At 39.7% G+C, this 144,179-nt stretch overlaps 1 long non-coding RNA gene across 1 annotated transcript; it reads left to right on the forward strand.

The window, feature by feature from the left end:
• The first annotated feature begins 11,194 nt into the window (after positions 1–11,194).
• LOC109551126 (uncharacterized) lies at positions 11,195–99,118 on the forward strand. The gene is made up of 8 exons (XR_012326995.1): positions 11,195–14,297; positions 48,689–48,836; positions 58,005–58,254; positions 59,424–59,580; positions 61,455–61,508; positions 73,646–73,769; positions 74,583–74,665; positions 97,629–99,118. It is a non-coding gene; the product is annotated as an uncharacterized lncRNA (long non-coding RNA).
• The last annotated feature ends 45,061 nt before the right edge of the window (positions 99,119–144,179 follow it).

Raw genomic sequence — 144,179 nt, forward strand, 5'->3', positions numbered from 1 at the left:
TGGGGTGTCCATATATTTGGCTGAGTGTTTTTTCAGGGTGTTTCTGTAAGGGTGTTTCTGGATGAGATTTGAAGCCATAGATTGAGTAAAGCAGATTGCCCTCCCCAATGTGGGTGCGCTTCATCCAATCCATTGAGGGCCTAAATAGAACAAAAAGATGGCGGGTGGGAAAATTCACTCTGTGCCTGACTACTTGAGCTGAGACATCAGTCTTCTCCTGCATTTGAAATGGGACCATCAGCCCTCTGGTTTTCAGGCCTTTGGACTCAGACTGAACTGCATCACCAGCTTTTCTGGGTTTCCAGCTTGCAGATGGTAGATCGAGGGACTTCTCCACCTCCATAATCACGTGAGCAATTCCTTATAATAAATCTCTTTATATATGTATGTGTCTAAAACTCTCTGTCCCTATATATGTATAGATATTGACATAGATATCTATATATATGCGTATATATCTCTCAATAGGATATTGGTTGATATGTATGTAAATATATATGATGTATGTATATTAAAAACCTATATATAATATATATAAAATAACACTGGTTCTGTTTCTCTGGAGAACCCTAATACACTGCCCTAACTGCTATTGCCCTTTAATGTGTGCCTTTCTATAGTCTCCTTATTAAAACTTAACTCACCTGTGTCCCATTCTCTCCTCTTTTGCTGTCTCTTTATGGTCAGCCAGTTGGTCAAATAGATTAATCCATTATTCAGAGGCAATGTCCCCTTCTTATAAGATACATTCCTTGGATCGATGTCTGAACCTGAGAGAGTGTTTATAGAAATTTCAGACAGTGTTGGCAATAGTAGCTCAAATCAGACCTTTTTCAGTTACTTACAGACCCCCACGGTCCCTTGCAGCTGAAAGCAAGCTGTTAACCAAATCCATCTACGCCATGGGCCAGGTCTCTCTCCCACTCCATTGGAGCTGAGAACTGAGAGAATTCCCTAGCTTTTTAAAGCAAAGACAAATGAGGGTAATTAGGTAATAGCTGAGGTTTGTCAGGAAGATTTGGCCAGTTGCCCCCAGTCCTGGTCTTTGGGAGATCTGCACCTGTGAGACAGCTTTGACTGCTTTTTCTGGCTCAAGAGAGCAATTCTATTGAGGAATGTTGCCTCTCATCCCCGTCACTCCATCGACTTTCTCATCAATGGCTCTGAATGGAATGTTAGAATATATTTTAGACGTGGAGATAAAATTAACACCTGAAACTATTTCTGGGTGCATAGTCAAAGATGACTCTTTATACTTGTTTGCTTGGCTCTTAGAAATTTAATTGTAGCAAGCTTTTAAATATTGGCTTTTAACTTATCTGCAAAAATAAAAAAAATTTAGTAAATTAAATCAATTAAGGGAACATTTGGCCTAATTCCCAATCATCCATTTGGATCATGCAAAGCACAGATCTTTGGGATGTAAACTATCTCTTCAACATTATAACATGAACTGTAGTGGAGCGTGAGCTTTTATAGCAACACTACCTAATATAGGCTGAGGTAAAATGTTTTCATTTCCATTTCACCACAGCAAAGATAAAAAAGGGCACTCATTTATTTAATTTATCTACCATTGGTGAGGAAAGCTGAGAAAAAGACATGTTTTTTTGAAAAATATCTTAACCAGGGTTTTAGAACGATCTTATTAGACAAGTTTGAGTTTCTGAAAGAAGTTAGTTTGAATTGGGTTTCTGACATGAGCACCTAGGAGAATCCTGACTTATAGAGAAGCTCTGCTGAAAGAATACTGCAGAGGCTCTCCCAGTCTATCTCTAGGGTCTCAAAGTTCAGATTTTTGAAAGCGAACATTTTGCCTCACCAGCCACATTGTATAATATTTTATATTTCTCTACCTACTAATTATGACATAAAATGTATGCATCAAACATGGCATATGTGGACAATTGGAATTCCTGGGACTATTTGCCCAGGGTTACTGTTGCAGGTAGGTTTTCTAGACCTGAATGATCTTAAGTTGGGGCCAAATGATATAAAGATAAACCTATTTTTTAATCTTCCATGTTTATTAATCCATTCACAAATGAAAGTAGACAGCCCTCAGAATGCGATTGTTTTACAGATAATTCTCATTTTCAGTACATTTTCTTTTTAACTCTGAAATGTTAAAGAATTATCTTGCTGGAGGAGGTCTTTTTTTTTTTTTTTTTTAGATGTTGGGGGTAGGAGTTTATTATTTAATTAATTTACTTTTGCTGTGTTGGGTCTTAGTTTCTGTGCGAGGGCTTTCTGTAGTTGTGGCAAGCGGGGGCCACTCTTCATCGCGGTGCGCGGGCGTCTCACTATCGCGGCCTCTCTTGTTGCAGAGCACAGGCTCCAGACGCGCAGGCTCAGTAGTTGTGGCTCACGGGCCCAGTTGCTCTGCGGCATGTGGGATCCTCCCAGACCAGGGCTCGAACCCGTGTCCCCTGCATTGGCAGGCAGATTCTCAACCACTGTGCCACCAGGGAAGCCCCTGGAGGAGGTCTTGTTCAAGGGAGGTGGGCACCTTTGGCAAAATGGAACATCACAGCTAATCTTTAGGAGACATTATAAATACCCTGAGGGAAGAAAGTTAAGTAACAACTGCTGCAGTTGTGGAAACAGAGATCTTTGCACATAGAGGATTCTTATAATATGGGAAAGAGACAAATTAGTGGAGAAAGAGGGAGTTGCAAGAGCTCTTTCAGTATAGACAGTACATGGTGCGCCAAAGCTCTGGCTCTCCTAATGATCTTTTTAATCCCTTTTTTGGGAATATAATCTATTTTTCCTTGACATTTCAATAATTAGAATTATTGAAAAAACAGGATTCATAATTGTTGAAATTAACTTGACAGTCACCTTTGAAATAATGTTTTACTCAAAAAAGTGTTAACTGCATTTTTATAAGGCAGTTTCCACAACCAATTAGAGTCTGCATGCTCTATTTTGGTAAGTTTCAGAAGAATCAGTAATGTGTCAGATGAAAGCAAGAACATGTCCCTTTACCCATTTCTACTTGCAAAGAATATGCCTAGTTTTCAGTGCAGTGTACCACTGGTGTATCTGGCAGAACTGAAATGGCTAAAATTTTTAAGCAGATTTCAAGGTGATTTAGGAGGTTCTGGCTTGCTTCCCACCAGTAAGACACAGAGAGATGGCTAAGAGTGGGCTCATGCCTAAAAGTGTTCAACAAATAGGCTCACCTAAGTAGGTTTAAAACTATGAAACCTAGGTGTCCCCAGACTTCAGGGAGCTCCCCTCTCCTTTGAGACCCCGAGTCACATACGGCAGCAGAGGTTCCCCAGGTATCTGAGACTCCACGAAGAAAGCATCCATGTCCTGTCCATTCTGATTCTTACTTATCCCTCCAGTCAGCTGTTTCTGTGTGAGCATTCTCCATCCTGCTTAGGTCGTTTCTTGCTTTGGCAACAGTCTCTCCTTCCTGCTGCTCTTGTATTTCTGCTACACAACAAGGGTAGGTTTGGGCCTTGCCTATGTTATAGAGGAGATCAGGCTGTAACACCAAGCAAACATAACTGAAAGTGTGTTTGTAGCACAAGGGCATTGCAACAGAAAATATTACAGTGGATCACGCCCATAGAGCCCAGTGGCCATGCCTCTCTACAGGAGGGAATTTGCCTGATGTCTCCCCGCTTAGCTTCCAGCTTCACCAGCCTACCTCCCCACAGTGGGAAGGCCTTGGACAGGCCAGTCTCTGTTCATCCTGTTAACGTGTAAAGTGAAGTCACTTCTAAAGCTGTGTTTAATCTATTCTAAGATGCCATTAGTTGTAAAATGCAGCATTATTCTATATACCTCTTGACCAGTCAGGGACTTATTTACAAAGGCACTAATTACAAAGGTGTAGGGGAACCAGAAAGGAAAGTGTAGAAACCTAGGGCTAACATCTGAGGAACTGTCACTACCTTAGTATAAAAGAAAGAGGGATGCGGGATGTTACATAAACCTGGAAGGGGAGCGAATTGTAGAGCGACAGCCTGAGTCAGGAGCTCACAGGCAGAGAACAGGTAAGTGAATGCTCCGTCCGCCTGCCCTCCCTCCCTCCCACCCTCCCACCCATCTCCTGCCGGGCCTCTCCACTGGTCCAACCCAACCTGAAGCCAGTGGGCACAGGAGCACGTCTATGCGCTTCACAAGGAGAAGTGTGGGAAGTGGACCCGAACGGGAGAATGGAAGACATCTCTGCAATAGACACCAAGACAGAATAAATTCTGCCAATTAAACTATGAGACACTGCTCCCTTATCACTTGAAAGTTTTATTTTACAACCTATTGAAAGAGTTCTGTTAGACATAAAGAAAGGGATTTGTTTTTATCATGTAGTACTTCTCTGGATTTAAGATAACTTTACTTTTTTTTTTTTTTTTTCCGGTACACGGGCCTTGTCACTGCTGTGGCCTCTCCCGTTGTGGAGCACAGGCTCCGGACGCACAGGCTCAGCGGCCATGGCTCACGGGCCCAGCCGCTCCACGGCATGTGGGATCCTCTCGGACCGGGGCACGAACCCGTGTCCCCTGCATCGGCAGGCGGACTCTCAACCACTGCGCCACCAGGGAAGCCCGATAACTTTACATTTTAATGCTAAACGCAAGTATAATCTTTTTGAGAACATTTTGTGGCAGATATTTTTTTCCCCAAAGGTGATCACGGTAATAACTCTTTTCCCACATGTGCTTCTAGAAGCTTACTACTGCCGCATTAAGAGGGGAAGTTTAGTTTCTCATTCCTTGAATCTAGGCTAGTTTGTGACTTGCGTGTCACCAGTGGAAAGCATCCGATGTGGCACTGCATGACTCCTGAAGCCAGGTCTGAAAAAGATGATACAAATTCCACCTCGTTTGCTGGAATATTTGCTCTAGAGCCCAGAGCTTCCATGTTAGCAGTCTGGCTGGTCTGTGGCCGCCATGCTGCAAGGAAGCCCAAACTATTCTAACTCAGAAGGATCACATGGAGAAGCCCCGAGACTAGCAAAGAGAGAAAGATGCTTTGTCAGTTTCCAGGTGCTCCTGCACCCTCCGCCTCTGCTGTTCTGATTCCAGCCGCTATGGGACTGCAGTCTCATGAGAGATTTCTTAACCAGAAGCATCCGATCAAGCTCTTCCTGAATTCCTGGCCCACAGAAGCTGTGAGAGATAATAAAATCATGGTTGTTTTAAACCATTAAGTCTTGAGGTAATTAGTTATGTAGCAACAGTAACCAAAGCAATTTTAAATGCCAGTTATACTCAACAGATGTAGTACCAGTGATGTCTGCAATTAACTGAAGTGATGACAATATGAATAACTATAACCACGTTTGCACATACACAGGCACTGACAGCTATGTCATGTCAGCCTCCTGGCCAACAGCAATTGTGAGATGCCATATATTTTAAGATGGCTCCTAGTGAGAAAAAAAGTGTGCAGTTTAGTACTGAAGAAATGTGCTACTGTTGGTGTAGAGGGAGGGACAGAACCAAAAGGGTTGGGGAACTGGTTGGCAAGGTGACTTATTTTGGAAAAGCTTAATATTTTATAGTTAAGAGGGTACATGCTCATTTAGCAAGTAAATAAACAAATAAAAATCAAATGAGAAAAAAACCATTAAGACCATAAAATCACCAAATCTCACCATCCAGAGATAAACTTCCAGATTTCTAAATGTACATGGACACATGTATAGATATGTGGACATATGCTTTATAAATGAATTCATCCTTTACTGCAGCCTACGTTTTTCCCCACTCAGAAATGTGCTGATTTCGTGTTTCCACCTCAAAAGATAAAAAACTACAGCCTTAAATTTTAATGGTAGCCAAGTGTCTCATTTACTTGACCGATCACCTAGTGACGGACATTTTGTTGTGTTTTGTTTTTTCAGTTTTGCTTTTATCATTATCAAAACAACGGGCATGTTTACGCATTTTCCCCCCTATGCTGTAACTATGTCTTTGTGGAGAATTTCTCCATATGAGATCTTGGATTGAATGAGTTGTGCCATTATAATTGCGATATGGATTGATAAAAACGCCTTCCAGAAAGATATCCATTCATACTCCTATCAGAAGTTTTGGAAAAATGCCAGTTTTTTTTTCCCCTTTGCCAGTGAAGGAGTTCAGAGCATGTCACCCCAAAATACGCAGATTTGGCATATTGCTTATTTTGCATTAAAGGCACGTGAGAAACAGCAGAGGCAAGATGGGCATTCAGACCCTCCTTTTTATTCCTGAAAGCAGGAGATAAAACTCCCATGGGAAAGGTGTGATCTCTGTGCCAGGAAAGAGGAAGACGTTCTTATCACCAGAGACATGGAACTGAGACAGAAAGAACTCTGTACAAACAGACCTTGTTCAAATAATTCTTACCTTCCTTTACCCTCTTTACAGTGTTCAGTTACTTTTCCACAATTGCTTCTTTTTTTCAACCTAATATAAAAGCATGTAGGTTCTGCCATTTCTTTGGGTCTTCGTTCCTTATGAGGGTTCCTGTGTCATGTAAAACTTAATTTAAATGTGTATACTTTTCTCCTGTTAATCTGTCTATGTCAGTTTAATTCTCAGGCCCAGCCAACAATAGTAAGAGGGTGGAGGTAAAAATTTGCCTCTTCTAGACCAACACTTGATTCACCTGATGCCAATCTTATGGTTTAAAAGGATTTGTTTTTTGTTGTTCTTTTTTTATTTTAGAAAATAATGAAACTGAACATCTTTTCATACTTTTCATCCATTTAATTTGTTCTTTCATGAATTGATTATTCATAGTCTTTGACCATTTTTCTTTTTATAGTTGATTTGTAAGAGCTCTTCATCCTGTCGTAGTAATTCTTTGTCCATCCTGTGTGTTACTAGTTTTTTCTAAGTTTTTTACACTTCTATAATTGTGTTATTTTGTTTTTGTTTTTGCTGCCAGGAAGTACTTAATTTCTATGTAAGTGCATTTTCTTTTATGGTTTCTGGCTTTGGTGTCAAGTTAGGAAACACTTGTTGCACTTTATTGTTATTAAAAATGTGTACTCAGACTTCTGTTTCACTTTTGACATTTATTAAAAATTTTAATCTACCTGGAATTGAATTCATGAGATGTAATTTCTCCCTTAAGTTGCCAGTTGCCCCAAATTATTTAGTGAATAGCAAATCTTTCCCCTGTGATTTGAAATGCCACATTTATCATACACTTGTTGGAGGAGGTCATGGTGAGGACCTGACTACTAGTTGACCTGCAAGCTGGACACCGGGCAATCAGAGACTTCTTGCCCCCTCCCCTATCCTCAGAATGTATGTACCACCTACTCTGCCCACCTAGAAGCCCTTCAAGGATACAGCTTTGAGAGAGTATTGTGTTGTTGAGACCATCTGGACTGTATGCATGACTGAACCCAGTTAAGGCCTCTGTATAAACTTTTAAGATTCTGGGGGGCAGGTGCAGAGAGCTACTCATCTTGCAGCCACCCATGGCAAGCATCGTTAAGTTCCCTTCCTTATTAAACCTGCCACCCACCAATAGGGAGTGGCTTGCCTCCTCATGGAGGGGTGGGGGGGACAGTTTCAAATGTCACCCAGGAAGCTCCTGAGTTTGCAAACCAACAACACTAAGCTTTCATAATACTTGAGTCTGTTTCTGTGATTTTCTATTCCCTCACCGCCCCGCTTCACAGTCTGTCTTTTCCTATGCCAATACCATCCATGTTGTTGCTGTTGTTGTTATTACTATTACTGCTAAATACAAGATGTTACTATCTAATAGGGAAAGTGCGTGTCCCCTCCCTACCTCTCCTTTGTTATGGTCTTTGCAGATGAACTTGAAAGTGATTTTTGTCATGTTGGATTTTTATTGAAATTTCATATAATTTGTAGTCTATTTTAAAGAGAAGTGACATCTTTACAACACCAAATCTTTCTGTCCAGAAGCAAGGTATGTCTTTAAATTCATTTTTATTGAGGTATAATTGATAAAGCATTATATTAGTTTCAGGTGTACAACATAATGATTTGATATTTGTATACACTGTGAAATGATCACCACAGTTGTATGAATTCTTTATATATTTTGGATATTAAACCCTTATCAGATGTGTGATTTGCAAATATTTTCTCTTATGCAGTATGTTGCCTTTTAATTTTGTTGATTGCTGCATTTGTTGTGCAGAAGCTTTGTAATTTGATGTAGTCCCACTTTATTTTTGCTTTTGTTACTCTTGCTTTTAGTATGAGATTTAAAAATCATTGCCAAGACCTATGTATTTCAAGAAGCTTACTGACTATGTTTTATTCTAGAAGCTTTATGGCTTCAGGTCTTATGTTCAAGTCTTTAATCCATTTTGAGTTAATTTTTGTGCATTGGTAGAGTTTTATAACTTGTATTACTGTATATTTCTTTTCAGTTATTTTTCTATTTGATTTTCTTTGTTTTTAGTTGTTGTAAACATGGTAGTTTTCTCACTAGTTATCACTGGTAAACGAAAAGACTGACTGCATTTTTGTATATTTATTTTAAAACTAGCTACCTTACTGATACTCTTAATAGTTCCAAAAGTTTTACAGTTTGTTTTCCTGGCGTTTATGAGTATAAAATTATATTAGCTGGAAATTATGATAATTTTGCATCCTCCCTTCAAGGATGGATACCTCTTATTTCATTTCCTTGATTAATTGCATTGTCTCAAATGTTCAGAATAGTACTAAATAATTGCGACGATCTAAGAAATCCTTATTTCTGACTTTAATGGAAACATTTCCATTATTTATCCACTAAATACTGGCCTTAAATTTTCAATATGTATTTATCTTATACATTCAGGCAATATCCATTCCATCCAACTTCACAAATTTTTTAAAAAATCAGGAAAAGATTTGGAATTAAATGTTTTTGGCAGCTAAAAGAGTATGTTAACTTATTTACTTATATCAAATTATCCTTGCAATCTAGAATGAATGACACTTATTCATGATCTACTATCCTTTCAGTGTCTTATCCAATTCTATTTACTAACATTTTGTTTAGAATATTTTTTTGTTGACATTCATAAGTAAGATTGGTCAGTAGCTTTCTTTTAGTTTAGTAAGATTTGGCAATAGTGTAATGTTGTTTGTACCATGTATTTGGAATATTTCCTTTTCCTTTAAACTGTTCCAGGGCTCAGTAACAAAATTTATTCTGTATAGATGTTTAAAATTTGCTCACAAAATTATTCTATGAGGACTTTTTGCTAAGTGGCTTTTAAAAGCTTTTTCATTTTCTTCTTTCTTTCAAGTTAAGAAAGACTTGTTTCAGTCTAATTTTATTAAAAGTGTTCACTCCTACTTTTGTATTGCTTTGTTAAAATTTTCTATTGTTAATTAATTTTGTGCCTGTTTTTCTTTAAATATATATATTATATTATATTTTGGGTTAAATACTAATTAAACATTTTATGCTAACATTTTGATAAAGAATGTATTTCAAGCAACACAAGTTGGACAACAATAACAAAATACTTGCCTGAGTTGGCCACAGCTGAGGTAAATTTTACCCAGTGACAGTTATTCCAATTTCACAGTTGCATATTATTGTATAAGAATTGCCCAAGGAAGGGAAAAACAACAAATAACACACAAGGGAATCCCCATAAGGTTAACAGCTCATCTTTCAGCAGAAACTCTGCAAGCCAGAAGGGAGTGGCAGGACATATTTAAAGTGATGAAGGAGAAAAACCTACAACCAAGATTACTCTACCCAGCAAGGATCTCATTCAGATTTGATGGAGAAATTAAAACCTTTACAGACAAGCAAAAGCTAAGAGAATTCAGCACCAACAAACCAACTTTACAACAAATGCTGAAGGAACTTCTCTAGGCAGGAAACACAAGAGAAGGAAAAGACCTACAATAACAAACCCAAAACAATTAAGAAAATGGGAATAGGAACATACATATCGATAATTACCTTAAATGTAAATGGATTAAATGCTTCAACCAAAAGATGTAGACTGGCTGAATGGATACAGAAACAAGACCTGTATATATGCTGTCTACAAGAGACCCACTTCAGACCTAGGGACACATACAGACTGAAAAGTGAGGGAATGGAAAAAGATATTCCATGAAAATGGAAATCAAAAGAAAGCTGGAATAGCAATTCTCATATCAGACAAAACAGACTTTAAAATAAAGACTATTAGAAGAGACAAGGACACTATATAATGATCAAGGGCTCGATCCAAGAAGAAGATATAACAATTGTAAATATTTATGCACCCAGCATAGGAGAACCTCAATACATAAAGTAAATGCTAACAGCCATAAAAGGGGAAATCAACAGTAACACAATCATAGTAGGGGACTTTAACACCCCACTTTCACCAATGGACAGATCATCCAAAATGAAAATAAATAAGGAAACACAAGCTTTAAATGACACATTAAACAAGATGGACTTAATTGATATTTATAGGACATTCCATCCAAAAACAACAGAATATACATTCTTCTCAAGTGCTCATGGAGCATTCTCCAGGATAGATCATATCTTGGGTCACAAATGAAGCCTTGGTAAATTTAAGAAAATTGAAATCGTATCAAGTATCTTTTCCATCCACAACGCTATGAGACGAGGTTCCTTAAAAAACTAAAAATAGAACTACCATATGACCCAGCAATCCCACTACTGGTCATATACCCTGAGAAAACCATAATTAAAAAGAGTCATGTACCACAATGTTCATTGCAGCACTATTTACAATAGCCAGGACATGGAAGCAACCTAAGTGCCCATTGACAGATGATGAATAAAGAAGATGTGGCACATATATACAATGGAATATTACTCAGCCATAAAAAGAAACCAAATTGAGTTATTTGTAGTGAGGTGGATGGACCTAGAGTCTGTCATACAGAGTGAAGTAAGTCAAAAAGAGAAAAACAAATACCGTATGCTAACACATATATATGGAATCTAAGATTAAAAAAAAAAAAAGGTCATGGAGAACCTAGGGGTAAGATGGGAATAAAGACACAGACCTACTAGAGAATGGACTTGAGGACATGGGGAGGGGGAAGGGTAAGCTGTGACAAAGTGAGAGAGTGGCATGGACATATATACACTACCAAACGTAAAATCGACAGCTAGTGAGAAGCAGCTGCATAGCACAGGGAGATCAGCTCGGTGCTTTGTGACCACCTAGAAGGATGGGATAGGGAGGGTGGGAGGGAGGGAGACGCAAGAGGGAAGAGATACGGGAACATATATATATATGTATAACTGATTCCCATTGTTATAAAGCAGAAACGAACCCACCATTGTAAAGCAATTATACTCCAATAAAGATGTTAAAAAAAAAAGGGCGAGATCTTTACAATGATAAAGTGTTATTAAAAGTTGGTTATTATATGTCAATAAAGTGTAATGCTGTAGATGAAAAAAAAAAAAAGAATTGCCCAAGGTATGCAGGGCTCAAAAAAGCTTTTCCTCTTTTTGGAAATTAAAAAGAAAAATTCTCTTTATCTTTCTTTTTGGGATACATGAATATCTGTATGCCAGATTTTCCTATTTTCTTTCCTAAACCAAGAAGACAAACCAACCCTCTATGAAAGAATTTGTCTTCATGCAACAGCAAAACCTCATGGGCAATTTCATAAAGACCTGACTGACTTATGTGGGCAGACCTTAATGGCCTGGTGCTTCACGGAGGTTAAGAGATGTCCCAGTGTGGAGGAAAAGAGACACGAATAAAAGAGACAGGACCAAGAATGGCTTCCACTGAAACTGAGATCTGAATTGACCATGACCAAAAGCAAATAAGCGACTGAAGGCTCACTAAGGATATGACACAAGTTTTCTTGCCATCCTATTGCAACTGAGGACACAGCGTTCTAGAAAACTCACACTGTATCTAAAGTTTCTGGAAGGATTTCCTCACTTATGATTAGATTCATCACCTAACTTTAACACTAGGCTGTGTGATGAGTGCTTTCTTGTGTTTGCTATTACTTATAATGTTGAAAACACAATTTCTGAAGCTGAAATGGAATGTTTATGATGTGAAAAGATTTTGTATCGGTCTTTAAATGACTGAAATACATAATTAGGGTTAAAATGCTTTTTAAAAATATATTTGGTCTAGGCATTTGGTTTAGGAAAATTATTGGAAATAAGGTAAAGATTTATGTACACATCAGTTTATCTCAACATTATTTCTGTAACATTTATAAAACCATCATCCAAAAGTGGTGCTATAAGTGAAGAAACACAGATGAGTAATAATAACAAAGGAACATAATTCAAAGAGAGTTCAAATTCTGTATTAGGGTCCTTTGATTATAAGCAACAAAAAATAACTGTAGCTAACTTAGGCAGCAAAGGAATTTGTTGTAAGGATGTGGGTAGATTATGGATATGAAGGAAAAGTCGAATATCTAGTTCTTGTAAAAGACAGTTCCCAGGCTACGGTGGTCCCCTCGCAGGAAGGAATGGTTCCTGCATTCCTTGGAAGGAAGGGTTATTACAGGGCACTGTCATCAGAATGAACCAGCCCCAAATGTTTTCCATCTTTTTGTCACTCTACTCAAGATTCAAATAATTGGGAAGGATGGAGATTCCGAATAGCCTTACTTGGGCCCCGTCTACCATTTGGCCAAGAGAACACAGATACCTTGAGTAACAGTTTTATCAGGACTTCAGAGAATAGGAAGTGATAACAGAGACTAGCCATCTCTGGGACACAATAAACTACATTCTCAATTTCCCTTGCAGCTAGATGGGGGCTACCTGACTGAATTCTGGAAAACAGAACGGAGCAAAAGCGATGTACTCCACCTCCAGGTCTGGCCCATTAAACCTCCTGCCGAGCCCTTGGTGCTCTCTCTGCTTCCTTACCTCCAGGCAGGATGTAGAAGGACCAGTGCAAGACTCGGAGACCCTGTGGGATGTCAGATCCACCATATGGAAGGAGTTGAGTTCCTGTGTCACCACCTGAAGTTCACCCACTGAACACCCCAAAGGACAGTGACATGAGCGAGTCCTAAACTTTAATGATGTTAAACCACTGAGATTTGGGGGCTGTTTGTTTCAGAAGCTAGGATTCCCTAATCCTAAAGGATGAATGTTGGGCAGGCAAAGAAGCCCACCTGATTCACTTCAATTTCTGTACTTACATTTTAAGAACACAGTGAAGAGGCTACACAGACCACTACAATACTTTTTACCTCCCACATCTCTTGTCCTCCAAAATTCTCAGAAAATCCCTCTTGCACTCCTAGCGCCCACACACCTCTTGTTCTTCAACTTCAGCTTCACCTCTTTCCTTCTCAATCTGCATCACAAAAGCTCAAAGACTCAATAGGCAAAATAGAGCTCCCCTCTGAGGGTGGGAGAGAGAGAGAAACAAAACAGCTGTCAGGTAATGGGGAAAGACTGGGAAAAGTCATACATTAAGAATACTGTAGGGCTTCCCTGGTGACGCAGTGGTTGAGAGTCTGCCTGCCGATGCAGGGGACACGGGTTCGTGCCCCAGTCCAGGAAGATCCCACGTGCCGCGAAGCGGCTGGGCCCGTAAGCCATGGCCGCTGCGCCTGCGCGTCCGGAGCCTGTGCTCCGCAACGGGAGAGGCCACAACAGTGAGAGGCCCGCGTACCGCAAAAAAAAAAAAAAAGAAAAAGAATACTGTAATATTTATGGCAGTGAAAATTTGGAAACCACCTAAATGTCAAACAATAGGAAAATGGTTAAATAAATTATGTCATACTTGTTGCTGGTTATACAAACAAGATAGTCCCTATGCTCATGGAGCTTATAGTCTAACAGCCATTAACAATAAACACGTTTTGGAAATATAGTTAATAATATGTTGGGCTGCACCCCGCAGGCCTACGAGGCCTGTGCTTGCCCAGCTTCAAGAACAAAGAGCGAGCTCGGAGTCAGCAACAGAGACATCAGTGATTTAATGGAGGGGGGAGCTTACACGTCTGAAGCAAGGTCCTGGAGCGGCACCCCACCACGTGCAGCGAATGATGGGCAGGACGCGGCGGCAGTCTTCGCTGGGGGTTGGTGGGGGAGAGGTTACCAGTTATAAGGAGAATTGATGTCAGGTGGGCTCATTAGTTACCAGGGAAACTAGCAGAAGGGCACGCCCCTCCCGGCCCCTTTGATAAGAACAATCACCAGCTGGGGCCTGGGGCAAGTACATAGGAAGGTCAGTCAGGTGAGTAAGATATAGGAGAAGCAGGCCACTGGTCGGGCAGAGGATGTTCTGAGAGCGAGAGAACAGCCATCTTGAGTGGCCTGACCGTACATAATACAAAAAGAAAATTAATGGCACAATTTCAAGTGAAAACTTCCAGGTAAGAAGCTGCATTTGCATATATAGTAGTAAAATCCCAATTGAAGAAAAGCTTATATGTGTAAGTCCTTGTGTATGTATGTATACATGTGTATACCAGACTGTTAAAGTGGTTATTACTGAATATTGACATTATAGATGATTTTTATTTCCTTTTTTATACTATTCTGTATTTTCAAAATGTTAATGATAAGTATTTTTTAATAGTAAGTGCGATTTACAGCCTATTCTTTTCCCTTTCCTTATAATTTTCTGCATAGAATGTATAACTGGAAAAAAGCATCAATTAATTCACAGTATTGATATCACTGTGTATTGAGAGACTGTCTGCAGAAGTGGCTTCCTAATTTAGTAGACTTTTACCTCCAATAGATCTGTAGACCTGAATATATGTGTCTGTGTGTATGTGTGTGTGTGTGTATGTATTTATATCATAAATGGATTTTTACAACAAAATGGATTATTCCCGAAGTGCAGTTTGAATATGCTTTCCCAGACTGTCGCCATGGACTCTAATGAGATTGAGCTTACCTGCCCTTCAAAATACAGGCAATAGAATTTCATCAGATGGCTTTTAAGCGAGCAAATTCATGTCCTTAAAGTATGGAGATGTAATAACACTAGGCTATCCCGTTCAAATTTATTTAGTAAATTTGCTTTGCTTTCTTCTTGTCAATATGGAAATCTGTAGAGATATTAAAATGTAATTTATGTTGTGCTTAAAGAAAATAACTGTTGCTCAATACAATACAAAGCCATTGAATGCTAACACCATGCCCCTCCTTGAACTACCAAATACCATTGAGAGGAGTGAGTGAATTCTCAGAGGTGATTTTAATTTAGATTACTAAAAGATTTCCATAGATATAGAAGTTTGAGTTGATTAAACTTTAAACTTATCTGATTATAGCACTTATATTATGGTTGAAATTACAGGAAAGTACTTCAATTCATTGGATAATTATGAATGAATAGGGAAAGTACTTCAATTCATTGGATAATTATAAATCAATAGGGAAGGATATGACGTAGAAAATTTGTTCCAATTATTTAAGTGATAACTATATGAAGGAAATTAAGAAACTGAAGTTGTCTCAACGTATCAAATTGCCAGGCAGCAGCTTTGAAGATGAATGGCTTCATGGTGCCTATGATGTCTAATTATCTTCTGAGACGTTGTTTCCTTAGTTTAAGAGATAAAAAGATAAAGATAAAAACATGCAAATTCAACTAATAGAAAGGCTGACCTATTGAATATTATGTGTCTCTAGCTTATTTCCTTAGCTGTTTTTAGAGAAGTCCCCCAGCAAAAGTGTCATTAGGTGTCCTAAACAGATCTTCCTCACAGAGCTTTTCTTTGTTTGCAGCTATTCTGTAGTTAGCCTCCCTGATTAATGAGCATGATTAGTGGACAGTTACACATTTAAAGCACTGACATCCACAGAGGATGTTTAATAGTGATCCCTGTTTTCAACTTAAACTCAATCTGGGAGTTATGGTTCTTTCCCCAAAGCTAAGGAATGAAACTTCCTTTATGCTGTAAAATGAATCAGCACAGGGACGTGGACTAACGTGGGTAGAAGAGCTAGGGAGAGGGCATCTTTTGGGGGAAAACCCATTTAAATATTTTCTGCCTGTCCATGTGCTTAAGTTAACTGTATTGTAAAACTGTACATGGGTCTTCTTACAAATTGGGATTAGTCATTCTCATAAAATCGTTGGCATCTCCATAAAGGCATGTCTTAAAGAACTGTTCCATCTATTGTAACAGACAAATATCTGCTCTGTATGCTCACCCACTGTCTATAGACAGAGGAGAAGACAGTTTTAAAGCTCTTTCTTTAATTCACAATCACTGCTTCCCTAGCCAGTCTCCCATCAGTGAAGCAATGCTCAGCTCCCAGTGATAGCCTGATATTGAGCAATTTGTATGCTTACATTCCTAATATCTCTTGCTGTCATCTCTTCAGGCTTCATCCTTTTCTCAGATACCAGGGGGAAGTGAAGTTAGAAATCAATTGATAATGTCAAGCATGACTATAAGTTGGTTTCACAGAGACAGTAGGAAATAAAATTCTTAAATAATACAGGTCAGTGAGAGTATAAGATTGGCAACTTATATTCTTAGGGCAGAAGTAGCCTTCTTTCCTTCCTTCCTTCCTTCCTTTTCTTCCTTCTGTACCTTACCTTATTCTATATAGTACTTGAGAAAATTTCTATTCACTCATTCTAAGCCTTCCTAAACTGCATGGCTATAAAGAGGAGAGGTGTGCCACCTCTGTCTATTTTGGTATTTTATTTTCTCCAATACCTGCGGGAGGAAGAGGATGACTTATGTTCCTTCTGCACCTTAGTAGGGTCTATCCAGATTTAGGTTTGGCAAATCAACCAATACTTCATTGTTTCTTTAAACTGGCACTTTTAAGGCAAATTTATAATAACAGTTAAGTAGGATTTTTTTGGTTCCCCTCCTATTCGCTCAGAGTTTAAAATGAGTTATTTTAGGGCTTCCCTGGTGGCGCAGTGGTTGAGAGTCCGCCTGCCGATGCAGGGGACGCGGGTTCGTGACCCGGTCTGGGAAGATCCCACATGCCGCGGAGCCGCTGGGCCCGTGAGCCATGGCCGCTGAGCCTGCGCGTCCGGAGCCTGTGCTCTGCAGCGGGAGAGGCCACAGCACTGAGAGGCCCGTGTACCGAAAAAAAAAAACCCCACAAAAACAAAATGAGGAATGAGCGCTTCCCTGGTGGCTCAGTGGTTGAGAGTCTGCCTGCTGGTGCAGGGGACGTGGGTTCGTGACCCGGTCCGGGAAGATCCCACATGCCGCGGAGTGGCTTGGCCCGTGAGCCATGGCCGCTGAGCCTGTGCGTCCGGAGCCTGTGCTCCGCAGCGGGAGAGGCCACAGCAGTGAGAGGCCCGCGTACCGCAAAAAAAAAAAAGAGTTATTTTATTTAAGCCCCCAAATAATCTTATCATTAAGATTTTATTATCTCCATTTTTCTCCTATGGAGACACAGAGGCATGGAGAGATTAAGTCACTGGTCCAAGATCTCAGGAGTGATGGGAGCAGTGTTTAAACTGACTTGAAACTCAATGCTGTAAACCCCCAAATCCCTCTGCACATACACTGTGAATTGTAATAAAATGTGCTAAATATTTAAGCCAAACTTAGGGAGTTTCTGGTTAAATACTTGTAAAAGCATTTTTACTCCTCTTTCTTCCCTTAAAACTCACCTAAAAAAAAAAAAAAAACCTCACCTAAAGTGGCAAAAAGAATGAAAACCAGGGGGGAAAACCCCTTATATTCAATGAAACAATAAAATGGCCCCAACTGCAACCTGCCCCAAACTGCCCCAGATTTCTCTCAAATGTCCCAAACCTAAAGACTCATCCTATAATTCTTTAGATTCCCAGGATATCTTCTATGCTATGACAGGACACAGGTCCCTAAGTGAGGAATGCCCTATGGAGACCCAGGTTAATAGTTCTCACTGGCAGTGATGCCATCTCTAAAAGAAAAGTCTCACTGGCATTCCTTTTTTTTTTTTTTTTTTGCGAGTTTAATTCTCTTTTTTATTGAGATACAGTTGCTTTACAATATTATATAAATTTCAGGTGTACAAGACAGTGATTCACAATTTTTAAAGATTATACTCCATTTATAGTTATTATAAAATATTGGCCATATTCCCTGTACAGTATATCCTTGTAGCCTATTTATTTTAAACACAGTGGACTGTACCTCTCACATATGAGGAAACTCAGGTCCAGAGAGGTTAAAGTGTCAAAGTTTACCCTGGGAGTAAGGAAGTAAAAGGTAGAGCTGAGATCAGAGTCTAGGATATTCCTCTTGTCTAAATCCATCCAAACAGCAGCAGGATAAAGGAGAGCGGGGAAGCTGTTTTTCACCTACTCATAACCTAGAAAGGACTTGATGGACAGCGGCACTAACCCTCAGAGACAAAGGGGAGACATCCTCCCAGGGCAAAGCATTAGGTGTCCCACCTCTGGACCTGCCCTCTGGCAGATTTCAGCAACCACACCCTCCTCCTTCCACCTTGATGTCCCCGTCCGCACCGCCCCCCTCCCCACCGCTTCTCAGCTCCTGGTCTGAATCAGTTGGGGCTTCTGAATTCCTAGGAATGGCAAGAGGAAGCACTTGGGAAGGAGCAGAGCAGTCAGGGCTGTGATTTGAATCCTTCTTCAGCTTTTGGCTTTTCCATGTAGGTACTAGAAGTATGAGTCAGGAGGATACATGTGCGTAATCAGAGCTTAATTGATTGTCTAACCAGTGGCACAGATCAGTTCTGAAATTCTGCAGTACTCAAGCTCTAAATCCCAATACTAGAGTTTCTTATACACTTAACTCTGCCTCCTACATAATTCTGAGTATGAGTCATCCCCTTTCTCCCTCTCCCAAGCATCCCTTTCAGTTACACATCTTTTGGTTCTAACTCATTTTGCCCCTGCCTATCCCTGGGTTTATTATTTACCAGCAGTCTTCATTACCATTTCAGTATTTCACTGGGGATGAGAAAATATTCCACTGTGATGCTGAACAACACTGAGCAGAAGTGTCAACCTCCATGAATTTTCACTCCACACGAAGGCTGGAGAAAGATAGAGGGGTCTGCCTGTAGCTGAAAGTGATGGGTCCACAGCAGGGGCTCTATATATTCCAATCTCTTTGGTAATCTGTATGTTTCATCAGCCAGGAATGTTGGCGATGAGCACCCTTTCAAAGTGGATGAAGGTGTCCAGATGGCTGTTTCCTTTCATTCTGATTAAAACTGTTAGCTTAACATATGCACCAGAGCTCCGAGCCCACCATATAAATTGAGATAGACTCAGTGAGACTGTGTCCACAGCCATGAACCTGAATTGACTTTGTGGATTGCTCTAGATCGCTCTCCCCTGTCCACATTATTCCTTAGCTAATAGTTGGCTCCATTTAAAGAAGACTCACTATTTCCATTTTAAAGGGTAGAAAAAAATACATCACAAAAAGAATCAACCCCCAAAAATTACCAACAGAAAGGAAGAGTTCAGACAAATAAGTGTACATATTTTTTAAGAAATTACATTATGTTTTCCAAAAGAGAGCTCAAAGGGTTCTGTGAAGAGACTATAATACATCAAGCAGGAAATGAATAGTGTGTCAGTAGAATTTAGGGAAGAACTGCAAGGAAACAAAATCATTACAGAGATGAAGCATACTTCAGAAGTGACAAGAGTAAAGGACACAGTGCTGAAAACACAGCCAGAGGTAAAAGTGGTGAATAGGCTTGAGGAATCACAAAGACAAAAAGGAAAAGACAGAGATATTAAAAAGGGTATATGGGAATTCCCTGGTGGTCCAGTGGTTAGGACTCAGTGCTTTTACTGCTGAGGGCCCAGGTTCAGTTCCTGGTAGAAGAACTGAGATCCTACAGTGTGGCCAAAGAAAAAAAAGAAAAGAAAGGTATGAAAAAAAGAAAAGAAAGGTATAAAAAAAGTGGTCAGATTGGAAGACAGAGAAAGCATAATCAACAAAAGTAGAATTGATTTTCTGAAGAAGAGAACAATAAATGGAAGAGAAAAAGTATTCCAACATATCATTTATGCATTCAAGGAGTATTGATTGCATACTTACATAACTCTAGACATAAAGGAAAAATTATCGAGTAAAAATATAATAGAAGACAACTTTTTTGAACTAAATAAAAACATGAAGTTACAGATAAAAAAGACACAGTTTATCCTAGGAAGAAAAAAATAACAACCTTGATAGTTAAGGCACATCTAGGAGAAATTACTATATTTTAGGAATATAGGAAATTCAGTGGTCAGAAAATTTAGATCTTATACAAGGGAAAAATACGTTTGATCCCAGCTTTCTTAACGGGACCAGTCAGTGTCTGAAGACAATGGAACAGTATCTACCAATATTAAGTGGCTTAGTTATGCAAGTGGAAAGGTGTAAAACAGACATTCTAAATCATGTGGTATCTGTGATCCAATCTTGAAAAATCTACAGGATGACAAAATGTAGTACATCAAGAGATAGATGATGATGTCATGATTTGTGGAGTAGTGGTGAAACTCATGGAATTAGAGACCAAACAGCTATGAGGAATATGACCACAGAACAGACTGTAATATTATAAACTTTGACAATGTAAAATAATTATGTAACTAATAAAAAGTGGGAATTGAGGGAGGGATGGTGGGAGAAAGTATGGTGTTAATTTCCATATCTTTCAAGAAGGGAACGACTAGGCATTAACTAAACTTAAAATAAGTAATTAAGAAAGAATCTTAGCATAGTTTAAAAAAATAACTCTATGTCTTTTTGTTTGGGTTCCTTTTTATAAATTAACTCTCAGAAATATTGATTTGAGATTTAGTAATTTTTCAGTTCTTTGGTAACTTCCGGCAAATTTCAAGAACACTGAATTTATAGTGAAAAATTTTATCTTGCTTAAGAGATAGGTTTTAACATGATCCCAGAATGTGAATATTACATGTAATCAAAATTTTCTTTGAAAATCTCAGAAAGTGTGTGGCAGTGAAGGCCACTTTTGCTTAGTAAGTTCAGCACGGCCAATTTAATCTCCAGCTTTGGAAGAAATCATTGTTTCCTCATTAGAGTACTAGGTAGGGTAGTAAGTTTGTGTTTGGAGGCATATTATGCAAACAGTATGTCCTCTTGAATGCCAAAGCTCGTATTCAGTTCAGCGAGATACTTGCACTACGGAGGTACATTGTCCTTGACTGTGAATGAGGAACAGATAGAAATGTCTCTCATGCTCCTTAAGTGAAAGGGAAGGTAAGTTGAAATGTCTGTACTATGTAAATTTTTAATTTTCCTCTCTGTCTCTTTCTCTCTCTTTATATAAGTGTATGGTTGTATATGTGTAAGTTAAAGAAATGCTTAGTGCTGACTTTAAAAAAAGCGTAAGATCTGTGAGTTTAAGTTTTATTCAGGGTCTTGCTGAGGACTAGAGCCTGAGAGTCAGCTACTCAGTAGCTCTGAGGAAACTGCTCCAAGAAGGTAGGGGAGGAACGAGTTTATACATGATTTTTGGTTAGGAAATTCATGCCGTCAAGCATACATCTTAGTAAAAGATTGCTGCTAATCGTGAGGAACAGATATCTCAGATGAATGATTTTAGTGCTTTTCTGTGTATGGGAAGATGTGAGAATCTGGGGTCATTGAAATTCTTCCTGAAGTATGCATCTAACTATTGAAGGGCTTGCTTCTCAGGAAGCACAGAGTGCCTCATCCTGTTTTTCATCCTGAATTCCTTTCTGGGTTTGCTGTTGGTGGTCAGCTGCAGTGGGTTCTGACTTAGCCCTTGTAGAACTGAGTGGTGAGTAATGTTCTCTGTCTTAGCAATCTTAATTTTTGCTGTATCCACATTAGATAATGTGACTCCATGGAAATATTTTAATGAAAACAGCAGGTAGAGTAAGTTCATTTTGCAAAAGTTTTCTTTCTTTCACTCTCTCTTCCTTCCCTCCCTCCCTCCCTTCTTTCCTTCCTTCCTTCCTTCCTTTGTCTTTTATTTTTGCTTGCTTGCTTGCTTCCTCTTTCTATCTTTTATCTATTTGTTTTGTATCTGTGTACATCCTTCTGTTCATCCAACCATGCATGCAGTTATGTGTGTGACATATATGTGTATGTGTGTGTGTGTACTTAGATGTGTGTGCTTGTATATATATATATATATGTTTATATATATATGTGTATATATAGATAGATATAGATATAGACATATCTGATTTACCTGAAATGATGTCTACAATGTGGTAGCAATGCTAATCTCCAGTAGGTGGGATTTGGGTACTCTTTTATCGTCTTTTTTTCTACCATTCAGTATTTCTAGAATTGTTTCATGAGAATGTATACATTTATGGAACTATTAGTCATTCTTTTCTACTCTCTATACATAAAGAATTATACAAAATTGACTCCTAACGTGTTATGCCATTATATCTACAGGTAGACCTGCACAAACGCTGCATTTTGTACTTAGATCCATAGGGAGCTGGCAAAAGCTGATGAGCCAAAGAACAGGGTCTTGGTGTCTCTCCGTACTCCATCTCTTCACCTGTTAGCCATTTCTGCTGGTTTCTCCTTTGGAGCAATCAGTTCGCAAAGATTTACTGATTGTGCTGCTCCTTGGGCTGTCATCTTGGAGGCGACCTACTCTCACTGGGGACCATTCGCTGTCTGCTTGTCGTTATCAGCTTTCTAATCTTCTCTTTGTTCCCTCACTTTCTTCTTTCACTTTGCTTTTATGCTGCTCTCTGCTTCTTTCCTCCCTGCTTTCCTTCCTTTTCTCCCTACTCTTTCTATGATGCCATGCATTCTGTGCTATGGCCTCGATTTATTTCATTTGGACTTTCTTTTCTATTTTCTCACTCATGGGGTGGGGCTCTTCATGGCACTCCTAAGGGTAGTTTGTTATTTTGCCCAGGAGGAACTGATATAGTGGACTCTGCCATCAGTCTATCTCTTTCCAAAAAAGCACTCTCTATCCTGGTTCTCAGGAACAACTGAAAGCGTCTTTAGTAGAAGCTACAGGACATGGGATCAAGGAAGAAAGGCAAATCGATTCCCTGGAATGCCGCCAAACATTCTTATCCCAGGTGCAGGCATTGCCCAGGGAAAAGAGAATCAGATTTGAGAACATTATGCTGTAGTCCTATTTCCTTCATCTTTCTTCTTAGGCATATACATATGTATCTGACTCACTTTACACCTAAAACTAACACAACATTGTAAATCAACTATACTCCAATATAAAATAAAAATTCAAAAAACTAAACAAAACAAAACATTGTATCTTAAACATATTGTTTCTCCCTTCTTATCTCTGCTCTCTCTTCCATGAATTCCCAACAGACATTTTTGGAACTCATGTAATTTTTCTTGCCTCTTTACTTTTTCATGTTCTTATCTCTTTATTTCTTTGTGCTGTTTTTTTTTTTTTTTTTTTATTTTGCGGTACGCGGGCCCCTCACCGCCGCGGAGCACAGGCCCTGGACACGCAGGCCCAGCGGCCATGGCCCACGGGCCCAGCCGTTCCGCGGCATGTGGGATCCCCCTGGACCGGGGCACGAACCCATGTCCCCTGCATCGGCAGGCGGACTCCCAACCACTGCGCCACCAGGGCCCTCTGTGTGCTGTTTTATGTGAGACTCATCTGGGGAAGCATCAGCATTCAAGCTAATGTGGTTTTTGGGAGTGTTCATTTCCTCGCAGGCTGTCGGGCTGAGGGCCTCAATTTCTTTTCAGCTTTGGCCAGAGGCTACCTTCAGCTCCTTCTTGCCTGGCCCTTTCCATATGGCAGCTCACAATATGGCAGATTTCTTCTTCAAAGAAAGCAACAGAGAGAGAGACTCCTGGTAAGATGGGCTAGTTTTATGTACACACAGTCACCTACATTCTGTTACCTTTGGCATGTTCTCTTGATTAAAATCAAGTCACAGGACCCACCCACAGAAAGCATGGGAATCACGGGCTCACCCTAGATTCTGTCTGTCACAGACACCTCTATAATTTAATGCAAAATGAACCTACATAACCACTAAAAATAGAGTGTTGCCTGTACCCTTTAAGTTCTTTTTGTACCCCTTCCCAATCATTTTTTCCCTTCTCCCTAACGATAACTACTCTGTAAAACAATCTCATTTTTTCAAAGAAAACATATTTATTTATATTCCACCTAGGAATGCATCCCTAAACAGTATGGATCAGTATGGGCTATTTTATTTATTATTTTGTTCGACTTCTGATTTATTTTAAGGATACAGAAAAAGAACTTAAAACTTTTATTCCCACTAGTCCCCTACTGCCAGGCATAACATCTTCCAGACACAACATGAGGGAGTTCACTCATGCATAATAAGTTTTCTTCATTATGACCACTGCATCTTCCTGACCCCAGCAGCTCTACGTGGCACATGGTACTGCAGCATGAGCAGTGTAATTTATTTCTTCCCCATATTACATTGAGGTATATACACTCTTTTTTTTTTTTTTTTATTCGGTACGCGGGCCTCTCACTGTTGTGGCCTCTCCCGTTGCGGAGCACAGGCTCCGGACGCGCAGGCCCAGCGGCCATGGCTCACGGGCCCAGCTGCTCCGCGGCATGTGGGATCTTCCCGGACCGGGGCACGAACCGGCGTCCCCTGCATCGGCAGGCGGACTCTCAACCACTGTGCCACCAGGGAAGCCCGAGGTATATACACTCTTATCGGTCAGTTTGTCCTGTTGGTTTGTGTAGATGTTAAAGTTCTCTATGCTTTGTTCTCTTACAAGTGTTAACTAGAACACTTTTGATAGGGTCAGAACTCAATCTTTTTTTTTTTCTTTATTGAAGTATAGTTGATTTACAATGTTGTGTTAGTTTCAGGTGTACAGCAAAGTGATTCAGTTATATGTATGTATATATATATTCTTTTTCAGATTCTTTTGCATTATGGGTTATTACAAGGTATTGGATATAGTTCCCTGTGCTATTCAGTAGGTTCTTGTTGTTTATCTATTTTACATATAGTAGTGTGTATCTGCTAATCCCAAACTCCTAATACACCCCCTCCCTCGTTTTCCCCTTTGGTAACTGTAAGATTTTTTTCTATGTCTGAGAGTCTGTTTCTGTTTCGTAAATAAGTTCATTTGTATCATTTTTAAGATTCCACAAAGAAGTGATAGCATATGATATTTATCTTTCTCCCTCTGACTTACTTCACTTAGCATGATATTACTCAGCCATAAAAAAGAATGAAATAATGCCATTTGCAGCAATATGGATGGACCTAGAAATTATCACACTAAAAATCAGCTATTTTAAATGGAACCATCTTTTTTAAAGTGTTCCAGGTTTGCTTTATTTAGCTCAACATTAGGTTTGTGAGATTCACCTAGGTTCAGTGTGTAGCTTTATCTTGTTCGTTTTTATTGTGTTACAATAGTTCATTGTATGAACACATCACACTTTGTCAAGTTTACTATTGATGGACATTGGCTTATTCCAGTTTGAAGCAACTGTAAATATGGTGCAAGGAACATTCTTGCACTATGTGTACGCTTACACTCATTTATGTGGGATATCTATCTAGAAGTGGAATTCCTGGGTCATAAGGTCTGCATATTTTCAATTTTAGTAGTTATGTCAAACTGTTTTCCAGAGTGGTTCTTCCAATTTACACCCTCCACCAGTAGTGGGTGAGAATTCCTTCTGCTTCCCATCCTGACCAATAGCTTGTATTGTCAAGTTTTTTTAAAAAATTGTTTTTACTTTTAGCCCTTCTAGTAGGTATATAGTAGTACCTCATGTGACTTTAATTTGCATTTCTCTGATCATTGATGAGGTTTCATGTGTTTGTATATGGTTATCAGCATTTTGGATAGACTTTTCATATAGTACCTGTTCAAATTTCTTGTTCATTTTTCTGTTGAGTCGTCTGACGTTTTCTCATTCATTTGTAGGGATAATTTTCTTTTTAAATGTCCATTAGACATGAGCACTTTGTCAGTTATAAATAATATTAAGAACTTCTCCCACTCCATGGGTTATCTTCTTACTATCTTAAAGGTGTCTTGATTTTAATTTATTCAAATTTGTCAGAGTTTTCCTTGATAGTTACCATTTTGTGTGTCAGGTTTAAGAAGTCTTTCCTTTTCCTTAAACCATGAAAATACTCTCTTCATTACCTTCTAGGAGCCTTATTTTTGGCCTTTGCATTTAGATCTACAATTTACCTCGAAATCATTTTTCTGTATGGTGTGAATTAGGGGGTTATGTTTCTTTTATTATAAATGGATTTACAATTGTGCTGGGACCATTTATTGTAAGTAATATCCTTTCCCTACTACTCTGCCATGTTATCTTTGTCATAAATCAAATCTCCATAAGTGTAGGGGTCTGTTTCTGGGCTCTCTATACTTATACTTTCTGCTCTTTCTATCTTTTCATCAATACTGCAGTCTAATTTTTTAAAATAAGCTTTATTTTTTAGAGCAGTTTTAGGTTCTTAGCACAACTGAGTGGAAAGAACAGAGATTTCCCATATACCCCTTGGCCCTCACACATGCATAGCCTCCCCTATTATCAACATCTCCTACTACAGTGGTACATTTGTTACAATTGATGAACCTACACTGATACATTATTATTAACTAAAGTCCATAGTTTACATTAAGGTTCATTCTGTGTGTTGTATAGGTCTATGGATTTTGACAAATGCATAAAGTTATGTATCTACCCTATAGTATCATACAGAATAGTTTCACTGACCTAAAAATTCCCTGTGCTCCACCAATTCATCCTTTTTTCCTTCCCACCCCAAGCCCTAGGAAACCACTGATCCTTTTGCTGTCTCCATAGTTTTACCTTTTCCAGAATATCATATGGTATGGAATCCCACAGTACGTTTATTGCAGGGCCAAGAAAGGAGAATGGGTGGCTCATGCTCAAAAGACCTGAACGCCCCAGTGGGTTTCAGGGAAGAAGGTTTTATAGGCAAATTTTGGGTTGCAGGGAGTCTAACTCTCCTCTGACTGGTTGGTGGTGAGGTAACAGGGTGGTGTTCCAGGAATCTCAATCATTAGCCTTCTAGTTCCAACCAGTTTGGGGTCCATGTTCTTGTGTTTAGCCTGTAGTTACCAACCTCCACCTGGGTGGGGGCCATAGTTCCTGTAAAAGAACTCAGAGGTATGTATCACATTGCTATGAACACCTGCCAAAGAGGAACTAGGACCCCGCCCCACCGCTGCATTATCATTTCTCTGTGTTCCCTCACTCCTCTAGTTGCTAACTGTTTGAACCTGCCCTTTGTAACTCAGAGAAGGTCTAGGAGGCTGAAGGCTTTTCCCTACAAACAAGAAATGGAGAGCACAGAAAGGCCTTCATATATACTTGGGAGGGCCCCATAGGGTCCTACATGGTTTCAGAATCATAAAATGAATTGGGTCGTGTTCACACTTTGTGTATATTCTTTGGTAATATTTTCCTGTGAGCCAACTTTCTGTGAGCCTTGTGGGGTTACAAGGTTTTTAATTACAGAGTCAGACTTTTAAATTGTTAGTAGACTGCAAATTTACTATACCTTCTGTATCAGTTTTTGTAAGTCTTATTTTATAGGAATTTATTTAATTCATCTCTTAAAAAAAATTTTTTTTTAATTTCTTTATTTTTTGGCTGTGTTGGGTTTTCATTGCTTGCTCTAGTTGTGGTGAGTGGGGACTACTCTTCACTGCCGTGCACGGGCTTCTCATTGTGGTGGCTTCTCTTGTTGCAGAGCAAGGGCTGTAGGTGTGCGGGCTTCAGTAGTTTTGGCTCGCGGGCTCTAGAGTGCAGGCTCAGCAGTTGTGGCGTATGGGCTTAGCTGCTCCGCGGCATGTGGGATCTTCCCAGACCAGGGCTTGAACCCGTGTCCCCTGCATTGGCAGGCAGACTCCTAACCACTGCACCACCAGGGAAGTCCCTATCTCTTTTTTTTTTTTTTTTTAGTTAACTAATATCTCCAAGAGTTGATAAGTTTATTCCTTTTTTTAAAGCACACACATTTTGGCTTGGTTGATATTTTCTATTGTATGTATTATTTCTAGTTCATTAATTTTGTTATCTTCCATCTTCTATTTATCTTCATTTGGTAGGTTTTTGTAATTTCTTGAGATGGATGTTAGGATGTTTATCTCATTGATTTTCAGTCTTTCCTCTTTTCTAATGCATGCTTTAAAATTATAAATTTGCCTCTAGTTGTTTTCATAAGTTTTGATATGTCATTTAAAAAACAATTTACATACCTTCAAATTTCCATTTGAATTTTTCTTCTTTGACTCCAGGTTACTGAAAAGTGGTATTTCTGAAGTTGCAAACAAATGAGGATTCTCTCTTATCTTTTTGTTATGGATTTCTCTGTGGAAATAATTGTTTGCAAAAATAACATTAGGTGATAGTATCTTCCTCCAGTGAAGATCTAAGTTTGCTTTTGCTAGGCATCTGGGGACATAAGAATCCAGGATAAGCTTCAGAGGTTGATATGATTCGAAGCTGAGCTGCAGGCTCTGTGAAAGCCTATTGATTTCTAGGAAACTCCTACTCCTTGAGTGTAGCTCCTCAGGCCCTAGAACAAAGCTAGGGGCATTCACCGGTCTTCACCTTTGGCATGCCCTGGACTTAACTACCTAGCTCTTTTAGACCATTTTGCTCCCACCTCTCAGTTTTCTCCTGGAATGGGCAAACACTCATAGCAGAACAGCATCCTCCAACACTCTTGGACCACCAATTATCCCAGAATCTTTGCATCACACTCCTCAATATCCTGTGAGCTCTCCAGTGTTCCTAAGCAGATGTGTTTGACATTCCACCCTGCTTCTCTAATTGTCCCTGGTGGAAAGGTTTGTCTGTTTTCCTTAGTCTGTAATTATTGAAAGTGGAAATTTTATTTAGTTCTATTTATGTCAGGTCAATTTTGATAGTAACTTGTTCTTGTCTTATACTTAAGAAGAAGCCTCTTTTATTTCTTTAAATATATTAAACATACTTATTTTGTATTCTGTATCTGATAATTCCAATACCTGAAGTTTTGTGGATTTGATTCTATAGGTTTTTTTTTTTCCCCCAGTTGTTGAATTTTTACTATAGTGTCTTCTTACCTCATAAGATTAGGGATTTTTTTCATTGTGTGCTCAATTTCCTGGGAACTTTATCTTAAATTCTTTGAGTCCTCTGCCTAAAATATGTTAATACAGAAAGGATTTTCTTTTGCTAATGCCATGTTCCTGGGGGCATAACAAACCTAAACCACTTTGAACTAAAATTTTAGTTTAGGCTTTCCTGGGCCACACAGGCTACTTGAGTTTTAGCCCCAATTTGCCTGGTTATGAACTTATGATTAAGAATTCTAAGGAGCCTTTTCCCCAACTATTTCCACGGCAAAGGCCAAGGCCAAGGGAGTCAGGCATTCCTGTCCTCTCCTTCAAGGGTGAAAATCCTTGGTGGGGGGAGTGGTTCCAGGTCTCTGACTGACCTCTTATCTTATTCTCATAGGTTTGTTTCCAGCCTCCTTATGCCTGTTAAATCCCAGCTCTAGACCTCCCAGGATTAATGGTAGATTGGTGCTTACTTTTGACCTGTATTTCTTCTTTCCCCACAAGCTCAGCTATAAATTTTTAAAGGTTTTAAAAGATTTCATCCAGAATTTTAAGTTTTAGGGCTGTTTCAGGAGCAGTGTCCATAAAAATCTGCCCACTGATCAGAAGTCTCTCCCCTTGTCATTCTATACTTTGTGATTCTAAAATGACTTTGTTACTGATTATTACATTATGGTTATGCTTGTTACACAACACTCCTTCCCTATCTACATTTGCCTGGGGTCTATAGGAGTCCAATACATTTTGACCAAAAGGAGGGGGGATACAGCCATTAGTCTGGATGTTTATATATTACACAGGTCAGACATTTAGATGATTCATTAGATCCTTCATCACTAAAATGTGCAGTGCTGTTTAGATACATCAGTAGTTTGCACGTCCTGATTTGCTGCTATCATTTTAGATATATCAATAAATATGAATAATTCATTTATTTTGGTGCATCTTGTCATCTCACTGATGCTCTTTCTTTTTTGTAAATATGCCAAGAGGGGAGGCATTATTTTAGAACTAGATGTTAGTATAAGAGTATGGCTAAGCTACCGTGGCATGAAATTCTGATTATAATCAATTCCTTTCTTGGCATATCCTCCTGAGGATGGGATTACATAGCAGAGGACATTAGCATCACCACTTACACTGATGCATCTATTTTGGAGCATTAAGAAAAATGCAGAATCCAAAGAATAATTTGGAATTGTTAAGGAGTTTACTTACTGGGTGATTTCTGTTACAATGTTTTAATCCCATTTTATCCACAAGGAATCTCATACTAGTAATCAAATGACTTACTGATTTATTGAGAAGTACCATAAAGTAGGAGAAAATAGAAGCAAACCCATTAGTTCTTAGGGATCAACCAAGCTTCTTCCTAGAATTTTGTTCATATAGTTTCTAAATAATGAGAGATGTGCTCAGTTCACAGCAGCGAGGCCCATAACATGTATTTCTCTGCTTGTTCTACACGTTGAAATAAAATGGAGGACTTCCCTGGTAGCGCAGTGGTTAAGAATCCACCTGCCAATGCAGGGGACACAGGTTCGAGCCCTGGTCTGGGAAGATCCCACATGCTACGGAGCAACACAGCCCGTGCGCCACAGCTACTGGCCCGTGAGCCACAACTACTGAGCCTACATGCCACAACTACAGAAGCCCGCGCGCCTAGAGCTCATGCTCCGCAACAAGAGAAGCCACGACAATGAGAAGCCCGTGCACCACAATGAAGAGTTGCCCCCGCTTGCCGCAACTAGAGAAAGCCCTCATGCAGCAAAGAAGACCCAATGCAGCCAAAAATAAAATATAAATAAATAAATAAATAAAATGGAAACATATTCAGTAACATCCATCTGAGGTCAACAAAGCACAATGAGCAGAAGACCTAAATAGACATTTCTCCAAGGAAGATATACAGACTGCCAAGAAACACATGAAAGGATGCTCAACATCACGAATCATTAGAGAAATGCACATCAAAACCACAATGAGGTATCACCTCACACCAGTCAGAATGGCCATCATCAAAAGATCTACAAACAATAAATGCTGGAGAGGGTGTGGAGCAAAGGGAACACTTTTGCACTGTTGGTGGGAATGTAAATTGATACAGCCACTGTGGAGAACAGTATGGAGGTTTCTTAAAAAACTAAAAATAGAACTACCATATGACCCAGCAATCCCACTACTGAGCATATACCCTGAGAAAACCATAATTCAAAAAGACACATGCACCCAAATGTTCATTGCAGCACTATTTACAATAGCCAGGACATGGAAGCAACCTAAGTGTCCATCGACAGATGAATGGATAAAGAAGATGTGGCACATATATACAATGGAATATTACTCAGCCATAAAAAGAAACGAAATTGAGTTACTTGTAGTGAGGTGGATGGACCTAGAGTCTGTCATACAGAGTGAAGTAAGTCAGAAAGAGAAAAGCAAATACTGTATGCTAACACATAGATATGGAATCTAAAAAGAGAAAAAAAAAGATTCTGATAAACCTAGGGGCAGGACAGAAATAAAGACACAGACGTAGAGAATGGACTTGAGGACATGGGAGGAGGAAGGGTAAGCTGGGACGAAGTGAGAGAGTAGCGTTGACATATATACACTACCAAACGTAAAATAGCTAGCTAGTGGGAAGTAGCCGCATAGCACAGGGAGATCAGCTTGGTGCTTTGTGACCACCTAGAGGGGTGGGATAGAGAGGATGGGAGGGAGACGCAAGAAGGAGGAGATATGGGGATATATGTGTATGTATAGCTGATTCACTTTGTTATAAAGCAGAAATTAACACACCATTGTAAAGCAACTATACTCCAATAAAGATGTTTTAAAAAAAGTAAACATTTAAAATAAAATTTGAAAAAGGGAAAAAAAAGCACAATGAGCACTAGAACAAATTTGTTATTGTTCTAAGCTCACTGGTTTCCTCCTCCTTATATGAAAATGAGAGACCATAGTAATTCACCTTAAGAAGGAGGTGAGGGATTGGGGATTATATTCAGGAATGAAGATAGATTTGGCTCAGGCCACCCACGCTCTGCTGGTTGAACTAGCTCACACTTCCTCTGATGATGATAATGAGAAGAGTGACAATTAAACAGACTTACGTTACTGTAGCAGTTTGTAATGTGCAAAGAGGTTTTTTTTTTTTTTTTTTTTTTTTTTTTTTTGCGGTACGCGGGTCTCTCACTGTTGTGGCCTCTCGCGTTGCGGAGCACAGGCTTCGGACGCGCAGGCTCAGTGGCCATTGCGCACGAGCCCAGCCGCTCCGCGGCATGTGGGATCTTCCCGGACCGGGGCACGAACCCGTGTCCCCTGCATCGGCAGGCAGACTCTCAACCACTGCACCACCAGGGAAGCCCGCAAAGGGATTTTTATTTACCTTCTCTTAATCTGATCCTACCAAGAGCCCCTTGAAGTTGAAGAGGCAAGGATTATGAATTCCTCCTTTTACAAAGGAGGAAACCAAGGCTTAGGGAGATTCCATGACACACCTGAGACTGAAATCCAAATATCCTGGTTCTCAGCAGAGTGTCCTGTCCCTCCACCAGTCTAGTGATTTGGCAGGACTCTTGCTGCTGCAAGAGGAGAATGCAAACAAAACTAAGGGAGCGTTTTGGCCACATGACCTTGACGTGGTCTGTGACATGATTCCCTGACACTCTTACGTTATGAACTTCCTGGGGATTCTCATGTTATAACCTCTCTGTGCTTCACCAATACCTTGAGCCTTAATTATTTTGGAATAAAACAAACACATCAACAACTTTTCCTAGAAGGTATTTGGTGAATGCAATGAGTGGAGAGTTTGGAAAAGTGAGAGGGAGGGATGCTTTGGAAGATTTTTCTTTTATCTTTTGTTTATTTCTGTTATTAATCCAGTTAATCTTGTTTCCTTGCTTCTCAATGGTATGAAGTTCTCTGGAATATTCCTCCTGTTTTTTGTCTCTCTCTCTTTTTTTTTTTATCCTGCTGTTGGTTGACAGTGGATGGAGGTGGCTGACATCCTGGAGCACAGTGAAGTGACAAATAGCACTTCCTGAAGAAACTTTAGCCACGTGATGTGAGGGTTTGACATCTTTTCCTTCTCTTATATGAAGATCTAAACTCTCCCGTCATTGACTTTTCTAAGCCCTTTTCGGGTTTTGCCTTACCTGTCTATGTCCAAGAGGAGATTAGCTTCCTGACACATTAATTTAGGAATTGTCCATTAGAGGGATTCAGAGTGGCAACAGAAGACAGCGCCCAGACACTCATCAGACTATTGATTTAGCATGTTTGAACCAAATGTTTCCAGTTCTCATTGAATTTGTTTTCTTTTTTTCTTTTATTTTCTTTTCTTTCTTCCTTTTTTCTTAAAAATAATAATAATAATGGGTTCTTCTCTTTTTCAACTACCATATCCAACCTGTATGGCCCATCTTTTCAAGGATGTATTTCCATTCCTGTCTCTGGAGCCCACTGCCTTTGCCCTGGTTCAGGCTTGTGCAGTTCTCAAATGCATCAATCCATCAACGTTCTAACGGGTCTCTTTGCCTTCATTTTGGCTCCTCTCCCACCTGCCCTTCCTTGTGCTCTCCAAGAGGGATTGTTATAAAATGCAGTTCTTATCATGGTATTCCCTATTCAGACTCTTTCACCATCGTCTCCTTATAATTTTCACTAGTTTAGCACAGAAGACTTTCCGGATGTTGGCTCTTACTTCCTTTAGAGCTTCATTTCTCACTCAGGTACCCTGTGTCCAGACAAACTAAATCACTTGCAGTTGCCTGAAGATGCCATGGTATTTGCTTCCTTTGACCTTCATATCTGTGCAGTTCCATGTCCCTTACGTCCTTGTCCACCTCATGCACCTGGCTGGCTTTCTCACATCCTCGCAACTCCAGAGAAGCCTGGTTTTCTCTGGCTAGCTTCCCCTGCCTCTTCTCTCCCCCAGCCAGCTTAGATGCCACCACTTTCACCTGCCGTCCAGCCTCACTTGTCCCACAGCACATGTCGCCTGGGACTCTAGTCACCTGTGAACTTGTCTGTCTTTCCCACGAACCTGTAGATTCTTTTTTTTAAATATATTTTATTATTTATTTATTTATTTATTTAATTTATTTTTGGCTGTATTGGCTCTTTGTTGTTGGGTCTTCGTTGCTGTGCACGGGCTTTCTCTAGTTGCGGTGAGTGGGGGCTATCCTCTGTTGTGGTGCACGGGCTTCACATTAAGGTTGCTTCTCTTGTGGCAGAGCACGGGCTCTAAGCGCACGGGCTTCAGTAGTTGTGGCTCGCGCGCTCTAGAGCTCAGGCTCAGTAGTTGTGGCTTGCAAGCTTAGTTGCTCCGTGGCATGTGGGATCTTCCCGGACCAGGGCTCGAACCCATGTCCCCTGCATTGGCAGGCAGATTCTTAACCACTGCACCACCAGGGAAGTCCTGAATCTGTAGATTCTTGAAGGAAGGAGCTGTGTCTTATTTGACTTGGCATCTGTAGTAACTCTCTAGGTTCTTTTACATGATAGGCACTTAAAGATTGAGAATGAGCAAAAAAATGACCCCAGAGATATCCTGGAGAAGTTACGTTAATTGTGCCATGTCAGGGGTAATCCTGCTGCACAGTCCAGGTGCTGGACTGATTCTAGAACTTTCACAGTCAAGGATGATGTGGCAGTGTGGGCATGAGAACTGGTTCAGCTCCTGCCTGTTGATGCCAAGTGGCTGCCCACGTGTTATGACTCAGGGACAAGCAGGGTCTCTCTCCCTCCTGCTAGCTCCAGATGCCTGGAACTGTGCTGTGAATGCAATATTTCCCCAGGAGAGTCATTGCCCCATTAAGATTTCATCTTTAAATGTCAAATACAACCAAAGTATGAGTGACCATAAAGGTGTTCATACCGATTCTTTAGACAACTGAACTAGAGAGAGACTCCTTGAAAAAGTAATCCCTAATGCCACACAACTAACAGTGACATCTGGGCTAGAACCTCAGTGTCTTGGCCTTCTGTTCGGGTGTTCCCTATGATATAATTCTGCTGTCCTCAGTTCTATGTGTGGAAGTATGACCTAGCGTGGTGACTGCAGTGGGCTCCGTACTTCTGAGTCAGAAGGTCTGTGCAGATTTGGGAATCTCCATTCAGCATCACGCTCTGGGGAATTCTGATGCAGGTTGGAGGTGTAAAGCTAAGCTTATGAGAGGGAAGAAGTTCCCTCCCAGGATTAATCCCCTCTCAGGTAGTTTGTGCATCTGTTGGGTAACTTATGTCTGCCAGGTAGGCTTATAGGGGTAGAAATATGTGAGAAGCGCAAGGATTATCATCTGCTGCCTTGTGCTTTTTATGTAAAATGTTATTTATTTACTTTTTTTTAAAAAGAGCAGAATTGGGCTCTACCATCTACTTGGAAACAGTAGAAGTAAGTAGAAGTAAGTGGAATAGCAGTGCCCTCAGGGCTCGGCTCCCGGATGTTCTCTCGGGCCAGTCCCAGCCCGTGGAGTCTTGGGGAGCAGAAGTTGATCACGTTCCCAGCCTCTGTGCTTGGGGCTATTTTCAGCTTGCCTCTGTGTTTCCTGTGTTCTATCCACACGTGAATCACAGAAGGGAGTGGTACTTTATCACTTGCCACAGGATTTCTAACCTTACTTCAGAGTTTCCCAATATTGTTGAAAATGGTTCCTCTTTCTTCTAACTAGAAGATTTTCTTTTAAAAAAGGAGTCTGGACTGGTTTCTTCTGAACATATGAAACTTTCAAATTAAGTAGAAAGCTGTTTAAGACGTCTTGCTTAGGGCTTCCCTGGTGGCACAGTGGTTGAGAGGCCGCCTGCCGATGCAGGGGACATGGGTTCGTGCCCCGGTCCAGGAAGGCCCCACATGCTGCGGAGCGGCTGGACCCGTGAGCCATGGCCACTGAGCCTGCGCGTCCGGAGCCTGCGCTCCATAACGGGAGAGGCCACAACAGTGAGAAGCCGCATACTGCAAAAAAAAAAAAAAAAGTCTTGCTTATAGACCAGAGGGAGCTCTTTTGAGCTGCGCTCAGTATTGGTGTTGAGTGCAGTCCTTACAGGGTGATCATTTTGTTCTAACACTGAAGAGTGCATGAGTTTATCACTTCAAGCTTCAGGGACCTTAATGAAAATCTGATCCAACCATTATATTTTACAAGTGAGGAAATGAAGGCCAAGCAGCAGAGGATAGAATAAGAGGGTATTAGGTGCCTATGAATAAAGGGTGCCCTGAATGGGAAGAAAGGCATCACGTTTTAAAAGGCATTTGTGATTCTCTGATTGACCCATTTCACAGGCTTTCCTCCATCAGGGTTGCAGCCCACAAGACAGTGACACGTCACTGGACAAGTTGGTTCTGAGATTCTCCACGGTTTTAAATCCAGGCGCTCTCTCGATGGCTCTCTGAGCATTTTAATTTGATCTTGTCTTTGTTCATAAACACGTGATATAGAGAAAGGGAGGGCCTGTGATTTAGAAGGGCAGCAATTCTGGGCACATTCATAATTCACTTCTTCTGAGGGGAGGAGTTTGGGGTTTCAGCTAATAGTGGAATCATTTATCTTTGTCAGAGAAGGGAAGCCTTGTTTCAATTTACCCTGGGTCTCAGTGTTAGATATATGTATATATGTATATATATTCACACACACTATATGTATGATGTATGTATATATATACTACATGTATGCATACATATTAGTATATATATTCATACACATTAGCACATATATATATGTTTACACACACACACACACACACACAGTCTTTCTGGTCTTTCTGGCCCTGAGGTTGTGCATGTTGCCTGATTTTATGGGTGTCAGTGTCTCTTGTCATCTCAGTTGAGGACACCCCACTCTAAATTTCAATCCAGTGGAAACTAGACTCTCAGTGACTTTTTAGGAAAGGACCATGCTAAGGGAGCTAAATTAGACACCAGGGGCACTCAGACATGGATCTCTTATTAAGTCTCCCGAAAGGATCATTTTGATATCCCACCCTTAGTGGAGATAACATTTTATCTCCTTACCAAAAGAACAGGAATTTTAAAAACATTTCATCAACCATGTCTTTAAAGGTTATATTAAAAAAAAAAAAAAAAAAAAGCTTTCAGTGTAAACTAAATCTACAATAGCCTTTAGTGCTTTTCTCTTTTTCCCTTCCTTTGCTTTTTCTTCTTTTAACATCTTTATTGGAGTATAATTGCTTCACAATGTTCTGTTAGTTTCTGCTGTAAAACAAAGTGAATCAGCTGTATGTACACATCTATCCCCATATCCCCTCCCTCTTGCATCTCCCTCCCACCCTCCCTATCCCACCCCTCTGGGTGGTCACAAAGCACCAAGCTGATCTCCCTGTGCTATGCAACTGCTTCCCACTAGCTATCTGTTTTATATTTGGTAGTGTATATATGTCCATGCCACTCTCCCACTTCATCCCAGCTTACCCTTCCCCCTCCCCATGTCCTGAAGTGCATTCTCTACATCTTTATTCCTGTCCTGCCCCTAGGTTCTTCAGAACCATTGTTTTTTTAGATTCCGTATATATGTGTTAGCATATGGTATTTGTGTTTCTCTTTCTGACTTACTTCACTCTGTAGGACAGACTCTAGGTCCATCCAACTCACTACAAATAACTCAGTTTCATTTCTTTTTAGGGCTGAGTAATAGTCCATTGTATATATTTGCCACATCTTCTTTATTCATTCATCTATTGATGGACATTTAGGTTGCTTCCATGTCCTGGCTATTGTAAATAATGCTGCAATGAACATTGTGGTACATGTCCCTTATTGAATTACGGTTTTCTCAGGGCATATGCCCAGTAGTGGGATTTCTGGGTCGTATGGTAGTTCTATTTTTAGTTTTTTAAGAAACGTACATACTGTTCTCCATAGTGGCTGTATCAATTTACATTCCCTCCAACAGTGCAAGAGGGTTCCCCTTTCTCCACACCCTCTCCAGCATTTATCGTTTGTAGATATTTTGATGATGGCCTATCTGACTGGTGTGAGGTGATACCTCATTGTGGTTTTGATTTGCATTTCTCTAATGATTCGTGATGTTGAGCATCCTTTCATGTGTTTGTTGGCAATCTGTATATCTTCTTTGGAGAAATGTGTATTTAGATCTTCTGCCCATTTTTAGATTGGGTTGTTTGTTTTTTTGATATTGAGCTGAATGAGATACTCATCAATTTTGGAGATTAATCCCTTGTCAGTTTCTTCATTTGCAAATATTTTCTCCCATTCTGAGGGTTGTTTTTATATCTTATTTATGGTTTCCTTTGCTGTGCAAAAGATTTTAAGTTTTATTAGGTCCCATTTGTTTATTTTTGACTTTATTTCTATTTCTCTAGGAGGTGGGTCAAAAATAATCTTGCTGTGATTTATGTCACAGTTGGTTCTGCCTATGTTTTCCTCTAATAGTTTGATAGTGTCTGGCCTTACATTTAGGTCTTTAATCCATTTTGAGTTTATTTTTGTGTATGGTGTTAGGGAGTGTTCTAATTTCATTCTTTTACCTGTAGCTGTCCAGTTTTCACAGCACCACTTATTGAAGAGGCTGCCTTTTCTCCATTGTATATTCTTGGCTCCTTTGTCAAAGATAAGGTGACTGAAAAATGCCAATGGTAGTTTGATAGGGATTGCACTGAATCTGTAGATTGCTTTGGGTAGTATAGTTATTTTCACAATGTTGTTTCTTCCAATCCAAGAACATGGTATGTCTCTCCATCTGTTTGTATCATCTTTAATTTCTTTCATCAGTGTCTTATAGTTTTCTGCATACAGGTCTTTTGTCTCCCTAGGTAGGTTTATTCCTAGGTATTTTATTCTTTTTGTTGCAGTGGTAAATGGGAGAGTTTCCTTAATTTCTCTTTCAGATTTTTCATCATTACTGTATAGGTATGCAAGAGATTTCTGTGCATTAATTTTGTATCCTGCGACTTTACCAGATTCATTGATTAGGTCTAGTAGTTTTCTTGTAGCATCTTTAGGATTCTCAATGAATACTATCATGTCAACTGCAAACAGTGACATGTGACTTTTCTGATTTGTATTCCTTTTTTTTCTTTTTCTTCTCTGGTTGCTCTGACTAAACTTCCAAAACTATGTTGAATAATAGTGGTGAGAGTGCGCAACCTTGTCTTGTTCCTGATCTTAGAGGAAATGGTTTCTGTTTTTCACCATTGAGAATGACGTTGGCTGTGGGTTTGTCATATACGGCCTTTATTATGTTGAGGAAAGTCCCCTCTATGCCTACTTTCTGCAGGGTTTTTATCATAAATGGGTGTTGAATTTTGTCAAAAGCTTTTTCTGCATCTATTGAGATTATCATATGGTTTTTATCCTCAGTTTGTTAATATGGTGTATCACATTGATTGATTTGCATATATTGAAGAATTCTTGCATTCCTGGGATAAACCCCACTTGATCATGGTGTATGATCCTTTTAATGTGCTGTTTGATTCTGTTTGCTGTATTTTGTTGAGGATTTTTGCATCTATGTTCATCAGTGATATTGGCCTGTAGTTTTCTTTTTTTGTGACATCTTTGTCTGGTTTTGGTATCAGGGTGATGGTGGCATCATAGAATAAGTTCAGGAGTATTCCTCCCTCTGCTATATTTTGTAAGAGCTTGAGAAGGATAGGTGTTAGATCTTCTCTAAATGTTTGATAGAATTCACCTGTGAAGCCATCTGGTCCTGGGCTTTTGTTTGTTGGAATATATTTAATCACAGTTTCAATTTCTGTGCTTGTGATTGGCCTATTCATATTATCTATTTCTTCCTAGTTCAGTCTTGGAAAGTTGTGCATTTCTAAGAATTTGTCCATTTCTTTCAGATTGTCCATTTTATTGGCATACAGTTGCCTGTAGCAATTTCTCATGTTCCTTTGTATTTCTGCAGTGTTCATTGTTACTTCTCCTTTTTCATTTCTAATTCTATTGATTTGAGTCTTTTCCCTTTTTTTCTTGTTGAGTCTGCTAATGGTTTATCAATTTTGTTTATCTTCTTAAAGAACCAGCTTTTAGTTTTATTGACCTTTGCTATCGTTTCCTTCATTTCTTTTTCATTTATTTCCTATCTGATCTTTATGATTACTTTCCTTCTGATAACTTTTGGGGGTTTTTTGTTCTTTCTTCTCTAATTGCTTTAGGTGTAAGGTTAGGTTGTTTATTTGAGTTGTTTCTTGTTTCTTGAAGTAGGATTGTATTGCTATAAACTTCCCTCTTAGAACTGCTTTTGCTGCATCCCGTAGGTTTTGGGTCATTATGTTTTCATTGTCATTTGTTTCTAGGTATTTTTTGATTTCCTCTTTGCTTTCTTCAGTGATTTCTTGGTTATTTAGTAGTGTATTGTTTAGCCTCCATGTGTTTGTATTTTTTACAGTTTTTTTCCTGTAGTTGATATCTAGTCTAATAGCATTGAGGTTGGAAAAGATACTTGATATGATTCCAATTTTCTTAAATTTACCAAGGCTTGATTTGTGACCCAAGATATGATCTGTCCTGGAGAATGTTCCATGATCACTTGAGAAGAAAGTTGTTTTTGGATGTTGTTTTTGGATGGAATGACCTATAAGCATCAAGTCTATCTGGTCTTATGTGTCATTTAAACCTTGTGTTTCCTTATTTATTTTCATTTTGGATGACCTGTCCCTTGGTGAAAGTGGGGTGTTAAAGTCTCCTACTATGATTGTGTTACTGTTGATTTCCCCTTTTATGGCTGTTAGCACTTACTTTATGTATTGAGGTGCTCCTATGCTGGGTGCATAAATATTTACAATTGTTATGTCTTCTTCTTGGATTGATCCCTTGATCATTATGTGGTGTTCTTCTTTGTCTCTTGTAATAGTCTTTATTTTAAAGTCTATTTTGTCTGATATGGGAATTGCTACTCCAGCTTTCTTTTGATTTCCATTTGCATGGAATAGCTTTTTCGATCCCCTCACTTTCTGTCTGTGTGTGTCCCTTGTTCTGAAATGGGTCTCTTGTAGACAGCATATATATATGGGTCTTGTTTTTGTATCCATTCAGCCAGTCTATGTCTTTTGGTTGGAGCATTTAATCCATTTACCTTTAAGGTAGTTATCGGTATGTATGTTCCTATTACTATTTTTTAAATTGGTTTGGATTTGTTATTGTAGGCCTTTTCCATCTCTTGTGTTTCCCACCTAGAGAAATTCCTTTAGCATTTGTTGTAAAGCTGGTTTGGTAATGCTGAATTCTCTTAGCTTTTGCTTGTCTGTAAAGGTTTGGATTTCGCCGTCAAATCTGAATGAGATCCTTGTTGGGTAGAGTAATGTTGGTTGAAGGTTTTTCCCTTTCATCTCTTTAAACATGTCCTGCCACTCCCTTCTGGCTTGCAGAGTTTCTGCTGAAAGATCAGCTGTTCACCTTATGGAGTTTCCCTTGTATGTTATTTGTTGCTTTTCCCTTGCTGCTTTTAATATGTTTTCTTTGAATTTAATTTTTGATAGTTTGATAATATGTGTCTTGTCATTTTTCTCCTTGTATTCATCCTGTTTGGGACTCTGTGCTTCCTGGACTTGATTGACTATTCCCTTTCCCATGTTAGGGAAGTTTTCAACTATAATCTCTTCAAATATTTTCTCAGACCATTCCTTTTCCTCCTCTTCCTCTGGAACCCTTATAATTCGAATGTTGGTGCATTTAATATTGTCCCAGAGGTCTCTGAGACTGTCCTCAATTCTTTTCATTCTTTTTTCTTTATTCTGCTCCTATTACAGTTATTTCCACTATTTTATCTTCCAGGTCACTTATCCATTCTTCTGCGTCAGTTATTCTGCTATTGATTCCTTCTCGAGTATTTTTTTTTTTTTTTTTTTGCTGTTCGCTGGCCTCTCACTGTTGTGGCCTCTCCCGTTGTGGAGCACAGGCTCCGGACGCGCAGGCTCAGTGGCCATGGCTCACGGGCCCAGCCGCTCCGCGGCATGTGGGATCTTCCCAGACTGGGGCACGAACCCGTATCCCCTGCATCGGCAGGCAGACTCTCAACCACTGCGCCACCTGGGAAGCCCCCTTCTAGAGTATTTTTGATTTACTTTATTATGTTGTTCATCATTGTTTGCTCTTTAGTTCTTCTAGGTTCTTGTTAAATGTTTCTTGTATTTTCTCCATTCCATTTCCGAGATTTTGGATCATGTTTACTATCATTACTCTCAATTCTTTTTCACTTAGACTGCCCATTTACTCTTCATTCATTTAGTCTGGTGGGTATTTACCTTGCTCCTTCTTCTGCTGCATATTTCTCTGTCTTCTCATTTTGTTAATTTTCTGTGTTTGGGGTCTTCTTTTCACAGGCTGAAGGTTCATAGTTCCCTTATTTCTGGTATCTGTCCCCAGTGTGTGAGGTTTGTTCAGTGCCTTGTGCAGGCTTCCTGGTGGAGGGGACTGGTGCCTGTGTTCTGATGGGTGGGGCTGGATCTTGTCCTTCTGGTGGGCAGGGTTGTGTCCGGTGGTGTGTTTTGGAGTGTCTGTGAACTTAGTATGATTTTAGGCAGCCTCTCTGCAAATTGGTTGGTTTGTGTTCCTTTTTAGCTAGTTGTTTGGCCTGGGGCGTCCAGCACTGGAGCTTGCTGGCCGTTAGGTGGAGCTGGGTCTTAATGTTGAGATGAAGAGCTCTGGGAGAGCTCTCACGAATTGATATTATGTGGGGATGGGAGGTTTCTGGTGGTCCAATGTCCTGGACTCGGCCCTCCCACCTCAGAGGGTCAGGCCTGACACCTAGCTGGAGCACCAAGGCCCTACTAGCCACATGGCTCAGAAGAAAAGGAAGAAAGAAAAAAAAAATGAACACACAAAACCCTAGGACAAATGGTAAAAGCAAACCTAAACAGACAAAATTACACAAAGAAGCATACAGATACAAACTCACGAAAAGAGAAAAAGGAAAAACAATAAATAAAAAATAAATTAAAAATACAAAAAAAGAAAATAAAAGGAAGAGAGCAACCAAACCAATAAACAAATCCACCAATTATAATAAGCATTAAAAACTAAACTAAGATAAACATAAAACCAGAAACAAATTAGATGCAGAAAGCAAACCCCAAGCCTACAGTTGCTCCCAAAGTCCACCACCTCAATTTTGGGAACATTCATTGTCTATTCAGGTATTCTGCAGATGCAGGGTTTATCAAGTTGATTGTGGGGATTTCATCTGCTGCTTCTGAGGCTGCTGGGAGAAATTTCCCTTTCTCTTCTTTGTTATCACAGCTCCTGGGGTTCAGCTTTGGTTTTGGCCCCACCTCTACATGTAGGCCACCATCAGGAGTCTATTCCCTGCCCAGACAGGAGGAGGTTAAAGCAGCTGCTGATTAGGGCTCTCTTGCTCACTCAGGCTGGAAGAGGGAGGGGTATGGTAGTATAGTTGGAATGCAGGGTGAGCCTGCAGCAGCAGAGGCTGGCATGACATTGCAACAGCCTGAGGCGCACTGTGTTTTCTTCTGGGGAAGTTGTCCCTGGATCTCGGGACCCTGGCAGTGGCATGCTGCACAGGTCCCAGGGGGGTGTGGGTAGTGACCTGTGCTCGCACATAGGATTCTTGGTGGCAGTGGCAGCAGCATTAGTGGTTCATGCCCATCTCTGGGATCTGAGCTGATAGCTGCGGCTCACGCCCATCTCTGGAGCTCGCTTAGGCAGTGCTCTGCCTTCTGTGGGCATGTGGGGAAGGAATCCCTTTTCCTCATGCACCTGGAAACAATGGTCTCTTGCCTCTTTGGCTGGTCCAGACTTTTTCCTGGACTCCCTCCTGGCTGTGGTGCACTAGCCCCTTCAGGGTGTCTTCACACAGCCAACCCTGGTCTTCTCCCTGGTATCCGACCTCCGAAGCCTGAGCCTCAGCTCCCAGCCCCCGCCCGCCCTGGCGGGTGAGCAGACAAGCCTCTCAGGCTGGTGAGTGTTGGTCAGCACCGATCCTCTCTACAGGAATCTGTCTGCCTTGCCCTCTGCACCCCTGTTGCTGCGCTCTCCTCTGTGGCTCTGAAGCTTCCCCCCCGCCGCCCATCCCCTGTCTCCGCCTGCGAAGGGGCTTCCTAGTGTGTGGAAACTTTTCCTCCTTCACAACTCCCTCCCAGAGGTGCAGGTCCCGTCCCTATTCTTTTGTCTCTGTTTTTTCTTTTGCCCTACCCAGGTACGTGGGGAGTTTCTTGCATTTTGGGAAGTCTGAGGTCTTCTGCCAGCATTCAGTAGGTGTTCTGTAGGAGTTGTTCCACATGTAGATGTATTTTTGATGTATTTGTGGGGAGGAGGGTGATCTCTGCGTCTTACTCCTCCGCCATCTTGAAGGTCTCTCCCGCTTTCCTTCTTATTTAAAATTAATTGTCTTAGAGTCAAAGACTCTTCTCAGTGAATAGACAGCATGAGCTGACTTACTGTGCAGTGTCAGGGCATTCCTCAGCTGTTCACCTCTATTAACCAATCGCATTCCCTCAGTGATCTGTGGTTTGCTCCCGTCTCTCCTTCAAGGCTCAGCTCAAACCTCCCCTTAAAAAGCAAGGCCTTCCTAGGCTGTTCTTAATAAAACAATGATCCCTGACTGCCCCTTCTTAGCACTCCCTATTCTCCTTCCGTCCTTGCGTTTTCTTATCGCCAACCACTCTATTTGTTGGTTTGATGGTGTCAGCTGGCTCCACTAGAAATTGAACTCCCTAAGGATAGGGATTTTTGTGTGCTTTGTGTCCTTAGCACTGAGACTCTCTGATGCATAGTAGTTGCTCAATGAATGTTTGTTGAATGAAATGTACAAGCAAATGAAATACTTAAAGTACTGCTATTTAGTACTTTAGTACTTTCACTTAATAGCAAAAAATAAAAAATAAACACATAAACAAAAGCTGAGCATATGCTATCTCCTGCTTCTAGCACTCCTGGATTCCATCTTCTAGGACAGAAGAAAAGAAAGTAAGGCGCTTACCAGTGTGGGACCAGAGTCTGTGTTAGACAAATAGGTTACGGACAAAAAAAGACAGGGAACACTATACTGTCTCTTGTAACTAGGAAACAGAGGGTTGGGTCTGGGGATGCAAAACAGCTTAAGGACTGTGGCTCTCTCTCACTCTTCAGCTCTTTTCTGAGCTTCTACGGTATGTCTTGGCCTCCTCCTTCTAGTGCCATCACAGCGCAGAGGACATGGCTGCTGGGAGCTCTGGGATTGTATCATTACAGCTCTCAATCAAGGGGGGAAAAGGAGTATTTTTTTCACTGTCTGCATGTAAAACTCTAGAAAATAACTCCAACTGGTCTAATTTGGCCCAACTTCTCCAACTAGGATCTAAGCTCCAAGAAAGCAGGAACTTTTTCATTTTTTGCTCACTGCTGAATTCCAAGATCTTAGAATAGCTCATGGCACAAAATAGGCACTCAATAAATAATTACTGAAGGGGTGAATGAATCACTATGACCAGGAGCAGGACACTGATTGGCAACTGTGCTCTAAGCAGAGAGGATGGGGCAGGTGTTGTTCCCCCCGTGCCCCACCAAAAATATTAACTCAGGGAAGGAAGGGATACTGGGCAGCTAAAATATTAGGTGCCTGTCTTAGAGTATAAAGTCTTTTTTTTTCAGTCAGAAGTGATTTTCCATTAATCTTAGAGTCCCTTCCTGGGAGAGAACAGTCTTTGGTTGAAGGGATTAAGCATTAAGGTTGAAATGAACTGTGGGCTTCTTCCAGTTATAAGCATGATGGGACAAAATGCCATTGTTTCTAGGTGCATAATTTTTACAGAAACAAAAGGATTAAAATGTAAAGCGACTGAAGGATGAACACATAGGCAAACAGATGAAGTTAGTTAACAATATTCACACTTGATTTTTAAAAATTTAAATGTAGGAAGGAATAGATGCAGTACATTTTCATAGATTGAAAGAATGAAAAGTCCTTCATGAGCAACTCCACAGCATTTACTAAAAATTTCTAAAATTGTTCGTATTTTTTGACCAGCAAAACTAGGAATTTTTCTAATTTTTCTAGATTTTCAGAAATCTCTTCTAAGGAAATAATAAGAGATGTACAAAAAATGTATGTAAGGTCACAATTACATTTACTTATAATAGAAAAAGAACCTCACAACTGTTAAAAAGTGGGAATTAAATAATCTATGGTGTATTTATATATAGAATAAGATAAAAATCATGTTTTAGGACACTAATAACACAGGAAATTGCTCACAGTATACTGTTAATTGAAAAATGCATGATTTTAGATCCTGGTGTAGAATATGATTCCATTTTTATAAAAAAGAAAACCATCATGTTAACAGTGTGGTTCTCTTGACAGAGAATATTAAAGTATTACTGGTGGATTTGATTTTATTTTCTTCTTTGTGCTTTTTTGTGAATTTTGAATATTTACAGTAAACATGTATTTGTTTTGTAACAACATTAAACATAAAAATATTTGTTCTTCAATCTTCTTTGTATATAAAGCTTAAATAGCTAACCAATCTTACGAAGTACTCCTAGTTATATTCAACATCCTGACATTTATAGAGAGACATTTTAAAATGCATGTATCCTGTGGACCTTTTATTTATTTTTGGTTGGAGGAATTTGATCCTGCAGCATTTGTTTTTGCAATAACTGCCCATTTCTCCACTTTTTAAATGATCTGCACTGAAATTTCCTGCAAGAAAAAGATGTGTAGAAGTTACTGCAGTAAATATATCTGGATGTGAAACTTTAAATGTAACAAAACTGTTGATTTGCTTTTGCTTATAAAATCAACCACCAAATGGGATGCTAGCAAGTACTGTGAACAGCTCAACAACGGGATCTATGGATAGAATTAGAACAATGTGGGAGGAAAGTGAAAGGTGATTTCAAGAGGACTGGTTAATTAAAGGAGTAGCAGAATGGCGCCATGCAGGTGGGAAATCAGGAACATTTCTTATTTTCATGCCTAAACAGAAACAGAGCAAATCCACTGGATTACTCAGGAAAACGTTTTCCTAAATCTGTCTTCAGTGCACCAGAGTGATTCCACAGGTCAAAATGTTGTACAGTTTAATTCAACCCAGAAAAAAGGCTTAGTTTCGCTACTGATTCGTTTTTTATGTTTAGTCCTTAAAGATACCCCAACTTTTATTTTAATTAGTGTGTTTTATTGATGGTAATGGTTTCGTGTTTGTATAACAAACCGTTGACAGAAAACAATATGTTGTTTACCTGGCAGAAGAATAAAGCAGGCAGAAAAAATTGTGGAGGACTAGTCATTCAAGAATGGATGTAGACTTAAATTAGTGAAAATTGCAGCAAAAATCTTCATTAAGATTTTAATCACCTTGGGCTTCCCTGGGGGCGCAGTGGTTGAGAGTCCGCCTGCCGATGCAGGGGACACGGGTTCGTGCCCCGGTCTGGGAGGATCCCACATGCCGTGGAGCGGCTGGGCCCGTGAGCCGTGGTCGCTGAGCCTGCGCGTCTGGAGCCTGTGCTCCGCAACGGGAGAGGCCACAACAGTGAGAGGCCCGCGTACCGCAAAAAAAAAGATTTTAATCACCTTAATTTTGCAAGGACTTACCATAGTTTCAGCAAGAAAGCTTGAACTCAAAAGAAGATAGATTACTCAAAATAGGTTTCCAAAAAAGAAAAAAAAAGGTTTCTTGTAGGGAACTTAAGGAAACAACAATATGGGAGGACTATTTTGCTCAGAATAGTTGAAAAGTTGGAAATCTCTGTATGTTTAGTAATAGAGCAGTGGTTATATGGTACATTATGATATAGTCACTGTGATATAAGTATTAAAATGATGGTTAATAACACTCTGAGGGAGCATATAAATATTTACACCCTAATGTTAGTTAAAAATCAGAACATTAAATTATATATATAGATAGATATCCATGTATATTTATAAATAGCATATAAGGAAACATTCTAGTACATACTAGAAAAATCAATGGAAGGAAACATTCTAGTACGTACTCCATTTCATTATTTTTTTCTTATCCATGCTAATAATATCAATTAGGATAGTGGTGTCTTATTTTTCATTTTCCAAAGTTTCCATATTGTGATTATATGAAAAATAACTTAAAAAATTTTACTCATATTCATCTCTAAAATTAAAAAAAAATTGCTCTGAGTCAACTCCTCTAATTATCCTTCTAAGATTAAGCTGACCTTATGTTAATTTTCTTATTTTGTAAAACATAACAAAAAGTATCAAGTTTATTATATTTTTAACATTGGCATGGAATATTATTGTTTCCCAAGGATTCTAAATTTATTTTAAGACACAGACATTTTTTTTCTACTTAGGATTAGATGAGGTAATACATTTGGAAATTATTTAAAAAATAAAAACACTATAAAAATGAAAGCTACTCTTACCATCATCTCTGTTATTCATGGTATAAGATTGTGAATACAGTAGACACATGCTCAATAAGTGCTTATTTGATGGATGAGTGAACTCATGAAGGCTAATGGCAACTGAGCCAAAAGACGGTTTTTCCTGGGTGCTTAAGAACTGGGTAACGTTAAGTGATAATTGCATTACAGAGTTGTCTGTAAGGGGGATACAAGGATCTTCCCAAATCCAAATTTATATCTGGTTTAACCTGAGTTGAAGGGAATGTCAAAGGAAGCTTGTATTGAACGAGTCCTTTAAAGGCTGTCTAAGGGCAGCGTGGAGGGTGGGAGGTTAGATCTGTTCACCTACATAGAGGAGGGTAGGACGGAAAGAAGGATAGTGTGGGCTCATAGGAACTGCAATTCTTTAATTATTTTTATTTAGCAGTACTTGGAAGAGCCAAGTCTGTCTCCACAGGCAGTATCCATGAGAAGATGCCGGAGCTGTCCATCACGACAACTTCTCCCTGCTCACCAGCAAAGGCTGCAGCCAAGATTGATGTCCAAGCCCCCCGTCTGTTAAGAGTGGAGTTGAGGTAACCACCTGGATAAGATGGATTTTAAATTTTGGTTATCTATTTAGGATAAAGAATCTACCTACCTGGATAGGATTTACTGGACTATTTGAAAACTGAGTCTGTCAGGTGAGGCCTAGACAGAAACTGGCCTATTTGAAAAACTTAGTTTAATGAGGAAAAGGATACCTCACATTAAGGAACAAAACGTATTTACAAGAGGTTACGTTTGTTACAGAAACGACCCTCCTTCAACAGGTGTGAGGTCACATTTCTCCTTAGTGACCAAATTTGACTGCCTGTAGAAATTCCACTGGTTTCCAGGTTTCCCTATGTTGGTATTTCTGGGGCTTCTGGGAAACGCTCACATTACAGACATCGGTCATGGTTCTTGTTGCCACCTCTGCCCTCTGTCAGTTCATTTCCTGCCAACTCGCCCCCAGCCTGCTGCTTCCCAGCCCTCTTCGTCCTGCAGCTGGATGGCCCTTGACTGTTTTCCCCAGGTGGGCACAGCCACTTCCCTTAACCCCCCATAACTGCCTGTTAGATGGTCTGAGGCTTTATGAAGACTTCGGGGTTTCAGAAGGGAGTAACAGCAAAGAGAATGCAAAAAGGATTCCAGGTGTGGCAGGGTTCAAAGCCCCTCCGTGAGGTCATCTACAAGGTGTACCTTTTTCCCCAACTCCCCTTTCAGTGGAGTCCCCAGCCTGCTGCCTAACCGTCCATAGTGCAGTGCCCTTGAGCACGTTCTTACCTAGAGTCTAGCCCCCCTGCCATAAAGACCTCCAAACATTCATGTTCCCTACCTCTCCTTCCAAGATGACTAGAGATATTCATTCCCTGTAGAGAAAACTCCACAGGAAGAAGGTTTTCTCTGAAGGCTCTAGAATAAACCAGAAGTCTGAAGTTTGAGCATATTCGTGTTCCTAATTCAGTTTTTCATGACACCAACTGTGCAATGAAGAACCCAGGCCCAGCATGGACAGCACCAGTCCTGGCCTGTTCCTTTTTACCTTCTCTCTTGCACTGTAGGTGAAGAGAGCATCAGGACTCCACTCAGGCTCGTCTGTGATGCTGGCTCTTCCATCCCATCTTTGCAACTCCTGGACACAAATGCTAACAGAGACACACTTTACTCTGCCACATGCACTCGTGTATATGAATACAGCATTATAAATCACACTTAGGGAAGAAATGTTTCTCTACTGGCTATATAAACTATAGAAACATAGATCTGTTCAAAGATCTGCCCAATTTACATTTCTAGACAGACCCCAGATTGCTTCTGGGTTTACATTTAGGTCTTCCCCAGAGCCAATGGGTGGGCATTGCACAACCAAAGGACCCACTCAAGTGGGTTTTCACAGAACTAAAGAACAGTCATCAAAAGCTCAAGCCACTACCCTTGAAGAGGGAGTCTGCCTGCAACTCTTCCAGCTTGAAAATAAAATATACTAAAGAAGAATTATGAGGAAAAACTAATCCTACCAAGTATTAAAATGCATAATAAAGTTAGAGTAATTAAGTCGGTTTATAATCAAGGTGTAAATAAAAAATCAGTGAAACAGACTACAGATTCTAGAAATAGACCTGCATATGTTTTCAGACTAGACATGCTGGGTAGTATTTGAAATCACTAAGGCAAAATTACATCATATAATAAATTATTTTTGGACAACTGGAAATTTGGAAACAATCCTTATGTCATGTCTTATACCAAAATAAATTCCAAATTATTAAAACATTTATACTTAAAGAATTAAGTAATGAAAGCGCTAGAAGAAAATACCAGTACTTAAAAAAATAATTTTGGAGTGGGGAAGCTCCTGGGGTGTGACATAAAACCCAGAAGTTATGAAGCACAAAGTTGACAAATTGGGTTACGTTTAAAAATGTGTAAAACTTTAGTATTTTAATAATACTTGTAAACAAAGTAAAAAAATTCAAAGATCAAAGTGGGAAAAAATGTGGATGCAAATGATAAAGATATTGTCATTTCCTATATATGTACATCATCTTACAAATCCAGAAGAGTAACTGAACAGTCCAAAAGAAAATGAGTCAAGGATATGAATAAGCAGTTCGTGGAGGAAATGTGTTTCTGTAAAACTAAGGCATTATAAATGCACACTGAAGGTTTATTGTGAGTAGGGATATTCCCAATTTTATTCATAATTAAAGAAATGGAGATTAAAACTATAAAATCCCATTTTCAGTTAGTGGTGAAAACTGGGCATGGGCCAAGCTGTGGAAAAGCAAACACTTTACCTGTAACTATTGTTGAGATCAATCTGACTTCATCTATCAGAATTTACAAGGCACATACTTTTTAAGCCTAGGATTCCACTTCGAAGATCCGCGTGCACAGCTACACAAATATATGTGTACAAACAATTTAACTGCAGCATGGCTGGTAACAACAAACAACAGAAAGTCACCTAACAGTCTCTTAGGAGAGGATTCATTAAATTACAGTCTGCCCAAGCAATGTTCAGTTCTTAAGAAGAACAAATTAGATCTGAGCATACCGATATGGAAAAATGTCCAAATACATTAAGTTTAAAAAGCAAGCAATGGAACAGTGTGCTCTGTGTGATCCCCATTTGAATATTTAAAAAATTATTATCTACAGAATCAGTTGCATATGTATAAATCATTTCTTAAAGGATATAAGGATATAAGGAGAGGAATTTTACCTTTCATCATATACCATTCTGCATTATTGAAGATTTTACTCTGAATATGTAATGTTTTTACAATATGTAGCGAATCTAATCTTTGGGACCAGTCTTGGCCAGGGCAGCCCATTATGTAGAGGAGCTCTAGGTTGACAAAGCTGGATGGGGTACAAAGCACATGGGATCACTCCAGAAAGAATGACTTCTTACCGCCTGCCACTCTAAGGAATACAGTGTCACCAAGAACGTTTGGTTAGCACTGAGGTGAAATGGGACAGTCTGTAAGTCACACAATTCCCATCTTTCCTCTTCTCTCAGCTGTGGCGCGGTGCAGAGGGTGGTCCCTGGCACAGGTCTTCCTCTCTGGGTTCTCTGGGGAGCCAGCTCTGCCCTAGGTTTGTGCTACCTTGTCATCGTACCCCGGGTCTCCCCATCCTCTTGAAAAACAAAAACAAAAAGATGGTACAAGAGAGTAGCCGTTGTAATTGAGAAGACTCCTTAGCTTCCTCTGCTAGGCTACGGCATTAAGATTCTGGAAAGGTAAGAAGCCTTCCATGTCTAATTACTATAAATGTTCTTATGGTTTAGAAAACATTAGCTTAATGACAACAGCTTGAGAATTGCTCAGGGAGTGTTAGGAAAAATGAGAAATTTTCGACACAGCCCGCATTTATTATCACTAGAGGAAGGAAGGACTTACAGAAGGAACTCTGGAATTTGACAGCTCTTGAATGTTTTTTGTCTTTCTTCTTTCTCCTTCTCTGGGAGGCCAGACATAACCCTTTCAGCTGAGTTTTCATAACTGCCTGAGGACGTGGCTGTTGAATATTTTTTTCAGCTTGCTTTCTTTTTCTTCTACACCCAAAGCAGCGTTTAGGCCCCAGTCAATGGTGTGCAAATGATAGGATTCCCATGACAGGATGAGAGGCTAAGGACCTGGAAAATGTCATTAATGATAAGTCACTGCCCTCAGGGACAAGCTGGAAGGGAGCCCAGTTCAACTTGGCAAGAGAGGAGGGTAGCCTGAGCCCCACTGGGCAGAGCGAGCAGCTGCCTCTGGCCAGCACATTTCCTCAGTCCAGAGGTATGTCCTCGAGAAGTCAGTCTTCATAGCTACGGTAACGATTCGAGGTGCACAGCTCCCACTGGGTGGGAAGACGCTAGGGTGTGCAAGCCAGATGCCGTGCGTGTGTTAGGGGGTGTATATGTGGGCTGCGGACGGGAAAAACTGGGACCAGTTGTATTATTTCTCCTCTGGACTTCCCAAGCAGGCTCCCTGTTCAGGTGGCTTGTCTGGGAAGGGCTAAATCCTCAGTCCCTCTCAATGCGATGCAGTGATGTACCTACATGGTCACCTGCAGAGCGTGTGTGGTGTGTGTGTGTGTGTGTGTGTGTGTGTGAGAGAGAGAGGGAGAGGGAGAGACAGACACACGGTAAAAGAAAACGATAGAGCTAGAGATACTCTGAGAAAAAGAGGCTTGAGCTTCATGTGAACTAGTTCAGACAAAGGAATTTTTGCCATATGTTTGTCAGGTAAGAGCTTCCATTTTATGCAAACTCTCTGTTAATTAGGGTATAAGCTAACTTCTGATAAAACGGTTGTCTGTATTTGTTTCTGAACTCAAAGGGTATTCTCCTAACCATCTCATTGGTATGGCATGATTGGTGACAGTGGAGTGTCAGAGCGAAGGAATTGAGAGCTTCTGCTTCTCACTTCAGCCTGAGTCCTCTCCTCCCTAGAAGGTTCTCTTGGAAGGGGCAACCATATGGAACATGCAGAAAGTAAGCTGAGAAAAAAGCTACATGTTTGCAAGGGGGTTTGGGCTTGAGCTCTCAGTTCCTAGAACCCTGGGAAAGCTAATGGGACTGTATCAGCCTAATTTTTAATTCCCCCCCAGCTGGTTATACCCAGTCTATCACATCCGCAGAAGCAGGGGTACGGAACTACAGAGCGAGGGAGGAGAGAGAGACTGTAAGGAAAAATGCAGTTGTTTCACAATCCGAGGCCTAAAATAGCGGAGGCTGCAGATGGGCTTGAGCTCTGCTGTGGACAGGGAACAAGGGAGGGCAGAGTGGTATGGAAAACAAGCCTTGGGCCAACTTTCCACTTCATCTGCATGGCTAAGAGCAGGAAAGGGAGCTACGGCCAAGTGCATCCCACTCCCAAGTGGGCATTTGACTGCACGGAGACCCCGCTCAGCAGTGAAAGTGCCGCTATCAGTGTCTTGGAGTCTGATCATCAGACCAGTCTGAGATGTCACTCCTGTTTCCAGTGGTGTTTGCAATGGGAAGGGAAGAAGCCAGTGTGTGTATGGGATGGGGGGTGGGGAGGGTAGAAGAAGGAACCTTAGAGCTTGAGGTTTGTGGAGGACCTCAGAAATCATCTCGTCCAAACCACACGTGTTGGAGATGAGGAAATATATTGAAATGAAGTGAATTCTACCAGCAGATCCAGGATTAGAACCAACGTCTTTGGCCTGGAAACTCTTCTAGTTGCCCTAAACCACTTGCAGCTGTGAAAACCACTGAGGTGACTCTGCAAATCTCAGGAAGAAAGAGCCTTGTTGGGAAATCATGTGCTGCACGAGTCCACCTCACACTCTGGACCACATTTTAGAGACCCATCATAAAAACGAATATCCCACTAATGGACAGGCTACCCCACAGTTTAATAATCACAACATTGCTTTTATGATGTGAATTTATATGTTTATAAGGATATTTTTTCTGAGCATGTCACATAGTTCTGGATACTGTAGAGAAGAATTGTTATTAAAATAGAGCTAGTGATGGCTCTTTTTCTTTTAAGTCTGGGCTTTGAGACCAGGCCCACTGAAGTATATAAGAAATCAACTACTGTATGAAACATGGTGGTTTTAAAAGCTCACAACTGCTTTTTCACAAACCACTGTCCTCATTTAGCAAACCCGTGGAGATGGATAAGGTAGACTCTTCCCAACTTAATGACTGTTCTTCAGAATAATTTCGTAAAAATAGACCTAGTGCAGCCCAATTATTTCCACTCTTGTCTGAAAAGCAAGTGCAAGGTCTGAAGCATGCCTTCAGGAACTAGTCCTGGGGGGTGGAATTAGTGTTGCTATGATTCTCTTGTATTTTTGATTATGAAACCTATTTATGAAAATACAGGCAGACCTCAGAGATACTGCAGGTTTGGTTTCAGGCCACCACCATAAAGCGAATATTGCAAAAAAGCAAGTCACGTGAATTTTTTAGTTTCCCAGTGTATATAAAATTATGTTTACATTATACTGTAGTCTATTACCTGTGAAATAGCATTGTGTCTAAAAAAATGTATCTACCTTAATTAAAAAATCCTTTATTGCTAAAAAATTAGACTATTATCTAAGCCTTCAGCAAGTCAAAATCTTTTTTGCTGGTGGAGGGTTTGAAATATTGTGAGAATTAGCAAAACGGGATCAGATGCTGTTGGAACAATGGTGCTGATAGACTTGCTCAATGCAGGATTGCCACAGACCTTCAGTTTGTAAGAAACACAGTATCTGTGAAGTGAAATGAAGTGAAACGCAATAAAGTGAGGTATGCCTGTAAACGGAAAAGGTGTTGGAGGAAAAGCCATGAGTTGGGAGAAGTTGATGAGTGAGGAAAACTTACTATATGTAAGCAGTTGATCTAAAACTGGACCATGATACAAACACAACAAAATCATTATAAGTAGAGACTCCAGGATTTTAGAGTTCTGTTGGAACCCGTTGATCTCTAGAGAGATCAAGATCTAGCTTATTCCTCATTTGACAGACTATTTGGGGTACACCTTCATTTTGTTGGTATACATAGAGAGGTCATGAAGTTGTCCTCCTATATGATAATATCTGTTACTGTATATTAGTCAGAAAATGAGATCCTACACCCCTACTTGCTCCAATTGTAAGGGTCAAGATTTTACCATCTGCTGAATTCAACAGTAGGAAACATGAAGTGGTAGCATGAGAAATCTTAGACTTCAAATCCAGATTTCAGGGTTTAAGTTCTGAACTTGCCACTTCTTAGATAAGGAACCTTGGGCAAGTTAACTTTTGCCTTGCGGTTTTCCCAGTTGGAAAATAGGGTCTGTTTTTACCAATGTCAGAGAATAGGTGTGATGATTAAATGAGAGAACGTGGGCATAAACGTGCTTAACAAAGAGCTTGGCACATGGGAAACTCAGTGAGTGATGGTAGTTAAATATACTAGCTTCTGGGACATTATATGCATTTTAAAATAGTAGCTTCATTTCTCTTCCTTTCCTCCTTGAATCCAAGGGTCTGCTTCTCTTAGGATCGCATTGCTAGTGGTAGCAATCATCATTGTACGCTTGTTAAATGGTTTGATAGGCAAAACATGTTTTTCATATTTTATGGCCCTTATCACCATATAAGCACAAATATTTTCTGTGACTAAGATGCTCTCAGTACAGGAAACAAAATTCCTGACGGGGACCAAGATAATCTAAGAGGCTTCTCCATATGTTATCAGAATAACATGTTAGATTGAAATCTTCAGAATATGGAAAAGTCAAGAGTTCTTTTCTTTATTAAAGTTATTTGGGAAGGTGGTCTGAGAGTAACATCAATGAGGACCCCAGCCTAGCAGCAAGCTAATTATTTCTGGAAACTACATAAATCCTTTCATTTAGTGAAACGTATTCTCATTATGAGCGTAACACGACTGACTTGCCAGCGCCATGGTGATGAGCCCCACTCTTGCCAAAGCTCCCTTGGCACATTGCTGGAAGAGATCACAATTCTTCTGAGAGGTTCAGTATCACATGGAGGATACACATAGACTGTTTGAAAGACAAATTGGTGGGCTTCCCTGGTGGCGCAGTGGTTGAGAATCCGCCTGCCAATGCAGGGGAAACGGGTTCGAGCCCTGGTCTGGGAAGATCCCACATGCCGCGGAGCAACTGGGCCCGTGAGCCACAACTACTGAGCCTGCGCGTCTGGAGCCTGTGCTCCGCAACAAGAGAGCCCGCGATAGTGAGAAGCCCGCGCACTGCGATGAAGAGTGGCCCCCGCTTACCACAACTAGAGAAAGCCCTCGCACAGAAACGAAGACCCAACACAGCAAAAATAAAATAAATAAATAAATTTAAAAAGAATAACAACCCAAGCCAAGCTGTAGGATGTTATTTGAAATTCAAAATAGATTAAGTCTCAGGAAGATAAATAAACCAAGTGCCCACTGTTTTTTTTTTAAAAAAAAAAAAGAAAGACAAATTGGTAATCATCTAATCCGTGTGCTGTGAGCCTTTTAAAAAATTACATGGAGGAGGCGCCTAGAATGAAAAAGTATTCAGCCTCTTCCCATTCTACTCTTCCTAGCCATTTATTAGGCATTTCCTGTATGCCAGGTACTCTGCTAGCCTTTAAAAAATATTATCTAATATAATTCTTACAACAACTCTGGTATGAATTATTCTCTTGATTTTAAAGATGAGGAAACAGGAGGTTAAGAGAGGTTCAAAATGCAGCTCATAAATGGTGGAGTTCAGATTTGAATTTAAGTCTGACCCCAAAGACCAGTTACACTAAATTACTTTGCAAGTGGGTTTGTGGTACATGGGTGGGCAGAGGCCTTTACCTTTAACCTGTGGTCAGATGCTGGTCTTATAGTCAACAAGTCCTATGGCTACTGAAATTGTCTTAGAGGTATGCGTTTGGACAAAGATTTTCCTTGGCTGCTATGTTTCAGGTTGCATATCCTGCAGAAGTTCTAGAATAAATTGGAATAGGAGTCTTACCTGGTTGCCTCAAAGCAGGAATGGAACCAGACTCACAGGGAACTCTGTTGTCCCAACTCATTCATTTACCAACGTTTAGTCGGTATATTCAGTGCCTACTTGCTGCTAGGCAACTGCAACACATTTGTGAGCAAGATACATAAGGCTCCAGCTCTCCTTACACTCTGGTTTATATTTTAGGCTCTGAAAATTCCAGAATCGTGCTGGATTTCCAAAGAGGAATGGAGTTTGCCAGTATGAAACTCTGTAGTGGAGATAGTCCAGTGATTTGATTGCTTTTGTAGACTACAATATTTCTTCTCTATTCCTCGAGTCTAAGTAAATGTCAGGAATACTGAAAAAGTTGAAACTGACATGTTTCTATCAACAAATCCATATTGTTTGGATGCAGAGGGATAAAACAGGCTTAGAAATCACCCACCCTCCAGGTATGCTGCTCTGCTTGTATCATTTGTGACCTATGTTGGTGCTTTGGGTATTCATTGGATTCTTAATGTGTCAGAACTGTAAGTGCAAATGCAGATCTCGACTCTTGTTTATTTCTGCCCTGGAAGGTCAGATAAACATGTCCAAAGGTTCTCTGCTAGACAAACATTATACTTGTTATAAAGAGTCTTTTTTCAGTAACAGAAACAATGGCCCCCTCCAAAAACCAAACAAAAGCCCCCAGAACTGGGTTTTCTGAAATCTACCCCTCCCACGAACCCCCAGGCAAGTATGTAGCTGACCATTTCTTTCTTTATCTCTGAGGCCTGGAAGAGGAGGGCAGTCAGCATAAAACTTCTACTCTGAGAGGAGGCTGGAACACAGTGGCTAAACTCAGGAATTCTGAAGCTGGAATGCCTGAGTCCAAACGGTCGGCTCTGCCTCTAACCAGCTGTGTGACCTTGGCAAGTTACTTAACCTCTCTGTGCTTCAATATTCTCCTCTATAAAATGTGGCTGATAAGAAGAGTACCTACCTCATTGTTGCCCTGTGAAGACTAAAGGAGTTAAAACATGTAAGTCATTTAGAAAGGTGCCTGGCACACAGTGAGTGTTCAACGGTAGCTATTATTGATTATGAGGTTCATTGTGTTGTGAATCTTCTTAATGTGTCCTCCCAGACAAATACCCGTGAGTCCCTACAACAAGCCACGTACTTAGGACTAGTCTGAGAATTCTCTGACCTGCTGTATTCAATAAACCACAGGATATGTCCGTGAGATGCTTCCATCTGGAGGGTCAAGGGGCAGATGGGGGTAGGAGAAGGGAGAGAAATAGTGTGTTGCTTTCTGTTGCCAGCACTAAATGGACCCTTGTTTAAAAGCTTGGGAGTCTAGAATCCTTCATTATAGTAGCCTCATCATTTGGGGAGGAAAGTAGGAAGTAAAACACAAGCTAAGGAGCTATACATTTTCCTTGTTGCATGTACTGGAACTTGAGGCCATTTGTTAGCTAGAATTTACCTAGGACTTAAAATGTGGCAAATTCTGTTTTGGAAACCGAGGTCTGTATAGTGGTTTAGGTAAAAGTCTCACTTAAAATTCATAAGACATTTGCACCTAGTGAGGGAAGCAGTATGTAACTGTATTTAAAAGCTACTGCTCTTTCTAAATTGTGCTTTTAAATGTTCCAGGAGCAAAGGCCCCAGTAAGGAATCATTTTTGCTAAGCACAGCTAAGCAGGCAACTCCTGGGCCCGGGGAGGAGGGCTATTTGAATGAATCAGCAACTTGGTTCCTTCATGAGTTTTTAGGTTGAGTCATGATTAATGGCTAGAATAGCCATTTTGGGGAAACTCTTGGGGATTTCAAAAGTCTCAATTTTCCTCTTTCTGATGCAGAAAAAGAAATAGAGTATGGAATCACCACAGGTAACACAACCCCCAGGAACAGATAGCAGTTTTCTTCACCCATAGTATGAATATTTAGTGAGAACTAGCCTCAATTTAACTCTGTCAGCAGGAGGACACACCCTGTGTTATATAACACGCAAACTACAAATAGTTAGGAGAGGAGCCCTGGCCTCAGGCATGGAATTATCTCTTTTTTCGAGAAAATAAAAATTTTCCTAAACCAAGGTTTAGTTAAGTGACGATGGAAACAAAATTTAGTGGCAAGAGGTACTGTTCTTCACCTATCTTTGTTTCAATATTATTTCAAAATACAGTCAGCCCTCCCTAACCGCAGGTTTCGCGGATAAGGAGGGAGGAGGGACTGTACTCGGCCATTTTCTAATATATCAGGCACTTGAACGTGCATGGATTTGGGTATCCATGAGGGGCCCTGGAACCAATCCCCTACGGATACCGAGGGACAACTGTACCTGCTCATCATGTGATCTTAGGTAAGTTACTTTCCTCTCAGTGCCTTAGTTTCTTAATATGTAAAATGAGATTAATAGTAGCATCTATTGCATGGGGGTCTTGTGAGGATTAAATGAACTGACACATGCAAAATGCTTAAAATAGTACCTGCTCGCTCACAGTATTTGCTTTTATTGCTATTACAATATACATTTATGTTTAATAAGTACTGTGTTTAGATGACCAAATACATTATGCTTCTGATAGTTCCTCTGAAGAGAAAAGTCATCAAGCAGTGTGGAAGTACACTTTATCTCATTTTCCTCTGTCAACCATGCCGAATGGGGACCTACTTGGTCTGGTCCACACGCCCACAGCAGACTAGGCTTTGGAGAGGAAGGGAGTAGTCTGTGTAGGGCTGATCTTTTATTTTTCAACCTATTCAGCAATGGCAAACATCTCTCACACACAAAGACAAACTCTAACTGAATGATTTGTTTTATTAATCAGCATCACTTATTCCCACAAGTATTTGGAATGGCATCAGAAAACCACTCTAGACTGTTACGTATGTATCCTGCTTGGGATGTTAGACGAGGATCTTAACTTTAGAAATTCAGTAGCACCATAAGGATAGATGCAAAACTCACCTCTCCTGTATCTATAATAATTCTCTACTTATTGTTCCTGGAGAGACACACAGGTTGCACTGTTCCTGTCACATCTGTCTTGAAAGAATGTTTGAAAGATGAAAATGGTAAAATAGCTGAGAAAATATCCAAGTGGTATCCTGATTAAGCAGACCACTGAGCCACTTTTTGTTTAATGGAAGCAGAAGTAGGCTCTTTTCTGCTTATATCAAGGCTTCCTATAAAGTGATCAAACATCCTTGTTTTCACCTTCTTGTCCCAGCTTCTTTGAGGTTTGGGCTCCTACCGAGAGCAGCATAACATAGGGAGAGGGAGTCCTATTTTTCTCAGAATGATGAAAGGAAAATAAGATGGTGAGTCAGCCGGCCAGCAGGCGGCTACTGCGTAGGGAACACTCGGTACTGCTCGCCCTCTCCTCCACCTGGTATCCTGGCTGTTCCTGAATTAGCTGCTATTGCTGAGTACAATGCAACAGACTTGATAGAGGGGTTCTAGGCTCACCCCACCTCCCTCATCTCCTGAAATTCCTGACATTGACTGTCCTCTATGGCTAACTCAGAAATATCAGAAACTGCATGAAGAGCATGGCTACTCTAAGAAGAGACTGGAAGCCTGGAACTCCCCCTGCCCAGGGCCCCATAATGATGCACTAGAAAAGTTGACAAAGAGGCCTTTGACTTAGGAGAGAAGAGATGTTACCTCACAGTGATGCATTAAAACGACAGAGCTGAGTGTTGCTGCCACCAGTGCAGAATTAAAATGGTCAGAGTTAAATGGGATAGAAGGACGTGTAGGGAGATAGCCAAGAGGAAAGAGTAATTATGCACAGTTGGTCAGTGTAATTGCATTTATACAGTCTGGAAGGTTTGCCACCGAGCCGTGTGGGGTGTACCTCCACTCAGCCTTTCTCAACTGAACACAGAAAAGGATTTGGGTGCCGATTTTCTCAGATTCCCTCAGGATAATATAGAACATTCTAGATGAATAAGAGAGACATTAATTTATGACATACAGTGGATGCCTTAGGGCAATAAATCTTAATTCTCTCAGGTTAAGAAAGTGTCCCCACTGTTCTTGGCATAGCATGTTTCAAAGATGGGGCTAGTAATAGAGACAGCCCATGGTTGGGGATGCCTCTTTGGTCGGGGGGTAGGATATGTTTTCTTCAACCCCTCGACTCAGTTCAGGTTTGGGCATATATATAATTGTGAAATGCCATTCATTCATTCACTCAACAAGTAACTGAATCTCTTGCCCTTTTCTAGGCACTGTGCCAAGAGCGGGAGTTAGCATGGTAAACAAGAAACAGACAAACACAGGTAAATGATACGCTATGTTGGGGAAAAACTCCAAGGGACCAGGAGGGGGAAAAATAATGGGTTTGGGAGTGTGGATGGTGGGTGTGTCAGGAGGTAGGCATACTTTAAAGAGGGATGTTCCTAAACATACAAACATCGCCTCAGCTTGGTAGAGTCACCTATCTGGCAGGTGGTGGTAGCCATTTACGCAATGTTTATGCATTTATGCAGAGAAAAAAATGTTACCTCACTGCTTCACAGTTATTTCATAAACACAGACAGTTCCTTCTCAGGATCTCTGCCATGGTGCTGGGAATCTCTGCATTGCCAGCACATAAGAGAGGGCCTGGGACATAGCAGGCATGCAATAATGTTCAATAACATTAATGGATAAATGAAAGGGACTTTTAGAACCATAGGATGTTGAATCTGTGGTGTCATAGAATAAGTCAATCCCACATTTTCTCTACTTATTGTTGAATTTTTGGCAATAATAAAGCATTTTCATTTTTTTCTTGATCTTATTTTCTGAAATCAAAAAAAATCACAGAGAATGTAAACTCCTGAAAAAAGTTGCATTTCTCTTCCATATAAAAGGGGAAAAAATCCTCAGGTTTCTGGTGTAGTGAGTATTATGTGTGTGTTGATTTTTGCCTGTGTTGCTTCAATTCCTGTCCTGTACTTCTGTGGCGATATGGCATTGGATATCTGACCTTAGAATGCTTTCCAAAACATTCTACCAATTTATTCCTATATTTATAAAGAAGAACCTTGCAATATTTTAGAGCTTTTTCTTTAAACAACTCTAAAGGCTTACTTGTGACATAATTTTCTCCTTTACCACTAAAAGAGCTATGCCAAGTGTATGAAATGATCATTTTGACATTTCTTGAATTTCTTTTACAAGAAAAGTTATATATTTATTACTCTGGTAGAATGATACCTAAATAATTAAATTCTAGAAGATCAATAGTTTGAGACATCAGTAGGACTGGGTGATGGTAAAATTTTATGTGTCAATTTGGCTAGACTATGGTGCCCAGTTGTTTGATCGAACCCTGCTTTAGATACTGTTGTGAAGGTACTTTGTGGATGTGATTAACATGTACAGTTCCAGTTGACTTCAGGTAAAAGAGATTACCCTTTATAATGTGACTGGGACTCATATAATCACTTAAGACCTTAAAAAACAGAAACTGAGGTTTCAAGAAAAGAAGGGATTCTGCCTTAAGACTGGAACATAGAAATCTTGCCAGAGTTTCCAGCCTGCTGGCCTGCCCTGTAGATTTTGGATTCAAGACTACAGCATCACCTCTTGCCTGAATTTCTAGGTTGCTGGTCTGCCCTAGGGACTTCTTTTTAATTGAAGTATACTTCACTAACAATATTATATTAGGGATTTTAGGCTTACCAACTCGCATAATTGAATAAGCCAATTCCTTAAAATAAATCTTTCCATATATATAAAGTAGGATATACCATATATAGGTATATACCACACATAGGATATATATATGTGTGTGTGTGTGTATCTCCTATATCTATATCTGTCCATGTCTCTCCATGTATATGGATATACACATATACATATATTTATGGATTCATATACATATATTTATGGATACATATATATATATGAATGATTCTGCTTCTCAGAAGAACTCTGACTGTTGCAGACTGTTAGGTTTGACTGTTTGATTCTTCTCTCCTGCAATCCAGTTGGACCAGGGAAAAATTGGTAACAGTTTCTAGATTTCTACTGCTCTGATGTGAGAGCAGAGAGATTAAAAAGGAAACCAAGGCAGTGTCCCACTCTTAAAGCTGCCCCCTCCCGAAAGGAAAAAAGCTTGGTGCTGGGGAGAGGAACACTGAGTACACCCATTCATTTGATTCATTTTGTTGTATATTTGGCAAAACAGAAAAATATGGGTAAGATTTTGAATCTTCCTAAACCATCATATGGGTCTGGCAGGTATTCTGTGAGTCATGGGCCTGTCCTGGAGGGAGTGGCGGTGCTTCAGTATTTCTCTATATGATGGGGCTCAAGGGGCACTGTCACTCGCAGCATTCATCTCATGACAGCATTTTTGTCATCTCTAGTACATGATGTGAAATGATGTGAAGAGGAAAACTAGAAAAGGTATAGTGGATATAGTTCTAGAGTCACAGATTCAAATATTTTGTAGCTAAGATTGATTTTGAGATATTTCTTGGTATTGGGGTATTGGTACTTGAGGTAACTCACCTTGTTCTATTGCCCTAGCTTGTATCTGTAATAGAACCAGCCAAACATCTGGAGATTCCAAAGGTTGATATCCAGCTGGTTGCATATATCATTGGTTGTATATCTCATTGTAGTATATACCATTTTTCACCACTACCCATCACTTCACTCACTGATGGTAACAAAATGTCTCCTAAATAGCTAGAACCAAGATTCAGAAGCAGAGTTTCTGTTTCTCCCCCATCCTCTCATCAATTTCACGTCATCCCACCCTGGACCTTCCATCCTGCAGCAGCATTTTTTCCTTTCTTGTCCCATGTTCTGTCAACCTGGGTGGCAGGGTTAGCTCCATACTCTGTCCCTTTGTTCTTAGGATTTTATTTCCATTCCCTTTTCCCCAAGACCAACTTTACTCCACATTTCTAGTAGCATACATTTTACCTACCTCTCGTGTAACTTCATTTTTCTTGTATTTATACAATATCTAAATAGACCCTGAAATCTTGATCACTGAAAGGCTGGGTTGGGGAAGGATAGTGTAATTCAGGTCGTGGAGTTTCATTCCAATTTTACAGAAGATAAATGGGGTTACATGTCTTTCCCAGGACACACAACTCCTACTACTTAAACTTATACCTGGTCACTATTCTCTAACTTGATTGCTGACATCAGCATAAAGAATGTTGATGTTTTATTATTCTAGAGTATGGAAGATTGCTTGAATTGTCTCTCCTAGATCCTTGGGCTGTGACAAAGTGGCATGGACATATATACACTATCAGATGTAAAATAGATAGCTAGTGGGAAGCAGCCGCATAGCACAGGGAGATCAGCTCGGTGCTTTGTGGCCACCTAGAGGGGTGGGATAGGGAGGGAGGGAGGGAGGGAGATGCAAGAAGGAAGAGATATGGGAACATATGTATATGTATGTTCTTTGTTATAAAGCAGAAACTAACACACCATTGTAAAGCAATTATACTCCGATAAAGATGTTAAAAAAAAAAAGAATGAATAATAGAACTAAAATGAATCTTAAGATATCTAATAGACCTCACTGCTTTCAGGTAGTTTCTAGACCAGAAATGGCAAAACAAGTTTAGACTCATATAAATAGTCTAATTAGTTGCAGGTGACTGCCTGAAAGCCTATGTTGATATGAATTCTGTGATCAAATCCAGGCTCTGGATTTACCATGATTGATTAGTGATGTCTGACACGGGCAAGGGATAGGAAAGTGCTGATACTCCTGATACATAACTTCCATTCCTGGTTAAAATCAGCAGAGATGGAGAATTACTTCTTCAGTTTAAAATGACTTCACACAATGAGAAAGGGTTCCTGGTGAGCAAAGGCAGGGGAAAATTCATCTTGCTACAGAGGAAAGAGGATGTTGACAAATAGCCATATTTTTTGAGTATGATAACTTTTCCAAAAATGTGCTAAAATAGAACAGTACTCTTGAGATGATTATATGGACTGTGAGAGAAACTTTAAAGCCTAATAGAATGCCTTTGCTTGTTTTCCTAGCTCAGAAGGACACAATACTTAGAGTGAAAATATGAAGTCAATGAAAATTGGCATTCTTCACAATTGAGGGAAGTTGATCTTTCCATGGTCAGAAAACATTCTTAAATTGGACTTTCAGTACTCTAAATTTAAACATAAATTTAAAAAAATACTGTTTTCCATTTAATGGAAAATCCATTTCCTCATAAAAACAGAACTTGCTGTTCTTGGTTCAGATAGCTTCAGAGACAGTTTTTTTTTTTTTTTTTTAAATATGGTTACCCTATACTTAGCTTAGAAATAAACAGAAGCCAAAATAAATTTCTTTCAGAGACGTTAGCCTGGAAATATGATTCTGTTGTGGCTAAGGTCCAACAGAACATCTGAAGGACTAATGATGTCTTTGTAAATGCAGGCAAATGGATTTACAACCCCCTTCATAAAACGTGCATAGTGACAGCAATAATAATCACACCTACTTTTTGAATAATAAGCCACCATTTATTATCATTTATTATTATATGCCTGCTTGCTTCCTGACTTCCTTCTTTCCTTTCTTCCTCTCCCCTCCCCTCCCAGCTCTTCCTCTTCTTGTTTCCACAAATACTGAGTTCCTATTATGTTTCAGGAACTATATAATACTCAGGATATGATGACATTGGGTTTCCAGATAGACAAGGATTCTGACTTCACAGAATTTACACTCTTGTGGGGAAAGCAGGGTATTCATTAAGTATTAACAATGATGTGTTGTGTCAGGATGGGCTGAAATGTCTATCTGTATCCTTTTTGGTGGACAAAGGGGAAATTTGGGGACTAGAAAAGAGTGATTTCAGTGTGCAGCTATTTATTGCTTACTACTATGAGGAAGGGAGAGGACAAATGGATACTGTTTTGCAAGGAATTGGGTTAAATTCATATTAATAAGAGAAATCAAACTTTAAAAAGGTATATAGACCAGACATAGAGAACAGACTTGTGGTTGCCAAGTATGGGGGAGGAGGAGGGAGAGGGGTGGACTGGGAGTTTGGGGTTGGTAGATACAAACTATTACATTTGGAATGGATAAACAACAAGGTCCTACTGTATAGCACAGGGAACTATATTCAGTATCCTGTGATAAACCATATGGAGAAGAATATGAATAAAAGAATGCCTCTATGTGTATAACTGAGTCACGGCTGTACAGCAGAGATTGCCACAACTTGTAAATCAACTCTACTTCAATTTAAAAAAAAGAAAAAAATGTATATAGACCAGATATCTTGATCTTTAGAAAGAAATTTACCTTTATCGTGGTAAGTTCTGTGCTGTCAGCTGGGTTGGATTCTGCTGTAATGTGGGGACTGCCAGGAAGTGGCTCCAGACTTCCTCACTTTCTCTCTAATCCCTACGTATAGGTCTCCCTTGATTTCAGCTGGGTGGTTGAGGGTGATGAACGTTATTGTGCTATTGGATGTTAATTGTTATCAATATTTTTACTAAACAAATTAGTCTGTCATGACTCTAGCTATAGCTTAAAGAGTTTTAATCAAAACAGCATACATTTGTGGTTTTTCAAAGCTGTATCTTAGTTTAAAAAACACAATGGAGGACTATTACAACATTGAAGATGAACAATCAAAGCCCTTAGTTTCTTGAAGAAGGAAGAGGTGGTTGTCAATGATGAAACAATGAATACTTCTTGGGTTGGTGCAATTTAAAAATATCCAAATATCTCAAGACATAAAACCTGTGTGCTTCTATCTTTTACTCCATGGACTTGTGTGAACTGGGATTTCTACATAATGCCATAGTGAAAATAAATATAAGAATAATCTTGGTACTGTACCAGAATCAGAAATATTCCTAACAGTTAGAGGCTTTGTAATAAAAGAAAAAGCCACTTCTTTTAGTAAAATATTTTATATCCAAAATTTATAACAAAAATGTAAGATTAAATATATAATTTTGATCTTAATAAATTAAGATGATTTAAGTCTCTAATATTTTTGTTACTTCATAAAGTAAAATATGCTGAACATTTCTAGCATCAATTTAACACACCTGAATGACTTTTCTTCTTTTTTTAAAATTATGTTCATTCAATCATGGATTATGTCATATAAGCGCCTATCTCAATGTGTTCAATGAACTACCTGTTTTTTTGTTTGTTTGTTTGTTTGTTTTTGTGGTACGCGGGCCTCTCACTGCTGTGGCTTCTCCCGTTGCGGAGCACAGGCTCCGGACGCGCAGGCTCAGCGGCCATGGCTCACGGGCCCTCGCCGCTCCGCGGCACGTGGGATCTTCCCGGACCAGGGCACGAACCCGTGTCCCCTGCATCAGCAGGCGGACTCTCAACCACTGCGCCACCAGGGAAGCCCAATGAACTACCTTTTAATCAAATACCATGGTCAGATGAGTGGTGGTGGCTAGTGGTGGGGAGGATGCTGCTTTAGAATGAAGGCTCTTCAGTAGGAGAGTAAGACTACTCGTTTCATAAGTGTGATGCAGTGGGATTAGAAGAAGCTTAGAGAGAGTAAACAATTAAACATTTTAATCATGCAGTTATTGGGGCAGCAACATAGAGGAATGAAACCAGTCCTTGATGGGGCCCATTGGTGGAGAAATCGAATCAAGCAGCACACACCTGACGTTGGCCGGTTCCTTCCCTCTTATGGCTAATGTATCACAGGTGGAAAGTTGCAACCCTATAGAAAGTTACAGAGAAAGATTACGCCGCAAAGTAGGCCAGGGCCCTGGAAGGAGAGATGTTGGAGTTCAAATTTATGCTTCTTATGCTCTCGACCTGTGTCTCACCACCTCAAGTTGGAGTTGGGAAGGATGACCTCTTAATTCTTTCATTTTATACCTTCCTTTGGAACAATGCAATCCATTGAAAATAAACAAATGCATCTTTTAAGAACCATTTTACTAATAAAATTAAAATCTGAACTTGTTACATAGTTTTTGCATTTGAACTTCACCTGGCATTTCCTTCCTGTTCTTCCTTGATTCCGTTCCCTGCCACATGGTAATGCAAAATGCTAACCTTGTATATATCTTTCCATGCTTAAGTAGCTCTCTTGAATGTTTCTTTTTGTCATTGCTTTAGAAAATGAGATATTATTCCCATTTCAGTGCATTTGGATTTTATCAATTAATAATTCCTATGGAAATTTCTCTAGGATAATTGGGTTTTCTAGGTATAGAGACATATATCAGGAATAACATATTATTTTTTTTTCTTTTTTAATGCTCACATTCATTGTTTTACTTTTTTTTACTTACTGGATTTTCTAGATGCTTCATGGAAATAATAAAGAATGTTGGTATTATATATCATTTCCTCTGTAATACTGGTTAATTTAAAATACTATATGACATTAGGATATCATATCAGCATCTGTTGATATGATATAAATATTTTGACGTGTCATCAAATTCTGTTTGCAAAAATTTATTTTTAGTTTTGGCATCTATGTTCACGAGGAGAATTGGTTCATTATTCACTCAAATGTTGTTTATTGAGCACCTGCTTTATGTCATGTATCAGTCTGGGTACTAAGGTTGTAGTATTTAAGCATAAACATCCCTGTCGTTATTGAGTTTATATCTAAGGGAAAGGGCTCTTTCTCGTTCTCCTCCCCCTCCTCCTCCATCCCTTCTTCCTCCTTCTCCTCTTCCTCTTTTTCTTCTTCTTTTTTGTTTAATACCTTTATCAGTTTTGATGTTAGAATAATTTTATCTTCCAAAATTTAACTGAAGAAATTTTCATCTTCTTCCTAGGAATGGAATAGATTAAATAAATATTTGTCTGTTCTTTAAAAGATAGCAATACATGGCTATGACCCCATCTGGTGTTGATGCGTTTTTGAATGGTGGATTTTAAATCTCCTTTCCAGTTTTATGATGATTGGAATATTTGAGTTTTCCATTTTTTCTTAGGTCAGTTTAAAGAATTTGTGCTTTCAGGAAAAGCATTTTCAAATGTGTTTTGAATGCATCGTAAACAGTTTCGTGATATATTCTCTTACAATTCTTTTAATTGCTCCTACATCTGCGGTTATATTTCCTTTCTCAACTCTAATATTGCTTTACTTTTGCTCTTGTTTTTTCTTATTCAAGGGCCTGATGGAAAAAATTATCTATTTTTTTCCTCCAAAGAACCAGTTTGTGGATTTCTTTATCTTTTTTCAATCCTTTCTTTTTCTGTTTTCTATTTTATTAGTTTCAGTTTTTATCTTTATTCTCTCATCATTGCTTCTTGGTTCATTTTATGGTTCTTTTTTTCCAATTTCTTAAGATTAGTACTTAGCCCCTTTGCATTATTCTTTCTTACTCATTCTTCTTTAATAATAAAGGCATTTAAGGCTATAACATTTCTATGAAGAAGAGCTTTCCCTTTATCCCATAGATTCTGAATAAATGGTTCTCTCGTTGCTTTCTAGATGATACTGATTTCTCTTTTATCGTACTTTTTTGATCTAAGACTTACTAGAAATATGTTTCTAAATTTTTCAGTGGTAATTCTTGTCACTTATTTCAAGTTTCATTGGTGTATGATCAAAAAGACATAGTTTGTAAAAATCTTCATTTTTGGAATCCATTAAGTTTTTGAATCGAGTACATGATTAACTTTTCAACATGTTCCATTGATATACAAGAAAAATTGTATCCTTATTTGATTGTAAATGTTCATGCAGAGACTCAGTGGTGTGCTGATAAATGTTTAACAACCAAATCTCTAGATACGATTTGTAGCACTTGTAGCATTTGTTTTCCATGGTGTATATACTCCCACCATGACCTATTTCTAGTTACTAATGTGACATCACTGAATATGAAGATGGGAAGAGATACTCACAATTGGCTTCCAAAAGCTGGTACAAACTAGTTCCTCTACCCTACCACATAATTTATTAAATCAACCTTATTGACCGTATTATTAAATTTTTCTGTAACCTTAACTAACTTTTGACCACTAGGTTCTGAAAGAATTGTATTGAAGTCTCCTATTTCAATTGTGTTTTTCAAGTTTTCTTTGTATATCTAATAGTTTTTGATTCACATGTTTAGCTGCAATTTTTTTAGTATGTATAGTTTGTAGTGATTTAGCTAAATTCCTCAATTATACTTTTTATCAAAACATAGTGATTCTTTCAATCGTATATAATGTTTTAGCCTTAAATTCCACCTTATATGTTATTAATGTTGCCATTTCTGTTTTCTTGTCTGGTATCTCCTTGCTGATCCTTTTATTTTCCATCTTCTTTACCACTTCAACTTAAATGCAAGTTTGCAAATAACAAAATGTATACAACGTAATCCAACAGTCTTTATATTTTAATAGGACACTTCAGTCTATTCACATTCAATGTAATGACTTTATTTCTTCAATCTTTGCATTTCATTAGTCATTTTCTTATTTCTTCTGTTTCCTTTTTCTTAGCCTAGCTGGTTTAAGTTTATATTCATTCTATTTCTTTCCCCTTGTTAAATTGGAATTTCTTTTGTATTTTTCTCTTTTAGTAATGGTTGTCTTCCACCAGATGAATAAACCCTGACTTGGTGTGCACTCATTGTTTGATGCTGTTTCTCCAGTTCTCCCTGCCCTACAGGATGAGACCATTAAAATACTTTCACTTCTCTCACCTTTCTTTCCCCTCTTGCTACCGTTAATCTTTTGGAATGCTTTTCGTTTTTCCAAATGCCTAGATTTTGTTATCACAATTTAGTACCTATTAGAGTTTTCCTTAGAGTATGTCCCTGCTATTTCAAAAGCCTTCTTTACCCCTTAGGTAAGCAATATCATGTAGTTTATCCTCATCTTTTTATGTCTGTATCTTCAGCTGTCAATCTCTATCCATCTTTATGTACAAATACATCATGTTTATTTTCTTCACTGCTCTTTTATCTTTCTCTTTTTCCATCTTTCGGTCAGTTTTTGGTTTCACTTATTAGTTGGTTAATGTTCCTGAGTATTTTCCTTAGATGGAATATATAGGTGATTCACTCTCTGGGGTCTTGCACATCCTGAAAGGGCAATCATAGCTTGATAGGGCATAGAATTAAGTTGCAGTCTTTGCTCTTAGCTGTAGATTTGATTCTACTGTTTAACTTCCAATGTTATAAATGCTAGTCTGATTTTTTTCTTCCTGTGTAGGTAGTAGTTGTTATTGTTGTTTTGCTTGGGAGCTTGTAAGATATCTCTCTTTATCCTTAAGAGATCAAAAACTTTATTACAGCATGCCTCAGTGTCTCTTTTTCTTATTCCTGTCCTTGAAATCAGAGAGCCCTTTCAATCTGCAGACCAAAGTCTTCCATTATCTCAGAAACATTTTTCCTTTTATTTGTCTAAATACTACCTCCTCTCATCTATCTCCCTTTATCCTTCTAAAATATCTGTTATTCATATATTAGGTCTCCTGGATATAGACTCTAAGTCTCTAAAATTTTTCTTCATGATTTCCATTTCTATAGTTTTTTTCCTCAAGTGTTTGGGATATTTCTTGCAGGCCATTTTCTAGGCTAGTAATTCTGGTTTCAATATGGATCCTCCACAAAAAAAGTGAAATGCTACTTTTGTTTGATAAAATTTCTCCTTTAAATTTATCCAGAGTTCCAGAGCATGGATGGATTTTGAAGTCACAGAACAGGTGTTGGAACCCTAGTTCATCCCTTATTAGCTTGTGACCTTGGACAATGTACTTGCTCTCTTAAAGCTCAGTTTCCTCATCTATGAGGAAGGGACTGATTTCACCCACTTAACTATAATAATGATTAAAAAATAGGAAATAAAGAGATTTTTTTCAAGGTATTGGAACCTAAAGAATGTTCCATAAATATTTCAGTGTATCATTTGATTAAGCATCAATATCAACTAATGTAAAATTGAAGCATGTGGGAGGAAATCATAAGGCTTTTCTCAACATTAAGTTTGTGTTTTTATGTATTTTTTGGTGGCCTTTGCATAAAAAGCTTTTAAACTTTGCTAATAAATCATAATGTCTTACATTTGTATAGCACTTGACAGTTTATCTATAGCCCTGTGCTTGAAAACTGGTATTATTATTATAATGCAACTGCTGTGGTAAACGATTTTCCAAAGATTACCTGGCGAACAGGTGGTATAGACTGCACTCATTCTCTGGTCTGAAAACATTTCTCCTGTTGAGAGTCAATGCCACAAACATCAATAACTGAGTTTTTAAAAATATAATAATCAGTTTCTGGTGGGATTTTATTCATTCAGTTATGTACACAATGAATAGAAATGAAAATATATGCAGAAGCATCTTACTATGTACCATACATTGTTTTGAGTGCTAAGGAGAAAATTGTGAACCAAAACAGATGTTTTTTCTGCTCTCGTGAAGTTTACAGTCTAGTGAGAGAGAGATACATTAATCAAAAAATCATATACATACATGTAAACTTACCACTGAGGAGAAGTACATATGACAAGATGATTTTACATTTTTAGGAAGGTTAGAAAAGGCTCCCTGAGGAAATGATGATCAGGTGAGATCAGAAGGAAGAGTTCTGTTAGCCAGGCAAAGGAGGGTTAAGGGGGAGAGGAGCCTTCAAGACAGAGGGAATAGTATAACACAAAGGCCCTGTGTCAGGAGGAAGCCTTTCAGATTGAGAGACTGAAATCACACCAGTGTCACCAGAATGAGAGTGAAGGGGAGTGTGTGAAAGGAGGCTGCAGGGGACCAGAAGATGCAGGATTCTGAGAGGCATGTTAAATACTTTGGTCTTTACCTTAGAGTAATAGGACACCAGCTAGAGTTTAAGAGGAGTATGTGTGTGGTGTGTGGTGTGTGTGTGTGTGTGTGTGTGTGTGTGTGTGTGTGTGTGTGTATGTGTGAGCTGATTGGCACACATCTCTCTGGCTGAGGTGGCAAGAAGGGATTAGAAGAAGGCCAGAGTGGACACAGGTAAACCAGCCACCTGACTGGTTTGAAGCAGTCCAAATGAGGGACAATGGTGACTTGGAGCAGGAGGTGGCAGTGAAGACAGAGGGAAAGGGGCAGATTTGTGAGGTAATTAGGAGGTCAAAGAAATAGGACCTGATGATGAATTATATATAGAGGCTGAGGTAGAGAGATTTGCCAGTATTAGCTCTAAATTTCTAGCTTGAATAGCTGGGGGATGGTAAATGCACTTATTGTTTTAAGGAATTCCAAGAGAATGCCAGATTTGGGGAGATTAAGGTTATGAATTTGGTTGAGTATATTCAAGTTGACACCATATAGAGATATGAGTTTCACTTGGCTACATATGTCAGATGTAGGAGTAGTCTGGGCTGGAGATAAAACATGTTGAGTCACCTACTGTAAATGGTTATTGGTGTCGTGGGTGTAGTTGGAATGATGAATAAGATTCCATCTCTTGTACTTTCTCAGACATTTATTTCTGGAACTCTTTTGACCACTTTATTTAGGAGATTGAGGAGCAGGGGCCAGCATGACACCCTACATCACCAGGATTAGCTGCATCTCCACAGACGCTGGTAGAGAGTGCCTAGGAGCCTGTCTGCACCAACACTTGCATCGTAGAACTGTGAGGTAAGGAAAGCAGGTAGACTAGATGGCCCAGTCCTATGAGGAGAGGATGCATACTCAGATACTATACTGTGAAGAAGGAGGGAATAGGAGAACACTGAAATTGAAGAAAGAGGGAAAAGCTGCTGAGAGGGAGTTTGAGTAGACTATTTGCTCAAATGAAGTTTTACACTGAAGGAGGCTTTTTAAAACTTGAAACTAAATAACCTTGAATTGTCATATTTATTTCCTTTTTCCACTATTGGTGGGAATGAGAGCCCCAGAAAGATGTGATTAGTTATGGGACAAAAAGGACTTTTGTTTTTGTTGCACATGTGAATTGTATTGCACATATCAGTGCCCTGCCTCACCATAATTTAAATTGTCTGACCCATAAGCTTGTTATGGACCTCACTGGATCTTGTAGATTTACTGAGCTAGTTAGTGGCAGAGCTGGAGGAAAACCAAGCTCTTTCCACCATGTTTCCTCTCAAGAACTATAATTAGATAAAGTTTGTATTCCTTTAAAATTTATTCTCCTGGGTGTTTTATATCCATGCCATGTATTAATTCAGTCATATAAGTACTTGTTTTGATCTATAAATAGTTTTCACTTTTGTGTATTTTTGTGTATGTGCAGCTAGTAATTGGGCTTTGATATATGTATATATATACACACACACATATTAGGCATTATACAATGTCATATGAGATATTATATAAGTTATACATTATAAATTATATAATTTATATAATGTATGTGTTGTATATGTGTAATACTATGTATTCTATATGTATTACATAGTCTCTCTCTCTATATATACTTTCTGGATTTAGTTCCCATGAGTCCAGAAGTGGTAGCTGGGCTACTCAGTCAGCAGTTTCTACCATCTAATAGCAGCAAAATCCAGAAGGATGAGGTAATCTCAGCTGCATTTATTTTTATTTTTACTATTATTTTTTAATAGATCTTTATTGGAGTATAACTGCTTCGCAATACTGCGCTAGCCTCTGTCATCCAACAAAGTGAATCAGCCACATGCACACGTACATCCCCATATCCACTCCCTCTCGAGCCTCCCTCCCACCCTCTCTATCCCACCCCTCTAGGTGGTCACAAAGCACCCAGCTGATCTCCCTGTGCTATGCGGCTGCTTCCCACTAGCTATCTATTTTACATTTGGTAGTGTATATATGTCAATGCCACTCTCTCACTTCATCCCAGCTTACCCTTCCCCCTCCCCGTGTCCTTAAGTCCATTCTCTACGTCTATGTCTTTATTCCTGTCCTGCCACTAGGTTCATCAGGAAATTTTGTTTTTAGATTCCATATATATGTGTTAGCATACGGTATTTGTTTTTCTCTTTCTGACCAGTCTCTAGGTCCATCCACCTCACTACAAATAACTCAGTTTCGTTTCTTTTTATGGCTGAGTAATATTCCATTGTATATATGTGCCACATCTTCTTTATCCATTCATCTGTGAATGGACACTTGGGTTGGACAGCTGCATTTAGATTGCAAACACAGCACAGCAAAAACTTGACTGTAGAGGACAGCTGTCTCTACTCCTCACCTCGTGCTAAGGGACTGACCAGGAAATGAACAGCTTCAAGAGGCCTGGCCTTGCGAACATAAATCCGTAAGTTCGTTGTTACCATCATTCTTCAAGCATGCGTCCAACTAGCTCATCAGTGTGCACCTGAAATATCCACTGCATGACCTTTCAGCAGACTCTGGGGGCTGGTTCAGGGAATAACGATCCAGCCCGGCCTCAGCCAGCTGTCTGCACCCAACTCAGCTCTCTTCAGGCTAACCGTGAAATCTTGGAGAAACAGAACGCCAGTGTTGAGATTTTTATTCCAGATCACACAGCCAGTGACTCAGGACATGTTTTACGCCGAGGTTCATACTCTAGCCATGGTCCACACTGCCTCTCGTGGGGCAGTGATTAAAAACCAGGGCATGGGAGCCAGACAGTCCTGGATTCAAATCTTCTACTTTCAAGCTGCTTGGAAAAGCTAATTAGCATATTTGAACTTCAGTTTGCTTGACTGGGAGTCGGAGATGATAATACTTGTATCATGGAGTTATTATGAGGAATAACTGCGATAGCAGAGGCCACATGCCCTTGGCACTACATCTGAAATGTAGTTAGGACTCAATAAATAGCACTTTATTGATGGTGCTGTTTTTCTTTTTTTTGCTGTTATTTCCTTTAGAGGAATATTCCTCTGAAACTGCCATAAAAGTTCCAAATTCTTAAAGAAACCAACACCTGACTTACAGCTGTCTGTAAATGACTTTTGGTGCTGATAGTAAGTATAAACCATGTGGGTTCTGCACGAAGCACTTCAGTTGGAAGTTCCCCCTCAGGTTGGGTTTAGCATACCACTCTTCGGGTGCAACATGAATTTCCTCAGCTAGTTTAAGCACTGACCTTTTAATATTTTCACTAAGGGAAATGGAGATAAATAACACAATTTGAATCTGATAAACCCCTGGGAGATCAAGGAGGGTAATATTGTTGCTGACAAGTTAGTAAAATCACAAGTACCCTGAGAAATTATATACGGGCTCTAATCCTCATCCAGGGCTAATGTCCAGAATCTTCTGAAATAGGCATTGCATACTAAGGAAGCTTCTTGCTGCAACTCTTTTTGTTTTTTTGCGGTACGCGGGCCTCTCACTGTTGTGGCCTCCCCCGTTGCGGAGCACAGGCTCCGGACACGCAGGCTCAGCGGCCATGGCTCACGGGCCCAGCCGCTCCGCGGCATGTGGGATCTTCCTGGACCGGGACACGAACCCGTGTCCCCTGCATCGGCAGGCGGACTCTCAACCACTGCGCCACCAGGGAAGCCCTTTGCTGCAACTCTTGTGGGGCATGGTGGTAGACACCATTGATCTGAATGTCTGTTCAGGTCCTCTTTTCTGAGAACTGTGTACCCTACTCTGATGCAAGAAACCAGATACCTCGGTGAGGCTGTGTGGGTCAAAAACAATATGCGCTGTGCAAAGGAAGAGGCTACCTGGCTCAGAGCTTGTCCCCTGGCTGCACTGGATAAAGGCTGTCTCCATGGTGCTTAGTGAGGAGGAACTGGATACTGACATCAGAACCCAAAGGGCGTTTCTGTTCCCCTGTGTACTGGCTGGTATCATCACCATCATATTTGTCTTTACTAACAGCATCATCTTCACCGAATCCTCATAAAGGTGAAAACAAAACCTAACCTTATCGAACCAAAGGAAATCGACTTAATTCCAGCAAGGGTGCTGACACCCAATGTAGGAAACTCTGGTAAGTAGTTGCCCTGCCCTCTCACAGAAAACAGTTCCCTCAGGCTTCCTTCTGTCTCTGTGTGGGAAGTATCACTCTTTTAAAGCAGAACCCAATCCTGGCTTGGTCTCAAAACCCTAAGGAGATTAGACTTCCCTTGATGTTTCTGAAGCATGTTTGGAGTTTAATTTAATTGCATTTAATTGGGCCTCAGAGTAGCTCCAGATTTCTGGGACAGTCCTGGAGCCCACTTCGGCTTCTGCCCGCAGGAATTTCCTTAAACTGAGTCCCTTGTGGTTTCAGTCCGGCAGCTTCCTGGAATAACAGAGCCCCCCAGAGCCATTTCTTTTCCTCCTAGAGATGATGAAAGGGCAGGCTGCTGAGAGAGGCTCTCCTCCCTCCCATTTTCACCGCCACCTTGTATGTAATACTGTGTTTCTCAACCCTATCAGACCCAACACCTAATTAAAGCAAACATTTGGTAGTGTCCTCTTTACTATCCTAAAGGAAGATACCCATTCACACAATTAAAACGTTAATGTAACATTTTAGTGATAATATACAGGAGAAATAAAAAGAAAACAATTTCTGCTAAAGTGATATATGTATTTCAATATGTAAATTTTCAAACATAACCACAGTGGAAGACCTAATGAAGACATTCTATACCAGGCATTTATATATAGAACCTCTGTAAATGCATAGACTACAAGTGCGAGCTCACACCGTCTAAGATCCAAAAACTACCGTCTGTGTTGCTCTAAGTCATGATACTGTGCAGAATGGTGAACGGCTTGTGGAAATTTCAAACGATGAAACCTCTTTGGTTTTCCTGGCGGTTGTTGTTTCTGCAGAATTAATAGCTTGCAGAAGATACTTTGTGTTTCTGTGTAACACAGCACTGTGTTCTAGGCTCTGATAAGTCTGCCCAGATTTTGCTCGTCATGGCTCTCTGGAGTGATGTGTAAAAAGCGTGTGGAATGGAGGATAATTGTTTGGTAGGTGGGACCCTGCCAGGTGTTGTGGGACGTCTGGCAATTCTTGCCTCTCCCCATTACTGTGACAACCAAAAGTATTGGTTGGAGAAATTCTCTTTGAGGATTTCAAACATTGGCATTTAAATCTGCACAACTCAACTCATAACCCACACTGCTCTTCTTAGTGATGTAAGCAGTATGCTGGTGACTTTGCAAAGAGTGATAGAGATTTGTCTTCTTATTTTAATAGCCTTTCTAGGCTGCTGGCCTGTGTTCAGGTTGGAGTCCAATCTCCAGGGCATTTTCCTCAATACTAGCCCCTGATAAAAGTGCATTTCCATTCCAACCCCCGGCCTAACGTCTGCCCCCTGCCCTCCCTGGTGGGGCTCTGTTTCACATGACCACACACAGGCTGAGATGGCTAAGACCTGTCATCCAGGCCAAGCCTTAGGGACAGGGCCCTTCGGTCATTTGCCCTCTCCCTTCCAGGAGAAGCCTTCTGACTAATAATATTAAGTTCTTTTTCTCTAGTCATGAATCTTTCTCTAGAAAGAGCCTATTAGCCACCAATAAATTGAGCCCAATGGCATGAGCAGACAAATGGAATTAAAAGTAGGTCAGGCCTGGTATGTTCCAGCTGTCGTTTCCGGCAGTGGAGGAACGACAGGCACTTGAATTGAAAGGGAATGGGGCGCCTGTCAGCAGTGTTTCCCGCTGCTTTGCCCTTCCAACCATCCCCTTTTGGAAATAGCCTTGCTGGGCCGGGCCTCCCTCTGACTGAGTGCGGTCCAGTTCTTAGTCCAGCTGCCAGGTCCTTCCTGATCTGACTCTTCCCACGTCAGTGTCCCGTGTTGTGACACCTTTCCTGCCCACTTAGTGCCCTGACAACACCAGAGGGCTCAGTAGTATCCACATCTTTACCCAAGCTGTCCTGCTTAGGAGGCCTGCCCTCCCCACCTCCTGATTCATTCCAGAAAATTGCAGCTCAGACAGTGCCTCCCTCCTAAAAGCCCACCTTTACCACCCGCAACGTTGGCATTAACCCTTGCATTTTCTGTGCAGACTCAGCACATTTTACATGCATCCATCCTTACACATTCCACACTGCGTTACAATTTAATTACTTGTCTCCCCCGTCACTCTGGGAGTTCCTTGTGAACCTAACCCATATCTTTAAAAAAAAAAACAAAAAAAAACTTTAGTTTCTAGAACAGTTTTATATTTGTAGATAAATTGCAAAGATAGTACAGAAAATTCCCATATACCTCTGCAGTTTCCCCTATTATTAATGTCTTACGTTGGTACGGTACATTTGTTACAATGAAGGAACCAATATGGTATGGTATTATTACTAGATCCATACTTAGATTTCTTTTGTTTTCACCTAATATCCTTTTTTGTTCTAGGAGCCACCACATTACATTTAGTTTTCATGTCTCCTTAGACTCTTCTTGGCTATTACAGTCTTTCAGAACCTTCTTGTATTCAATAACCTTGAAAGCTTTGCGGAGTACTGGTCAGGTATTTTGTTGAATGTCCCTCAACTGTGATATATCTGATGTTCTTCTCATGAGTTGGCTGGGGTTAGGGTACATGCAGTTAACCTGACGCATCACTGTTGATGGTGACCTTGGTCATCTGGCTGAGGTAGTGTTTTGTCAGGTTTCTTAAAGTTGTCGGTCCCCTGCCACTTTCTACACTGCGCTCTTTGGAAGAGAGTCACCGCGTGGGGCTCTCACTTATGAGTGGGGAGTTATGCTCGAGTATCTACATAAATTATTTGGAATTCTTCTGCATGGCAGATTTGTCTCTTCTCCCCATTTATCCGTATGTTTTTACATTATTGAATGGACCAGGGGAATGGTAGGCACTTAATATGTTTTATTAGTTCTTGTTTTCTGAGCATCCGTTGTAAATCTCTCTCAATATGGACATAACAGTACTAGTAACAGCCTCAATAATAATACTCAAATAGGAAATACTATTTCAGAAGCACTATTCTAGGTATTTTAGCTCATTTAATCCTCACAACAATACTATCAGGATGACACTGTTTTTATCACCACAGAGGATTTTTTAACTTATCTGAGGTCACACAGCTAATAAGTGGTAAAGATACGATCCAAATCCATGTCTTTGGACTCCAGAGTCCACACGCTACAGCTGTAGAGGCTGGACTGCTCTTTGGTCTCTTTTCCCATTACCTTGGACTTGCTCTGTTGAGCTTATCCCCTTAGAGAACAGGGTCCAATATACAAATAGTCCCCAGCTGGAAGTCCTCTAGTGGAGTCTTCCTATTTACCCCAGACTCTCCTTTCAATCCGTGAGGTCTCCAAAGCACACTGGAGCAGAAATTCTTAAGAAGTCATAAGACGCCTCCCTTCTGAAGCTTTCTTCAGAACAGTAATCAAGTTCCCCACGTTATGGAGGCCAGACCCCAACATTGTGTCCTGGAAATGGGCAGACAATACTCAGCTATTAGAAACAGGAGGAGCTGCCTAAGCTCATGGTCTTAATATTTTTCACCCTTAAAATGGAACACATGGCTCTTCAGGGTTATAGGGAAGTAATAAAAAAAACCACTTAGCTATTTGAATTTCCAGGATGATCTGAGAGTTTATGCTAAGAATAGGCCAGAATATTTAACATTGGAACTGGATTAGGAAATCAAGATATGTTGTCAATATGCTAATTAGGTATGAGTTGAGGGCATAAGTATCAGCCCCAAACATCTGGGTTTTTTCGTTGTTTGTTTGTTTTGCAGTGTATGAAATCTGACGACGATAGAGTAATTCCTTTGCGTCTTGAATATCCTGCTGCCAGGTTGAATAAAATGGATGGATTAACGCTTTTATAGTCCGTCCCATGTCTAGATTTCAGAGTGAAATCAGTCATTATAAGTGAGGAAAAGAGAAACTAAAGATAGAGGGGAAGCTGACATTTTTACAACAAGCAGCTGCTATTCTTTCGTAGCAAGGAATCATGGAATCTTGTACAGTTTATCTTGGTACAGTTTGTTTACATACTGTGTAATAATTTCCCAAAATAGAATCTATCCTAAGCCCAGAGTTTGAGAGATTTTAGCAATTTATTTTTAACTCCAATTAAAAACATAAACAACATCTCCCAAAGCATGATCTTATATTTTGATTTACAGCCATAAGGAATTTAAGAATAAACCCATTGAGTCATGGAGTTCCTTTAAGCCAAAAATAGCGGAATTCCTTTAAACCAAGATATTCAAAGAGTTCAGACTAAGCACTGAGCCTTTTAGATGCCCCTATGGGACGGGCCTACCTGTTTGTCATCAAATAATTGTGCTAAGCTCCCACATGTGCAGGCAGCTAGAATCTGCTCAGATGAAAAAAAACAATGCTTTATGCGAAACTGCTTGTTTCACTCATCCTTTAGAGATGATTTATTGAGAAGTCCATGTTCAGCAGGCTACAGATAGTGGTGGCCCATAGCCAGTAGCTCTATTACAGCACTCTTGACAGCTGACGTTACTCAACGATAAGAGAGGGAGGTATTTTCCCTCTTTTCCTCACCATTTCACATTGAGGTTCATGATTGTTTTCTTATCTGCATGCTTTCAGGATGAATTTAGGCCATCACGAAAGGGGTTTCACTTAGCTATTCTATTTGGTAGAATGGCAGGAACTACTCCGAGTACTTGAGGTGTATTAACTCATTTCAGCCTCATAACATCCCTGTGAGGTAGATACTATTATTCCTCCCTTTGTACAGATGAAGAAACTGAAGCACAGAGAAGTTAAGCAATGGGCCCAAGATTGCACAGCTAATAAATGATAGAGCTGGGATTTGAACCCAGGCAATCTAAACTCAGAGTCTATGCTCATAACTAAGATACCATGCTGCCTTAGTGAATTCACTGGTATAAAATCATAAGCAATTAGGGCTTCTTTATTTACATCATCTGTCTTAAAGACCTCCACTCTCTATTTTCTGTGCTGGCAAAATGAATTTGGTGGAAACTCCAGCTACTCTGTTTATTCAAGTTCTGTGTCACAACCACCTCTTATAGAAGTCTGGGACGTTTATTATCCTGTCAGGAAAAAAAGTGGGGCTGCATATGAACATCAGGACATATTTCAGAGGACTCCTGTATCCTAAGAATAGTCAGAAATATGGAATAAACCTAAAGAACAAGAAAGTTTGTCACAGTGTAATTTGTGAGGGCAAAAAAGAGAACCAGTTGGATGTTTCTCTGACCCTAGTTGGGAAATCAACTTAATTACATTTGACCCTTGAACGACCCAGGCTTGAACTGTGTGGGTCCACTTATTTGTGGATTTTTTTCAACAGTAAATACTGCAGTCCTACAGGATACTCGGTTGTTGAATCCAAGGATGCAGAACCTTGGATATGGAGGAACCTCAGATACAGAGGAACCTCTGACACGGAGGAATCGCATATAGGGAGGGTTGACCCTGACATTCTTCAGGTCAACTATATTTTAGTTCATTGGAAAACACATGTATAATTTACCATTTGCTAGGCAGTGTTGTCAATAAATATTAACTTATTTAAGCCTTAACAAAATACTGTGAAGTGGATACTATTATCTCCAGTTGACAGATATAGTACCTGAGGCACAGGGAGATTAGGGAATCTGCCCAATGTGATGGAGTCAGCAATGTAACACGACAGGCTGGCTCCAGAGCACTGGCTTTAACCACTCTGCACCTGAGTGCTTGGAGGCCACTATAATTGTGCTTTTTGAAGAATTTTGTTTTCTGGTATTTTCGTTTTTCTGTTCTTTTTTCTTGCCTTCCTGAGGGCTACTTAAATTCAGTTTTGATTTATCTATAGCATTTTTGAGTGTTTCTTTTTGTATAGCTTGTATAGTGGTTGCTCTAGGTGTTACGTTACATATAAACACCTTATCACAGTCTACAGGTGTCCACATTTACCAGTTTGACTTAAGTGTAGAAAACTCACCCCTCTTTTCAATCCCTTTACTTTCTCTCATTATACTTGTCTTACATATTTCCTCTATATACATTGAGAACCACAGCAGACAGTGTTACAATTTTTGCTTCAACCATCCAACACAATTTAGAAAATTTAAGAGAAGGAAATATTTCGGCATTTACCCATCTTTTGATTTTTCTGTGCTTTCTTCTATCCTGATTTTCCAAGATGTCTTCTTTCATCATTTTTCTTTCTGTTTAGAGAACTTCCTTTAGTCATTCTTTTCTAGTTGGTCTGCTGGCAACAATTTCTAGTTACCATTTATCTGGAAATATCTTATTTCCTCTTTATTCGTCAAGGATATTTTTTGCTAATTATAGGATTCTGGATTCATGGTTCTTGTCTTTCAGCATTTGAAAATTGTTGCGCTACCTTTTTCCGGGCTTTAGGGATTCCAATGAGAAGTCTGACTCATTCAAACTTTTTTTTTTTTTCCTATAGGTATGCATCATTTCTCTCAGGTTGCTTTCAAGATTTTTTTGTCTTCAGTTTTCAGAAGTTTAGCTATAGTATGTCTTGACATAGATTTCTTTGGGTTTATCCCATTTGAGTTTCTTTCAGCTTCTTATATCTGTAGGCTTATGTCTTGCCAAATTTGGGAAATTTTCAGCCATGATTTCTTTGAATACCTTTTTTTCTTTTAATTAAAAAAAAAACGTATTTGTTTTATTTATTTTTGGCTGCATTGGATCTTCATTGCAGTGTGTGGGCTTCTCACTGTGGTGGCCTCCCCCGTTGCAGAGCATGGGCTGTAGGCACACTGGCTCAGTAGTTGTGGCTCACGGGCTCTAGAGCGCAGGCTCAGTAGTTGTGGAGTACAGGCTTAGTTGCTCCATGGCATGTGGGATCTTCCCAGACCAGGGCGTGAACCTGTGTCCTCTGCATTGGCAGGCAGACTCTCAACCACTGCACTACCAGGGAAGCCCTCTTTTTTTTTTTTTTTTTTTTTTTTTGTGGTACGCGGGCCTCTCACTGTTGTGGCCTCTCCCGTTGCAGAGCACAGGCTCCGGACGCGCAGGCTCAGCAGCCATGGCTCACGGGCCCAGCCGCTCCACGGCATGTGGGATCTTCCCGGATCAGGGCACAAACCCATATCCCCTGCATCGGCAGGCGGACTCTCAACCACTGCACCACCAGGGAAGCCCCAGAAGCCCTCTTTGAATACTTTTCCAGCCCACCCTCTTTCCCCTTTCTTACTGGACTTCACTGACATGAATGATAACCTTTTGTCATAGTCCCCACATCCCTGAGTCTCTATTAATTTTTTCTTTTTTTTTTACTGCTTTCTCTCTGTTGTATAGATTGGGTAATTTCTATCATTTTAATTTTCAACTTTATTGATTCTTCTCTGTCCTTTCCATTGTGCTGTTGAACCCATCAACTGAGTTTTTTATTTCATTTATGGTGTGTGTTAGTTCTAAAATTTCCATTTGGTTCTTCTTCATATCTTCTGTTTCTTTTCTATGACTTTCTATGTTTTCATTTGGTTCAAGCATTTTCATATGCTCACTGAAGCATTTTTTTTAGATGGTGCTTTAAAATCCAAGTCAGATGATTCCAACATTTGTGTCATATTTGTTCATTTTCTTTTCTCATTTAATTTGAGATCTTCTTTGTTCTTGGTATGAATGATTTTCAGTTGAAACTTGCACTTGTGATGTTATAAGACTGGATCTTATTTAAATAGCTTATTTTAGAAGACTTTTTTTTTTTAAATATGGAGACTCAGGGCTCTAAGCAGACAAAAACAAAAGCTGTAAATCCTCTTAAAGCCTAACATCATTATTTGTAAATGTCATTCTGCCACATTCTACTGGCAAACAAGCTTCGATGTCAGCCCAGATTCACAGGGAGGGAAAGTCAAACTCCATCTCTAGATAAGAAGAGTGGCAGTCATATTGCAAAAGTGCATGCAGGAGGGAGAGGTGGTTGTGACCATCTTTGTAAATGACTTACCACTTAAACGGTTATTTTGTCTTATGAAATTATACTCTTGTTACATCAATTATTTGTGTGTGTGTATGTGTTTCCTAGTTTCCTATTTTAGAACAATGCTCCATTTACAGTTGACCCTTGAATAACACAGGTTTGAAATGTATGGGTGCACTTATATGCAAATTTTTTTCTATAAATGTATACCAGAGTACTACATGATCTGCCATTGGTTTAATCCCTGGATATGGAACTGTAGTCATGGAGGGCTGACTGTAAAGTTATTCATGGATTTTTGACTGCATGGGGGGTCAGTGCCACCAACTCCTGTGTTGTTCAAGGGTCAACTGTAGTACAAAAATGTACATCAAAAAACACCAAAAAATGTCATGTGTCAAATTATAATGTCAGGCGCTCTGCAGATGGAATTTAACAACTGTGATCTTTGCTCTTTAAAACTGTAAAATGTCTAAAGGTAATGCCTGGGATGATTTCAAACACTTGGAAGTGATGACTTGCATGTGTGTCTTTTTCATCTGATCATCCAGTGTAAAGCATGGGAGGATATTCGCTGTATACCTGTCATCTTTGCCTTTACACATGTTCAGGCAAAGGAGAACCTCTGCAGCCTTCTCACCCACAGGGCTGCTGGGAGTTGGAAGATGCCAGATTTCGCTCAGAATCTCCCCCTCCCAATTCCTCCACTCATCTTATTGGCACAGGTGGGAACCATGCCTGGATCTCTGTCGCCATGTAATTATAATGTCCATGAAAATAACAGCAACTCTATTTTCCTGGATATGCATTAGGGAAGGCAAAGAAGTAGGAGCGATTCTCTAGCTTCTCCTCAGGGGTAGATTAGGGCTCTGTACATATGGGGTCAGAAGCTCCTTGAGGGTGGAGGCTGATTACACATAATAGTGGGTGCTGAACATGCATTACTGAATGCATTTTAAATTCAATAGAATTTAAATGAATTAGATTTAAATTCTGTGATGAAAATGCACTACTTTAATCTTTGAAAGGAAGACTTGGGAAACATTGTACTCCTTATCTTGAGTAATTATAACACCTTATGCTAATGTACAGTTTTCAGAGCGTTTTCATGTTACTTTTACTCTTCACATGACTTTCAGTGTCTGATCTATAACATGGAAATAATGATATCTACAAGCCAGAATGTTGACACTTAGATAACATCTACCACTTTAGATAGAAGCTAAGAGTTTTGTTTAGAATTTTTTTTAACATCTTTATTGGAGTATAATTGCTTTACATTGTTGTGTTACCTTCTGCTGTACAACAAAGTGAATCAGCTGTACGTATACATGTATCCCCATATCCCCTCCCTCTTGCATCTCCCTCCCACCCTCTCTATCCCACCCCTCTAGTTGGTCACAAAGCACCAAGATGGTCTCCCTGTGCTATGCAGCTGCTTCCCACTATCTATTTTACATTTGGCAGTGTATATATGTCAATACCACTCTGTCACTTAGTCCCAGCTTACCCTTCCCCTCCCTGTGTCCTCAAGTCCATTCTCTATGTCTGTGTCTTTATTTCTGTCCTGCCCCTAGGTTCATTAGAACCTTTTTTTTTCTTTCTTTTTTTTTTTTTTTTTAGATTCCATATATGTGTGTTGGCATATGGTATTTGTTTTTCTCTTTCTGACTTACTTCACTCTGTATGAAAGGCTCTAGGCCTATCCACCTCACTACAAATAACTCAGTTTCATTTCTTTTTATGGCTGAGTAATATTCCATTGTATATATGTGCCACATCTTCTTTATCCATTCATCTGTCGATGGACACTTAAGTTGCTTCCATGACCTGGCTATTGTAAATAGAGTTGCGATGAACATTGTGGTACATGACTCTTTTTGAATTACGGTTTTCTCAGGGTATATGCCCAGTAGTGGGATTGCTGGGTCATATGGTAATTCTATTTGTAGATTTTTAAGAAACCTCCATACTGTTCTCCATAGTGACTGTATCAATTCACATTCCCACCAACAGTGCAAGAGGGTTCCCTTTTCTCCACACCCTCTCCAGCATTTATTCTTTGTTGATTTTTTGATGATGGCCATTCTGACCAGTGTGAGGTGATACCTCATTGTAGTTTTGATGTGCATTCCTCTAAGGATTAGTGATGTTGAGCATCCTTTCATATGTTTGTTGGCAGTCTGTATAACTTCTTTGGAGAAATGTCTATTTAGGTCTTCTGCCCATCTTTATATTGGGTTGTTTGTTTTTGTGATATTGAGCTTCATGAGCTGCTTGTATATTTTGGAGATTAATCCTTTGTCAGTTGCTTCATTTGCAAATATTTTCTCCCATTCTGAGGGTTGTCTTTTCGTCTTGTTTATGGTTTCCTTTGCTGTGCAAAAGCTTTTAAGTTTCATTAGGTCCCATTTGTTTATTTTTGTTTTTATTTCCATTTCTCTAGGAGGTGGGTCAAAAAGGACCTTGCTGTGATTTATGTCATAGACTGTTCTGCCTATGTTTTCCTCTAAGAGTTTGATAGTTTCTGGCCTTACATTTACGTCTTTAATCCATTTTGAGTCTATTTTTGTGTATGGTGTTAGGGAGTGCTCTAATTTCATTCTTTTACATGTAGCTGTCCAGTTTTCCCATCACCACTTATTGAAGAGGCTGTCTTTTCTGCATTGTGTACTCTTGCCTCCTTTATCAAAGATAAGGTGACTATATGTGCATGGGTTTATCTCTGGGCTTTCTATCTTGTTCCATTGATCTATGTTTCTGTTTTTGTGCCAGTACCATACTGTCTTGATTACTATAGAATTAACTATGATGATAAATGTGAAAGGAGCATTTAAAATTTTATGATGACATTCAACAGTGAATAGTTACTATTCTTGTTCTTATTCCTTTAGGCACAGCATTTCCTTTTTTTCCACTTAAAAATGAAGAAACTGAGATTCTCAGAGGTTAAACAATTTGCGAACTAGTTAAATGATGGAATTTGCCTTTAACTTCCATGTTGGGCTCCTATTTCAGTGATCTTCATGTTACTATTATTATTGCAAATTTTTTTATAGCTTTGCAACATTCCCCTGACTCCGTCCATAAAATCTATCAGGCCTTGAATATCTCTGTAAAGATAAGACCATCACTTATATCAGGAGTCAGCAAACTGCAGCCAATGGGTCAAGTCCCCACCACGTGTCTTTGTACTGGACACAGCCATACTCATTTATTTGTTGTCTGTGTCTGCTTTCACACTATAAAGCCAGGGTTGAATAGTTGCAACAGAGACAATAGGCCTGCATAGCCTAAACTATTTATTATCTGACCTTTTACAGAAAAAGTTCGCTCACCCCTGACTTATTATCATCCCAAATACTGTAGAACACTTGCCCACAAAGAATGATTTTCCAGAGTTCACAAGCAACATTAACAAGTGCCCTTTTCAGCTCTTCACCCCCGTTAGATCAAGGTGGGAAAATGGAGCCCTTTAATTTTCATGTATTTCCTCCCCAGGAGAAACCTGGGTTCTGTGTACACTGGAAGCATTTATTCCTAGGAATCCCTCAGACCCTAGCTTCATTGAACATTAAATCAGGAAGAAAGGGACCTTAGAAACATGTGGTTCAGCATCCTCACTCGAAGGATGAGAACAGTGAGACCCACAGAAGGAAAACAACACCTCTTAAGTTAGGTAGTGGTTGGCAGTTAGATGAAAACCCAGGTATCCTGACTTCTGGTGGTTCTGTTACATTGAAAACTGAGTTAGACTGAATTATGGTTCCTCACTTTGGGATTGCAGGTATGAATTTTTATCCAGGTATTTTGTGCTGGGTAGGAAAAGGCCACAGATTAAATGAATCACAAGACATCACCCAGAAAGTTCACATTAGGATCTGGAGCCCTTGAGCCTAAGTATATAGATCAAGCATCTCCTTGCTTTGCTAAGAAAAATTACAAAGAATGGCCTGCACTATTCATTTTGGTCTGTTTTGCCCCTGATTTTCCTCATCTCCTAATTCCCTCCTGGCTGAATATAGTATTGATGTTACTGTCTGACCTGATGTCATGGAGGGTTCAGAAGACCAGGCTGAGCCTGTGACAGCTGTTCAAATAGCATAAGGGAGTTCACAGAGGGAGGGAGTTCATGGAGAGGCCACATTTCTGCTCTGGTTTCTGAGTTTCTTTGTGTTGTTTCTGGGTGAAGATCACAGTTTTTAAGTTTTTTTGAGTCATCAATTTTGTGGAGTTTGTTTGCATCTCTAAGTGAGAAAACCAAGTCTTACATTTGGAGCACCTAGGCCTACCCATTGGATTGATGGTGTTTTATGCCCTAGTTAACCCATAAAGAGCTTTGCCCCTAAAGGCTATTAAACTCAGCAGGACTTCCAATGGGAAATTGGCTGGAAGCACAAAAGGCCCAACAGGCAGGCAGGTTGGGGAGCAGGAAAGGTCATGGCAAGGACATAACCAGAGGGTGATATCACTGAACAGGCCATTAAAAAACAAACAACAACAACCCAACAATGCCTTTTTAGAAGGATTTAACCTTGTGTGACATTGATGATGACTCTCCCAACTGGGTGTGGAATATGGTTTCTCTCTTCCCAGCAACATCTGTCTCTTATTCTGGTAACAGTACCTCCTCCCTTCAGGGATGTCACCCCTCTTCACTTCATACAGCTTGAACGGGGTTTTCCATCACACAGCTCTTTCCCTTTGACCAGATGTCATCGTATGATCCAAGCTAGGCCAATTGGGTTAGGTCTCCTGGCAGTTTCCATCCTAAACACAGAAGGTGGGTGGGGCAGGGACCCAGGTAGAAACGTTCACTCTACTGTGGGGATGCCCAAGTCTGCCCCGGGCGCAGTCCTTCCAAGGTCTGGTTGCTCTCTCTTCAGTTTTCTGAGCTCACTCAGTAGCATTTATTATTGCCAATTTATTATTATTTTTTTTGCTTAAGTTAGTAGTTTTCTGTTTTTGTTGTCTGTGGAGTGTTTACATGATCCCAAGGGGCACAGAATAACTGGGCTTAACATATGTTATCTTATGTACTTAACAAAAATACCATCTATTATTGTGTATGTAGGTTAAATATATATTATTTGTTCTGTTGCACGCATGAGGAAATTAAAATTAGAGCTTAGGTAATTTGCCAAGGTTTATGCTGGTAATTAGGGAAAGAGCTAAGGCTGGAGCTCAGGACTGTCATACCCTGGATCCATGACATCACAGAGCCCGGGGGTGCAGTGTGCGGCTGACAGAAGGCACGACAAGTCTGAGTCTCAGGAAGCATCCAGGAGAGCTGCAGGGAAACCAGTTGTTCCTTTAGGAACAGGAGCCAAGCATCAATCCCACCCCTCCCACACCCTTTCTGATTTCCTGGGAGCAGTCACATTTTACCTGCTTGGTTTTTTCTCTTGGTATAAAAGGGTTAAGGCACATTTCTCAGGGTCAAAATCATTTTACAGGTGAGGGAACTGAGCTCCAGAGATGTCAAATGGATTTTGACACACAGCAAGGTCACATAGCTCTCGGTCACATAGCAAGTTAGTGCCAGATCAGGGATCAGTTCCAGGGGATCCTGGTTCTTAGTCTGGCACCCTTTCCAGTTCTCCACATACTCTTACTTCCCTGATGACTCTGGAAGTGACGGCATATCATGCTTTCCTGAAACAGTGGAGTGGAGTTGCACCAAATACACATTTAACTTTGGTGAATTTAAGTGTTTAAACACTTGGCAATGGAAAGAGACAGGAACAGAGAAAGAGCAAATTTTAATATCCCAGTGATTCCATCTGTCAGTCTGGCTTATGGGCCAAAGGAAAAATGAAATGGAAGAGGTGAGTATGATGATCATTCAGTGGGTTTCAAATCTCATATATCTCTCGTAGTGTGAACATCTAACCATTTATAAAATACATGGCCCTGTGTGTATGTATTTTTCTTTTAAATTCAACCTGGACTCTGAAACTCAATCTATCTATTTATACTGACCTCTCTCCCTCCCAAACCCTAGCTGTCTGTTCAATACTGGAGGAAAAAACTGACTCTGGTGGACTTCCTGACAGCTGGTGTTGTAATTTATAGAGAAAGACATTTTCAAGGATAACTTGAACTGCAGTTATTATTGGCTTAGTGTACTGATGTTAGATTTTCAGCCCCATTTAAGTTGCAGCTTTATGCCTTACCATAGTGAGAGGCAGTAGAATATAATGGAACTGTAGGACATGGGCTCTTGTGTTAGAAAAATTCACATTCATAAACGTTCCCTGTGTGATTCTGAGCAATCCTTCATTCCTCCAGATTATGGGGAAAAACCGATGTAAAATGTTTAGCATAATCATCTGTCTATATTAAGTGCCTAAGTGCTAGTTAGTAATATGTTTATCGTAATAGAACTGATCAAAGAAATTTTGTAACATTAGCCAAATGTAGTAAAGAAAAGAGCTGGTGCTTCTGACTCTTGGTTCATGTCCTTTATGTTTTATCTTTACTTATATTCACAAACTGAGGAGATTAGACCCAGATTCTTCCCAAAGATCTATATCTCTGATGGTGGCAATAGGGATGCTCTCATCTATTTCTGTTTTAGTTATCTATTGCCTAACAATTTGTATAAAACCAAATCTTAGTGGCTTAAAAATACAAGTATATTTAGTTTGCAGGTCTGTCAGCTAGGCAGTTGTGGTCTCCCATGGGCTCATTCTGTGTCTGTGAGCAGCTGTGGGTTGGATAAGCAGCTCTGCTGATCATGAGGAGGCTCTCTTACACATATGTGGATCAGCTGGCTGTAGGCTGGTCTAGGACAGCCTTGGCTAGTACAGCTGAACTCTCCTCCAGTAGGCTAGCTTGGGTTTGTTCATATGATTGTGGCAGGGTTCCGAGAAAGAAAGGGGAAGCACATGATGCCTCTTGAGACTTAGGCTCAGAACTGGCACAACATCACTTTCTCCATGTTGTATTAGCCAAAGCAAGTCATAGGACTGGCCTAAGTTCAAGGGGTGAATAAAGAGACTCATCAGGGGCTTCCCTGGTGGTGCAGTGGTTAAGAATCCACCTGCCAAGGCAGGGGACATGGGTTTGAGCCCTGGTCTTGGAAGATCCCACATGCCACAGAGCAACGAAGCCCGTGCGCCACAGCTACTGAGCCTGCGGTCTAGAGCCCGCGAGCCACAACTACTGAAGCCCGTGTGCCACAACTACTGAAGACTGTGTGGCTAGAGCCCGTGCTCCGCAACAAGAGAAGCCACCGCAATGAGAAGCCTGTGCGCCACAACGAAGAGTAGCCCCCACTCGCCACAACTAGAGAAAAGCCCGCGCTCAGCAACAAAGACCCAACGCAGCCAAAAATAAAGTAATTAATTTTAAAAAAAAGAGACATCATTTTCATAGGATAAGCTGCAAAGATACATTTTTAAGGAGCGTGGATACAATAAGGGCTATAATTGGGACTATTTTTTTAAACCAATTTTTCATAGCTTCAGATGTCTTGGTATCTGTCAGTGAGCTCTGATGTGTTCTCCAGACAAATTTTTGTCTTCCCTGGGGGAGAATTCAGGTTCTCCAGTAGCTTATGGTGATTGACACATGTAGGCCACTAAGTTTTCCCTCAGTCTGTTCTCTCCCCACAGGATTCCTGAAGTTGAGACAAGGTTTTTAATAGAGATGGTTCTAGCCCCGTCAGAACTTGACCTGGAGAGACAAACATTTGTTTTAGATTTGGAATAAAATGCTATGCCTATTAACTCATAGAATTGTGACCATCTGGACATGGCCGGAATTGACAAATGCATTTGTCAATTAGGATTGCTCAAAAAGCAATTATTGCCCCAAATAATGACAGAAGAATCTACTTCATGATCTTCAGAAGAGGGGAACATAGGCAAACATATGGCAAAGAATGCTACTTTTGATAGCTACAATATAATTTTTGTTCTTTTCCTTAGCAATGGTAGAGATGGTGGTAGTGTGTGTGTGTGTGTGGAAACTTAGAATGTCCAGCAAATGTTCTTTAAATAGGAGAGTGGCTTATCATCATTAGATGTCAGCCAAGTGGTGTATAGTGTTCTTGTAGCTGCCGCTGCTGCTTATACAGGTATAGTATTTGTCACTGATGAAGATGAGGGTCACTAGCTCTAGAGTTCAAGAATAGAGAGTGTGACTTCTGATATCATGGTATAAGGTCTCTGGGGCACAAAAAAATACTAGTTCTACTGTTAATTGCTCAAGGAAGTAGAAAATGCAAAGTCTGTAGCCGTGTTTTTTGTTTTATATTTTAAAATTTATATTAATTATATATACACATATATGCACATATCATTAATATTCAGCTTGATAAATTTTCTTTGTGTGAACACAACTTTGTAACCAACACCTACATCAAGAAATAAAAAACAATATGGGGACCAAGGAGCCTCTCTTTTTCCCTCCCAGTCTCTACCACTCTGCAAATGTACCCACTCTACTGTCTTCTAACAGCATGATTGGTTTTGCCAGTTTTTCTACATTAAATAGGTGGAATCATCAGGATGTTTTCTTTTTCCCCCCTGATTTCTTTCATTCAACATAATGATGTATATATTCATCGAAATTGTTGCATCTATCAGTAATCCATTCCTTTTCATTGTTGAGTAGTACTCCATTGTGTGTGGATAATTCACAATTTGTTTTCTCATTCACCTCTTGATGGACTTTTGGGTTGTTTCCAGATTTTGTCTGTTATAATTAAGCGATAGATCAATTTGGTGAGAATTCCCAACTTTACAATATGAGTCTTCCAATCCATGAACATGGCATATTTTTCTGTTTATTTAGGACTTCCTTAATTTCTCTCACAATTTTTTACAGCTTTAAGTTTCAAGGTATTGGGTGTTTTTGTTAGATTTATTCTTAAGTATTTTATATTTTTGATACCACTCTGAAAGGAATTTTTAAAATTTCACTTTGCAATTATTTTTGCTAGTATATAAGAATACCATAGGTTTTAAAAATAATAACCTTGTATCCTGCATCCTGGATAATGTTTTTATTGATTCTACTAGTTGTTCTGTAGACTCTCTGAAATTTCTATGTGAAAAATTATATCATCTGCAAACAATGATGATTTTCTTTTCCTTTTCCAAGTTTTGTCTTTTTTGTCTTTTTCTTATCTTATTGCAATGACTAGAAGTGCCAGAACAATATAGGTTAGAAGTGGTGAAAGCAAGCATTCTTCCTTTGTTCCTGATTTCTGGATAAAATAATTTGCACTTTCACCATTAAGTATGACATTAATGGTAGATTTTTAAAAATACTGTTTACCACTTTGAAGGTATTCACTATTATTTCTAGTTTGTTCAGAGCTTTCATTATGAATAGTGTTAAAATTTTTCAAATGTTTTCTTCTGCATGTATTGAAAGTATTATATAGTTTTTCTGCTTTATTTTTTTAATATAGTAAATTATATAGATTGATTTTTGTATGTTAAGCTAACCTTGCATTCCTAACATAAACCTTAGTTGGTCATTATCTATTATCTTTTTAATTTATTTAAAAAATTATTTGCTTATATTTTCTTAAGGATTTTACTTCTGTATACATGAAGAATATTCCTTTGTTCCTTCTCTATTTTTTAATAAAGTTTGGGTAATATTGGTGATATTTCTTCCTAGAATATTTGATATTCACTCTTAATATGAATTTTATTGGAATTTTCTTTTGGGGGATGTTTTGGATATAAAATTTAAATTATTTAATATATATTTAACTATTCCTGTTTTCTGTTTCTTCTTGTGTCAGTTTTGGTAAATTGTGCCTTTCAAGAAGTTATCCATTTCTTCTAAGTTGTTGAATTTGTTGTCACAAAGTTGTATGTAATTTTCTCTTATTATCATTTTCATGTTTGTGGTGATAACCTTCTTTTTGTTCCTACTAAGGGTGACTTTTGTTCTTTTTTTTTATTGATCAGTTTATCTAGAGGTTTCTCAATACTACTGATATTTTCAAAAAAGCAGCCTTTTATTTTTAAAATTATCTATTATCTGTCCATTTTAAAATTTCATTAAATTCTGTTGTTTATTATTTTCTTCCTTCTAGTTTCTTTGGGGTTACTTTGCTCTTTTTCTAGTTTATTTTTAAGGGGGGACATTATATCATTGGTTTTAGATCTTTCTTCTTTTCCAATTTAGGCATTCAAAACTATAAATTCCTTTTTAAGCAATACCTTAGCATCATCTGGCACACTTTGATGTATTGTATCTGATGGTTAATTTTATGTGTCAACTTGTCTTGGCTATGGTGCCCAGTTGTTTGGTCAAATACTAGGCTAGATGTTACTGTGAATGTATGTGTGGATGTAGTTAACATTTACAATCAGCAGACTTTAACTAAAGCAGATTACCTTCCAAAATGTGGGTTGGCTTCATCCAATTAGTTGAAAGCCTTAACAGCAAAAAATGGGGTTTCTTAAAGAAGAAATTCTGCCTCAATATTGCAACATAAAATCTTGACTGAATTTCCAGCCTGTTGTCCTGCTTGCAAATTTCAGACTTAACACTGCAACATCAACCCTTACTTTGAATTTCCAGCCTGCTGGCCTGCCCTACAAAATATTTTCAAATTTCTTTGGTTATTTCATCTTTCAGTCACAAATATTTAGAAATATATTATTTAAATTCTATCTCTTTAGAATTTTCCCAGATATATTATTTATAGTAAATATTTAAAAATCAAATACTATTGTGGTCAGAGGATACACTTTGTGTGATTTCAGTGCTATAAAATTATTGTGACTTGCTTTATGACTCAGCATGTTGTCTCTCTTGGTGTATGTACCATGTGAACTTGAAAAAAATTTGTATTTTGCATTTTTTGGATGTAGTGTTCTATGAACGTTAATTAAATTTAAATGTTTCAGGGTGTTGTCCAGATCTCTTTGTCCTTCCTGATATTTTAATGTTTAGTTTCTCTATCAATTATTGAAAAATGGATGTTAAAATCTACTCTTTTTGTATAGTAGTCTATCTCTCCCTTTAATTCTTCAGCTTTTGATCCATGTAGTTTGAGATTCTGTCACTAGGTGAATACACATTTTAAATTGTTATATCTTTTTTTTTCATCATTATGAAAAATCCTTCTGCATCTCAGGTAATATTTTTTGTCTTAAAGTTTATTTTTTTGATATTTGAAATCTTTTCTTTTGATATAAAAAGTCATTCTAGCCTTCTTATGCATATTGTTTGCATGGTATATCTTTATCCCTCCTCCCTCCCATTTCATTTCACCTATCTTTGCCTTTATATGTAAAGTTTGTCATTTTTAGGGAGCATATAGTAAGTTCTTGCTTTTTAAAATATATACTATTAATTTCTGCTTTTTTTAACTGTAGTGTTTTCTTTAGACCATTAATAGTTAATGTAATTAATGATATGGTTGGATTTAAGTCGACCATTTTACAGTTGTCTCTCTGTATCCATGGGGGATTGCTCCCAGGACCCTGAGAATACCAAAATCCATGGATGCTCAAGTCTTCTATAAAAATAATGTAGTATTTGCCTATAACTTAGAGGCATCCTCCCATATACTTTAAATTATCTCTAGATTACTTATCTTTTATAATTTAAATGCTATGTAAATAGTTATAAATACAATATAATTGCTATGTAAATAGTTGCTGGAGTGCCACAAATTCAAGTTTTGCTTTTTGGAATTTTCTGGAATTTTGTTTTCAAATATTTTCAATCTGTGGTTGGTTGCATATGTGGATGCAGAACCCATGGATGTGGAGGGCTGATTGTATTTGTTTTCTGTTTAACTTTGGTTTTTATTCCCCTTTTCTTTCTTTCCTGACCTTTTTGAATTACTTGAATATGTGTTTTAGTATTCCATTTTAATTTTCTATTGGCTGTTTGGCTATATCTCTTTGTATTATTCTTTTTAGTGTTTGCCCTAAAGATTACACTACACATAGCCAATTTCTCACTGCCTGCTTAGATTCAATACTATACCACTTCAAGTAAAATGTAGGTTCTTTGCAACCATTTACTACCTTTCACTAACCTCTATGTTATAGTTTCCATATGAATTTAATCTACAATTATTGAAATCCATTGAGATCTTATAATTTTTGCTTTCATTGGGCATATATATTTTAAAGAACTCAAGGGGAAAAATAGATTTTTACATTTGCAAAGATATTTATCATTCTCTTGCTCTTCCTTCATTCCTGAAGACTTAACTTTTCCTCTGGCATCATTTCCCTTCAACCTGAAGAACATCCTTCATCCTTTATCAGTTCTTTTACAGTAGGTCTGTTGGTGACAAATTCTCTAAGTTTTCCATCATCTGATAATGGTTAGTTTGCCTTCATTCCTGAAGGATATTTTCACTAAATATAAAATTCTGGATTGAGGGTTTTTTTCTTTCAGCATTTTAAAGGTGTAGTTCTACTATCTTCTGGTCTCTGCTAGGAATTCTGCCATCATTCATATTGCTCTTCTCCTGTATGTAATGTATCACTTTACTCTAGCTATTGTAAGATATATTTTTTCCCTGTGGTTTTCTGCTATTTGATTATGATGTGTTCAATTGTAATTTTCTTTGAGTTAATTCTACATGGGGTTCACTGTGCTTTTTTAAATCTGTAAATTTATTTCTTTCACCAACTTTGGGATGTTTTAGAACAGTGCTTATTAAAATATATTTTTTTCTACCTGAATCTTTCTGTCCTCTCTTTCTAGGACTCAAATGACATGGAACTGAAGATCTCGTCCAACCTTCTGATTATGATTTGATTTTCCTTGTACACTTTCCTGTAGAGATACAAAGATCTATCCATACAGGCTTAAATATTTCAGTACTTACATATTATATTTCTCAAAATAAATTAACAAAAATGCACAGTCTGATCTTATACATCAGGCTTGTGAGTTTGTAAGTCTGCCCCAAGCAATGAATTTACATTCATGTGCCCTTAATGTCAGATTTCTGAACCTTGCAGGAGTAAAATCAACATATCCACATTCTAATTCCTGAATCTATGTTACCTTATGTGGCAAAAGGGACTTTTCACATGCTACTAATTTAAAGATCTTGAGATGGGAAGGTTTGCATCCTCAATTATCTAAGTGGTCCCAATGTTACGACAGGTGTCCTTATAAGATGGAGGCAGGTGATTAGGATTGGAGAAGGCAGTGTGACAACAAAAGCAAAGACTGGAGTGGTGTGGCCACCATCCAAGGAACGCTGACAGCCACCAGAAGCTGGAAGAGGAAAAGAAGGGATTTCCCCCTTGGAGCCTTCAGAAAAAACCTAGCTGACACTTTGATTTTTAGCTTCACTTCAGACTTCCAACGTCCAGAACTAAAAGAGAATACATTTGTGTTGTTTTAAGCCACTTAGTTTATGGAAATTTGTTACGTCAGCAAAGGAAAACCACTAAGCAAGTGATCAAGAAAAAAGTCAGAAGGGTCAAATATTTAATGGAATTAGGCTAAGATGGTTTGGTTTATCCACCTAATAATAGGGATGTGTAATTAAAGTCTATTGAACAAAACTTCATAAGGTGTGAGTGTGCACTACTATAAAATCATTTTGTGAAGTCCTTTAAATGTTCCATTGACTGACCTATCCATTCACAATTGTCGCAGTCTTACTTCGGATATTGATTATATTTATATAGGTCTCAGGTAAATTGTGCTTTTATGAGACTAACTCTATTTTTGTAGGTTTGATTTTGCATAATTTCACTTTGATCAATTTTCTGTCCATATAAAATTTTACTGTCATAGGTCAACCTAATTCCCATTATTACCAATGATATGGCAGAGTCTCATTCTGGACTCCAAACACCATGCCTGCTTATCAAGAAAGAGGTTTATATTCAAACAAACAAATCATTTATTGAATTCTAAAGTCCCTTTTTCATCATGTAAAATAGAAAACTTGGTACCTACCTAATAATCATGTGGATAAGGCAGCAGTAAATGTTTATTTGGATAAATCTTCAGATCATCCCTCTTCCTCTTATTTTTTTGCTCTTACAACGTAATAAACTTTCCAATAAAAAACTAAAATTTGCTGATATTCCTTAGTTTTACCTTTACAATCGACTTACTATATTTGACGTCTTTTAATGAGGAGAAATGACAACAAAATTTTTCAGTGTGTAATGCCACATATTGTAACTCACTAGTAATGCTCAATTCTATAACCCTCAATTATTGCACATAAAATATTATGAGACATAAATTCCTAATAAAGTTTACAGGAATGGATGGTAAAATAAACTGTATAACCACACATGCCAAAGATCTTTAGTGTATGTGTGTGTATGTGCATTAGCAATCCAGATCAGACTCCATTTCTTCACTTTAATGCTGAAATTCTTTATTTCTTTGCATATCCTTTGAAGTACAATTGTATCCTGTTCACAACATATTTGCATTTTAAAAACTTTTTCCAAACGATTGAAAAAGAAAACCCCTTTAAGCAGAGGGCTTCTAAGACTGGTAAAACCGCCAGAGTAAGAGGCATAAGAACTTTCTTGGCATGTTCAAGACTATTCGTAGAGAAGGAAGGTAAAATACTAAGTGATTGTCTGAGAAATCTTTTAAGTAATAATTTCTGATTAAAGGTAGCAGTCTAGGGCTTCCCGGGTGGCGCAGTGGTTGAGAGTCCGCCTGCCGATGCAGGGGACGCGGGTTCGTGCCCCGGTCCGGGAGGATCCCACGTGCTGCGGAGCGGCTGGGCCCGTGGGCCATGGCCGCTGAGCCTGCGCGTCCGGAGCCTGTTGCTCCGCAACGGGAGAGGCCACAACAGTGAGAGGCCCGCATACCGCAAAAAAATAAAAATAAAACATTAAAATAAAGGTAGCAGTCTCAAACTCTCCAAGTTGGGAGACAGGTAAAAAGAACTTGAAAAACAGAGGCTTGGCCTCAGAAGGAATAACTGCAATTGGAGGGGGGACGTTTTAGAAGCTCAACCAGGGAGCAAGCCAAGACAGGATGGAAAACGAAGACAGGCAGTGCAGCCTGAAGGCAGGTTCTGAGGAACACCTGGGGGTGGGTAGAGTGGGTGTGTAGAAGCCCATAGCCAGGTGCAGTAGGTTAGTTTCAGAGATAGTTTTCCTAGAGGAGGCAAAATGATATCAAGATGATATTTAAAAGTAGTATGTTGTCCATTACTAAAACAGATGGTGTTTGCAAGGCAGAGTAACTGGACCAAGGACTTTTAGCCAGAGGTTCATGGACTCTTCAAGAGTCCATGGACAAACTAGGAAACATGCAACTTCCTGAAACTCTTTATGAAATGTGTGCATGTGTGTGTGTAGACTTTTATGGGGGTAGATGTCCCATAATTTATAACAAATTCACACAGGGGCCATAGTCTCCAAAATGTTGGGACTGCCAACTCTAGGCTCAGAGGTTATAAACTGGTGGGCTGTGTACCATTATTTGCCATTGTGAACTGGCTACAAAGCATGTTAAAAGGCATGTGATTAAGGCTGGTCTGAAGCTTAGTTCCAGCCCAACCAGCTTAGCACCCATTTTAAAATAAATCCAATTTAAGTATTTATATAACCACATGCTCCCAGCAGGCATTTGGGTTGTGACACCTCAGCTCACTGAATCAGTGTAAGGCTGGTGGTGTAGAAACAGTCAGAAGGGGCTTATTGAAATTTCAGCTCTGCGAGAAGGTTTGGGGTGGTACTTTGGAATTTGTAATTTTATAAAGCTCTCTGTGAGGTCAGTACTTAAAGGGGGAAGCATAGCAACAGTGATATCACCTAGGGACTTATAAGAAGTGCAGAATCCATGAGCTTCCCCCTTTGCCCCTTCCCCTACCTACTAAACCAGAATCCACATTTTAACACTATCCTTGAGTGCTTTGTATACGCATTAAAGTTTGAGAAACACTAGAGCAAGTTTTAGGAACTATCAGCCCAAGTCTTCTCTCTCTGTTTCTCTGTCCTCAATGATATATAGGAATTCTAATTAGGGTAATAAAAATATTTCATTAGGTATGGCTAGTTGTTTCAAAGCATCTAATATATTTTCACATTTGATTATTTTAGAAAACAAGCTGTATTATAGGTTCTTAATAAAGTAACATTATGTATTAGTTAATGTCCTCCTAGGAGATGAATAGACACGTTGAAATGTCATTAGAAGCAAGCGTGAATAAAAAGGGAAACATTTAGGTAAGACAAGTTTCCAGTACAGTATTAGAACTGTGTTGATCTCTTTACAAATGTACTTTCAATGTCACTTGATTCTTCTAGAAGCAGCAACTTGAACCTTCAAAACACAGCTCTATCTGTGTAGCAACCCTTGTAGGGTTGTTTTTTTTTTTTAACCAGAATGAGCTATCAGGAGACTGTCCATCTCTCCTTAGGGCATTAAGTGAGTGGATGTTCTCCAAATACCAATTCAAAGGAGAAACAAAACAAAAGCAAATACATTTCTGCATGGGCTTGCCCTACTCAAATTTTGCCAAGTTTTTGATCGTTTGTTTGTTTGTCTTTTGTTGGTCGGTTGGTATCCAGTCACATGTCAAGGGCCTCTTAGCAGTGCAGATCTCTTCCATGGTTAGAAGACGAAACTTAGCCGTGCTTATGGAGCATGTGTTTTCTTGCTATGCCTGTTCTAATCAGAACATGATTAGAATGTCCTGATTCTAATCATGACTGATGTCAACGACCAGTCAAGAAGCTGTAGGTTTTCCCCTCTCTCCTCCTCTAATCCTCTTTGTTCCTTCACTTGTTCCTAGTGAACTGCTAACAGTAAATGAATTTATTTAACCACTTTCTGCATTTTTATAATCTCTACCTTTGTTTCTGCTTGGTAACCCAGAGCCATACCAGTCACTGCACGCACATGCTCCAGAAAGTTTTCACCCAGAAGGAAAAAAAAATCAGTTTAGCCATGAAATTAAGCCCCAGTAAACCATAAATTAATTGGAAATGGACACAGGTGATTACAGTAAAGTTCGATTCCTTTCCAATTTAATTTAAAATTTTGTTTCAACTAAAAAATGTACATGTTGGTAATTGTGGTGGACAGAATAATGGCCCAGAAATGTCCGTGTCCTAACCCCCAGAATCAGTGACTATGTTACCTTTCATGGCAAAAGAGGCTTTACTGATGTGATTAAATTAAGGGTCTTCAGATGGGAAGGTTATCTTGGGTTATCCAGGTGAGCCCAATGTCATCACAAGCGTCCTTATAAGAGTGGGGCAGGAGGCCGAAACTCAGTTGCTGATATGAAGATGGTAGCGAGAGGTTGTGCTGATGCTGGGAAGCAAGCGGCAGCTAAGGCCTGCAGGAGGCCTTTAGAAGTTGAAAAGTCGAGGAAAGGACTTTTCCCCGAGAGCTTCCAGGAGGAGCCAGCCCTGCGAACACCTTGATTTTCGCTCAGTGAAACTGATTTTGGACTACCTACCTCCAGAACTGTAAGAGAACAAATTTGTGTTAAGTCACTAAGTTTGGTAGTTTTTTATAGCATTAACAAGAAAACTATTGCAGTTGTATAGATATTTTACTAGTTATTCATCCTATAATTTTATATAAGTGCATTTTTATTTAAGAATGGCTGTATTGTGGGTATTACTAGCTTTTCTTCCCTAAAAATGTTGACTTTAAAAACTCCTTTATTATTTTGACGCCGTTATCAACCTGGTGAATGTTTAGAAACAACCAGCCTTGTAAGGGTTATGAGTAAATTATGATTTGGCCTGAGTTGACTGTGTCTCATCGCCCCACCTGGCACAGAGCATTGCATTGTCACGGTAAGTTCTCAGAGTTTGTGGTTAACCGTTTGCTTTTGGGAGTCAGAAAGGTGTGTATTCAAATCCTCGTTCTGCAACTGCTGAGTTCGTATCTTTGGGTAAGAACTTAACTTTTCTAAGCTTTGGATTCCTTACATGGAAGATAGGGATCACAGGGGTGCTGTGAAGAGTATATGAAGTAATGCATGCAAAATGCTGAGCCAAGTTTCCAATAATGGCAACTACCATTGGTTGGTTAAAACTGTAGTATGCTTGGTCGTGGTACACCAATGTTTGTTGATTATGATTGCATCTGGGCCCCAACTGATAGACTGTCATGGAGGAACCTCAAGCATCTAGGCAATGAGAAATCTCTGGTAATCAATCAACCAGCTGCAAAGAATAATCTAAAGGGTGGAAAGAAACTGTATCTTTAAGAGCATGTATGCTCATTGGCAAACATGGTATCCTCCCAAGGGGCAACTGTGTAGCTAGCTCTGCTCTACATGTGGCAAAGAAATACTGTCTGATGTGCTTGGGGCATGGGAGGCCATTCTTTCTTACGGTATAATCATCTCCTAGCAAAAGATGACATTCTGCTGTGGTTCCCATTAGAGAATCATAACTAGGGAGTTGTAAATGCAAGAAAACAGTATTGTTACAATGTTGGATGTAATTACGCTGTTTGCTAATTGGGGATCACTGCTTAATTTCAAAGCACATTTTTGTATTTTCTCATTTGTGAAATTGAGGCAAAACATTCACTATCCTGTAATAAACTCACTTGTTGATCCCCTAATTTCTGAAATGAAGGCCTAAATGTTCACATACAACCTAGAAGATATAACAGAGAAGGAAGTCACTTTCAAAAGTGCTGCACTAGAAAGTTTCCCAACTAGGTGTGAAGTAGGTGTAGTAGAGCTGAGCAGGATGTGTGAGCACATGAAGGCCCACTATATTCTCTTTTATGTTATATTCCTAATGGAATTGTCGAACAGTATTTACTCAGGATTGACAGGACTGTTTCTTGTCTTGGCTTCGCCGTCAGCCAGACATGTGACTGTGGGCATCAGTATCATCATCAGGTCCCCAGGTGTCAGTTTCTTCATTGGTAAAATCAGGGGTTGAATTTCAATTTGTATATTGGCTTGGCAAATTTTGCAACACGAATATATCTGTGTTCTAATTTCATACTCTTAAGTTGACTCGTTTAAAAAATTTTTAAAGGAAATGTTCTATTGTGGCTGCAAATTAAAAAATTGATGACATCACAAATAGCAGGTAACCATAAAATGAATAAATTAAAATAAAACCTTGTTAATCCAAGATAGATGAGGTGGTCAGAAGATTCTGAGACAGAGGCTTCTCTATGTAAAAGGCAGTTTAGGAAGTGCTAGAGAGGTGTTGAAGATATATTAGCACCAAACTGAAACCTTCTCCCAGACCAATCAGGGTGGTTGGAAGAGAATTGGAAACAATACTATCTTACCATGTGACTCAATGTTTTATGTATTCCCTACAATCTTGTCATTCTCTAGTGGAATGCATCCCATGCTTTGAGAATCACTCAACTCGGTTATTTCAACAGTCCTTTCTAAAGGCAAACGTCTTATAATTTTGCGTCCCGTTGGAAAGCATTTTGACCCCCAAATGTGATCAAGTCATAGACAAAGACAGACATGTAGATGGAAAGGAATTATCTTTTAAGGGAATTCATGATGAGGATAGAGACGGTTTCTCTGCCAGGGAAATGCAGACAGGGCTACATCTCCTCTTGGTGCAATGAAGCTCAGACATTACCCTGAGCAGTGGTAGTGGCTGGCTTCCTCCCTGGGAATTCAAAAGCCAGGAGCCTCTTGTCTCAACAAATATACATATATAGACACTGAATAAATGAAAAATTTGCAGCCCCTCACCGTTGACTTAGTTTTTGTGTAATATAAAGACCAAAAGAAGTTTGAGATACTTATAAACCATAGAAAATGGATTAAACTTTAAAGTTTTTGGCTCCTGATCTTTTGCTGCAATCTGTTTGCCATGGGTTGTGTACTGACTTCTGTATTTGACATACCTATATTAAATGATTCTTAAATTAGACTGAAGTATCAAAGTAGAGATGGGAGCAAGAGGTGAAACCCACAAGTGCCAAAGACATCAAAGCTTTGATCAGCAGGCAGGTGAGGGATAGAGTGTTTTGGAAGCAAAGGTGAATAAGATCCCGGTGTAAGCATGACTCTGTGGCACACTCCTAACTCTTACCGAAGAGGAGGGAGCTGGCTGGATCAGTTTAACTCCTGATGAGGGATGTGGGGACATGTACTAGGGCATCAGACTAACAGGTAGCCTGGCAACTGAATAGCAAGTTTGATAGTAAATTTGAGAGGTGAGTCCCATGTAGGCTGAGGATAGTGGCTACCTGGGGAGAGGTCTGCTTTGACGGAATGCTGTGAGTCATGTGTTGGAGGCTTGAAGATGGGTGGTGGTGCTCATAGACGTGTTCTCCAGAGGAAAAGAGTTTGCGTGAATTAGGTGAAAGGTTCAAGCCCTCTTAAGTAACTGGCTGGAGTCTAGGGCTCACTTCAGTCTTTGAGATGAACCAGAGAGAGATTGGGATTGGAAAGCAGTAGAGACAGTGATGCAAGCACTTTAGACATGGCAGAAAGATGAGTCTACTGCATAGGGCTGGGCCCATCTGCCACTAGTGGCGTGGTCAGCTCTGGGCATGAGGTGGTTCCTCATGGGCCACCAGGCTGACTTCTCCCTGGCCGAGGTGTGGGGTGACTAAGCTAATAGTTGGTACTCATGACAGGCAGCCCAGACTCTGATGGGACATGAGATTTCCTTAGTCACTAGTATAATCTAAAACGCAAGGACTTCTGGGTGGTACATTTACATTAAGAATAACTCACATTTACTTGAGCTTTACTATGTGCTGAGCACTGTGCTAACCTCTCCACGTGCTTTATATTCTATAATTATAAAGCAACTTTAATAGGCAAGCACTTTCATTATCCCCTTTCTTAACTGAGCAAAATAAATGAGGCTAAGTAATTTGCCCAAAGTCACACAGGTGATACGTGGTAATGTTGGAATTCAAACGTGCGTTGTTTCGTCTGGATAGCCTATGTTCTTAAACCACTCAGGTGTGCTACCCCTACAAGTCCTGAGACTCTCAGAATTGATTCCATTATTTACAGGAGACAGGAACTGGGCGAGAGGAAGGCTTTGGGCTTGGCTTCCTCCCACTGTAAAATGCTCCTTCTCTGTAGGGTCCAGGAAAGTTTTTTGCACTCCATCCCTGCCTCCTTGTGGGAGCCCATTTGGCATAAATCAGGCTGCTCCCCCTTTTGTAGCTGGGCTGCCTTGACCGTAAGTGGAGACTCCATTGCCTCCTGCTGTGAGGAGTCCGCCATGCTGCCACGGTATAATAAGCTGCCCAGTGTTACCCATTACTTTGAAAAATTGGTGACAAACTCGGGTGAGAGGACCAAGCAACTGGATCAGACATTGGTATTTGTCTCTGTCACTGAGAACAGACAGAGGCACCAAGACTGAGGAAGAACAGAGCAAGAGGGAATAGTTCTAGCAAGAGGCTAACACACGTGCATGAGCCATTGAATCTCAAGCCAAAACCAGTTCTCAACAGTGACACTGGACTGATTTTTTTTTTCCACTGACCCATTGGACAACTTAACCAGGATGTCCAATCTTTACCGTATTTCTCATCTTTACCGTATTTCTACCCCCAGCAAGAGTGGTGTATATGGTAGTGCAGACAAGTGAGCACTTAGGAAATTATAATCAGGAGCCTAACATATAGGACTGTGTAAATCAGTGTAACATCTGTGACCCTCGACCCTGGCTACAGAATCGCTTTGGGAGCTTTTAAAAACTACGAATGCTTTGGCTTCACCATCCCTAGATGTTCTAATTTAATCGGAGCTCAGGCATAATTGGCTGTTAAAGCTCCCAGGGTGATTTTTAAAGTACAGCCAAGTTTGAGAATCCTTGTGTGAATCATTCCAAGTAAGCTCTTCCTTTGATTTCTCTGGGAGGAAAGCGTTTCTCCCCAGTAGTATTGCCTAGAAATGAAAATCTGAGTGGAGAGTCCTGTCTGGGGCTGGGATGGGGCATTTACCTTCTCATTGTTTCCAGATCATGTCTGTGTTGCCCGAGCTCACCTGTCCCTTCTAGCATGTGGGTGCCACCCACCACCTTGGTAGAATGTTAGACCCCATGAGAGAGAAAAGAGAGGGAAGCAAGAGAATCCCGTAATGCCAGGCACATAGTACGTCCTTATGTGTTTGAATGAATGTAAGAGGATAGGGGATGATCTATTCACTTTGGACTTTTATATACTTAATGTATTGGGTTGGCCACAAAGTTCCTTCAGGTTTTCATATCATGGAAAAACCTGAACGAACTTTTTTGGCCAATCCAATAATAGTTTCTATATGTCGACCTGATTGGGCACAGGGTGCCTAGATATTTGCAGAAACATTCTGGGTGTGTCTGTGGGAGTGTTCTTGGATTAGTTTAACACAAATCAATGGACCAAGTAAAGCAGATTGCCCTCCGTATGTGGGTGGCCCTCATTCCATCAGTTGAAGACCTGAATAGAACAAAAAGCCTGACCCTCCCCTGAACAAGAGGGACTACTTGCTGGACGGCCTTTGAACTGGGATAGAGGCTTTTTCATGCCTTTAGACTGAAACTAAAACTTTGGAAACTCCTGGGTCTCAAGTCTGCTGGCATTTATTCTAAAATTACACCACCAGCTCCCCGGTCTCCACCTTGCCAACTGCAGAAATTGGGACTGTAGCCTTAATGATTGCTGAAACAAATTCCTTATAATCTCCCACATGTACATGTATACATATACACCACTGGTTCTTTCTCTGGAGAACTCTAACACATTTAATTCTTCCTTGTCTATGAAAAATCAAAAGCCTACTCTTTTTGCATCAGTATTTTTCTGTAATAACTAGTGGCTATTACATTTCTTTTCCCAACCTCTTCTAGAATGAATTTCAGGTTGTAAAAATATTCAACAAATTGATTGAGGACCTCTTATGTGTCAAACGGTGAGGCAAATACTTTGGATAGATAAATGAGACAAATTATCTGTCCCTCTTCCCCAGCGTTTCCCCTTCTAAAGGGAGACAGATAATCATTTAAAAAGTACAAAAGGTTAGGGGCGTTACAATAGAAGTGTATACAGGTTATAGTTGACAGAAAAGTAGTTATTTCGCTTTGAGAGATGTGAGGGAGCCTTCACTGTGCAGAGTAAAACCTCAGTGTAAACTTTATTTTCCTCATATTCTCTTGTGTGACTCGAGAGCAGCTGCCTCAGAAGCTGCCATACTGCTGAGCAGATTATATTTGGGACATTAGTGCTATACAGGCTTCCCCCCCCCCCCCAGAAGGACGGACATAATAGAATTCACATTGCTGTTTCCCAATGGAGTGCCAGAGGCCACACTTGTCCTCCAGCTTGGAGAGGGCTGGTTAGATGACTGATACAGGGCAGTTTGGTGACATTCAGTCTAGGAGGGCACTTGAGGGTAGGGGAAAGAAAAGAAGAGTTTCTAATAGAAGAATTAGAAGTCGGAGAATCTGAGGGCCAGAGTTGTTCAGCAATGGAGCTGAAAATCCAAGCAGCTCCAGGACAAATGCAGTAGCCTCTGCCCTGCATCATCTTCTCCATCAGGTAGTCACCAGACGAGAAGTGACATGCTCTTGGCTGATAAATGTTGATCTGTAGGTGGGAACTGTGTAATCGCTTACATTTGTTTGATCTGATTTGCTACAAGCACCAAGCTGCTCAGAAAGCCCAGATCCTTTGGAGACACAAGACAGCAAGTGCGTACAGCAAAATACAGAGGGAGGACAATCTCTAATGGGAGGCCGATCTCTCCTAGCAGCGCCCACCTGCTTCCGATCATATAATAAGGGGTTAATAAATCAGAATGGGGCAAAACTGAGAGGGAATAGCAGAATAGTAGACGCTTGTTCTAGGAGAAGAAACTCTGTTTTCCTGTCAGCCCGCAAGCATCCATTTTTGGAGCTAGGCTGGAGATGCTCATGATCGCTCTTTCAAGATGTCTTGTTAGAAATCATAGGGTTCAGAAAATTTCCCAAGATGTCTCATCCAAAAATTTTCTATCCCCTCTTGATGATCAAGATGCTAATGTCTCTAATGGCTTATTACTAAGCACATAAGTACTCAGTGTCAATTCCTTTTTCCTTTACTGTCTTGCCTGTGCACTCAGGCAAATCTTCTAAGGGCCCAGTGTCTTCATTACTTTCCAGTCTTTGTCACTGTGCCCGCCCTGCTGCTACCACAAGTGCCCACATATTCTATTGCAGCCAGGATATTTACTACTGAAAAAAAACTATGTATAAGTGGACCTGCACAATTCAAACCTGTTATTCCAGATCAAGTATAATGGAAGTATACTGACACTGCCTTGGATAAGACAGTTGACAGTTCATTGTTTCACCAGTCATACTTGTTTGCCAAAATGGAATTGTGCTCAAAACAACTTGCTCAGGTGAAATTTTGTATACTCATTACTGAACATTTCCCAGGAATAATTCCTTTAATTTTAGCTAAACATTGACTTACTGGGAATATGACACAGGATGAGAGTTTTGAAGAGAAAGCAGCAAGGAATGAGGACGAGGTTTGAAATAAACAAGAGGATTTGGAGGTTGATCTGACATTGTCCATGAAAAATTAGTTGATTTAAAAGAAATGGAAACTTATTCTAGCCAAATTGAAGATTGTAACCTGGGAACAGCATCTCGGAAAGCTCTGAGAACCATTCTTCCCATTAGAAGTCAAAGGCACAGTTGCATAGCTTTTTGAAACAGAGGGCTGTACATTAAAGGATGCATTATTGACAGTTTACACAGTCCACATCTAAACGTCATTGTGGCCCCTTAAGAGATTAACAAAGGGGCTTCCCTGGTGGCGCAGTGGTTGAGAGTCCGCCTGCCGATGCAGGGGACACGGGTTTGTGCCCCAGTCCGGGAACATCCAACATGCCGCGGAGCGGCTAGGCCCCGTGAGCCATGGCCGCTGAGCCTGCGTGTCCGGAGCCTGTGCTCCGCAACGGGAGAGGCCACAACAGTGAGAGGCCTGTGTACCGCAAAAAAAAAAAAAAAAAAAAGTGTTACCTTTTAAGGAGTTGTTGATGCTGGGAGAATGTTGCTGTTTATGGTTGTGCAGGTATTCCTGCCGATGGGGGAGGTTTGGTGGATGCATAATGTAGGTGCACAGTAGAGGGGAGAGAGGAGGCCAAAGGACAGAACATTTTTCTGTGTGTTTTAAATTTTTCGTCTTGCCATAAAATATAAATTGTATTTCAAAATACAAAGAGCATGATAAAAAACTGAATTTCAGTCAAAATGACTTCATTGCAAACCTACTTCATCTTAACAGGCAGTTTCCCTTAAATTCCTAAAGGGTATTTGTGTAACAAAGGCTCTAAATGATTTTAGGGGTCAACTCCCTGTCCATATGCATCGAGGGTGGTACTCTTAAACTGGTTTGGGAAAAAGGTTCCAAATACCAATCTCTATTTTTTTTTCTTAAGCCAGTCTGTTCACTGAGGTCGTATATTATCTCCATTATAAAAAATTGACTTGCTGAAGGTACCACAACTGGAAGATGGTACAGCCAAGGTCTTAACTATGATGACATCTGCCTCTATGAGAAGTAATGTTATCTGCTGATAGAGGTTTAACTTTTTCATCTTGACCAGAAGATCACTAGCTGTTTGATTTGGACTCCCCTTTTTTTTTAAGAAAAAGTAGTGCTGATGTTCTGAGTGCCTTTGTTTCTTTTAATTATGTTTTGCTTTTGATTAAATCAGTTTTGATGAGTTGAAGTCAAAGCCTCTGTTCTATTCTATGAAATCATTTTTTCAGAGGTAAGAAAGAAATGAACTGCAGAAACTTACCCCATACCATGTGGGCCCCATCTTTCAATCCTGTGCAACTAAAGTGAATCTGTTTCCCAGGAAGTAGAGAAACTTCAGTGAACAATGCTACCGGAGCTCGTTTTTTTTTTTTAACATCTTTAGTGGAGTATAATTGCCCCATAATGCCGTGCCAGTCTCCACTGCACAACAAAGTGAATCAACCACATGTATGCATATCCCCTCCCTCTCCCACCCTCCCTCTCCCACCCCTCTAGGTGGTCACAAAGCACCGAGCTGATCTCCCTGTGCTATGCAGCTGCTTCCCACTAGCTATCTATTTTACATTTGGTAGTGTATATATGTCAACACTACTCTGTCACTTCGTGCCAGCTTACCCTTCCCCACCCATGTCCTCAAGCCCATTCTCTAATCTGCGTCTTTATTCCTGTCCTGTCCCTAGGTTCGTCAGAACCCCCCCCTTTTTTTAGATTCCGTATATATGTGTTAGCACATGGTATTTGTTTTTCTCTTTCTGACTTACTTCACTCTGTATGACAGACTGTAGGTCCACCCACCTCACTGCAAATAACTTTCATTTCTTTTTTATGGCTGAGTAATATTCCATCGTGTGTATGTGCCACATCATCTTTATTCATCTGTTGGACACTTAAGTGGCTTCCATGTCCTGGCTATTGTAAATAGAGCTGCAATGAACACTGTGGTACATGACTCTTTGAATTATGATTTCTCAGGGTATATGCCCAGTAGTGGGATTGCTGGGTTGTATGGTAGTTTTAGTTCTTTAAGAAACCTCCATACTGTTCTCCATAGTGGCTGTATCAATTTACATTCCCACCAACACTGCAAGAGGGTTCCCTTTTCTCCACACCCTCTCCAGCATTTATTCTTTGTAGTTTTTTTTTTTTGGCCTGGTATACAGATGGCAATCTATTTATTTATTTTTTACATCTTTATTGGAGTATAATTGCTTTACGATGGTGTGTTAGTTTCTGCTTTATAACAAAGTGAATCAGTTATACATATGTTCCCATATCTCTTCCCTCTTGTGTCTCCCTCCCTATCCCACCCCTCCAGGCTGTCACAAAGCACTGAGCCAATATCCCTGTGCCATGAGGCTGCTTCCCACTAGCTATCTACCTTACGTTTGGTAGTGTATATATGTCCATGACTCTCTCTCGCCCTGTCACAGCTCACTCTTCCCCCTCCCCATATCCTCAAGTCTGTTCTCCAGTAGGTCTGCGTCTTTATTCCTGTCTTGTCCCTAGGTTCTTCATGACATTTTTTTCTTAAATTCCATATACATGTGTTAGCATATGGTATTTGTCTTTTTCTTTCTGACTTACTTCACTCTGTATGACAGACTCTAGGTCTATCCACCTCATGACAAATAGCTCAATTTCGTTTCTTTTTATGGCTGAGTAATATTCCATTGTATATGTGTGCCACATCTTCTTTATCCATTCATCCGATGATGGGCACTTAGGTTGTTTCCATCTCTGGGCTATTGTAAATAGAGCTGCAATGAACATTTTGCACATGACTCTCTTTGAATTTTGGTTTTCTCAGGGTATATGCCCAGTAGTGGGATTGCTGGGTCATATGGTAGTTTTAGTTCTTTAAGAAACCTCCATACTGTTCTCCATAGTGGCTGTATCAATTTACATTCCCACCAGCAGTGCAAGAGGGTTCCCTTTTATTCACACCCTCTCCAGCATTTATTCTTTGTAGATTTTTTTTAACGATGGCCGTTCTGACGGTCGTGAGGTGATACCTCATTGTAGTTTTGATGTGCATTTCTCTAATGATTAGTGACGTTGAGCATCCTTTCATGTGTTCGTTGGCAATATGTATATCTTCTTTGGAGAAATGTCTTATTTAGGTCTTCTGCCCACTTTTGGATTGAGTTCTTTGTTTTTGTGATATTGAGCTGCATGAGCTGCTTGTAAATTTTGGAGATTAATCCTTTGTCAGTTGCTTCATTTGCAAATATTTTCTCCCATTCTGAGGGTTGTCTTTTTGTCTTGTTTATGGTTTCCTTTGCTGTGCAAAAGCTTTGAAGTTTCATTAGGTCCCATTTGTTTATTTCCATTTCTCTAGGAGGTGGCCAAAAAGGATATTGCTGTGATTTATGTCCCAGAGGAAAAACATAGGCAGAACACTCTAAGAGTTTTATTGTGTCTGACCTTACATGTAGGTCTTGAATCCATTTTGAGTTTACTTTTGTGTATGGTGTTAGGAAGTGTTCTAATTTCATTCTTTTACATGAAGCTGTCCAGTTTTCCCAGCACCACTTATTGAAGAGGATGTCTTTTCTCAGCTGTATACGCTTGCCTCTTTTATCAAAGCTGAGGTGACCATATGTGTGTGGGTTTACCTCTGGGCTTTCTGTCCTATTCCATTTCTATTTTTGTGCCAGTACCATACTGTCTTGATTAGCTTTGTAGTATAGTCTACTACAAAGGTGGGCAACCTTGTCTTTTTCCTGATCTTAGAGGAAATGTTTTCAGTTTTTCACCATTAAGAATGATATTGGCTGTGGGTTTGTCATATATGACCTTTATTATGTTGAGGTATTTTCTCTCTTCCCCCTTTTGGAGAGTTTTTATCATAAATGGTTGAATTTTGTCAAGAGATTTTTCTGCATCTATTGAGATTATCATAGAGCTTTTATCCTTCAGTTTAATATGCTGTATCACATTGATTTGAGTATATTGAAGAATCCTTTCATCTCTGGGATAAACCCCACTTGATCATGGTGTATGATCCTTTTAATGTGTTGTTAGATTCTGTTTGTTAGTATTTTGTTAAGGATTTTTGCATCAATGTTCATCAGTGATATTGGCCTGTAGTTTTCTTTTTTTGTGATATCTTTGTCTGGTTTTGCTATCAGGGTGATGGGGGCCTTGTAGAATGAGTTTGGGAGTGTTCCTTCCTCTGCAATTTTTTGGAAGAGTTTGAGAAGGATGGGTGTTAGCCCTTCTCTAAATGTTTGATAGAATTCGCCTGTGAAGCTGTCTGGTCCTGGGCTTTCGTTTGTTGAAAAATTTTTAATCACAGTTTCAAGTTCAGTGCTTGTGACTGGTCTGTTTATATTTTCTATTTCTTCCTGGTTCAGTCTGGGAAGGTTGTGCTTTTCTGAGAATTTGTCCGTTTCTTCCAGGTTATCCGTTTTATTGGCATATAGCTGCTTGTAGTAAGCTCATGATCCTTGGTATTTCTGCAGTGTCAGTTGTTACTTCTCCTTTTTCATTTCTAATTCTATTGGTTTGAGTCTTCCTTTTTTTCTTGATGAGTCTGGCTAATGGTTTATCAATTCTGTTTATCTTCAAGAACCAGCTTTTAGTTTTATTGATCTTTGCTATTGTTTCCTTCATTTCTTTTTCATTTATTTCTGATCTGATCTTTGATTTCTTTCCTTCTGCTAACTTTGGGTTTTTTGGTTCTCTTGTCTAATTGCTTTAGGTGTAAGGTTAGGTTGTTTATTTGAGATGTTGTTTGTTCCTTGAGGTAGGATTGTATTGCTATAAACTTCCCTCTTAGAACTGCTTTGCTGCATCCCATAGGTTTTGGGTCTCTGTTTTCCTTATCATTCGTGTTTAGGTATATTTTGATTTCCTCTTTGATTTCTTCAGTGATCTCTTGGTTATTTAGTAGCATATTGTTTAGCCTCCATGTGTTTTTTTTTTTTTTTTTTTTTTTACAGATTTTTTCCCTGTAATTGATAGCTAGTCTTATAAGGTTGAGGTTGGAAAAGATACTTGATACAATTTCAATTTGCTTAAATTTACCAAGGCTTGATTTGTGACCCAAATATGATCTATCCTGGAGAATGTTCCATGAACACTTGAGAAAAATGTGTATTCTGTTGTTTTTGGATGGAATGTGCTATAAATATCAATTAAGTCCATCTTGTTTAATGTGTCATTTAAAGCTTCTGTTTCCTAATTGATCTTCATTTTGGATGATCTGTCCATTGGTGAAAGTGGGGTGTTAATGCCCCCTACTATTATTGTGTTACTGTTGATTTCCCTTTTTATGACTGTTAGCATTTGCCTTATGTACTGAGGTGCTCCTATGTTGGGTGCATAAATATTTACAATTGTTATATCTTCTTCTTGGATCGAGCCCTTGATCATTATGTAGTGTCCTTGTCTCTTCTAATAGTCTTTATTTTAAAGTCTCTTTTGTCTGAATGAGAATTGCTACTCCAGCTTTCTTTTGATTTCCCTTTGCATGGAATATCTTTTTCCATCCCTTCACTTTCAGTCCTATGTGTCCCTAGGCCTGAAGTGGGTCTCTTGTAGACAGCATATATAAAATATTTTTGCATCCATTGAGCCAGTCTATGTCTTTTGGTTGGAGCATTTAATCCATTTACCTTTAAGGTAGTTACTGATATGTATGTGCCTATTACCATTTTCTTAATTGTTTTGGGTTTGTTATTGTAGGTCTTTTCCTTCTCTTGTGTTTCCTGCCTAGAGAAGTTCCTTTAGCATTTGTTGTAAAGCTGGATTGGTGGTGCTGAATTCTCTTAGCCTTTGCTCGTCTGTAAAGGTTTTAATTTCTCCATCGAATCTGAGTGAGATCCTTGCTGTGTAGAGTAATATTGGTTGTAGGTTTTTCCCTTTCATCACTTTAAACATGTCCTGCCACTCCCTTGTGGCTTGCAGAGTTTCTGCTGAAAGATCAGCTGTTAACCTTATGGGGATTCCCTTGTATGTTATTTGTTGCTTTTCCCTTGCTGCTTTTAATATTTTTTCTTTGTATTTAATTTTTGATAGTTTGATTAATGTGTCTTGGTGTGTTTCTCCTTGGATTTATCCTGTATGGTACTCTGCACTTCCTGGACTTGATTGACTATTTCCTTTCCCATGGTAGGGAAATTTCCAACTGTCATCTCTTCAAATATTTTGTCAGAGCCTTTGTTTTTCTCTTCTTCATCTGGGACCCCTATAATTTGAATGTTGGTGCATTTAATGTTGTCCCAGAGGTCTCTGAGCCTGTCCTCAATTCTTTTCTTTTTTCTTTGTTCTGCAGTAGTTATTTTCCACTATTTTATCTTCTAGGTCACTTATCCATTTTTCTGCCTCAGTTATTCTGCTATTGATTGCTTCTAGAAAATTTTTAATTTCATTTATTGTGTTGTTCATTATTTGTTTGCTGTTTAGTTCTTCTAGGTCCTTGTTAAATATTTCTTGTATTTTCTCCATTCTATTTCCATGATTTTGTATCATCTTTACTGTCATTACTCTGAATTCTTTTTCAGGTAGACTCCCTATTTCCTCTTGATTTGTTTGGTCTGGGGGGTGTTTTCCTTGCTCCTTCATCTGCTGCATATTTCTGTCTTCTCATTTTGCTGAACTTACTGTGTTTGGGGTCTCCATTTCACAGGCTGCAGGTTCATAGTTCCCCTTATTTCTGGTGTCTGCCCCCAGCGGGTGAGGTTTGTTCAGTGGCTTTTGCAGGCTTCCTGGTGGAGAGGACTGGTGCCTGTGTCTTGGTGGGTGGGACTGGATCTCATCTATTTTGTGGGCAGGGCCATATCCGGTGGTGTGTTTTGGCATGTCTGAACTTAGTATGATTTTAGGCAGCCTCTCTGCTAATGGGTGGGATTGTGTTCCTGTCTTGCTAGTTGTTTGGCATGGGGCATCCAGCACTGGAGGTTGCTGGCCATTGGGTGGAGCTGGGTTTTAGTGTTGAGACAGATATCTGGGAGAGCTCTTGCTGTTTGATATTACCTGGGACTGGGAGGTCTCTGGTGGTGCAGTATCTTGAACTCAGCTCTCCCACCTCAGAGGTTCAGGCCTGACACCAGGCTGGAGCACCAAGATCCTGTCAGCCACACGACCAGTAAATCAGATGTTTCCCAAAGGTCCCCATTCATGGTTTCTCTTGTGAAATCTGAAGTCCTCTGGATGTGGTTCTGTAGTATGAATTGATTGTACTAGATAACCAGTTTATTACACAAGGATGTAACTTAGGAACAGCCAGATGGAAGAGATGCATAGAGAAATGAATGTGGGATGGATCACGAAGCATCCATGCTCTTTCCAGGTGCCCCACTCTCCCCACATCTCCATGTGTTCACTACCGGGGCTCTTTAGAGACAGGACTCTGAGCCTGATTATCTCTTAAGATTTTATCCAGTGGTAAAGCCTCATTTTATGACATACTGGCTTCAGTTTATAAAACAATTATTTTTTATTTCTGTTACTGTAGGAGGTGGGTCAAAAAATCTTGCTGTGGTTTATGTCAGAGTGATTTTCCTACAGTTTCCTCTAAGGGTTTTATAGTGTCTGGTCTTACATTTAGGCCTTTAATCCATTTGGAATTTATTTTTGCATATGGTATTAGGGAGTGTTCTAATTTCATTCTTTTACATGTAGCTGTCCAGTTTTCCAGCACCACTTTTTGAGGAGGCCGTCTGTTCTCCATTGTATGTTCTTTCCTCCCTTGTCATAAATTAGATGACCATATGTGCATGGGTTTATCTCTGGGATTTCTATCCTGTACCATTGACCTATATTCCTGTTTTTGTGCCAGTACCATACTGTCTTGATTACTGTAACTTTGTGGTATAGTTTGAAGTCGGGGAGCCTGATTCCCCTAACTCCATTTTTCTTAAGATTGCTTTGGCTATTCAGGGTCTTTTGTGTTTCCATACAAATTGTAAAATATTTTGTTCTAATTCTGTGAGGAATGCCATTGGTAGTTTGATAGGGATTACATTGAATCTGTAGATTGCTTTGGGTACCATAGTCATTTTCACAATGTTGATTCTTCCAATCCAAGAACATGGTATGTCTCTCCATGTGTTTGTGTCATCTTTGATTTCTTTCATCAGTGTCTTATAGTTTGCTGAGTACAAGTCTTTCACCTCCTTAGGCAGGCTTATTCTTAACTATTTTATTCTTTTTGTTGTGATGGTAGATGGGATTGTTTCCCTAATTTCTTTCTGATTTTTCATTGTTGGTGTATAGGAATGCCAGAGATTTCTGTGCATTAATTTTGTATCCTGCAACTTTACCAAAATCATTGATTAGTTCTAGTCATTTTCTGGTGGCATCTTTAGGATTTTCTATGTATAGTATGTCATCCACAAACAGTGACAGTTCAACTTTTTTTCCAATTTGTACTGCTTTTATTTTTCTGAACAAATGGGACCTAATGAAACTTCAAAGCTTTTGCCCAGCAAAGGAAACCATAAACAAGACAAAAAGACAACCCTCAGAATGGGAGAAAATATTTGCAAATGAAACAACAGACAAAGGATTAATCTCCAAAATATAAAAACAGCTCATGGAGCTCAACAGCCAAAAAAAAACCAAAAAACCCAATCCAAAAATGGGCAGAAGACCTAAACAGACATTTCTCCAAAGAAGATATACAGATTGCCAACAAACACATGAAAGGATGCTCAACATCATTAATCATTAGAGAAATGCAATCAAAACTACAAAGAGGTATCACCTCACACCGGTTAGAATGGGCATCATCAAAAAATCTACAAACAACAAATGCTGGAGAGGGTGTGGAGAAAAGGGAACCCTCTTGCACTGCTAGTGGGAATGTAAATTGATACATCCACTCTGGAAAATGGTATGGAGGTTCCTTAAAAAACTAAAAATACTGCTACTATATGACCCAGTAATCCCATTACTGGGCATATACCCTGAGAAAACCATAATTCAAAAAGACATGTACCACAGTGTTTATTGCAGCAGTATTTACAATAGCTAGGACATGGAAGCAACCTAAGTGTCCACTGACAGATGAATGTATAAAGATGTGGCACATATATACAATGGAATATTACTCAGCCATAAAAAGAAATGAAATTGAGTTATTTGTAGTGAGGTGGATGGACCTAGAGTCTGTCATACAGAGTGAAGTAAGTCAGAAAGAGAAAAACAAATACCGTATGCTAACACATATATATGGAATGAAAAAGAAGAAAACATGGTACTGATGAAGCTAGTTGCAGGGCAGGAATAAGAGATGTAGACATAGAGAATGGACTTCAGGACATGGGGTTGGAGGGGGAAGCTGGGGCGAAGTGAGAGTGGCATCGACATTTATACACTACCAAATGTAAAATAGGTAGCTAGTGGGAAGCAGCAGCATATCACAGGGAGATCAGCTCAGTGCTTTGTGATGATCTAAAGGGGTGGGGTACATATGATGGGAGGGAGGCTCAAGAGGGAGGGAATATGCGGACATGTGTATGCATATGGGTGATTGGCTTTGGTGTACAACAGAAACTAACACAGTATTGTGAAGCAATTATACTCCAATAAAGATCTATTAAAAAAGCAATTACTGTGAGAAATAGTGGAAAGGGGAGTTCTCTTAGGTGGAAAATACTTTGAAGTTAGTAGCAGTAGAATATGCGGTTGAAGTGCTGTTGCTTTGGGTCATCCCTGTTACTTTATCTATTGTACATAGAATTTTTTACCCAAACGAGGATATGTCTTTATATGTGAAGATCCTTCACAACAGAATGTCAACGTTAGTGTTTGGAACTGATGACTGAGACAACACACATTTTCTGCTGGAGGCAGTTGACCACAGTCACCCACCCAGAAAACCCAGAAAGGGTTGACAGGAAAGCAGAAAAGAAGTGAAATTCTTCTATAATTTGCTTGTGGTTGATAATGGCTTTATTTTCAGCAGGAACAAATCAGGGTTATAAAGCAACAGATCTGTCTGAGAATCCAGATCTCAGTCCCATCAGTCTAGGTCTAGTATGGACGGTAGCTGAGGAGGATATCTCTGCCCTCAATCTGGAGACTTCTAAGTAATTCCAGTGGGCTTGAGGTGGCTTAAATATGACCTTTACTGAGAACCAGGCTGGTTTGATGAATAGGCTGCTTTTTATCTTGCGGGAATTGGGGCTTGTGGCCAGGAACTTTCTTGTGGATGTTCTACGCCAAGACACAGGTCTGGCTGATCATGGTTCTCCGTTCTCATGACCACAGTGCTGTGTTCACTGTGAGACACACAACTAGTGAAGGCCAGTCACTGAGGCTGGGGGATGGGGTCCTGTTATTGGCAGCCCCGATCAAGAATGCATGATTTTCCTGAGAGAAGAACATTAGCCAAGGAAAGAGGTGGTGCTAGGAAGACACAAATGGCAGATCCCTGAAGTGGGATGACAAATGTGAGGCAGGAGAGGGGAAGAGAGAATGAGATTTCGGTTAAAGCAGAAGTAGAAGGGGGCCAGTCTGCAAGTGAAAAAGTAATTCACCCAACAGTGCTTGTATTATGGGGGTGAGGGGTAATTTTGAGGAAATGATCACTTTTTAAACTATATAATTTTGTGGTATTTACATTTCCTGCCACGCTTAGATATTTTTAAGATCAGAAAAACATACTAATTTCAGAAATATTTAGTGTCTCCCTATGCATCTAGCATTTGAGATATAATAGTGAATAAGACAGACATACCCCAAGGAACTTACTGCAGAAGACTTAAAGGGGATTTCTACCAGGCAACCCAGAAAGCTTTATGCTCTTCTATGGAATAGCTGAGGTGCATGCAGCTTGGACTTAAGAGTTGGCACTTCCCTGGTGGTACAGTTAAGAATCTGCCTGCCAGTTCAGGGGACATGGCTTTGAGCCCTGGTCCGGGAAGATCTCACATGTAGCAGAGCAGCTAAGCCCACGTGCCACAACTACTGAGCCTGTGCTCTAGAGCCTGTGAGCCACAACTACTGAGCCCTCGTGCCACAACTACTGAAGCCCGTGTGCCTAGAGCCTGTGCTCCTCAACAAGAGAAGCCACTGCAATGAGAAGCCTGCGCACCGCAATGAAGAGTAGCCCCCGCTCGACTCAACTAGAGAAAGCTTGCGCGCAGAAATGAAGACCCAATGCAGCCAAAAAGAAATTTATTTTAAACAAGTTAAATTTTATAACATGCCTAGTGCAGCATGCAGGTGTCCAAAAGAAGTTAAACAATAAATGCTAGCTCCCTTTCCTTTCCCTTACATCTTCAAAATTCTTTGGACGTTAGTCATCCTTGAATTAAAAAACAAGTACTTAATAACCAGGAAAATTATCTTTTGGAGGATCAGTGATATTGCTTCTGTTTCTTAAGACAGAATTGAATTCATTAAACACACTTAGAAAATGATTTATGACGAAGCGGAAGGTATTTTCTTCCTCAAAGGCTCAAGGACTTGGAGAAAAACAAAGGTGGAGAAGAGAAGAGTTAAGGTTGTCCTAGGTCCAGGCAAGAGAATGTACGTGAGACTAGAAGCAGCATGTGGAATTTCTGTTGCGCGTTATTGATTTGACAGCTTCTCTAAAGATCATACCAAACTTCACGAAACTAATAGTGGCTTTTGTATCAAAAATCATTATTGAGGGTAATGTCCTAAAAGCTCATGCCTGAACAAAATCACAAGATAAATTCTGCAGGATCATGTCTCGTTTGCATTTCAGGGTGAGCTAGGTGGCAAGGTGGGGTCACTACCCACGTGGAAGCTCTAGGAATAAACTAAACCAGGAGAGGGTGTTAACCATTGAGAGGCAGGGGCAGAGGTCTGGTGGGAAAACAAAAGGCATGAGGCAAATCCAAAGTTAAAAAGAGGATAGAGAGGAGAGTTAGGGGCATCCTGAAGTCAGTCTAGTAGCATGGCCCGGGCAGCTGGTTAAGTTCTCAGGATCTGTGTGGGCACCAGAGAATGCCCAGGGTGTGCTTGAGAAGACCATATTCTAGTGGTTCAAAGCTGCACTGTCCGACTTAGTGCCTGGGAATGAAGAAGGTATTGGGCCTGGGGGAGATAACTTTAGTTTTACAGAGAAATTCAGCAAGACCATTAAGAAGGAATTAGAAAAATGTCCTGCCTGCAGTGTAGAAAGTAAACTGGATTAGAGCAAGCCTAGAAGTATCTAAAAGAAGTGTTTCTCCCTCATACATACTCCTTATAAGGAAGACAATGCAACCACTTCTCTGCCTTCCAGGCTTGAGGACCACAAGTTCTTCTCTTTCAGAAAGTTTCTACCAGCTGCCAGATGTGAGGATTCTTGTTGGGAGAATGCTGGAAGCAGTGTGCTTTTGCTGTGTGAACCGTGAGTTCCCAAGTCCAGTTCAAGGACATGCCTAAACATCCCTGTATTTAATTTCTAAAACAGTGATTCTGTAACATAAACATGCTTTGGCACCCAGTTTCATGCCATTACGGCAAATGTACTGGAAAGAAAACCTGATCTTTCTTAACCTTTCTCACACAGATGTACTCTCTGTACCCTTGACTCTGGCTCTGCGACAAGTGTATATGCTTGTGAGGATTAAATCATGAAGTATTTCACCTAAATCCTAACACATAGTCAATCAACAAACGCTAGTTTAGCTGTCATTTGTAATCAGCAGCATCATCATTCTCACCATCTAGATGCAAGTCTAGCATGCAAACATCATAGTAGTGAAGAGTATTTTTTTAATTTATTTTTTTATTTTTTAAATTTAACATCTTTATTGGAGTATAATTGCTTTACAATGGTGTTAGTTTCTGCTTTAGAACAAAGTGAATCAGTTATACATATACATATGTTCCCATCTCTCTTCCCTCTTGCGTCTCGCTCCCTCGCACCTCCCTATCCCACCCCTCCAGGCGGTCACAAAGCAGCGAGCTGATCTCCCTGTGCTATGCGGCTGCTTCCCACTAGCTATCTATTTTACGTTTGGTACTGTATATAGGTCCATGCCTCTCTCGCTTTGTCACAGCTTACCCTTCCCCTTCCCCATATTCTCAAGTCCTCCATTCTCTAGTAGGTCTGTCTTTATTCCTGTCTTACCCCTAGGTTTTTCATGACGTTTTTTTTTAAATTCCATATATATGTGTTAGCCTACAGTATCTGCCTTTCTCTGACTTCACTCTATGACAGACTCTAGGTCTATCCACCTCATTACAAATAGCTCAATTCATTTCTTTTTATGGCTGAGTAATATTCCATTGTATATATGTGCCACAGCTTCTTTATACTTTCATCCGATGATGGACACTTAGGTTGTTTCCATCTCCGGGCTATTGTAAATAGAGCTGCAATGAACATTTTGGTACATGACTCTTTTTGAATTATGGTTTTCTCAGGGTATATGCCCAGTAGTGGGATTGCTGGGTCATATGGTAGTTCTATTTGTAGTTTTTTAAGGAACCTCCCTACTGTTCTCCATAGTGGCTGTATCGATTTACATTCCCACCAGCAGTGCAAGAGGGTTCCCTTTTCTCCACACCCTCTCCAGCATTTATTGTTTGTAGATTTTTTGATGATGGCCATTCTGACTGGTGTGAGATGATATCTCATTGTAGTTTTGATTTGCATTTCTCTAATGATTAATGATGTTGAGCATTCTTTCATGTGTTTGTTGGCAGTCTGTATATCTTCTTTGGAGAAATGTCTATTTAGGTCTTCTGCCCATTTTTGGATTGGGTTGTTTTTTTTTGTTACTGAGCTGCATGAGCTGCTTATAAATTTTGGAGATTAATCCTTTGTCAGTTGCTTCATTTGCAAATATTTTCTCACATTCTGAGTGTTGTCTTTTGGTCTTGTTTATGGTTTCCTTTGCTGTGCAAAAGCTTTGAAGTTTCATTAGGTCCCATTTGTTTATTTTTGTTTTTATTTCCGTTTCTCTAGGAGGTGGGTCAAAAAGGTTCTTGCTGTGATTAATGTTATAGTGTTCTGCCTATGTTTTCCTCTAGGAGTTTGATAGTTTCTGGCCTTACATTTATGTCTTTAATCCCTTTTGAGCCTATTTTTGTGTATGGTGTTCGGGAGTGTTCTAATTCCATTCTTTTACATGTAGCTGTCCAGTTTTCCCAGCACCAATTATTGAAGAGGCTGTCTTTTCTCCACTGTACAGTCCTGCCTCCTTTATCGAAGATAAGGTGACCATATGTGTGTGGGTTTATCTCTGGGCTTTCTATCCTGTTCCATTGATCTATCTTTTTGTTTTTGTGCCAGTACCATACTGTCTAGATTACTGTAGTTTTGTAGTATAGTCTGAAGTCCAGGAGCCTGATTCCTCCAGCTCCGTTTTTCATTCTCAAGATTGCTTTGGCTATTCAGGGTCTTTTGTGTTTCCATACAAATTGTGAAATTTTTTGTTCTAGTTCTGTGAAAAATGCCAGTGGTAGTTTGATAGGGATTGCATTGAATCTGTAGATTGGTTTGGGTATTAGAGTCATTTTCACAATGTTGATTCTTCCAATCCAAGAACATGGTATATTTCTTTCATTAGTGTCTAATTTTCTGCATACAGGTCTTTTGTCTCCTTAGGTAGGTTTATTCCTAGATATTTTATTCTTTTTGTTGCAATGGTAAACGGGAGTGTTTTCTTGATTTCACTTTCAGATATTTCATCATTAGTGTATAGGAATGCAACAGATTTCTGTGGATTAATTTTGTATCCTGCTACTTTACCAAATTCATTGATTAGCTCTAGTGGTTTTCTGGTAGCATCTTTAGGATTCTCTATGTATAGTACCATGTCATCTGCAAACAGTGACAGCTTTACTTCTTTTCTGATTTGGATTCCTTTTATTTCCTTTTTTCCTCTGATTGCTGTGGCTAAAACTTCCAAAACTATGTTGAATAGGAGTGGTGAGAGTAGGCAAGGGGCCTACTCTTCATTGCGGTGCGCAGGCTACTCATTGCGGTGGCTTCTCTTTTTGCAGAGTACGGGCTCTAGGTGCATGGGCTCAGTAGTTGTGGCTCGTGGGCTCTAGAGCGCAGGCTCTGTAGTTGTGGCGCATGGGCTGAGTTACTCCGTAGCGTGTGGGGTCTTCCTGGACCAGAGCACAAACCCGTGTCTTTGGCATTGGCAGGCAGATTCTTAACCACAGTGCCACCAGGGAAGTCCTGTACAGATTTTATCTACAGAACTTGATGAATGTAGAGAGAAGTATATACCTCTGAAACCATCACCACAATCTGTGCCATAAACACATCCATCACCTCCAAAAGTTGCCTCCCACCCTCTTATTTTGTCATAAAAATACCTAATATAAGGACTACCCTCTTAGTAATTTTTTTGTAGTACAATACAGTATTGTTAATTATCTGACAGCATTTTCTGATATAGATTCATTTACTGGTTTAGGCAAGGACATGGTTTTAGACTGCCCTGTGTACCCTTTTCATCCTTTCCTATCCTCTGTGACCAAAGGAACACACTTGAAGATGGTTTGGGTGGGATTAGAGCTGTTTTCCCAGAAATAGAAATTGTTCCTTCAGGAGCTTGAATGCGATCTTTCTCCGGACCTCATTAAGGATGGGCTGAGCCAACCATGTTAGGCGAATCCTGGAGTTACATGGGACTTTCTTTAATCTTCTGGCCCTGGGTCTTTTCTACATAAAACTTTATTTTATCCTTTATTCTGTGACATTTGCTTTGGCTATTATCTCTAGAAGTTAAACTACGTCAAAAGGTTTTTGAAAAATGAGTGTATTGCCCTCACTGACTCATTGTCATGAGAATAGACAATTTCAATGGCTGTAGCAGGTATTAAGACAAGGCCTTTTTTTTCCCCCCTGAATCTAGGCTGGTGAATCTTAATCAAAATGTTCTTCTTTTTCATAACCTCCACCCATGTTTCTGAAGTGCCTTTCAAACAATTTATTTTAGAATCTTTGTGTTTTATTTAGGTCCCTATGGACAGCACACATTAAATTTAGGGAAGTACTCTTCTTTCATGTCCTCCGCAAGGCAGTTTGAATTCCTCTCCTCATACTCAAATTTCCCCAACACAGTTTTCTCCATTCCCTTGTTTAGTGTTGTTTTCCACTAGGGTTTTCCCTTAAGACCTAAAGAAAATATGGAAGTAAGTGGATGTACTGGCTTGTTGGCTATTTAAGGGGGTAGGGAATTCCCTAGAAGGTTTCTTCTCTAGGAATAAAGATCCAGATGTGATGTCCACTTAATTTCTTCCTCTTAAACCATCTAAACTAGGCTTCCCTACTTTTGTGAGTAAAAAGGGGATTTATTATTAGAAAAGAAAAAGATACAATAGAAAAAGAAATAGGATATATGTAAACTGTAATCATGGTGATATTTGAACTTATCTGGTACTCATCTAGGCTTTCCTCGGAGGCTATTTCCAGCCCTTGTGGTCTGGCACCTATCCTTGGGATGCAGTCAAACTAGGATCAGAAGTAGAGTCCCTACTGGGCAAAGTGAAAGTATCTGCTCCCCAACCTTGGATCTTGCCTGAGGAATTTGTGGGGCACTGTTTCACAGTTAGAGATGTAAAGTTTTTGAGCCCATTATTGACTAGAGAGCTTGGACCATGTTTGCCTTAAGTGGAAAATAAATTGCAATTGCAACATATTTTGGTATCGCAAGCAGGAACGATGTAACAGAGGCATGTGGGTGTCAAAAGCAATCATCTTCAATGGCCAGGACATTTTTGCAAGGGAGGAAAATATATGGGAGGCACCAGGGGGCAAAAGCAGAGATGAGGTGGGCCTAAGAAAAAGTCTCAGGATGCATGGAGTCTCCCTCCTCTAAGATTGCTGATTACTTTCTGTCTGATGTTGAGCTAGTTTTCCAGGTTTGATCTGGAGCAAAGGAAGCTGTGATAATGTTATGCTAACATGAATATATAAAATACGAAAGGTCTCCTTCCAAAAACATCACTCATACTCCCTTAGACACCTTCCATGTTCCTCTCCCTTTTACACCTCCTTCCCTAAGTTTATGGAGGTCTGTGCTTTCACCCATCCCTATCAAATATTACTCCCAACAAAGGAGCTTATCAACTTGATTATACTGAAGGCAAAAGTCTTGCCTTCCCTCTATCCCCTACCCCAGGGCATTTGTCATTCTATAGAAAAATTTAAGCCAGAGAACCACGGAACGGTAGAGTTTCCATATTTCAAGTTTTCTTTGGCTGCCTTTTTCTGTTTTCCATGTGGCAATATGGAAAAATCTGCTGTCTGAAGTTTTAGCTTTTTTTCTTAGCAATTAACTTCTTTGGTCTACCTTTTTTATCCCATTAGATTGAAACTAACAGTTTAATTAAAATAGACTACAAAGTTAGAATTTGATAGGTCAAAAAAAGCCTGCTTTTACACATAGTAGCAATTCTTCTACACAGCTGCCACCCTAAAGATAATGAGCGCCTCTTTACGTACCTCACTCCTCTTACTGCTGTATCTATCTGCTTGGTCTTGTGGAAGAGACTCAGCATCTCCTTGGGTTGTGTGGTCAGTGCCTTCTCCCAATTCCAGACCTCTCCCCTAGTGGCCTAGTATACTCTGCATTTCTAAGTAGGGAAATGTCAACAGGGCAGTGCTGTTTATAGGTAAATATTTGATAGTTCTCTCTTCTAAAAAGTGATTTGAGCGTTCTATGTTATATAGATAAAATACCAAAGAGGAGACAGGCATCCAAGATGGGAGGAGGCTGACTGATTGCTACGGTAAGAGAAGGGAAGCAGCTAGATATTAATGGAAATTTAAAGGAATGATAGAATTTTCTGGTAGCTTAGTAAGGTAGAAACCTGTAGCCCTCATCTCTGGCTGCACTAAATCACCTGGTACTTCTTGAAATACTTATGCCTGGGCCGCATGCCCGGGGGTTCTGATTTAAGTAGTCTGAGTAGAGGCCTGAGCATCTGTATTATGAAATGTACAGCCAGAGTTGAGAAACACTGATCTAGGACTAGAAGAGTCTTCAGATTTTTCAGTGTTTTCAGAAATGGCTCCTCAAACTGAGGGATATAATAAGATTGTGTCTTCTGCTATACAAATCCGGACTCTCAATGGAGGGGGTCCTAGAACATGATTTTTTTTTTTGTGGAAGCCTCTCTGATACTAATTCAGATGGTTCATGGACCATCCTTGGAAAAATACTTTAGAATGGAAAGAGAAGAGAGTGTTTCCTTTCTATATACTAATTGTTTCTGATGAATATGTTTTATTTTAGCTTCATAAGTATCCTATGAGGAAAGCAATATTATCCCATTTTACAGTTAAAGAACTGGTAAAGGAGATGAAGTAACTTGTCCAACAACACAGAGCTAGTAAATAGCAAAGTCTGAAATCACTCGTGACTGTTGAAGTGCTAAGGACAAGGAAAGCTTTAACAATGAATTTGTTTTCCTACACTTTGCCATGCTTCCTGTTGGTACACTAGCTGAGCCCCAAGGGTCATCAGCTCTTGGCTCAAAGAGGATGGATGAGAGGACCTGGCTGAGAAGCAGAAGCACAGCTGTTGACATAACTTGGCCCAGGCAGGGAGAGGTTCTAGGGAAGTGCTAGGGTCAGAAAGATGTTCCAGTGCTACAAATTCTGAGAAATTGTAAGCTTGGCCAGCCTTGCATGTAAGAAAAAGACAATAGTTTTAGAGAAAATTAGAAAGGCTCACTGCTTTAATTCTTGTTTTTTCCTTCTGTCAAATGTCAACTCTTTTTGTCCCCGTAAGGAAATAAACCCTCTACCAGTAAAGAAGGTTTGAAAGCTCCATTGACAGCCATTTGTGGCTATAAATGTAATGGGCAGAAGGGCAGCATTGTCAGAGCTGTGAAGGTTTATGCATGGAGAAGGGAGTGAACTCACGGTAGTGATCTGGTCTTTGTTGAATCTGGCTTCTGAGGAGGAGAGAAGCCCATTTTCTCGGTTATTCTCTCTCCCTCATCAGAAGGGACCATCTCCCCTGAGTTCCACACATTTTCGCCTAAAACAAATACAGCTCAGATGTGGTTCAAGGTTCTCTGTATTCTGGACTCTGTATACCACTGCTTGCTCAATACTTCCATGTGGATTCCTCAGTCGGTTAAACATGTTCGTCTTCTAGCACATTCTCAATGTCATAGACTTCCTAGTTACTCCAAGCGGAAACAGAGCGTCTCCCCCTCTCACCCGAGAGCTAATCTAGCGCCAAGTTCTAGGGCTGTAGCCTCACAAATCCGTCTTGGATCTGTCCACTTCTCATTATCCTCGTTGTCACCTGCTCCTTCAAACTGCCATTATAACCCGCCTGGACCACGACAGGAGCCTCCCTTTCACTGCTTTTCCTGCACCCATGCATGCCCCTTGAATCCATTCTTCCACTGTGTCAGATGAGTGATCTTTTCAAAATGTTAATTTTTATTTTAAACCTGTAGATTTTTAACATGCTGTTGTTAGAATAAAGATCACAACCTCTGACTTGGCTGGTCAGGCTTGGCCCCTGTCCACTTCCCCAGCTGCCTCCCCCTTGCTTTCTCGGTCCCATTCATGCTCATCTCCTTTGGTCTCTTGAATGTTTCATATTTGTTCCTTCTTTGGGGTCTTTGTACTAGTGTTCCTGCTGCTGGGATTCCCACCGCTTTGCACGTTAATGCTTTCTCACCCTTCAGATCTCTACTTGAAATATTATTTCCACGGGTGTCCTTTCCTGCCCCTGCTAATCCTCCAGCAGTGCACCCTGCCTTCCTACATACACCTTCCAACTGCTTATACGAGCATGCAGGGCCAGGGCAGGGGCACAGCCTGTTCTGTCTGCACTCTATCCGCATCATAACTTGAGTGACTCGCACATAGCAAGTACTCTATTTGTAAGTGAAGAAACAAAGGCATAATAAGTGGCATGACAACACCCACCTTCCCCTATTCCCCCCCACCCCATTCTTTTTTTTTTCTTTTTTTTTTGGCGGTACACGGGCCTCACTGTTGTGGCCCCTCCCGTTGCGGAGCACAGGCTCCGGACGCGTAGGCTCAGCGGCCATGGCTCATTGGCCCAGCCGCTCTGCGGCATGTGGGATCTTCCCGGACCGGGGCACGAACCCGTGTCCGCTGCATCGGCAGGTGGACTCTCAACCACTGCGCCACCAGGGAAGCCCCTCCGCACCCCATTCTTACATAAACACTTCTACATTTCCTCTATCTGAGCTACAGAGGATTCCAGGATTTCACTTCTTAAAAACTTCAGTTGCTCAACTCACATTTTTAATATCACCTGGCCAGAGTCGAAAAGACTATGATCAAAGACTATTTACTAAACACCCCCTACTATTCTATCCCGCTTGATCCTGTTAAGGACTTGGTGAATTGGGTAGGGCTGCTGTAACTGTCTACAGAAGAGGAACCCGGAGCCCAGTGAGATGGACTGTTGAGCAGGAGGTCAGACTGAGGCATGAAAGGGAAAAGTCCTTAGGATTTCTTTCTAGCACAAGTGATGATAATGTTAGTAATAATAATAGCTAACTTACTGAGTGTTGGAAATACTTGGACACTGTGCTCATAGCTCTGTATAAACTGTCTTATAGGTACCATAAAACCCTGCGAGGTAGTATGATGGAAGCTGAGCCTTAGAGGGGGTGAATGACTCACTGTCAGTGAGGTACAGAGAGCCCTAGGCACTGCGGCGCCAGCCCTCTGCTTTTGTGTTTCACCGACATTCACAGGGGCTCCTGGCTTCCTAGATGCCATTTCTATCATGTGAAAAAAAAGCAAAAAAACCTTCAGTTAAAAAGTCTTGTTGGGGCTTCCCTGGTGGCGCAGTGGTTGAGAGTCCGCCTGCCGATGCAGGAGACACGGGTTCGTGCCCCGGTCCGGGAGTGTCCCACATGCCGTGGAGTGGCTGGGCCCGTGAGCCATGGCCGCTGAGCCTGCACGTCCGGAGCCTGTGCTCTGCAACGGGAGAGGCCACAACAGTGAGAGGCCTGCGTACCGCAAAAAAAAAAAAAAAAAAAAAAGAAAAAATGTTGTTTTTCTTTTTGCTATTCATTGGTTCATTGGCCTTTCTTTTGTGGTTCCCTGTTTCCTTTGTACCACATCCTATTTTCTCCTGGGACTCTTCATTCTTCATGGAATGTAAGAAGTTGGGTTGCTGCTGAAGTAGCAGCCACAACAAAAAACTAACCTTGCTGAAGAGTGCCTCTGAACTGTACGTCCACATAGTTTTCTTGTTGAGGATGTGATGGTCTTTTGCCAAAAAAAAAAAATTGCTCAGTTTGTCTCATTTCCAATCTTGGGTGAGGGAAAGTGCCAGTGATGATATGATGTGGGCTGGGTTGAAGCCTTCGTAGTTGCTCAGGTAAACTCATTGGTGGAGTGAAAAATGTTCTGAATTTCAATTCAGAAGACTTGGCTTTTAGGCCCTGCTTTGTCATTTAGTCGTGTGATACATGGCAAGTCACTTAACCTCTCTGAACCCAAGTCTCTTCATCTATAAAGTGAAATAGCTTTGTCTTGTGAACAGTCATCTTGAAATGTAAAGCATCTTTCTATAATGGAATTACTGTGTTGTACTTCTTTTAGGAAAAGGAAAGAACATGAAATAGAACACTTTCATTAATACTTTAGAGTGCTAAAGAAACACTCTTTTCTCAAAATAGCTAGCTGGTGCCGTTGAATACACTGAGTAGGTTACCAAATGGCCAATGCGTGATGGGGCTCAGGGAAAGGAGGGGTGGGGATGGGGTGAGGGAGGAGGAAAAAGTGAATAATTTCTTTTCTTTAGGCTTTGAGTTGAACACGGCTGGCATGGCTAGAGCTGAGGGGTCACATAAAGATTGTTACTCTTTCTCCGTTCTCAACAATCCTTAGGGTTAGGAAATTGTTTTTCTTTCTTATGTTTCAATTTAATGCCTGCCAGGAACACTTTGTTGGGGCCATATCAGGGCTCTCTGGGAACTGCGCTGCAATGAATCTGCAAGCTTAGGGCAAGGTGGCCTCACTTAACATGAATTTGCTGTCTCTTCCCTAGATCTAAATTAGGATGATGGAGAAGATATCCAGTGTAAGGGGAATTTAGAAATCTTAGCTTGGGGACTCTCCCTGCCCTCCTGTGTTTTATGCAGTACAAAGCACCAGGGTTGAAAGATGGCTTTTCATGGTTTGGGGCAAAAGTTATAGCCAGCTGACTCACAGTGCATACTCACCAGCTTATATTAGGTGTAGCAATTTGTAAAACAGGCCCTTTTCTTCACCATTATTTCTACACCTGCCTTTCAGGGGCTTATTGACTTTGGAACTCAGAAGCACCAAGGACCTTTGGAGATACCTTTTGAACTGTCAGATGTTGAACAAAACCTGGCTCCTTGGTCATCTTGGTGATGTGGCTGTCTGGGAATAGGCTGGACCCAGGTGAAGGTCTTTAGGACAGAGATGGACCTGCTAGTAAATTCTCCTGTGCACTAGTACAGATTTATTTTCAATTTACACCATACACAGGCCTGTGATACAGCTTCACTGGTAGCTGACGTTTTTTTGTTTATTTCTATTCATCATCTAGTACTGTCCCTCTTTCTTGCTCTAGGTCTAAGATGAAGGTTTGGTAGTTTGGACCTTGCTGCCTCTAAGACCAGATTCATGTTCATCTAACATTTGCTTAGCCTTTACAATGTCTTGGGCCCTTCCATATGTATCAGCTCATTAAATTTATTTCATTCAGTCCTGCCAGGTGCCTATTACCATTTTGCTCTTTCTACTGAGAAACCTGAGGCATAGAGGGGATTACCTAACTGCCTAAGCCCTACAGCCGATGACTGGCGTATTGGGGCTTATGCCCAAGTGTTCTCAGGCTCGTTCCTGTGGTCTCTCCTTAAGCCCCAACTGCCCAGTGGATGACGATGCTGACCTTGTCGCCAGGATGTCCTGTGCAATTCAACTTTGTGCAGCCGAAGATGGGGGCCCCTCCATTCTCATCTGAGTCCCTTTCTCAGGACTTGTTCACTGACCTTTTGACTATGAGGTGCCCTTGAGGTTGTCATCTCCCAGAGCCTGTCATCTCCTGGCCCTTTAAACATGCTGTTCTCGTGGGAAGTTACTTTCTATGCATCTGTTGCCTTCCGACTCCAGCGCTGCACTGAGGATTGAACAGTGAACAGAAGTCAAAGTTCACGCTCTTGGGAAGCTTTTTCTAGTATACGAGACAGCAAAGGAATACTATCATGTCAGATACTGATAATCCCTCTAGGATAAGCAAAGGAGGACATGAGGATTATGAATAATGGGGATACAATGTTAGATGGAGAGATAGAGGAGACCTCTCAGAAGAGGTGGCATTTGAGATTAAACTTGAATAATATGAGCAGTGAGTCTTATGGATATCTGGAAGGAAAGTGTCAGAGGAAATAGGCAGTGCAAAGGCCCTGAGGTAGAAACACTAGATGTGCTCACAGATGAACAAGAAGCCTGACTGGGGTGGGTGAGGGAAGAGTGAAAGGAAATGATAGGATTGGTATCTGGGAGAAGTGGGCACAGCAATTAGACTGTGGTAGGGGCTTTGGGTTTTCAGTGTGATGGGAATCTACTGGAGGGTTTTTGAGCTGGGATGTGATACACTGTTTTTAAAAAACGCTGTATTGGTAAAAGACTATGGGGTGGGGTGGGGGGGACAGTAGAGCAGGCAACCCAATTAGGAGGCTGCCACCAGGTTAGGCATGTTGGTGGACTTAGGTGGTCAGAAGTGGCTGAATTTAAAATGTATTTTGATGGCAGACAAGATAGGATTTGCATGTGTATTAGATGTTGGGGTTAGTTCACTCTGGCCCAAGGCCAACACTCTCATATACGTACTTGGAACTGGTGGCTACCACCCGTGAGAACTGTCAAAGAGGCAGAATGGTGGGCACTTGCTCTCAGCCTCTTACCTTCATCCTGGAGTATTCGATCCTTCCATGATGGAGGGGTGTCCTCTAGAGGTACGTGTAACTTTGCTGTGTCTTCTGTTACGCATTGCTGTCTCCTGTACCTGGGAAGCTGAGATGATCAAAATATACATCAACTGTTTACTGCCCTCAAGGAGCTCTTAATCCAATGAGAGAGGTTACATTATAAGATGGAGTGAAAAAATGCTATAAAGAGGTAAAAAGTGCTCTGAGGGAACAGGGAGGTGAGTGACTGATTCTAACTTTGGTCAGAAGACTAAAAATCAGGTTTGATAAGGGGGAAGTGGCAAGGGATCTGGGCTTTGAAAGAGATCCTCCAGTTTCATGTTCATGTCTGTTCATGGTCAGTTTCCTCAATTTTTCCCCTTACCCTTTCTCCCTCTGTGACTATTTGCTCCTTTGTATTTATTGTTCCATAAATGAGTAATCCTCCTTCAGCCTGGAGGCGGGGGTGGAAGAAGTGTGCATTTGTCTCTAAGTCCACAGCCGAATTAGAATGGAGACCCAAGGCTATTTTGTCCTGTGGCCGTCGTCATCAGGTTTCAGAGTGAGCCTTGAGTGCCCAGTGACCCATCAAAGCCAGGACAGTGAGGGAGCGTCTTAGAACTTTGTAACATGAAACTTGTGAAATCCTCTAACCCAGGGAGCTTGTGCCTCTGGGCCTAAAGGTCTGTGAACCTTGCTCTGTGGGCCACCTGATAGCTTTCTGAGCTGCTAGGGAAGAGCATTTCTAGTCATTACCCATCTCAGGCTGAGGCAAGTTCTGTGAGGGTTTACTTCTGTCCTGCAGAGCTGCTTTTCTCTGGCTTGACCAAGCATTCCTTCGTAATACAGATGCAAACATCGTCATGACAAAAGGCCTAAGGTTCTTGCCGCTGTCAGGGCCCTGATAGATTCTCATGCAGAATTACTGTAGATCTGTTTATAATGTCCATGCTTCCTGAGGAGTATGAATATGTTGCTATATTGTCAAGTGTTACTAGCTGACACTGATAGGAGAGACTCCTATTGCGGGGTGGTGGGGAAGCAGTCTGTCTGGACTTTCTCTGGAGCACTTGACAGCTAAGCTTGAGTTGTATACACGTGTCTCCCATACTGAACTCTAAGCTCTTGGAGAACGGTGTGTCTTACTCATTTTTTTTTCCTTCCAGGATTAGAATAGTCATGAGCAGACCATGCTTCAAATTGAATATTAGTCAAGTTGTTGAAATCTTCTGTGCCTTAGTTCCTTTAGGTAGGAAAGGGAAAACATAGTTACAAAGTTATTGAAATGTTAAACAAGATGATGCAACTATAAACACACTTAGTACTGTGCTGAATTCACAGTAAGCAGTCAATAAACAGGACTACTGCTGTAGTAGGGCAAGTGCTCAGTACTGTATACTGAATGGATGGAGGCTGTTGGAGACGAGAGGGGTCTGCTGGAGGAAGTGAAGTCCTATGACTGGCCCAGGGAAACAGGCAAGAGCTAGTGGCCCTCGTCCCAGGCCCGCTCCTTTCCTAATGGGTCAGAGCTGGGACTGTGGTTGGTGAAAGATGTCAGTTTGTTTTGGGTGTGCCCTAGTAAACCAGGACACTAGCCTATGGAAGGCATTTGCCAAAGGTTGAGGACCCCCTCCTTCGAGTAGCATAAGGAATGTCAAAGGCTGGAACTGGACTAATGTTTGGGCCACTTGTCTGGGAGGCAGCTCGACTCACGGGATGGAGCAGAATGGACTGACACCCGGTTCTAATCCATTTCTATTTCACTGACTTATGCCTTCGTTTAATGTTGACTTTTGCTGAGTAATATCTATCTAATGACATGGGATGAAGTGTCATGAACAACCGTATGGGGCAGAACACACGTCCTCTGGTGTGAGGGGTGGGTCTTCTTCGGGGTAGACCTCTAGTGACTCTGGGGTGTGTTTGGGGAATTCTGGATCAAAATAAACCAACTCCTGTGGTTGCCTCTCTAAGCATCCCATGTTTTAAGTGTGTGTGAGCGCTTGCCTTTCTTGTCGGGACCAGAACCCAAGAGTTTCCAGATAGCTTCTCATACCAGCTTTACTCTAGGCACAATTTAATTGGAGATAAAGATGATTCCCAATTGTAGATTTCCTTCTTGATACCTCATCTTGTTTAATCCTCACCAAAAGCCTGAAATAAGTATTATCTCCATTAACCACATGAAAGCAGAGGTTTAAGTAACACTCCCAAGGTCATAGGATAGGAAGGATTTAAATCTAATCTTTTAAGCTTCAGCTATACCACTCACCTCCCAGTAGGTGTCTCACTTATTAAAAAGTGCGCTTGCAGTGTTACGTGAAAATAATTTTAACTTATTAGTAGACTGTTGAGCCTTTTCTAGTGCTTTACCCATTCTCTGGTCACTAATAGCTTTTGTTAATAAAGGAAATAAAGTGTTAATAATTTCAGAACAATTTTCTCAGACTCATCTGGTAAACTGAGTATTTTTTTCTTTTGTACCATGCAATACTGAAACATTCTCTAGTAATACAGGTACTTGTAGAAGTATTTTAAAAATGCAGTGCCTTTCACCCTTTATGAGCTGTGATAAAAGAATTTTTATGTATGTGAGCATGTGTTGTCCTTCAAAGTGTACACTGTAGGAGGTCAAATATTTATTTCAACGTAAGTCACCGTTGGTCCCTCACTTTGGGAATTACTTTCAGACTGAGTTAACAAGCTGTGGAAGAATCTGTCCCATTTTAAAAATTGCTTCTATCGAGATTACAAACACATGTGTAACATTCACTAAATTAAAGATCTGTTGCCCAGCTCATTTATATTCAAGATCATATGCTTTACAGATGATGTGGGAAATTGAGATCTGTTGTTTAAGATTTCTCCATTTACTACATACGGCATGCCCAATTAAAAATTGGAAATCCTTTGAAACCCACCCACCTTCCATTTTGCATGACATTGTCAAGGGTGCTTCACCTTCAGACATGTCTAAATATAGTTTAATTGGACCCAGTGTGGAAATCTACAATCTGCACTACCACTTATGAGCAGTGCTCCAAATCCTACTTTTGAATTTTTATAAACATCGTTAATATTAGTTCAATTTTGTATTTGCTAAAAGACCACACATATGGTTTTTCTCAAAATTGCAGTTCTTGAATTATTGAGAGAAATAAGATTTTTTTCTTCTTTATAAAGATGAGATAAAGACAACTGTAGTGTTGACAGATGTGAAGTCAGATGTCTTTAGTTCCTGACTGTGCCACTACTGGTTATCAGTCCTGATGGGGCAGACCTGACCTCTCTGTGACTCAATTTCCTCATCTCTTTCCTAGTGTCTGTTTTGCTGTTGAGAACTCTATCAGTGTATTCCTTTGCTGGGTAATCTGTCTTTTTCTCTTCTGGTAACTTCTAGGTTTTTATTTTCAATATCTTTGATATTCTGCTATTTGTCTACGATGAATGTAGATGTAGATATTTTGTTTAATTTGCTCAGGACTTCTGGTGCTTATTCAGTCTGAGGTTTCATGTGTTTTTATTAATTTGGGAAGTTTCACAGCCATTACCTCTTTGAATATTGCTTTCCTTCATTCTCATTTTCTAATATTCCTAATACACAAATGTTGGATGCTCTCCTTCTGTTCTCCATATCTTTCAACATTTCCTAAAGTGGCATCACTATCACTCAGTGATACATCTTGGGTTATTTTCTCAGCTCTTTGTTAATTGATTCTCCCATTGACTATATTAGTTTTCTCAATCAATTGGATTTTAAATATCAATGAAAAATATATTCATTTCTAGAAGTCCCATCTTTCTAGATTTCTTGTATTTTTTTATGGTTCTTTACATTTCTTATTTCCATTCTTTTATCTCTTTAGGCATTTAAAATATTCTAAGCTGATTCAGATTGTCATTCTTAGGGGCTATTAATCTTACTTATTCTGTCTGCTGATTATTTTCTAACATGTCTCATAATTTTTGACTGGGAACCTCTTGTATGTCATTTTTCCCTCTTTAGACATTTCACATGGCACTGGTTCAGCCCAGTTTTCCATTTTCTCATGCTGTGTGTCTCAGTGGTATCAGCTTGGATTTTCATCACTCATGGGCATTGTAAATTGGCCTCAAAATCCCAGATGATGTAGGCTTGAGGTTTTGACTGAGGTAATTTTTTTTTCTTATCCAGAATCCGAGATAGTGAAAATATTATTGAGATCTCACTGTGAAAGTAGGCACATTTTTATCTGTTCCCCATTTTCTGAGGGTGTAGCACTTTGAGGGTCCTGGCTTTATCCAGGGATTTACATTTCAATTCCTGATGTCACACAGGTCTGATCACCCACATGGGCATTAGGATCTGAACCCCTAGCAATTAGAGGAGACCTCCTGGGTTCTGTATCCTCCTGCATACCACTCATGTTGACCCCTGGCTGTTGCAGTGTCAACTTGTGTACTTTCCACTTTTTTAGTTCCTGATGCCCACGGCTTATGCTTCTTTTTCTAGCTACCTCAATAATGTATTTAAACATGCTGTTTTAAAAATGCTTTTCTTTTATTCAGAATTTCTAAGCATTTGCAGTGGAAGTAGTTATTAGTTCAATCCATCAAGGTTACACCATATGGTTTTATTAATATGAAGATTAAGTGAGATTTTGCATGTATGGAATTTAGTACCTGATGGTAAACTTGACATTTTCAGTATTAGCAAACTGACAGGACAACTTTCATAGAGTCAAAATGAACCTCAGGCTACTACTGAGAGGAGGAAGAAGTAACTTGAGCATATAATTTTGGTTATTTCCACAAGAAATCCTTTGATAAATCATAGGATTTGGTATTGATAAGCATGTCAATTTGCTAGCACTGTTCCTGGAAGATCTCCATTTTCCTCATCATAGCCTCCCAATAGAGAGCTCTCTAGTGGCTTCTTGTTTTTCTCAGCCTTCTTTTAACCATTTCACCATTGTTTTCACAAGAGTTTTATGAGAACATGGTTTAATTCTTTGCCTATGATGATACATAATGCCAAGTATATCTTTCACTAGGCTACTAGTAAAAGTAACATGATTTGCAAAAGTGACATTTTTTCCAATAAAATGAAACCCGAGACCATCTCAGGGCAATGAACAAAGAAAAGCCCTTCTTGACCATGTCTGTCATTGACCACAGTTAGTGTCCCAGGTCTTTGATGCTAAACAGATGGTCATATTTTCTTTGGCAATTAATAAAAACATACTACAAATAACATGAAAATAATATTTAACTCTAAGTCTGGGGGCATTAAGAAATGTATTCTAGAGTCTTTAGTGCAAATTGTCCTTTTAGCTTTTATGAATTTTTCTGGTTTTTATAATATGTGTTACTATACCCACTAAAGTAGTATTTTGAACAAAATATAATTATTTATAATTAACCAAAAAAATTGAACTAACCTACAAGCAAAACTGAGAATAGTTAATATGTTTAGTCTTTTCAAAGCATAGAATATTTTATTGTCATTAAATAATTATGCAAACAAAAATGATGTATCACCAAGCTATATTCAGAGCAATATGATTCACTGCAAATGGTTTATTAACAGCAAAGAATAAAAATCAGGTATTCTATTCAAGAATCTAGACAAACTAAAAGCTAAGGAAAATAAGAGATGGAATCAATAAGGATAAAAACATAAAAATAAAGCCATGAATAGGCTTTTGGAAAGACCAGTAAATAGCTCAAACCCTGGCAATGCAAATGTTGGAGAGACCACACATACATAGTATTTGAATGAGAGGATATAACCAGAAACCTGAAAGCAATTAAAAATATAGGTAAAAAAATAGAAAATAGGTGAAATAGAAAATCTCAGTGAAATTTTAAAAACATCAACTAATAAAAATCTTGTAGAACATAAACAGTGTAATTATCATGCTAGATTTTATAATTTATTAAGGATTCACTATTAGGCTTCAGACTGGAGTACCTCACAGGTTCCTTCAGATCATTCTTAAGCTGTTAAAACTCTTCCAGATTTCTGGTAGAAATATTCAAGTTAAAACATGTTTATTCCCCTCATTTTCTTAAAACCTGCCAGAAACAGCAAGAAAAAAGCAAACTCATCTACAATGATAGAAGGCAATGATGTCTACTACAACCTCAAATTACAAAGCACTGGCCAGAGATACTCAGATATCTCAGGGAAGAGACTTTACTGAGAGCTGAGAGGTGCTCTTGACCTTCTGCAAGATAAGGAATGGAACACTCATGGGAGATATAGAATGTCCCTGAAGAGACTTGGTTCAAAACCACAAAAAGTCAAGGAAGTACAATTGAACAATATACCTTGTTAGGGCATTTCTACTGTCTCTAACCAGTCCTCTTAATTGAAGTGGGTACTTGGGGTAGGGTAGAGTGACCCAAGAAAAGGAAGGTAGCAGTTGCAGATTGAAGCAGAGAGGTCACAGAGCCATATAATAGTTAATAATGTTAACATTTAATCTAAAGCAGCTCCTATCACATACTAATTATTATAAAGGTTATCTTAACTTTCATAACCTATCAAAGAGTTTACTATCCTCATTTTACAGATGGAAAAAACAAAGACATTTAAAATTACTAGTTCTTGGATCTTAAGCTAGTAAGTGGCAGCAATGAGATTTTAATCCAGTGGGTGGCTTCAGAGCCTATGTTTTTAATTATAATCCTCTGTGCCTTGCCTCCTCCTCCCTGCCAATTTTACTAGTTTTTCCCTAGGTCAATAAAATATTTAGTGAGAAGGTAAAGGAGATCAAAGAGGAGGCTGCAGGTTGCCACATCACATCCTCTTCTTCCACAGAATGTTCTTCATCTGGAATGTGGCAGATGAATCATACAAAGATGGGTAAAAGTATTAAACAAAAGGAAATTAACAATACACGTTGTAAAATGAATTGCCGAAAGAAACATAGGGTTCAGTTCAGTAATTCTCTATATTCTCTTTCGTTATTCCAACAAAGTATAGATAATACAATTCTAAAAATAAGAAAAGCTCAGGGAGAAGGTTATATGATAACAGGATAATCTGAAAAGCCAGTAGGAAAAGCTAAGAAAATACATGAAAGTGAAACCTTAGATATTATAGAATGAAAGCAACAAAAACTAGAAAAATAACAAACTCTAGCAAAGATACAATGGATGGCTTAGAAGATCATCTAAAATGAAAACTAAGAGTAAAGGTTTTTATAATATATACAAAAAGTAAATAAGGGAAGGGGAGGTCTAATATACGTACAGCTGGTATTTTTGAAAATGAGAACAGACCAGATAGAACAGATTCAAACATTCAATGCCAAGGAGGGTAAGTTTTAAGAATGCCAAAAGCTTCAATATTAGAAAAAATAGCTAGTGTTAAATTATCAATAAAAATATATTGGTAGATGCTAAAAAGGCACTTGAAGTATGAAACACATCTTGATTTAAATATTAAGTTTAGTAAAATAGGATTAGATGAAATAGATATGGTAACTACTCAAACTACTAGACATGTTTAGTTATTGGAAGACTAGATTTATTCTCATTAAAACCAGGATAAGAATAAAGGTTGTTATTAATTACTATTTAATTTCACTCTTTAATGTTAGCCAATTCAATTAGATGAGAAATAAATACCTATATTAAAAACACGGAAGATAAAGGAGTAATATAAACTCATATTTTTAAATGGTTACAATAACAAATAAGCATATCAAAAGTTAAGCCTAGAAATAGAAGAAAAATAGTCAGTAATTCTATGAAAAATTATTTAGCCTTGATAGTAATCAAAGGGATTCAAATTAAGACAATGAGAAATAATGTTTTTCCTACTAGATTAGAAAGCTAAACTTAGTAATGATATTAAAAATTGCTAAGTGTGTGAAACAAACATTCTTAGGTACTTTCAGTACAACTGCATATTCGTACAGCCTTCCAGAAATCTTGGAAATAGCTTTTAAAATGTTACTACAGTTTGACTCGGCAATTTCACCTCTAGACATTTCTCCCGAGGAAACAATTGGACACGTGTCCAATATAAGCAAGGATATACCTTAAAACATTTTAATTTGTTTTTTAATAACAAAATTAGAGATACCTAGGATGTTTATGATCTATTGCTAAATAAGAAACCGGTCAGAAGGTTTTGTATAACTTTTTAAAAAAGCTTGGAAGTACATAGAACAAAAATTGTGTATACTAGGTGGCAGGATGAGTTTTTATTATTTCTTCAATGATCATCTATTTGTATAATATAAAAGTTCATAAGAACTTTTCAATATCACATTACATGGAGAAAATATAAATATTTCTTATTCAGTATGATTCCAAGTGCTAACCAAAATGCTTAGAAAAAAACCATGAAATTAAAATGTTAATGGCAGTTGCCTCTGGGAAATGAAATTATGAATGATTTTCCTCATGCATTTCCCTCTACTTTTCCAAAATTCTTTTTTGTAACTTATTAAAAAAAAAAAAGCAGAATGCCAAAAACAGAGCAAGAAACATGAAGGAAAGTAACCCTTATCCTATTGATTAAATTAAAATTTGCTCTTCCTTTGCCTTATTTCATTAATAAGTGGCTTCAAGTGTGGCCCCAGCAGGGGGCTCATTTGAACTGCATCGCTTTAGCATCCACATTTTACATTTCCTCCAGGCAGCTTCTTTTGAGGAAATATACAAATTAAGACTATAAATGAAGAAATGGAAGTGAAAAGAGCCCTACTTCATAGTCCCATGCTTCTGACCATTTCAATTTTCAGTTCTTTTGGCTCAGACAAAGGACTGTCTCTGTCCATGGGTTTCATTTCATTACCTTGAGGTTGAAGTAACGAAATGGGGACAAAAAGAGAATCTGTTTATACTGAAATAAAGCTTAAAGGAGCTCCACATTCTTTCTCTATTTTTTTCTTAAATTGTAATGTTATCATTTACCTTAGTTTTATAAAAATAAGCTTATTTAAAATTCAAGCAATAGAAAAATATGGGAGACGTAAAATATCATTTAAAATTCCAACACAGAAGTATATTGAGTGACGTTCACCAATTGTTAATGATACCTTCTCTGGATGTACTCAGAGAGGAAGACGACTAGATCAATAGCAAGAAGTAATTTAAGAAAAAAAGCATCAGTCGATACTCCTTAAAGTAAAAATAAATTACTGAATTTACCTTGAGCTAAACCAAAAGAAGAAAATTAAATGGAGTTAATTTGTAGTTTAGAAATTATTATTTCACCAGCAGAAGACATCATAGGTCCTTAAAAGACAATGCTAAAGTTAAGGAAAAACAGATTAAGAGAAACTTTATAAGAATAAAGTCACACACATATAAATATATTCATATATGTATACGTGAATATATATACACATCATTTAAATATTTTTATATTTTAAAATGTATATTTTAAAAATAACTTTTTTCTTATGAGTGCCTTTTTATCCTTTGTTTATCTATCCCACTAAGATGTGTAGAGTTTGGAGCTGAGCTGAAGGAAGCCACTGTAATATTAACCATTGGAGGCCAACAGATTAATTTATATCAACAATGAAAAAGATGAAAACCAGGAAAGATGTACCCATCAGTACACATCACCACTGCTGGATTCCAATACTCCTGCTTCTGCAACTCACAGGGATACCAGTCAGCAACTCAGTGTTCACACCACACGTGACAGTTGTCAGGGCTGACCTTACAATACATCAGAGGTGGCTTACCCTCATTTGCACATGAAATCATAGGGAAAAGAAAAGTAAGAAATCTCCCATTCCTCTCACTCTCTTTCATGGTCTCAAGCTAGCCAAACAGATGTAGGTTTCCCACCCGCACCCCCAGTGTGGTCATTCATCACTTTCCAGGCAGACCCAGATTTCTCCAGGAATTCACAGTCAAGGACTGCTGTTTGTAAATGAAAGCTGGTAGGCTGGTGGAGCAATAATGGGAGACCTTGCCTGCATTCGTGGAGTCTTTGCAAAAGGCAGAATTGAAGCATTGCCTAGACAGTAGTTTCTCATGTTAATATTTTGACGGATTGTGCTTCACATGATGTAATGTATACTGAGATTCTTGGCTGGTTCCTCTCATCACTTTCCCTCAGTACTGGAAATATGGCTTCAAATGGATCATAGCTATGCCCTCCACTGAAATTGCCCTCAGCTGCAGGAAACTGCCTCACCCAAGGTTATACTCCCCGGAAGACACGGCCTGTGGTCTATGATTGAGGCAGGACGTGAAGACACAGCCCCAAGGCTCAATTTGGGATAACTTTGAAGAGTCATTCCAGGTCCATTACTCCTTGTAGGATTGAATGAGGTCAACTACAATCCTTTTTTGTTTTGGTCAGCAACTGGACTTTAATGAGTAAAAAAGTATTTTTGCAGATATGCAGGTATAAAACACATAAAATAATGAACAAAAATTCCTTCTCTCCTTAAGTATGTCTTAGAGCAGCCATGACTAAGTTTAACGTGATGTATATTTCAGAGCTTAAAACCCAAGAAACTAATTTTTGCACAGTTTAACTTGAGGCACGTGCATTTATTGTCCTAACACTGGAAATACTTTCTTGACATTTGATCTGATGCTCTTACTGGTAAGCTTTTGCCTTTTAAAAGTTTTCCTAGGAGAAAATACAAAAAAAAAAAAATGAGGTCAGCATTGTAAGTCAACTTCCTTTGACCCAGTCTTGCCTTCCTTACTTTATTACAGCTGTATCTTTTGAGGGTGTTCCCCGAAACACCTCTGCAGAAAATGTAAGACAACATTCTCACTACTGAGAGGCAAAAGGTGGAAAATAAATATAATATATAGTAAGTTTTTCATAAAGCTAAAATTTAAAGAATATCTTTTATCCTTTCTGGTGTGGGTTAAAATGTTCTTTTTAGAAAAACAAATCCATAGTGATGATAGATGGTAATTACAATGTATGACCTCAGCTCTGGAGTTTGCTTCCAAGCAGTAATGCCGACAGGGAGTGCAATGAAATCATAAGTTCACATTTTTTTTGTCCTG

This window comes from Tursiops truncatus, chromosome 16, assembly GCF_011762595.2.
Source record: "Tursiops truncatus isolate mTurTru1 chromosome 16, mTurTru1.mat.Y, whole genome shotgun sequence".
Lineage (NCBI taxonomy): Eukaryota > Metazoa > Chordata > Mammalia > Artiodactyla > Delphinidae > Tursiops > Tursiops truncatus.